General features: G+C 38.8%; 3 protein-coding genes across 4 annotated transcripts; 1 reads left to right on the forward strand and 2 right to left on the reverse strand.

Moving 5' to 3' along the window:
• The first annotated feature begins 8,455 nt into the window (after positions 1-8,455).
• Positions 8,456-9,397, forward strand: OR10Z1 (olfactory receptor family 10 subfamily Z member 1). Its single transcript, XM_075540413.1, has one exon. The coding sequence runs from the start codon at positions 8,456-8,458 to the stop codon at positions 9,395-9,397; it is 942 nt and encodes a 313-aa protein (XP_075396528.1).
• A 3,179-nt stretch (positions 9,398-12,576) lies between these two features.
• On the reverse strand, positions 12,577-99,750 carry SPTA1 (spectrin alpha, erythrocytic 1). Of its 2 annotated transcripts, none has more exons than XM_075540415.1 (52): positions 99,727-99,750; positions 97,756-97,995; positions 96,364-96,489; positions 94,827-94,967; positions 94,006-94,152; positions 92,338-92,471; positions 91,163-91,307; positions 89,286-89,440; positions 88,082-88,217; positions 87,899-88,000; positions 86,424-86,561; positions 85,676-85,786; positions 84,253-84,330; positions 83,951-84,106; positions 83,447-83,651; positions 80,864-81,045; positions 78,340-78,583; positions 77,014-77,136; positions 71,097-71,314; positions 69,299-69,391; positions 68,337-68,474; positions 65,490-65,641; positions 64,697-64,883; positions 63,895-63,996; positions 61,962-62,053; positions 60,940-61,084; positions 59,523-59,704; positions 56,963-57,062; positions 56,653-56,850; positions 54,191-54,334; positions 52,047-52,150; positions 51,565-51,727; positions 51,173-51,304; positions 49,979-50,116; positions 37,915-38,019; positions 36,514-36,722; positions 35,278-35,398; positions 34,552-34,673; positions 34,077-34,209; positions 29,287-29,385; positions 28,483-28,645; positions 27,871-27,947; positions 26,708-26,917; positions 19,458-19,754; positions 18,843-18,955; positions 17,665-17,682; positions 16,715-16,766; positions 15,321-15,508; positions 14,868-14,921; positions 14,351-14,497; positions 13,296-13,440; positions 12,577-12,771 (listed from the first exon to the last, which is right to left on the reverse strand). In XM_075540415.1, the coding sequence occupies exons 1-52, from the start codon at positions 99,748-99,750 to the stop codon at positions 12,628-12,630; spliced, it is 7,272 nt and encodes a 2,423-aa protein (XP_075396530.1). In that variant the 3' UTR covers positions 12,577-12,627. The 2 variants fall into 2 exon arrangements, with proteins under 2 accessions (XP_075396530.1, XP_075396529.1); XM_075540414.1 differs by having other exon boundaries at positions 28,483-28,628; positions 29,264-29,385.
• Positions 99,751-127,051: 27,301 nt separating this feature from the next.
• Positions 127,052-127,999, reverse strand: LOC142437126 (olfactory receptor 6K2). Its single transcript, XM_075540416.1, has one exon. It carries the CDS (start codon positions 127,997-127,999, stop codon positions 127,052-127,054), a length of 948 nt encoding a protein of 315 aa, XP_075396531.1.
• Positions 128,000-144,179: the final 16,180 nt, after the last annotated feature.

Genomic DNA, 144,179 nt, shown 5'->3' on the forward strand with positions numbered 1-144,179 from the left:
GCAGAGAAGGACAGGACGGCACTTAGGGAGATGTTCTGACACAGTGGCTGCAACAGTGTGCTCAGCATAACAATTGTGAGGATGGGGCAGGACAGGCAGTGTTTCATTTGTGTACATAGAACCAACCGTGATGAGTCAAAGCCGATTTGATGGCACCTAACAACAGCACTCCACCTTAATCTTCCTGAAACTCTTTAGTAGTTCACAACAGATTCCATCATGGATTTGATTACATTGTGTTAGAGCATATTATGGGAGAGGCCCCAATTGCAAAACTATCAAAAATACTCACCCAGTCAAATTGACACAGATCCTAACTAGCATAATATCATGATGCATTTTCAAAATTCATCAAAATGGACAACATAAAGTGTGTACCCCAATATAAACTATGAATTTTACTAATAATGATGTATCATTATTCCATTAATTGTAACACACATACATATATAAAAATTATTGTAAGATGTTAATAATATGGAAACCAATACATTGAAGGAAAACCACTTATTTGTTCCTTCATCTTTCTAGGCCTTTTGTAGTTTTTTATGATTACAAATTAATAATAAAAATTCATGAATTAATATTATATGCCATACTTCAAATCTTTATGTGGAAATATACATACAAAATCTGTGTTCAGCTTTATAGAAATCAATATATCTTAAAAATATTTATGCCATTTTACATTTCCATTATACTCTGCACTGAATTTGAGAAAAGTTTTAGTATAATTTTTCATTATGTCCAGTGCTTTATGACTCACAGGGCCGTTTTACCCTGTCCTAAAGGGTTGCTGTGAGTTGAAGTCAACTTGATAACAGAGTTTGAGTTTTGAGTTGAGTGCTTTATGTGACTTATATGAATTAAACAAACATTTCCTCACTTCACCAGATATGAAGATAGCCTTGTGTACTTTCTTTTAGTGATTTAGCTTTTATATTTAGCCCCATAATCCATTTGGATAATTTATATGTACAGAATAAAGTGGGAATTAAGATTGTATTGTTGTTGATCATACTAAATGCAGTTGTGACAACACCATGTGTTGGAAAGATATTTGGAACTATTTTCTCTTTGTTGTTGATTAATTTTGTGTTAAACTGAGTTTTCTAGAGAAGCAAAACAAGTATGTATGTGTGTGCATACACATACACACCATATATATATATAAAACCACTACATATATATAAAAGGAAATTTATGTCAAGGAAGCCATCCATCTCAGTCCAACTTAATTCCCTGGCTCTGGTGCTATTTGGAGGCTCCTCCAGATTCACACAACTGCCAGACAATGAGGGAATATGGGTGATTCTAGTGGACAGAACTTCCATCACCTTGTTTAGCAGCTTGGATTTTGGCATAGGGAACTCCAAAAGCAGCCGTTCTTCCTTCACCTGCCACTTAAACCATCCAACAATCAAATGGTTCACTTCCCATGCCCTTTCTGTAGTTTTCTCACAAAGCTCCTTACTTCCATGGGTCTAGAACTAATAAGAAATCCTGATACCAAGTGAGTAAAGTCCGTGGCGTCCACTGGCTACCAGAGAAGAAAAATCTACTTCCACCGAATAATGCTGAGTTTTCTAGAGAAGAAAAACCAGTGATATTCATATATGTCTAAGAACTTTATATCTAGAAAATAATTTATGTCATGGAAGTGCCCAGCTTAATGCAGTTCAAGCCCACGGTCAGATGCTAGCTACATCTCCCTCCAAACTCACAAGCTAAGCTGCGAGCCAATGAAACAGGAAGGCAAAGTAGGAAGCTGGGAGCTTACAGACCAGTGGGTGGGGCTATGTGTGTTCAAGGTCAACAGGAACATGGCAGGGAGCTGACCGTTCTCAGTGTTGGCATGCCACATAGACCCCCAGCCCCAGAAGCTAGATGCATGATCCAATCAAGCAAGAAGGAGAGGGGCAAAAGACAGAGACCAGTCCTCTGCAGCATCACATAAATAGGCCGTACTCCCAAGGAGATGCCATCAGGCGGTGGCCTGATTGAGAGGTTGGACTACACCCCGACCTTCCTCTAGGTTTATTAAGCTGACAAGTAAATCATAACAGTCCTATTAGAGCTTTATCAGTTTAACCAAAAATTTTCAAAGACCAAATTTTTAGCATTTTGTCCCCCTCCCCGCCCTTTTTCTATGGCCTTAAACCATATTTGGTAAGCAATGGATAGCCACAAGATTGTCAATTAAATCCGTCAGCTTCTTTATGGGAGAAAGATAGACTTCCTGCTTCCTTGAAGACTGATACCATCAGAACCCCATATAAGATCATTACGAGTCAGAACTACTTCTGTGGTAGTGTACTTGGGGGGGTTATTCCTATCTTTATAATTTATTTTTCCTTACATTTAAATTATTTAGAAAAATGAATAAATTAATTTGAAATTTCTCATGTAAATTCATAAGCTCAGATTGTTTTAAACATTTCTCCTTTTCTAATATACCATAAGAATTTATAACTAAAAACTTGCACAAACTGAATGACTCTCTAATTATCATTATTTTGAGATTTCTTATTGACCTTGTACTTCCTCACTCACCATGAATTACAGATAAGTAAAATAAATAGTGAATACATTGGCCTTTTTTCACTGGTCCATTACTTAACAACTATGACCGTCAGAAACTCATGTTCTGACCACTTAACCTATGACAAGATGACCCTCCTCAGTGTAAGTATGGGTTGAGCAAGTATAATATTGAACTACACGCACAAAGAGGGACAGTATTGAAGATAAATTAGAGAAAAAGGGGTGTTAATTATGTGAAAGTATTAAGTGACTATACCAATGGATAAGAATTATGAAATGTGGACATACGACTAGAGACAATTATTTGAAGTTCCTGGAAAACACGTAGAGCAAGCAAAATGAGAGAAACAGTTTATTCTGAGATAATGTTATTTATTTTTTTATATTTAAAAAAGTTTTTTTAGATAATGTTATTTCAACACATCACACAAGCACTATTATTTTACAGCTTTCTTCCTTCAGAGCTGTCCCCAGCCCACTCTAGTCTCATGCTTCCAGAAGTCAGATGATGGGGTGCAGAGTAGCATCAAACTTGAAAATTTACCAAGGAAACTTTGGTCAATGAGAAAGCTACTCAAGAGACATGAGAATCCAAATGTATGTCCTCTGACCCCAAACCAGATAAGAACACCAGAGGAACACAGTCTTATAAACGTATCCGTGTCTAGAATATGAGAGTATTCCCCTTTGGCTGTATGCATTTCATTGTACATTGATTTCAGGCCTGAGTGGTCCAAAAGCAGTAGTGAAGCAACCAGAAAATTAGGGAAATACAAAGAGGAAGTGTCCTGAGATTTGAAAGGAAATCCTACAAATCTGCGATGGCCACTAAATGATGCACAGGCAGGGGAGAGGCCCAGGAAGGCAGATGTGTCTCAAAGTCAGCCATACAGAGCAGAGACATCAGCTGCCCAGAGCTGCAGGTAAACAGATTACTGTTACTGCCATGTCTTAGCTAAACTATTCAATTGGAATCAAACTTTTTACACATAGCAAAAATTAAGGAAGTGTAAAATAAGCACAGGGAAAAAAGAAAAGGGTAGACATTAGATCAGAAGTAAACTCAAATGTGGATGTGGTAGGTAAAGTAATCACGCCAACTCGGAAACACTATTTCAGGAATGAAAGGGAGGAGCAGAATGAGAACCTGACCAGGTGAGTGACAATGTTTTTTAAAACTGAAAAGAACACCAGAAAGTTTTAAAAGTCATAATATGTACATTTGACTGTCTGCATCACAACAAACTATAAATTGTGTTGAAGAGAAAGGATGTTACTTTGAATAGTAAGCTATGCCTGACCCAAGCCATGCTGCTTACAATCACATCAACTACTTGTGAAAACCGGGCAACAAGTAAAATCCCCAAAGAATTGATGGGTTTAATTTTGGTGTTGGCAACAAGTATTGAAAGTGCTGGGGACTGCCACAGAAGAAAAAAATCTTTCTTGAAAAAAGTACAGCCAGGGTGAGGAAACTTCACCTTATATATTTTGAACATGTTATCCAGAGAGATCAGTACATTGATAAGTGGAGGGTCTGTGAAAAAGAGGAGCCTCTTTAATGACATGGATGGCGAACGATTCTTTGTGTTGTACGTATGACCGCGATGTGGTAGAACTGCACCGCCAATGGCACGTAACAACAACAGTGGTTTTTGTTTTTGATATAGTAGAATAAGTAGTCAATTTGAAGAGAAATCATCAGCAATTACTCAAGTAAAGCTGAGGGCTTTGGGGCAGAAGGCTGATTTGTGGAGTGGGGTTCCTCTGAACCCTTAATTTAATTGGAGAAACTCGGCTTTCAGAGCCAGGGATGTAGAATCGAGTGGGCTAAGACTGGAACTTACTAAAGTGGGTGCCTCTGGGCACTTAGGAGCTGGGTTGGTGGACTCATGGAGCTCAAGCAGAACACCTTCCCTGAAAGGTATTCTTTTAAATGATTAATTAAAAAAGTAATAAAATAACATAAATCTTTTAATCATGAATAAATAGCATCTGTGAGTTCTGTGTAGCCATCGCAATAGATATTAAGATCTAGATATAACAGCAGAGAATACTAGTGAAGACAATACAAAGTGGAAATATATCATTGTAAATCTTTATTTTTACAGGAAGTATTGCAATATTAAGGAGTGACTGTGGTGGCACAGTGGTTGAAGCACTCAGATGCTAACCAATGGTTGATGATTCAAACATACCAGTTTCTCTGTAGGAGACAGGTGGGGCAATTCTATTCTAGAAAGCTATAGCCTTGGTGAGTCTATGGGACAATTATACTCTGTCATATATGGTTGTTAGGAGACAGAATAGATTCAACAGAATTGGGTTTTAGTTCAATATTAAATTTATAGATTAAATTGAGTTAAAGGCACATACTGGTATTTCTACAACTACTTAAAACCATTGAAAAGAAAATATAGAGCAACTACCAAAAAATCAATGCCAAGAAAATAGTTATAAATCAGTAGCTATACTAGTGCTATACTAGCTTCAACATCTTATTCATTTTTTATAGAGTTGGCTTGTATCAATGCAGGATACCAGTAATAAATAGTATGGTACTTCAGAAATTGAATTATTGGGCTGCCTTGGCCCTGACCATGTTTTCTTTTTAAAATTACTTCCTTTTCCATATCTCAGTTTTGTTATCTGGTAAATGGAAATAAGAAAAGAATTAAGTGATGTAAACATTAAATGGATAATCTATGTAATGAAGTTAATTTGCAAATTGTCTTTTAATTAGTGTGCTACTCTGGGTACTTTAGAGAACCAAATCCACAAAAACTTATGTATAAGAAAGAGTTTTATATAAAGGTCAAGTGAGCATCAAGAAAGCCCAACCCAGTACTGCCCAAGCCCACAAGTCCAACATGAACCCATTAATCCATATGTCCAACACCAATCCACAAAGTCCTCCTCCATCTCACAAAACAGACGCAATGATGCCAAAAGCAAGGGGAAATCGAAGTCAGTGAATGTGTAAGCATCTCAGTGCTGGCAGGGGTCTCCACACAGGTGCTCCAGCACCCAGGGCTGCATTGGGATAGGTCCATGTGGCTTCTCCTTAGGGATGTCTTGCAGGAAGTGAGCCTTGTCAGCTGAAGCAGGGAACTGGCTAAGGCAGCTGCACCCTGGTCTGACCATCAGAAAGCAAGACACCTAAAGAACTAAAAAGGCAAGTTTCACTGAGCCATTTATCCCTCTACCATTCAATTAACCCCACATGTGTTTATCGGCCAGGTTGGCACAATAAACTAACTACCTCAACCAACCCCTAGCCAACCTATGAAAGTTTATAAGCCAACCACTTCATGGTTTTATCCCCCAAATTTTGAGTATCCAATTTATACACTGCCCACTTACCTCAACCCAGTTCTCTGAGAAGACAATCATATTTTTCGACATGAGTCTTCAGTCTAGTTGGAACCTTGTGAAGTCTGCATCCATAAGCAAAGTCAAATCCGGACAGGCCATCCATAAAGTCAGCAACAATGTGCACCAGTTCACATGCTCAAAAATCTCCATCTGGTCGGGTTCTGGTCAACTCAATGTAGGCTGCCTCACTGAGCCTCCATAGGGTGCTCATTGGTCACTTTGCTTTTAGACCATGGGCTCTCACCAATACTCAACAAGCCTAGCCATCTCATGCTAGGTCATGAACTTTACACCAACCAGCTCTCGTCTTTCCTTTTTTTCCCCTGTAAGCCAAGTCCACAGGTTTCAGTGGCCAAACTCAACCCGTCTCTTTATTGCTGAATTTCTCCCACTTCCACTCAACAAGTAGATCCAGGTGGTCACCCAGCAAGCATTTCAGCCTGCTCACAGGTTCCCTTTAACATTCAGTCCTAGAGAGGAGTTTTCTTCATGGTTCCAGATTTTTTTCCAGCTTTTGACAAGACTGCTGGTTTCTGAGTACTCCAAATCACTGGGTGGGGCATATCTTTCTTTGAGAAACAAATCCACAGAAACTTATATATAACTACCTCAATTAGTGTTAACAATTACCATCTCTATTGAATCAATAAATGAATGGTAATTGTACCTCTAAGTATTCCTATCATCAGAATATTAGAGTCGTATGTACTTTAAAAGTGGGGTGTCAGATAGTTATTCTTAAATAAACTTGTGTGGGGTTTATCATTTTGAAGTTTGAGGACAATCTAATTTGTGAAAAGAATGTGTACACACATTGTATTGTTGTGGAAACAAAAATGATAAAAATATGGAAACTTTTTGTGTCGAAAAAGCTGTCTATAAAATGAGTAGACAGGAAGACATACAAAATTGAGACTTGGAGGGATGAAGATATTTTTCAGAATAAATTTTAAATTGGACTCATATCTGAAGCTCTTGAGAAAACAGTAAGGGCAAGGTGAATTCCTGCCTATGTGATGCTTTTCATAGTGAATTTTGAAGGAAAAATTCTGAATTCTTTGATCATAGACTGTTCACTTACACTTTATTAGGTCAGTGTTCTCATTTAAAAATGTAAATATTAGCTCAATTTCATTAAGTTGTAAATTTGACAAGTGATTTAGCATGTGAAAATAATTACTTAGTACATTAAAGTTACAAAGCTAAACTTCGAATCACAATCCTTACTTCTCTTGCTTCACACTCCCCTCTCCCTTTGCCCCCAAAGAATTATCCCAGTTAATGACAAGAGGTGTAATTAGTCATATTTCTTGAAACGACATCCTCTGGGATGGGGCAATCCTTAGAGAAAGGGGCTGTTTTGATGGAAATAGATATGATTCAATACCTAGGGTGAGGGTGGAAGCAGGTTTCTTGCTATCATTTGGGAAGGTGGCTCTTTGCTCAGAAAGACATTCCAGAGATGTATCTCCAGGCTTGCTGCTGCTTGCAGGCCTGCTAGGCAGCATTCTAGCATATGTCTTCTGAGAAACCAGTTGCTTACCTAGAGGAAGCCCTATCAGGTGAGTGGAGAAGCCTCCCTTTCCTAAGTCCCCGGGTGCCTTGGTTCAAAGCAGCTTTTGGGGAGGTAGGAGATCCTGATGGCCGAGAGTTCCCGAGGCTCAAACTGCTTTGACCTATGATTTCCCCCCATAAAGGCACCCTGTCTTCCTCTGCCTATGCGGTTTTGAAAGGATAAACAATATTATGAGTGGGGGTGGGCATTGTATAAACACAGGCAATATTATTGAGCAAGATAAGACTCGTTCTGTTTTCTGTTAATGAGTATTCCAGAGTGTCTGAGGTGAGTTACATGGGAAATTAGCTCGATAGGTCTTTGAAAGGGTTTCAAAACCACCCTTGTTTTCTAGTCCCCACTCTTTGTTACTCCAGGAAAGTCAGATCACCTGTCTTGACCTCTGCTGCCAGATCTAGAAAATACACTCTGTCAAGCTCTCCCACTCTAGGTTTTTACAGGCAATATACATGTATTCGTGTGTCTATTTTATGTGACATTATGTGCATGATGTCTACCTACAGTTATCTCTATCTGCTATCTCCATACATATTTCAATGTATATGGATGTCTTACATATATGTGAATATGCTCACTAATGGTAGATATGCAAGATGGGGTTTTGAGTGTGAGAAGGGTACATAATTTGGGGGCTGCTTTGAGGAATGTACATCTGTACATAGGATTATGTTTGTGTTAGTATATGTGGTCATCCATGCACTTTTGCAAAAATGGTGCATAAGAATGTTTGTGTATTTGTAAACATGTGTATGCACATCTATTCATGTGAGAAGGAGTCCTTACATAGGTAGCGAGTGTAACACATATGTCATGTGTGGCTGGAATCTAAATCAGAATTCCTTTCAAGTTTACAGCAGGCACAGAGGAAAAAGAATCCACGTCCTCCTGCCTTCTCCGAAGGCTCGGCATCTACCAGCAAGGTGGAAGAAGTCGACACACCCATCAGGGGCATCGCTCCGAATGGGGCTGAGTAATGCAACCTCCTGGAGGGGCTTTGTCTTCCTGGGCTTTTCCAGCTGGGGAGACCTGCAACGCCTGCTCTTTGCCACATTCCTCTTTCTCTATCTCATCACTCTGACCAGCAATGTCTTCATTATTTTAGTTATTAGGCTGGATAGCCATCTGCACACCCCCATGTACCTCTTCCTCTCTTATCTATCTTTCTCAGAAACCTGCTACACCCTTGGCATTATCCCCAGGATGCTCTCTGGCCTGGTCATGGGGGATCAAGCCATCTCCTATGTGGGCTGTGCTACCCAGATGTTCTTCTCCGCCGCATGGGCCTGCACCAATTGCTTCCTTCTGACTGTCATGGGCTTCGACAGATACGTGGCCATCTGTGCTCCACTGCATTATGTCAGCCGCATGCATCCTACCCTCTGTGCCCAGCTTGTGGTCACCTCCTTTCTGAGTGGCTATCTCTTTGGGCTGGGGATGACACTGGTCATTTTCCGCCTCCCATTTTGTGGCTCCCACGAAATCCAGCATTTCTTTTGTGACACGCCTCCAGTGCTGAGCCTCGCCTGTGGAGATACGGGTCTGAGTGAGCTCGGGATCCTCATCCTCAGCCTGCTGGTGCTCCTGATATCCTTTTCTCTCCTCACCATCTCCTATGCTTACATCCTGTCAGCCATCCTTAGGATCCCCTCTGCTGAGGGGCGGAAGAAAGCCTTCTCCACCTGTGCCTCACACCTCACAGTCGTCATTGTCCACTATGGCTGTGCCTCCTTTATGTACTTGAGGCCCAAGGCCAGCTATTCGCTGGAGCGGGATCAGCTTATTGCTGTCACCTACACTGTGGTGACTCCTCTCCTCAACCCCATCGTTTATAGTCTAAGGAACCGGGCTGTGCAGACAGCTCTGAAAAATGCTGTCCAAGGAAGATTACTGGGAAAAGGATGAGGGTGAGCTCAGGCGACAGCCCCCCTCAATAGGCTGAACATAAGATGGGAAACTCACACCAGGGGTCAGGTATCCAAGGTCTTAGGCTAAAGGTATCCCACCTTGAAGCCCCCGGATGAGCGCTATTCTGCCCTCCAAACTCCCACCAAGGCTGTTTGGGCTCTCTGTTCTGTTTGCCAGCCATTGCTACATTGAGTTCAAGATAGTAATTTTAACTTTCAGACTCTCTGGTGCCACCCTAGTTGCTGAACCCCAATTTATTGACAACTTTTTAAGTGATTTGAACAAAATCAAGGAAGCTTGAAATGATCATGTTGAAGGCAGGACTGACAGGGACCGTATCAGGAAAGCTACAAAAAAATTAGATTCGTATGACCTATAATGTTTTCCCAAGAATCTAAAGCCAGTGAATATCAATTGAAAGTTCATTTTGAATCCTGTCCTCATGAAAAGAAGGTATTCTCGGTCCTCTACCAGATGCCTTTTTATCTTGTTAATATGTGTCTTTTTCTGTCTCTGGTTCATTATTATTTTGCTCCCTTCCTTTTAATTATTTCTAGCTGGGTAGATTTTATTTTTAAAATATGTTAATTTCCTAGGTTCCTTTATATGTCATTCTCCAGTGGCCACATGATCATGGACATTAAGAAACTTTTCAGCATGTGGATCATTTATACTTCTCCAACACATTTATACTTCTCCAACAAGGACACTATCCTGTTGGATTTGTGACAGGCTTTTCTATCCTGCCTATTCTCTTCTCTCCCTGAAATGTAGCGTTCGTAGTGCCAGACATTCTTAGGAATAAATTGAAGTGCAGTCAACTCCTGCAGCTGACAGGCAGGAGCTTCAATGTGGGCTCTGGAACATACTAGATGTGAGACCTTGGTAAGTTACCCTTTCTGTTTCCATGTCTTCATCTAAGATGCCATTGTTTTTGTTGCCGATTAAAGAATTATTCATGCAAAAACTTGGAATGATAGCAAGGGTATAGTAATCTTCCAATAAATGCCAATTGGAACTGTTAATAGCATGTTATCCCAAGTGAGAAGGTGCAAATGATTAATGTGCTCTGCTGCTAGGCAAATGCTGGGGGTTTGAATCCATCCAGGGGCACCTCAGAGAAAGATCCTAAAGCTCAGCTATTGACAACCACATGGAGCCCCTTTCAACGCTGACACATATGGAATCCCCACGAGTCAGAGTTGACTAGACAGCAGCTGGTTATTGGTAAGCAACATGATGGTGGCTTTTAGAAGGACAGGTTGATCCAGGCAGATGATCAGAGAAGCCCTCATGTCTGAAGTAGTACTTACACACGTGTGCACTGAGCGAGGGAAGGGGTACATTGATAGAATGTTAGTGAAAGCTTAGAAGTAAGCCAGTATGCTGCAATTCTGGGTGAGTTGTCAGAAGGACAAACTATGCCCCATTGGTGACTCTGAAAAGTAAGGAGTCAGAGTTAAGACTTTGTGTGCTAGGGGAAGGCACCAATCTTCATACCTTATATTCTATTTAGTCCTTTTGGAAGTGTGAAATCGGGCAGGGAAAGCATGTGAGGAGAGAAGGCAGTGGAATTTGAGAAATGACGTAAGAAAACTGACCACCAGAGCGAGGGTGAGGAGCTACAGCACAAAGATGCCAGAAGCAAGCGATCAGTGAGGAATCCACTGCTGTCTCCTGAAAGAAAGGCCCGCAGGCCTAAACTGGGACAGTGCTGATAGAACCTGATAAACATGACAAATACAAGAGGATAACAGAGGTAGGGTCTTCATGATTTATCAGTGAGGTAAAAGTGGTCACAATATGAGAGAAAAGGGAGGGATTTCTGTGAAAGGGATCTTTTTAAGCTACAGATGCAGATTTTGCATTCTGTCAGAAACCTGCAAACTAATGTTCATTGCAGCATTTTTCACAATATCCAAAAAGTAGAAACAAACAAAATGCTGATTAGCATATGGATGGATAAACAAAATGTGATCTACACATACAATTAAATATTATCCATAAAGAAAAGTGAAGTCCTGGCACATATCTCATGAATAAACCTTGAAAATATTATGCTGAGCGAAATAAGCCAGTTGCTAAAAGGAAAAATACTGTATAAGCCAAGTATATAAAACATCAAACATGTATAGAAACCAAAGATTTTTAGTGGTTACCATAGGTCAGAAAAGGGAGGAAAGGGTGAGTTTTTGCTCAGGGAGCATTGAGTTTATGATGGTTGTACATGAAGCATATAATCCATATCACTGAATTAAACATGCAGAAGTCATTGACTTGAAATGTTTTATTGTGTATATTTTCACCATAATAAAAAAGGAATGCTATTTTAATAAAATGTCTCTATTTGTCTGGAGCAAAAGAAGAGTTAGGAATATGGGAGAAAATGGATTGTGTGGCTAATAGCTTCCATGGACAACTGCTTCCCGTGTATTGAGACAAGAACCAGATGGTACCTAGTTACCAATAGTGAACATTTTGATCAAGGATTTTAGAGAATAATCTTGGTTAAAAGAAGGAAAATGTATAACAGAAGTAAACATTCTCATGGAATCCAGATTTTTTTTTGAGCCACGGAGGCTTAATAATCCCTTGAAACTATTGCCTTGATACAACTTTCGAAATTTAAACTAAAAAAAGATCTTCTAACATCTTGGATAGTAAATACTGTCTACCCTGAGGATTGTGCTCTTTTAACATAGACCTATCGGGAGTAAAATTGACTACAGGAACTCAAAAGATTAGACAGAACATGTATTGGTCAATGAGCTTTGGTGATGGGTGGAACAACTCAGTGATGGAGGATGAGAATAATTTCACAACTTAAATAATATAAACAATGTCACTAAATTGGACATGTAGAGATTGTTGAATTACATTATGTTCCACTGTGTATAGTCACAACAATTACAAAAATACAATATGAAAATTTATTTATTCTAAAATCAGGAGAAAACACAATAATAAAAATATATAGAACAAAAAAATACAAAATAAACACCTGCACCCTTTAGTGATGATTAGGTATATTCAAAATCAGCCCATAACCACCTCTCTTCCAACTCTTCCACCCCTTATGCCTCTCAAGCTTGGCTTCTATTAGCTCCTGAAGTAAATGTAAGAACACACACACATACACACACACACACACACACAGCCATCTTCTCACCCCTTCACTTGCCCCCGTCCTTCCTAAAACATCCCCCCACACTAGGATTTTCTATGATTCACGAGGAGCTGTTATATCCGTTGCCAAAGTGGGTATTGGTGAAGCCAACATAGTCATAGCCGGCATGGTGACTTCGACCTTGTGGATCCACGTACTGCTGCATGTGTGAGGTACAAAATGATACTTGCTCTGGAGTTAAGGCCTGGAAAGCATAGAAAGAGAGATACACTGTAGTTCTAAGGATTCAAAGAAAGCAGATTTCATGGGTTTGCTGAAATCCCTTAAAATCAGGGGGTGGAGAGGGTTTAGAAAAAGAAGCCAGTCCTATTCTTTTTGTGCAGTTCTTCTACAAATTTATGGTTTCCAATCTTGAAGACCAACTCAACTCTCCAACCAGCTCTTTCCTGGAGTCGAATAGACTCTGATTACATTATACATTCCAATCCCTAAGTTTGGCTTATTAAATAAAAAAGAAAAAGAAAAGAAATAAGCTTAAAAACCAAGTTGAAGATTTTAGATTGATCTCCAATAGTCAACAGACAACCGAAATAGGTTTTAGAAGTGGGCCAAGACATATGAAATTAGAACAACAAAAAAGATATCTTGTATAAGAGGAGGTCTTAGAAAAGGAAATGGAGTCTACAGTAAGCATTCAGGTGTGAGATGACCCAAATCTAGATTGCAATGATAACATATCGAGAGCAGAGAGAGCCACCAAAATCTGACCTGCTTCATGTCTTCTTTGGTAATATAAGCCTTGCCTTCTGCCAGAGCCTGGAAGGCACTCTCTATTTCGTCACTGGACTTGATGTTCTCTGACTCCTTGTCAATCAAGAATGAAGTATAGTCTTCCAATGAGACATAGCCCTTCCTGTGGAGAAAAAAATGCATCAGGAATTCTGTCCTCTCAAGAGTCAGAGAGTCTCATCCTACACTGTCTCTGAGAAAGGGTAGATGGATTCTCCAAGTTTCTCTTTCAACTGAGCTCTCAGAGACTAAGACTATGGACTTTACTTTGCCTTCCCTGTTTACTCGCTGTATAGCTAAATAAATGCTGTTTGATTCTTAAGTTCCAGACCCTATTTCCACATGTGTTAGTCAATTTGATTGTGTTTGGAATTTCCCTTCGGTGCTTAAATTAAATGATCCTCTTCTCTTATTTTTGGAATCAGAAGGTAATTATCTCTAATTATATTGTAACGAATTCTTCCCAAATTAGAGCCTCAACAAGACGGATTGACACAGTGGCTGCAAGATTGGGCTGAGACATAACAACAATTGCGAGGGTGGCTCAGGACCAGCCAGAGCTTCCTTCTGTTGCATGTATGTCCTGGCCCCGCGGTGACCAACCCATACCAATTCCCACCTTTACAAAATTGTGGTGTCTGAATCATCCGTGTTCCTTAGCACCACAAATACATGAAGAAATTCTACTCACAGTGCCTTCAGCAGAATCAGCTGAAATATGTGGAGCAGACACCAACCATAAATTGAAAAAGAAGTAAAAAGAACCACACCAAAACCAATAACCACTGCTTAGCTAATTTCTAAGTTGTTAACTTCTAAGCCTATTCTGAAAGGGTTCCCAAGACTGCCCAGTGTATCTATAATAGTCAGGATTGACTCAATGGCAATGGGCATTTTATGTTTATTGGTTTGTAAGTATAATTCCTATTCTAAGATTAGTTCATTTTGTGACATCTGGAACATTTTTTAGCACTTGAACTTGTTGCTCCAAGCCTCAAGGACTCTTGTGGGCGGGCCCTTGGTCGCTCGCCTACCTCCCTGGATCAACAGCATTCAGGAACTTCTCAAACTTGGGCTCAGGTTCGTCATCCTCCACCATAGGCAAGTAGTAATTGAGTCCTCTTAGGCATGACCGAAATTCCTTGTGAGTCAAACGCCCTGTCAAATTTCCATCAAAGTGCCTGAAGAAGAAAAACACTGCATCAATCTTAATAGAAACCCAGATAGAAAGGAAACGTTCTTTTTGTCTCACCTGGAGTTTCACTAACGCTTTTCAAGGTTGTCAGTGAAAGAAATAAGTCATCTACCCATGCCCCTTGTGTGGTTCTCACACATTAGGTGGAGTGGGACACATAATGTTTGAACAGGGAAATAATGCATTTTCACAAATCCAAAAATTTATAGACACAGTAAAACCAAAGATTGAACCTAGTTGACATATCTAGACATTAATTTGTGGGCTATAAAGTCTCACTGAGGGAGATTGCTTTTCTAGGGATTCAATAGGAAATGTTTGGAAAACACAGAACTCTGCTATGAAGTTATACTCACTTATAGGTTGTGCTAAACTCCTTTAGTGATTCTTCACTCACACCTATTGTATCCCTGTGGGGTGGGGGGGGGGAGAGAAATCAATAAAGTAGGATGTAAACTATGGTCAGGAAACATGGTATGTGAAAAAAAGAAATCTTAATAGACATTATGCAAGATCAAGGCTTGGTAGAATGTAGCCTGCCATTAGTTTTATATAATCTCTGAATTAATAATTGTTTATAGCTTTTAAATATTAAAATAGTCAGAAAACAACATTTTATAAAGCATGAAAATTATATGAAATTCAAATTTTTGTGCTCATAGATAAAGTTTTAATAGAATATGGCCAAACTATCTATTTACTTGCTATCTATATCTGCTTTTGTACTAGCACCCAATATCCTGCCATCCCCTTGGCATTAAGTTCCGAACTCATAAAACCTATCCTCCATCTTCCCCAGCCCTCAGTACTTGGCCTGGATCTGTTGTTCCAAGTTGTGCTGCATCCGCATCCCAAGCTGGTACAGTTGGTCCCACTGCTGAGCCAGTCCAATGGTGCTGTATTTTATGTCAAGAATTAGTGCCTCCTCCAAGTTGTCACCCATATCCTCAATTTTGGTCAGGTGACGCTTCATGGCCTGGATCTCCTTCTGCTTCCTCTGGAGAGGCATACGAGAAGGAGAGAGACAGTTACCCAGGGTACTGGCTCCATGCCAGGTTTGGGGAAAGGAGAACAAAAGAAAATGACTTAGAATTGCTTCACTTCAATTAGCTTAATAATCTTTCTATCATCAGTAAAAATGGACTATTCAGTAAAATCACTTCAATCCTGAAGTTCTTTCTCATTTATGAAATGGGTCAGATGAGATGACTGTGAAGATACCTGTAATCTCATAGTTACATAAATCTAAGACTTAGTCGAATACTTCAGTACTCTATTCTGTGAATTACCTGCATTATTATTTACAGAGGAATTCTCGTACCCGTTTTTTACTCATGCATCATACTGAGCACACTTATAAGGTCTGTTCCCTGTCATCCAAGGATGACAAGTCTCCTCTATATAACAAATTCCATGTTTTCTCAATGGGGGTCTATTTTCTTCAAGAAGTGGTGAATTGGTTTGGAGAGGCAGGTGGTTAAAAAATCTTAAATATTAAAATGGCTTGTGCCCCATCCAAAAATCAACCCTCCCAACCCCATTGCCATCCAGGTGATTCTGATGCATAGCCACTCTATAAGGCAGAGTGGGGCAGTCCCACAATTTCCAAGGCCGTAATCTACACAGGAGGAGACTGCTAGCTCGGTTCACTGTAGAGTAGCTGTTGGTCTTCCAGTCAGCAGCCCATCACTTTAAGCCCTGTGACACCAGACTCCTTAAGGTTACCTTTCACCTGACACGATTTTACTCCTTTGTTTCTAATTTCTCTCGTAAGGAGGAAATCAAATAACTGAAAGTTTTATCATGGGGATGCGATAATAAAAATACCATGGAGAAATACCGCTCAGCACAAAGCTTCACCCAGTACTCAGAAGACGTCTGAAGATTCAATACATCACAATTTCCTGTCTTCCACATTGTAGACTAGCAACTTTTAGATGCTTTCCCTTATTTAATCCCTACTACAACTCAAAAAAGTAAGTGCAAATTAAATTACCGAGATAAAAGTAAACTGGGGTCCATATCCATAAAGTGGATTATAGTTGGATGCATATTGATAGCTGAGTTAGAACTAGAATTTAAACTCTTGACATTCAGCCTGAGAGTTTCATTAAAAGTATCATCAGTGTCCTCTGAGATTTTTTTCTTTTTTGCACTCTTTAATTCTTGCGATATCTTCAACCAATTAACAAAAGCCACTTACTTTATTGGCTTCCAATTGTGATTCCAGTGTTCCTGTTTCTTTGAGCAAAGATCTAGTCATGAACCAGAGGAAAACATTACTCATAATATCAGAGTCAATATTTCCATACAGACATACCAATGCAAAGGCCCTAGACGTCTCTATTTCCACTCATCCCAAGTTACATGGAAGTTTTCATGGTCTCTGCTATGGATTGAATTGTGTCCTTCAAAACTATATGCTGGAGTCCTCACCCCAATCCGGGTGAAAATAATTTTGTTGGGAAATAGGGTGTTTATTTGACAATATTATCAGTTAAATTATACCATATTATGGTAGGTTTTAATTCTAATTCTTCCTTGTGGGCATATTATAAAAGGGGAGAAAAACATGGAGAACAGACATAGAAATAAACCAGAGGCCCTTTGGTGACGGGTGAGTCAAGGAATGCCCAGGATTGCCAGCAGTCTCTGGGATTTAGGAGGGAATGGTTAAGCAGTTCCTCCCTCAAAGTCTTCAGAAGAAACTGACCACACCAATACCTTGATTTGGGCTTCTAGCTTCCAGAAATATAAGAAAATTAACTTTTGTTCTTTAAAACTAGACATTTTGTGGTATCGTGCTTTGGCACCCCTAAGTAATAAGGCAGTCCCAACCCCTTCTGTCTATAGGTGATCTTGCTGGATTGAAAATGAGTGGGGAGGCCTGTCCTTTTCTGACCTGAAGTAGACTCCAATACCTCCCTCCTACTTCTGATCATCAGGCATGCCCTGGACCTAAGGCTGCTAGGATTCTATCGTGTGGCTTAGTCATTCAGAATGATATAGTCTGTGTTTCTCTGTGTCACCTCATATTTTTATTTAGGCTCTATCATATTGTGATGAGATACATAGATCTCAGTAAAAAGTCTCCCTTAACAAGTTCCTCCAACAAGACAGATCACCATAAAGATAGTAATATAAAATACTGACCCGTCAAGAAAATAAGCCCTGGTCACGGAGGTCCAAAACAGGAATATGAGAGAGAAAAGGGAAATTATCTGTTAGGATGGGTTATTTCAACAGTCTTATTTCCTCAGATTTATGAGGCTTCTCTAACTTTTTAGTAACACAGTATGAAGCGATCCCACTCACATTTCCTAAAGCCTTTCCCAAGTAAAGGAGCACAGAATGATTTGTGAATGCATTCTGTACTCTCAGGACTGAGAGTACAGGGGCATGGTGGGATATGTCAGTGTGAGGCCCAAGCTGCAAGATGATAAAGGAGCCAAAGTCAGAGGCAAAATACAGTGAGTTGTGCTTCCTCTGTCTTCTGCCTCCTGGGCTTTAGCCATGACACAGATTTACTCTGGTTTATAGTCTATTTACCCTTGTCAATAGGTAGGTAGAAACAGTAAATATCATGTCTTATGTAAAATAGTACTTTAACCCTTAAACTCCACAATTAAAATTAGTGTCCCAATTCTGACCATTTATTCTAAAGTATTATTTCCACTAAGCTCCTAATTTTCCAGGTCATTTGCCCCCACAAGATATGAAAAATGTTATCTTCACATATATAATATTTACTCAAAGCAATTAGCATATATTATCTCCCTTGGTTCTCATTACAATTTTAGTAGGTAGGAAACATAATAGCTTCATATTAGCTGTTCACAGTAGGTGCTGCTTATGGCTGTGCCGATGAACACTTATGTGACCTTGAACAAGATAATTTATCCATTTGAACATCTTTTCTCACTCGGAAACAAGGGCAATAAAATTTGTACTTCACCATTTTCAAGGTTGTTCTCAAAATTGAGTAAGGTAATGCATAAAAGAGTATTTTCTAAGGTGCAAAGAAGCATGCAAACATGAGGGACAATTATTATTTTTGAAATGTAATTACAGGAGAAAAAAAGCTAAGAGAATTCCAGGGAAAATACAGAAGGGTAAATAGTGGGTAGCAAACAGAAATTCTTATTTTTTTATTTTTGCCAAGGATTGATTTGGCAAGCAATCTATTGCAAACATAAGCATAGATAACATAGTGATTTTAGGACAGCCTAAATGCTGTAGAGTTCTCTTTCTCCCCTCAAACACGAGTCTCAGTGCTACTGTGAATGGGTGTGGAGCTCAGGGATCCTGCGTTTGAAGCTAGCACAGCACACCTGGTCTCCAGGATCCACTGCAGGAAGGCACTGGCATTCTGTTCAAATTCCTGGCACAGCTCAAAGTTCTTGACCTGTCTTTCTTCCTCCTTTTTCAGCTCCTGTTCCCATTCCTAAAATCACAAATCACAGGGCATCCATTTCCACACCATTCTTTCCAGAAGAAGAACTAGTTCTTATAAGCAACTGGAATTCCCCTCTTCTAAATCTAATCAATCTTCAAGAGGAAGACGCATTTGCACTTCCACATTATTTCTCATAAATTTATGAAGCATACACTGATACCAAACTCAATATCACGTACCTCACTAACAAAGACAAATATCAGAGGGCACACATTTTATTTTATAGAACAAAAGAGCAACCTTAAAGGAAAAAGAAGACAGTAACAACAGATCTGCTTTCTAAAGACAATGCTATAAATTGAATCATGTCTTCCAAAATGTGTGTTAAAATCCTAAGCCATATCTTCCTCATAATCCAAATTGGGAGTAGGTTTTCTAGTTATGGTCATGGAACAGAATTAGTGTTGGGTGTGTTCTAAGTCAATCTCATTTTGAGATAGAAAAGAGAAAGCTCAAGCAACCAAAAGGAGTGCAGCTGTGCCCCAGTTACCTTGATGATATCAGGTAGGTGCTTCCAGATCCGGTCTAACACCTCTATTGTCAACCAGGTATAAGGGCTAGAGGGAACATTTAAGCTCTTAATCTGTTTGTCTAATTCAAGCAAATGGTTGAAGTCCGCTTGAGCCTTTGCCAAGGAGGCCAGGAAGGCTTCATGATCCTTCTGAAGCTGCCGAACCTCATTCAGGGAGATGCAGTGCACCGGCTCTGACAGGTTCTCTTCTGCATTCTCGCACCAGTTGTTGAAAGCTGAAGCCTTGTGTGCAAATTCCATGAACAGATCTTCAGCCTGAAGAGAGAAAAGAAGGTATTGTCATTTATCTTGGACAAGCTACTTAGTGAAAGAGAAGACTGAACTTAAAAAATTCTGTCTGTCATCAAATATTTGAAGGGCCAGTGCTCTAAAAGGGCAAAACTCTGACCAGTGGGGATGGGCCATGTGATCAGATGGAGAGGCATGTGAATCAGAGTTACTCAACCCTGGTCCTGTGCTTTCCCATTGTGGAAACTGTCAACTTGTTCATAATTTACAAATGAGGAAGCTAAATGTCTTTTAAAGTTATTGTAGTTTGTTCTAATATTCCAAGAATAGGGTCAGGGTCCTTTCCAATGTTAAATTTCCTACAATGGCATGACTGAATGCTGTCTTGGTAAGAGTAATCTGGTAGCACTTAGCAGACAAAGACAAACTGTGTGTGGTTACCATAATGAACAACAGAACAAAAACAGTAATCAGAGTAGTCTGACTCGATGGATTTAAGGTGTTGGCTCCTTAAGTACAGTGTCCCTAGAAATAAAATAGAAAATATGATAAATAGTTACTTTTCTATACAATTATCATTCCAAGTGGAATCACCAGCATAAAGAATCACAGCCCCTCAATCAAATCCCAGATTTGAGTCAACTTACACAAACAATGGCACTCAAGTTAAATAAATAAATAATGACCAATACTGAAGAAGCTGTGGAGAGACTGAAATTTTCATACATTGCTGGTGAGACTGTAAATATCTGTACCCACTTTGGAAAGCAAAATGGTACTACTTCAAAAAACTGAAAATAGAAATTGCATATGATCCAGCAATTCTTCTGCTGGAGATATATACTAAAGAGATAAGGGTCATAACATGAACATATATACTAAAGAAATAAGGGTCATAACATACATACACACGTAAACCATATTCACATTAGAAAGAAGATTGAAACCAAATAAATTCCATAATTAGCAGAGTGGATACACACATATAATGGAATATTAGGCCTTGGTCTAAAAACAATGATGAAATCACGAAGCAACTCATGGCATGAAAGGACCTGGTGAGCATTATGCTGAGTGAAACTGAGTATGGTAGTTATATAATCGGTGTCAATTTGAGAGTATTAAGAGTAAAGGGTTGTAGTTTAGTCTGTCAATCAGGTTGCAGCTTGATGACCTCATTTGGAGGAACAAAGGAGATAAATAGCTCACCGGAGGCAGGACACATGCTCACTCCTTGTGAGCCATCCCTGTGGACAAGATACATGGAGAGAGGCTGATGGAGCCAGACCTCTGGAGCCGAGAAGCCACGTGGAGACCCCTGCCAGCGCTGAGATGCTTACAACACCACAGGCTCCACAAGACTTTCCACCCACTGGCCTGTGATCTTTGTACATTCAGCACCATTGCATGTGTTTTGTGACTCTGAAGGGGACTTTCTAGATTGGTATGGGCATATCAACTAACATCAAACTTATTAACTTGATCTGGATTGAGGTGGGACATTTTCTCAATATTCATTGCCTCTTGTATATAAAGCTCTTACACACAATTTGTTTCTCTAATCTCCCCAGATTAACACACTGACAGAGGGGACCTGTTGCTTCATTTTTAGTTCCCTGCCACAGGAGAAATCTCTGAGAGAGGGACTTTTAATGCATCCTGGTTCAATCCGACGTCATCTTAAAAAATAAATGGACACTGAGTGTCAAACCCGCGAACCACGGCTGCTCTGACTTCACTTCATATGAATGTGCTGCCCAAACATGTAGGCTGAGTGACCTACTCTGTATTGTTACCTTGTTCACTCTAACTTAAGATAAGACTATCGGTCATGAGAAGAGCCACAAGGATCCATGTTCACACATAAAGGAAATGAGCTCATGCAGCAAAGGAGACCCCAAAACATCACTGTTTCTTACCAGCCATGTAAGTGTCTTTGGAGGGCAGGTTGTTAATGGAATCTTAGCTGAAATCCATCTCACAATTGGTCCAGTGAGTCCCTAAACCCATCCTATAGTGGTTCCCCCAGTTCCAAATGAGTAGTTGGAATGGAAATACTCAGCAACTGGCAGAACTATCATTTTAGATCCCTGATATGTGGAGTAGGGGATATAATGGTAGAAAAAGCCAATAAGCCATTAGAATTCCCCTATCAGAATAAATACTACCTTTTTAGATAGATTGCAGGTTAGTACCACATCAAATACTTGAAGAATGCAAGGATGGTTACTACCACCACATATCCATTTAACTTACTTATCTGGCAAAAAGTAGATGAATGTGGATTAGTGGAATCTTAACCTCGTGGTAATTCCAATTGCAACTGCTATCCCAGATGTGGTTTTATTGGTGAGAAAAGTAATGTATTTCCTGGTTACTGACATGTAACTATTGATCTGGGCGATCCCCTTTTCTCAATTGTGGTTTCAAAGGATTACCAGAAGTTTCTCTCAGCTAGAAAGGTCATTAAAGCACCCTCTCCATCCTACCTCAGGTAGGATGATGTAGCCCTTTATCACAATTTAGTATGCAACAAACTTGATCCTCCTTCTGAAACCAGGAGACAACGTAGTGGGATCCCCAGTTCATGGAACAAGGAGATCTGAGTGCCTTTAAGCAGGATGCTGCCTTATAGAATGTTGTACTCTTTGGGCTTTTATTGGGGTAAAGCATCTTTGTAACACTTGCCTTAGCAGGACAGAGGCCAAGGGCTAATGTGGCTGCGAGGCTGAGTATCTGAGCGAGACTTGGCTCTGGGCATGACTGAGAAGGGGTTGCTGCTTTGGACAACTGGGCTGTATTCTTAATGTTTCCTTATCCCAACTGTTCACTACACAAGGCTAATTAGTATCACCCATTAATTTTAAGCAATGTCAGTGTGCTCTGTATGATCATTTCAATGGATTGTTAAACCCAGCAAAGAAGTAGCAAGCCATGGGAAGGACAGTTGGTGTCAAAATAGGGTAGAGGAAGTTTGGAAGGTGGCAATCTGCCTGAGACCATCAGACTCTGGCTGGTGTGGAGTTGGATTCCCCTCCCCACTTACACAGTCAGAGGAAGTGAGGAATACGGCCCCATGCCATTTCCTTAGTCATTTTAGACTTACTGGTCAGACATCTGCGTGCTAGAAGATGGGAAAACAATCCAACGCAAATTCAAGTGCTTTCTACTTCAATGAAATAGACAAGGGTCCAGTTAGGTGGGCATGCCATGATATTCCTTCTAAAATGAAAGATAAGTGAGTATCTACTTTTGTCCCATTGCCTTCTGTTTCCTAGTCTGAACCTCTGGCTTCATAAGGACGTCCTTGAAAAATCAGGTGGAAAGCTGTGCTGCTTGGCCGTGATTCTGCATACTATGCTATAAGGCACCACTCACCTGTGGGCGGTGACAGCCCAGCAGTCCCTTTCTAGGACCTCCTGAAGGACAGTCCTCATAATGAGCTCAACTTTGAGTGGGGCTCCTAGTCGTGTACTTTGCTTGGAAGAAAACAATGGTCAGATATATGACTGGAAAATGATGATATGGAGGTTTGGGGGAAGTTATGTGGAGACAGTGCTCTGAAATTTCTTTACCTTTTTAAAAAAGTTTTCGGGGTCTTCTCCTTTTTACACATTATTTGTATTTTTGTCTGTATACTATTATGTTTTGATCTTTACCACCTTCATGCAATTTTATTTTTACTGTTTCCTTTTGGGTCTCCCAGCTGTGAAGAACAGGAGGAATAACTGATACAAGGGGTCATAGGGAATGCAGGGGTGGGGGGTAGATGATAGGGAGGGTGAGGGGATTTCGGGAGTAAATAATGAAGACAGGAGGGGGCAGGGAGCACTAGAATGGACTGTGATTGCGTAACTCATCCTGGAAGTGATTTAACCATGGGGGGGCTGCACTATAATTGATGTGGGGGGTGCTTGTACAATTCTCCTTGACACTATTGAATGAGTGAACTATTTAATTATATGATATGTAAATTACTTGCCAATAAAATGTTGAAAAACATTTAAATACAAATTTTTAATTGGTCATTGAAAAAATGAGTGGATCAATTTTTAAATAAATATATCAAGCAAATCTGCCCATCTTTTTTCATTCCCTCCTTCTATTTTTTTCTGAGCTTCTGAAGACTATGACCTCACTGACTCTTTTTTGTCTCTTTTTAATAATTTTTTTATCTTCCTTCTAAACCTTGTTCAAGTCTCATCCTGTGTCTGAAGATTTTCAAACCACCTCTGTTCAAAGCCTTTTGAACTATATCTTCAACATGTATCTGTCTATATAGGCAAAGTTATCTAGATGCTCCAAATGGATGTTTCTGAGTGACTGAACAGGAAAAGTAGTATGAATTGTTAAAAAAAAGTAGTAATATTCACAAAAGAAGACTGCCACATGTCTTCAATGGAGTAGCCTGGGGATCCAAATCACCAATCTTTTAGGTAGCCCCCAGGTGTCTAACCACTGAATCATCAAGGCGGTTGGATGGATGGCCCAATCTCAGTGAGCTTCAGAGGAGCTATGGAATCTAGAAAGAGAAACTCAAAACCTTGATTCGATGACCTGCAGATAGTTGAGTGCTGTGAGAGGGATTGCGGAAAAAAATTGATGTTATCTTTGTTTTGATTGATCAGTTTTCCAGTGGACTGGAAATGGAAGCCCCAAATAGTAGGTGATTAAAAATAACCCTGATTATATTTAAATTGAATGACAGGTTTTTAGATCATTATATCATAATGTCATAATATGTAACTTAAGCAAGTATACAACTGAATTTTCATTCCTTAAATATGTAAGTATAAGAAGCCCTGGTGATACCATAGAGATTACCAACTTGTAGCTGCCGAGCGCACTCTAACTTGCTGTGACCCTATCGGACACAGTGGCATTTCCTCCTAGGGTTCTATAGCTACAAATCTTTTTTTTTAATTAGGAAAGTTTAGATAATTATTGGTAGACATATTTTTTAAATCATTTTATTGAGGGCTCATATAACTCTTATCATAATCCATCTATCCATCCATTGTGTCAAGCACATTTATGCATTTGTTGCCATCATCATTCTCAAAAACATTTGCTTTCTACTTGAGCCTTTAACCCCAACTCCTCATTTTCCCCCTTCCTCCCCACTACCCCCTCCCTCATGAACCCTTGATAATTTATAAATTATTATTATTTTGTCATATCTTGCCCTGTCCAACATCTCCCTTCACCTACTTTTCTGTTGTCCGTCCCCCAGAGAGGAGACTATATGTAGATCCTTGTAATTGGTTTCCCCCTTCTACCCCACCCTCCCTCCACTCTCCTGGTATCGGCACTCTCATCACTGGTCCTGAAGGGATCATCAGCCCTGGATTCCCTGTGTTTCCAGATGGCCACATCTTTCTCCTTTCAAGGGGCTGGTAGGTTTGAATCAGTAAGTTTTAGCTTAAAAACCAAACTCTTAATCACTGTGCCCCTAGGACCATTTCCATAAACACGACAGTAATGGAAATCCTAAAGTACAGTCCTATTTAATCTCAGAGAGCTGTCAGGAGTTGAAATCTACTCACTGGCAACAGGTTAGGTTTGGTATTAAACATGGTTTAAAGTGGGGAAAAAAATGACCTAACTAGAGGGAGTGATTGTGAATGTAGTAGGATATTATTTCTCATTCTGTGCTTATTTCACCAAGCAATATTGAAAATGTTATACAGTCATAGAAGGACAAAAATGATGGCCTCCAACCAGAAAGAACACAAAAACCTCAAACATGCTTCATATTCTTTTCATAATTTTAGTTACTAAATGAATAGTTTACAACTATTCTCTAATAAAAATAAATTTTCAAAACTATCTTCAGTTTGAGAATTCAAACAGAATAAAAGTGAGACCTCTCTTTATATGAAAGATTATACATATGTGTAAAGTTGCATATTTAATTGACAGTGTTTTCGGTTAAGTACCTATGTCTTTTGACAAAGTAAAAATTAAGTAAGGGTATAGACTCTGACATTTATTTGTATGTTTGTTTCCTCCCACCCCATCTACCTTGTTCTTACTTGTTGCCAGCTATTATGTTATTTTGCATTCTAAGATTACTCAGCCATTTCATTAATCATCTTGATTGCCTTTACTTCTAGCCTCATTTAAAATCAACACTTAATACATTAGCTATCTTAATTTATATCTTAATTTTAATCACTTACAGTTTTAATGGCTTACATCTGTATATGTATTCCTTTTAATCACTTACATCTGTATATATACTCCTGATTCAAACTGCATTTTTGTATCCATTATATCTTTTGGCAACAATAATTGAGAAATACCAGCTGGGATAGAAATAGTATCTTTATTTCATAAAGGAATAAATAAAGTTTCATAGATGTGAAGTGTTAACTTATGGAAACTTCTTCAGTATTACAGGTTTGTAAGAGAGGTTTTATCAACATTGCATTTATCCAATAAACCTTTTACTCTTGAGTTAGAGACAGCCTCCCAGACAACCTGGCTTCCTGACTGGCAGTTTCAGCTCTACCACGCACAATGATCATCCACCCTCTGGTGCAACTTCCCCTTTCATTACATGTATGTGGCATCCACCTCCCGTCAGCTGGAGAACTGATCAAGCAAAACAAAGATAAAAACAATTTGTCTCCCCAATTGTTCTCACAGCACTCATATACCTGCAGATTATCTAATCAGGGTTTTGAGTTTCTCTTTCTAGACTCCAAAGCTAATATAAAGCTCACAGTAGCCTGGTCATCCATCCAACAGCCCTGAGGACTCGGTGACTGGACACTCAGGGCTAACTAAAAGGTTGATGATTTGAACCCACCAGCTACTCCCTGAGAGACTAATGTGGCATTCTGCTTCTGTAAAGATGCCAGCCATGGAAGCCCTCTGTGGTAGTTCCACCCTGTTGCACAGGGTTGCTATGAATTGGAATTGATGGCAGTGGGTTTGGGTTTGGTTGGATCATACATCGTTATAGTCTTTGTTACCTTCTGTAGGGGCAACTGCTTCTCTAGAAGCTCCTGTCGGTGGGCTGCAGAGGCTTCCAGTAGTTGTTCCCAGCGCCTCAGCAGGGCGGCATGGCGCTCTTCAATGAGTTTAGTCTGGCTGTGCTGAGCTGCCACAAGCTGGTCTTTCAGTTCAGTGATCTTAGACAGTCTCTCTTGCTGGAAGCTTTGCAAACTGGCATCCAAAGTATCCTGAGAAAGACCCAGAAAGAGGCTGTGAACGGGCAAACAGTGCAGACTTTAAAGTGTCATTCACATGCGGGTTCTGCTAGGTGTTAGGCCTAGACACGCTAAGAGTTAAGTAGCATTTAAATTGGGGAGAAAAAAAATAGAATTATGACTTAGAAGTGTAACTGAATATTTGGTGCTGGATTTATAGTTGAGTTTCAGGTGGCTGTACATGTTATATTTGGGTTTGAGGCTGGATGTAAATTTAATGATCAAGGAAGATTAGATCTTAATGATTTTCCAAATTATTCTGTAAAATTAGAGCCTTCCCACAGCAAATATCTTTCTAAAATTCTTTTATATTACTGATTACATTCTGTTTTCTTATTAGTAGCAGTTAATTAAAGATGTATATATATAAATTATATATAATAAATATAGAGATATATAAACCCAGATATGCAAATGCATTTTCTGTAGAAATGTCGATATCAAGATTGAGGGAGTTCTGGTTAAAGTTTTAGCACAGTGCCTGTATTGGACCAATCATCCATTTGGGCTGTGAGTTGTGTGTTCGGCAGACTGAAACTATGGGCCGCTCTGTGGGAGAAAGACTAGGCGGTCCCCTTCTGTAACCAGTTAAAATCTTGGAACCCACAGGGGTCACTATGTGTCCGCATTTACCTGATGGCAGCGTGTTTGGTTTGGTTGTAGTTTATACATATTAACAACCGGTTGTAAGTATTAAAAGCCTGATGTTTGACAGGGAACAGAGGGGAGGAGGAATATGAAGGGAGACAGAAGAGAGAGGCAAGGAGTTAGGAAAGAACCTAGCAAATTAATAATAACAACAATTACACAGCATATGGGCAGTAAAATCACAAAATTCAGAAATTGAATAATTCCAGAAAACTAAACTTTGTGTCACATAAGTCTTAGGAATCCCCAGCATCTCTCAGAAGGCAGCCCTTGCCCACCTGCTTGGCCAGGAGAGTCAGGAAGGCATCAAGATCTGCAGTATGACCGTTGGTCTTCAGGCTCGATTCTTTCTCCGCTAAAAGGCAAACATAATCACTGAGAGGAGAACTAGAGTTGGCCTGCCTCCTTATGATAATGAGGGAAAAAGATCTTTATACTATAGTCTCACAACAGTCAGTGTGGCTGTTTCCTACAATCTGGGAACAGAGAAACCCAATGGCTTATTTTCCTAGGTTTATGCAGGATAAAGCTGAGAAACCGAGCTAAGGCCAAGAGAAATGAGTATTTTATAGAACAAAGGAAAGTCTGCAGAGAATCTATACATTAGACCTGACTCAAAGTTTAATTCCTATAATATCTTCCCTTGGCTCTATCTTTCTGTATCCCACACATGCAGCCCCCAAATCCCCAAATGGCTCCTCTGCAAAGCCAGTAGTCACCTCATCAGCATGTTTCGTTGCATGTGTTCATATGTGTGTCTATATCGATATGTGTACTTGTAAACATGTGTTGTAAGTGAGACAGGAAATGCCTCTAGCCCTCCCCCCAACATAATTATACAGATGGGATTTATCAGCACTTTTCCAAACGAAGGGGCTCGAGCAGCATACCTATCCAAGCTTCTACAACATCAGCCTTCCAGTTAAACTGCTGAAAGGCGTAATCGTCCTCCAATTGCAGCTTCCAAGCAGCGATCGCCTTGGCCAGCACAGGGGTCTTTCCGTGGAGGGTCTCTATCTTGGCGGAGATCTTCTCCCTTTGCTGGCTTCCCTCCTGCAGCACCAACATGGAGGAGAGAAGCGGCAAGGCAGATTAGTTTTCAGGAGCGGAAACTGGAATTTCTTTAGTATCGTTAAAAAGCTCTCAGTCCAAATATAAGTACTTTCCTTTTGAAGAGTGTAACTATTCTACTATCCATATATATCTTAAACGTTTTTTTTCTATTGCAGCAACTGAACAATATTCTCATGGCTGTCGTGTAATGAGGACATTCTTCTTGGTGTAGGCTGCTGACACCGATGACTTTCTCTCTGCATAGCACTTAGTTCGATGAAGATTTGCATTAACAAGAATTTAAAGAGAAGAACAAGCCTCGAATTATAAAAAGCCTTCCGTGTTGTCCTTTTCCTCCGTGATAACAAAGAAATTTCTTCAGATCCCAGCAGTACTCAGCAGCCAAAGCGAATGATACATTTCTATAAGCACCATATCCCTCCAAGCAATCTGGGGGTGCTGAGGGATTTCAGAAAGGTGAGAAAGCACCCCGAAGAGAACCGGAGTGTAAAAATGTCTAGAAAAAAACTTGGCAGATCGTTATTTATTGACTAAAAATAGACAGTGTAGAAAATAGTAACAAAGTTAGATCGTTTTTTGAAAAGCACAAAAGTTGACATTGAGTCCCTGAATTGACTCACCTTACTCAGAATGTCCTCTCCTTGAGCACACACACTTTGTGCTCGGGTTTCATGGACAGCGAATTCGTTATGCAACGCTTCATGCTTCTTTAGCAAACTCTAGGGCAAGATATGACAAAATAACAATCTATAAAATAGCAAGAGCTCATGAGGGAGGGGGGAGGGGGAAGCGGGGAGGGAGGGGAAAAGAAAGAAAAAAAAAGAGGGCCTGATGCACAAGGCTTAAGTGGAGAGCAAATGCTCTGAAAATGATTAGGGAAAAGAATGTATGGATGTGCTTTATACAATCCATGTATGTATATGTATGGATAGTGATAAGAGTTGTATGAGCCCCTAATAAAATGTAAAAAAACAAAAGAATCAGTGAGAACTCAAATGCTTCAGGCTGACAATCTATCCCACATACGCCCTGTTCCCTTTGTGGTCTTCCATCTGATCTAATTCACCTAAACTGGAAGAAAGTATCCACTTCCTACTGGATGTTGCTGTTATTGCTTGCCATCGAGTCAAGTTTGGCTCATATGGACCCTAGAGGACACAGCAGAACTGCTTCTTAGGGTTTCTGAGGCTGTAAATCTTTATGGGAGCAAACATTCTTTTTCTCCTAAGGTTGCACTGCATGGGTTTGAACCACTGACCTTGCAGTTAACAGCGCAATGCTCAACCTACAATGCCACCAGAGCTGCTTTTCCTCCTGCACAATTGTACTAAATGCATTCCATGAAATGTTTCCTGGATCAAACAGAGCCATCTTACCAAAAACAGCCAAAGGAATATAAGGGACACGGTTGCTAGTGCACCATGTGACTTTATATCTTTCTGGATTTTGGTATATCTTTCTGGCTTTTGGTTGAGAAGATATATTTATGTGTGATTTGAATATATCCCTGAGCATTCATTTGGAAAAAAATTAGTATTAAGTGTATTCTATTTTAATATCACTTCAAATCTTTTCTTTCTGGTTATTTTATGGAACTATGATTCCTATGTATCTGGTGAAATAGAAAGAAAGGTGAGATAGAGGGACAAGGACCAATGTTCCTTCATAGCCCCTAGTGCTGTCCTCCAGTATAACTCAACCGTCCTTAGACCCAGCACCACACCACCTCTGCTGGCTTTGTCGCCTGCTTCATGTCAGAAATATATTCTATCCTTTTTTCCTCGAGCATCTCATAGGATTCCAGGCTAAAGAAAGATAACTTTTATCTTTATACAGATCATAAAGATAATCTCTAACTAATATACCTCATATAAAATCACTTTTTAAAAGAAACCTATCTATGATACATCATATTCTTAGAAATTAAAATAGGGTGGTTCCTCCTGTTAGCACAAGATGATTCACATTATATTTTATGACTTCATGATATTTCATCTTGAGGCAGAATCTATACATGGAAATTGGACAGATGGAAGATTGAGATGCTTGGTTTAACCACATTTTATGTATATTAATGCATTAAATGAAGTCTCATTAACATCTTCACATTCTATTTATGATTTTTTTCCTTGGACTTCTTCTTGGCACCCCAGAAAGTTCAGGCATTGCTTATCTCATACAGAATTCCATGAATAAATACATGGCTTTCTCCATTTAAGTATGTTTTGAAATATCCTCCATAATACCATCTTAAGCCAAAAAGGGTTTGAAAGACAGTTGAAAGCTTACATAAGTTGTCAGATATGTATGCTGTAATTCTAAACATAATAAAACATGTATCAAAAAACCCTCATTTCTCTTCATGTGATGAAGGAGAAAGAAAAGATAGGGTAAACTGGAAAAACATTCTGACAAGCACATTAGGTGATCACACCTCCATTCTGATGTCAGCCAATCTATATGGACAAGGTTCCAAGAAGACAGAAATTCCTTTTGACTCTCTATAAAAGATAATAAGGAAGGACTAGGTGAACAGATATTTTAGGTAATTAGTAAGGATTACTCTTAATAAAGATTCATAAGATTAGTTTTACTATTTGCATGCTGTATATTAAAACTTTTCATTTAAAATAAACTTTCAACATAAATGGCCTAAATATACCAGTTAATATAGGGAGAGTAACAGAGTAGGTTAAAAGAATTCAACCTAATATTGTACTATTTATAAAAGATTCACTTTACATATAACCTGCAGAAAAGTGAAAAAGCAATTAGGAAAGGCAGCTTTTTCAATCAATGGAGCGATTGGATATTCATAGTCAAAAACATGAACTCAATCTAATAAATACTGTACCACATACATCTTCTACAAAAACAATTCAAAATGGATAATGGGCTTAAATGTAATATGTACAGGTACTTTTTTATATTTTATGAAAAAAAGACATTGAAGGAAGTCTGGAGTTAAGCAGAGTTTAGAGACTTGATTAAAAAATACAAACCATATAAATAACTGTCCAAACTCAGCAGTTAAAAAAACAGACACCCTCAAGTAATCCAATTAGAAAATAGGAGAAAACATGAAGAACTATTTCATTGAAATGGATATACAGATGACAAGCATTGACGATATGTTAAATGCCACTACCTATGAAGAAATGCACATCACAACCACAATGAAATATCACTACACTTCTAAAAAGGACCAAATCAAATGAAAATACCAAGTGCTGGCAAAGACGTGGAGAAACTGGATTGCTCATGTATCGCTGTGGAGATCATAAAATTGTACAGCCAATTTGAAAGAGTTTAAGCTATGATTTTAAAAAATCTGTTTTATAAAGTGAAACTTACAATTACAATATATCCCAACAATTGGAGCCCTCGGCGTTTGTCAGAGAGAAATGACAGCTCATGTTCACATGAGTATTTTATAGCTGATTTACTCATAGGCAAAAACTGGAAACAACCCAAACCGGAAAAACAAACTCACTGCCATCGAGTCAATGCCGACTCAAAGTGACCCCCTCTGGGTTATCAAGATTTTCACTGTTTACTGGAGTAGAAATTTCAGTCTTTCTCCCACAGAGCTGCTGGTTGTTTCAAACTGCCAGCCATGTGGATCATAGCCCGACATGCAACCCCAACACCACCTGGGCTCCTAGATTCCTTTAATAGTGAACACTTTATTGCATCCATACAGTTCAAAACTACTCAGCAACCCAAAGAAAGGGACGAGTGTGGCCTGCAACAACTTAAAGGAACCTCAAGAGAATTCTTATGCTTAGAGAGAAAGGTCGATCTCCAGAGTTATATACTATATGATTTCATCATATATAACATTATCAAAATGACAAAGATTAAAATGACATTATTAAAATGGCATTACTCTGTTCGAGAAAACACATGGTTGCCAGGAATTAAGGAAGGGATGGGGACAGGAGAGAGTTCAGAGTGGCTATAAAACAGTGACATGAGACATGGCCATGAAGATGGAAATGTCATATATCTTGACTATTGACATCTCTATCCTGGTTGCAATATACTACTATAGTAATTGTATAATGTTACCATTGGGAAATTGAGGAAAGGGTACACTGGATTTGTCTGCATTATTTCTTATGACTGCATATGAACCTACAGTTCTCAAAAACACGTTTTTGTTTATTTTTTAATAAAAATATTTTGAATATTGACTTAAAGTCTTAAATACAGGAATGCATACATCAATATTTAATGTCTTTAAAATGCCCCCAACTGAAAGAAGTTGGTAGTTTGAGTTTTATGTGCCTAAGATTTCAAATTTTCTTTTGACAGTCTAATAATCCTTTATTTTATGTCATACAACACATAAAAATAAATCTGTCTAAAATTTTTGATAACTCTCCACTCAATACAGCTCTCTTGGTCCCTAAAGTGTCATCATTTTGCAATCATTGTCTCAGAAGCTGTCAAAATCCTTATTAATCTAAGATCACATAAAATGTGTCCATTTATTAGGAAACACAATCTTGTATTGAAAAGGTATCTATATATGCTTGACTCCATTTAAAAGCCCCTTCCCCTAAAATTTTATTTTAATGGCTATTTTTGGATGAAGTTTTCCAAATCAGCATAACATCAGGACTGGAGGAATCCAGGTCTTTATGGGAAGTGTAAATGTTTAATACTTAGAGGCATCTTGAAAGAATGGCTTGCAATCTAACTCTGAAAAGTTAGGTATTCAAAATCTTTTCTTTTTAAATCATTTTATTAGGGGCTCATACAACTCTTATCACAATCCATACATACCTCAATTGTTTAAAGCACATCTGTACATTCATTGCCCTCATCATTCTCAAAACATTTTATCCCTCCCTCCCCGCTCCCCCCTCCCTCATGAGCCCTTGATAATTTATAAATTATTATTTTGTCATATCTTTCCCTTTCCGATGTCTCCCTTCACCCACTTTTCTGTTGTCAGTCCCCCAGGGAGGAGGTCACATGTAGATCTTTGTAATCGGTTCCCTCTTTCCACCCTACCCTCCTAGCCTCCCTATTCAAAATCTTATGAAGCACAGTTCCACTCTGACACACATGGAATTACCATGAGTCAGAGATGGCTCTATAATTGAAACTGGTGAGAAAATTCATCTCTGTAAGGAAAAGTATGTCTATCTTTATCAATGATGACTTTGACTCATGAGATCATAAGAATATGATTTGAGTTTTGCCTACACACCTGAGTAGTCCTATGGCCTTAGACAAGTCACATTCATATTTTGAACTTGACATTTGAAGTTGGAAGAATTATCCAAATTTCTCTCCTCACAATGAAAATGTTTAAGGTTTCACCGGTGAAAATATTGGCTATTTAAGAAAAGGCCCAAATTAAAGAAAAGAAAACGTATCGATTGAAACTATTGCTGACCTGAGTAGCAGCCAATGTGTCCCCAGAATCCCCCCGGGCAACCAAGGCTTCCTTTTCACCAATCCATGCTTCCTCCTCCTCAGCATTCTCCATGAATTGCATATATTCTAGGGACTCTTCCAACCGAAGCCCTCTGTAACGTGGTAGGAATAGATGTAAAGTCAGATAAAGGATAAGAAAAAATTGGAAAAAATAGGAGTATAACCACTTTCCTACCATTATCTAATCTCAAACCAAAGTAATCACACACTCAAATTCATTTCCATAGCATCAATACCAACCTACAGCAACAGTAAACGACCAAGTAGAACTGCCCCTGTGGGCAGGAATGGACATCTTTCTTCTGCTGAACAGTTCGTGGTTTTGAACTGCTAAAAGAGTTCTTAGCAAAACAACATGTACCCCCAATACCTTACCAGAGCTCTACTCTACAGGAAACTTGAAGGACATGCCCAGATGCCTATCGCTCACTCACCGAGTCTTTGCCAACTCCTTCAGTTTCTCCCAGTGTTCAACAAATTGAGCCAGTCGTTCCTGGATCTCCTCGCGTCCCACAGCAGCCTTGTCCCCGAGTCTTTCTGCCATATCTAGCACATTCTGAAGAAACCAGCTCTTATGTTTCATCATCACCCAACAATCTCTCCCTTTTAGCTGTGGCCCCCTGACAAAGTATCGTTCTCTCCTACTTTCCAGATAATGTTTACAGTATATGTGACCTGGAGATACTCTGAAAAATCCCAAGAGAATTAAAATGTATCTAGGTACTTTGATAAATATTTCAGCATCTGTACTAGATTACTCTCTATGGACTGTTTTGTGGATTATCAGGATCATAGGTTGACACTGCTGCCAATCAAAGTTTGTCATATGCTCAAGAACAACTTTCCCACATGTCCCAATCTCTATCTTAATTGTCAATTACTGTACCAGGAGTGTTGCATGTGTTACTCTCATGGGTTAGATCATGGCTTGTTGTACAAAATTCTTTTATTAATAGGAGACAAGAACATGTGTAAATTCAATGTCTAACTATGTGACCTACACAACCTTCACATATCATACTTATACATATCATGAGTGACTATTATACTTATACATTATACTTATACACATCATGCGTCCCATTATACTTATACATATCATGAGTGAGTAGCTCTAATTGATCTCTGTCTCTCGAGCTCAGCTATTCTAGGATTCCTACCTGGATGGCAGGCTCATGTGCCACCAGTTCTCCCTCTAGACGTTTGTGCTTCTTCAATAAGTTCTGAACACCTTGTAAATCTCTTCCATAGTCTTGAGAACTCACTCGTACCAATTTCTCCCTGGGAAAAAGTAAGAAAAGAAAGCTGTCATCCTAGAACAATGGTTTTCGGACATGTATATATGTGTGTGTGGTTGGAACTAGGGAGGTGGTAAATTCTGCTATGATAAACAACAACAAATTAATAATAAGTATCAGTTACTGTCTGACTGTAATTGATATTTATTATGAATTATGCCATATGTTACATGATGTTTATGACATGCCATTGCAAGTTAATGTTACTTGCTGTTATCTGGCTTATGCCACTATCTCTGAGTTATGCCATTGCAAGTTAATGTTGCATTCTGTTCTCTACCATTTTCACAGAAATGCCATCCTACATAATATACTTCAGAAGAAGCAATGTCACAGGTTGACTTGATAAGAGTGATGAAAGTTAGCATGGTTCAGAGTATAGAAAGTAGGAAAATCATCATGAGGAACATTAAGAAACTACATATACAAGATTATCTTATTTTACTGTTTCTAAATTTATTTAGGAATGTCCTACTTATTGCCCTAAAAGTAGAGATAACTGTTAGAGGAAAAATCTCTATGTACAGTGCTCCCCTTTACTTCATTGGTCACTAGTAAGAACTAGTAAGTTTGCTGGAGAGGAACACAGTGAGGCAGATTAAATGTGAAGTAGGAAAAAGATTTTTGCTTGTCAAAATTTTCCAGATAATATTATTTACTAAAAGAGAGAGAACTGACAATGAAAGCAGGACAGAAACTATGTAATGTTCTCTATCCAATTCAGTTGTATAAGACATATTGGCTACTGACAGCATTGTGACAGCTGGATAGATTATGTAAGTGACCAGCAGTCTCCTGAGCAATACATGGTTTGGAATCTAGAACAAATATATATATATATAGCCTTTTCACTTTTTCCCAGCATCCATGTGAGCTATTCTCTACTCCCTCTATGCTTATCTCTCTCTATCCACACCCAATAAAGACATTTGAGAAAAATGAAACCATGTGAATTTTAGACAGAAGCAAACATTATTAAAAAGTAAAAACAGCTGCAAGAAACAATCACATATTTGATTCTAGCATTAAATAAAAACAAATTGGATGAACTATCTACTGTTTGGGATTTTCCTCCTCCTTTGAGTTGACAGTACATACTCTATCCAAGATTCCTCATCATCTAGGTCCTGGAAGAACTGGAACAAGGCATAGGTCTCTTTCAGTTTTTCATGGTGTGCAGAAGCCAAATCCTGGACATTCAGGAAACGTTCATTGACATTATCCCTTTTTTCCACAATCTGGTCCACGTTGAAAGTGCCACTGGAGAGCAGATCGGCAGCCAACTCATTCAGGTCCTTGAGTGCATCCTAAAAACATATCCGGTGTACTCCGTGAACACAGAGTCACAGTAAGTAAACTTTTGGTTATATCTGCTTTAAATTCAAAGACTAAGACAAATAGATTGCTTTTGAAGATAGTAAATTTCATGGTGTACTCTAACTCAGGTTGGATAATGGGTAAACCATAGAGTAGTAAGGACCATATGACTTTTTACTTAAATTTCATATTTGACTTTTGGTATCTTGTTCTTTCTCCTGATGTTTTCAACCGTACTAATAGACAATAACATCTCAATAAACAAGTACTTTCCACACATATGATGTTCATCCTTCATAGCAACGAATTTTGTAGCAATAGATAGCATAATAAAATAAATGATTTTGACTGGTCATACAACATACCCAGGAATTTTACAGCCTTTCCTATATCTAGGATTCCCCATGGAAGTAAAGTGAGGCTGGCTTCTCCCATAAAGATTTATAGTATTGAAAACCTATGAATAAAGATGTTCTGCTTCATTCAGTAGGGTCACTATAAGTCAGAATTTACTCTGTGCCAAGACCTTTTTTTGATTTTTCATCTATTCTCTTTTAATCTTATTATCCTGTGATAGCACAGCGGACACAGGCCGAGTCCTGAAGCTGTGCACTTAATAAACGTTTGACTCCTTTCCTTCCTTCCATTTGATGGTACGGATGTATCATCGAGAAAGATGGGTAACATTAAAACTCTCCAGAGTGAATTCAAAGTCTGTCATCATCAATTCCTGATTCCTGTCAGGGCTCCACTGGCCCCCTTCACGAAATGTTCAGAAGGTATAGAGTTTTATCCATACTTTGCAACTTCGCACGTCTCCACCTGATTTCATTTTTATCTATTAAGTTCGGCAAAATAAGCTTTTAAAAATAATGACATGGTAAATGGAAAATATTTGGAAAATAGTGCATTTGCACACTTGCATTAATAATAATAATGAAAAGATAAGCAGATAATAATCGTGGGGATCACCTCTGGAGTCTTACAATCTAGAGCTTAATGGTGATTGGTTAATAGTGACAGCTACCATGGCGCTCTCAAAAGCAATGGATTTGATGCTGTTAGGATATCTGCTGACAGCGAACACTAAGATTGCTTTTACAAGGCTGTGCTCTCAAATGGTTTCTGGGACAGGAGGCAGAACTTCCATTTGGCCAGTGGGTGGGAATTCATGCTACTTACCTGTCGGGCCAACATCTCTGTTTCCAAAAGCTGATGTTTCTTGAGCAGGTTGCCCGCTGAAGCCAAATCCCTGGCTTGGTCTTTCATGGCCAGCAGAGTTTCTGCCTGGGAATAGAAAAATTAGAAATAATAAAAATAAAAATCACTCTGTCCCTATATATGACTTCTTCCTTCACAATAGCGAATATTGTAGCTACCAACAAATAGAGTGATACATTAAAATGTTGAACAATAATGCACTCTTAGTAAATAGAGCAGTAAAATGTAAAAATTGTCTTAAAGGAAAATAAAATTAGCTGCTATTATTTCAAATCTTCCCCAGTAAGGGTTAAGGAAATAATCCCCGCTTTTATATTTACCTGACAAGCATTTGTTAAATGCTTACTTCGTGCCTGGTATTGTGTTCATATCTGGGCATAGTATAGTAAACAAATTTGATATATTTCTTATAATCACTTATGTTCATTCCACATCCCTGCTTTGGTGTTTCCAAAAAAGTACTGTTTTAATATGAGTAATATGAGATTATTTTCATTTGTATTTACAACACAACATGCTCCAAATAGTACAAAACTATTTGATTATTAAATGTGTGAAACAGGTGTACAATAAAAGACTTTTGACAAAACTTGCTTTTCCAAATAGGCAAATATTAAAGCACACCTAATGATTGAGCACAACAAAACACAGCCTTGCTTTTCTAAGCTCAAGAATTGGTATGATCTATGGAGTATGGTGTGGAACCATATTAGGTCAGCATTCCAGCTTTGCCACTTGGAATAGTTCTGATTTGGGATTAGTTTTAAACTTTTCTGTAAAACTTGGTATCCTCATCAGTAAAATCTAGGTCACAGGATCAATGAAGTGGTTGGCACATAATAATTGCTCAGGAATTTGTAGCTATACTTCAATGTAAATAATATTGATTCAAATTTAAAATAAGTTGATAGAACAATGAAGAAGCCATCCATATGACTCTCCAGCAAAGATTAGAACCGTGGTGCACCTGTGGTGAATCTCTTCTCACCATAAGGAACCAGAAGTGATGACAAACTAGGCAGAGCAGTGAAACTTCTATAAGCCCCTGCAGATGGTATAATTATGAGATTCCTGGGATTTGGAGGAAATATCATAACAGTGAGAGCTGGGAATTGGATTTAAGAAGGTATGAGATGGAACCAGTTGAAGTATAAATCAGAAGCAGAAAAGGAAAGCGCTATCTAAACTTTGTGATATCCATCAGAAAAAATGAAGTTTTAGGAAAATATATAAGAAGATAATTTAGAATCAATCAGACCTGTATTTATATCCTTGGTCTAACATATATTGGCTCTTATAACATTTCTGAGTTTCAGTAAGAGATGACTATATGGTCCATGTTTAATAAATGGCTCCAATAGTAATAGTGACATTAGAGTAATTAATATTATTAAAATCCCTTCTGCTATAGAACGTCTCTGAATCAATGAACATGTTAGTGGGTACAACTGAGGGAAAACCTGAAGGAACTGTACTTCCATTTTAGTCCTTAATTTTGAGCCAGAGTTTGGATTTGGGTAGGAAACAATTGATGCTCACTCTTTTCCTAAGCCTCATATTCCACTTCCCATTTCAACTAATTCTTTACCTAACAAGAATTTACTTAGGATGTTTACATAGGATAAAGGTCCAATCTCATTCTCCTTAGCAAAGGAGTCACCAGCTATCCAAAACTGTACACAGGGTTAGTGGATTATTTAATGTTACTCTTCTAGTCAATTTATTTAACTCCTACCCAACGATTTTGTCTTGCATGGCTCTGGTAAGAAGGTTGGGGAAGATACTGCTAGGATTCACCTGCGAGTAATTGTGAACAGGAATCCCTGGGGTGCCATCCTGATTTGTAAAGAGTGAACCCTCTGAGAAGCAGGAGGTATCTCATTACCAGCAAAAGCTAGCAGTGAAACACGTCATCTGGACCTCAGGTTCCTGCGGAGTGAAACTCCTGGGCCTAAAAGACAGCTGTACCATCAGAGAAGCAGCATCACGACCAGGATCCACAGCATGGAAGAGAGTGATGGACTTCTCAACCCATGGAACAAGCAAAACTGAGTGCTTTTGTGAAGGAGGCTGCCTAGTGGAGTGGGGTGCCTCTGGGCACTTAATTGGGGGAACTGAGCTTGCTGACCCACAAAAGTGGAGCTGAGTGCCTTCAGGTTGAGGTTTCCTGGAGTAGTTCCTTAGGCATTTAATTCAAGGAGTTGACTTTGCTGTCCTACAGCGCTTGAGCTAAATGCGGTTAGATTGAAGTTTCTAAACTTCATTTCCAGAGTGGAATTCCCCTTTGGGCCTTTATTAGCATACTTGAAAGAATTTTGTGACATATCTTGATAAACAACTATCCTGAGTATCTCTTATGGGCATTACAACTTCTTTAATAAACCCTTTAATCATGAATTTTGTCTGAGTTCTGTGTATTCATTATAATGGATATTAGAACCCAGTAGATATTAGAAATAAAATAGAAAATATTAATTAAGACAACACTGTTACAAATAGAGTGTTCTGTGAAAATGTAAGGTATTCTGATCACTAGGGAAAATATCATTTCACTTTGCTTATATGATGTTGGTTTCAATATAAGACCTAGTTCCGGTCACCACCCATGGAGAAATAGAGTCAGTGAAGCATGTTCATAGGATAATAACAAAAATTATAAGAGGAATTTAAACCAATCAATAAGAAGAAAATATGGTAGTGAGTTGGAGCACACATGGAAGGGACTGTGTAGAGATCAGCACAGAGGCGCCATCAGGAGGGATATCCTATACTTCCAGACTACAAGATTCTCAGCAGGAAGATAAGTGGAGACAAATTTATTAAATAAAAGAGCATCCACGTTTGCCATAGACACCCATTTAACATCGGCCCTTGGCACAAACCAGTGGAGTATAGATTCCAACTGTTCTATACAATTTTTCTCTGTCCCAGAACTAGCTAGGGTGGCTGGCCGGATAAGCTGCAGAGACAAAACTCTGCAGGCCCACCTGGGGCAGATATAAGCACAAATAGGCTTGGCTGAAGTACAGCTCTGCCCAGCTCTCATCTTAAGACAATCAGAAAGTACATTTATTTTTAACTTCTTTTGTTAGCAGATAACATACACCTTGTCCATTAGCAGGTATTAGAAGAAGATATCAGTTCACACCACGAAACAAGAGAAACAGACACAAATAACTGAACACCAACAAGATTAAAACGAAATGCCTGAAATTGAGCATGCCATGGAATTACAAGAAAAATGAGTTACATGAATGATTATTGCGCTCATAACAAATGAAGAAAAAGTCTGAGAGGAAAAGTAAAAAAAATTTGAAAAGCTAGAACCTTCACTATATGCCTCACAAGAAAAACTCCAATGTGAAACAGAAGTTAAACACTACAACAACAGAGTTACATAATAATATAGAAGATCAGAAAAACAGAATTGTAGGGATGCCAACTAAATCCACATGGAAGAAGCATACCATCACCAGTCACTGAAGGATTGGGATCTATATAATCTGAAGCTGAAGGAGAAATTAGTACCAAATCCTCAATTGTGAGTATCTGGTAGGCAGAAAGCAATGCATGACAATGGGAGCCTATGATTCATTTGTAGAACGACACAGGAAATAAGACTCTGAAGACCTCCTCCTATCTAAAATTGAGGGACGGAAGGAGAGTGGCTGTGTGTGGTAGGTACTTATTTTCATGTCAACTAGATAAATAACTTTAGGGGTGGAGTCTAGACTGTCAGTCAGGTCACAACCTGATGATGCCTCCTTGGAGCATGGTCTTCTCATGAGGATTCTGGGAACTTCCTCTCTCTTGAATCTGGCATCAGAAGAGTGGGCCATTCATTCTTTCTCTGAGTCTTGGTCTTCTGATTGACAAGCTTAGGGAGAGTTGCTGAGCGCTGCTTCACCTTGCTTTTCAGGAGTCACTCAGAGAGCTGGAGGAGCCCCATGGAGACCCACGCCAGCACAGAGATGAATCCACCACCACAAGACTTTGTACTCATCAGCCTGTGATCTCCCTGCATTTTACATCATGGCATGTGACTGTGTGTGTGAGTCTGAAGTGGGAATTATGGTCTAGTATCAAAGTTATGTGCTAATATCAGTCTTATGGACTTGATCTGGATGTGGTTGGAATGTTTTCTCAATAAACAATTACTCTTCCATATAAAGCTCTTTCATATATATATATATGAATGTCCCTAGATTTGTTTCTCTAGTCAACCTGGTCTAACACACTGGTAAACAGAGTGCTTGGGAGATATCTGTACAGAAGATCAAAGGCATACATCTGGCATGAAGCCTTAAAATGTTGTCAGTAGATGCACCCTGTGATGCAGGTTGGAATTGATCTGGTTTCCAAAATTGTCAGTATTTTTGTTGTTGTTCATATTGGAGTGTATCTCCGAGGTGCTATGTCATTGGAGGCCACCCTCTTGAAGCTGTGCTAGATGCTTTTCCACTTTTCACTACATGAAATCAGGATGGATGAACTTACTGGGACAGCAAATCGAATAAGGGGTTCAGAAGAAGGAGGGGACAAAGGTGGTGGGGGGGTAAAAGGGAGACAGTGTCAAGGAGCCCATGTAGAAAAAAGATTGTTTGGAAATTGATTTTGGTAGCAATGTAATATTCTACTTTATGTGATTGAAATGTGGAATGATATGATATACGTAATAAATCCCAATTAAAAAAGAGAGAACGATTGAAACTCAAATGATTGAGCTTGAAGACAAATCTATAGACTCCAATATAAAAGAACAAATAACAACAACAACAAACTGCAAAAGAGACTGAGAAAAGCTTGAGAAGAATGTGGGACACAATTAAGAGAAACACCTGCATATTATCAGGATTCCAGATGAAAAGTAAACAAACAAAAAATAATCCACACAGAAAGTATTCCAAGAACTCCTGCAAGAAAACTTTCCCCAATGCTTAAAGAATGAAAAGAAAATTATTCAGGAAGCCAAAAGAACCCCAATTGGTAGAGTTCGCAAAAGAAGAACTCCCTGGCATATTGCAGTCAAGATATCTAGCATCAATGAAGGAAAAATATTCTAAGAGCAGTCAGGGGGCGGGGGAAAGGACAATTATGTACAAAGGGTCAGCAATTAAAATAACTTCTGATTTCTCAGCAGAAAACATACAGGCAAGAAGACAATGAAGTGACGTATACAGAGTCTGGAAGGGAAAAAGCTGTCATCCTAGAACCTTGTACATAGCAAAAATATCATTCAAGTATGATGGAGAAAGTAAAGTATTCCATGACAAGGAGACAGTAGAAGAATTCAAAAAACCAAGATAATCGCTACAAAAAATACTCAATGAAGGTCTGCCGCACCAAATCAATATGCAACAAGAAACCAACATACAAGACAATTTATCACAAAAAGTAACACCCACAGAACAATATCCAAAACAATAAATTAATAAAAGACAAAGAAAATAAGCACATGTTACACAGCCAGACACAACATAGGCAAATATAAAGCAAAATGACAGTAACAAGTGTATGTGTGTATGGATATATATATAGATATATATCAATAATCTCAATCAATGTTAATGGACTAAATGCACCAGTAAAAAGACAGAGAGCACAGGATATCTAAGAAAGCAAAATCCATCAATATGCTGCCTATAAGAAAAAAACCTCAGAAACACAGGAACAGACCAAATATCAGAGGCTTGACAAAAGCATACCAAGGAAACAGCAACCAAAAGAAAGCAGGGGTAGCAATATTAATATCTGTGCAAATAGACTTCAAGGCCAACAAGGCAATAAGAGGCAAGAATGGACACTATATAATAATCTAGGGAACAATAGCCCAAGAAGACATAATGTTAATAAATATATATGGAAAGACCCCCAAAATACATCAATCAAGTCCTCACAAACTTTAAAAAAGGATATATATATATATATATATATATATATATATATATATATATATATATATATATATATAGAGAGAGAGAGAGAGAGAGAGAGAGAGAGAGAGAGAGAGAGAATTATAACAGGAGATTTGAGTGTGTCACTCGTAAGGAGAGACAGAATATCAAGAAAATAACTCAGTAAAGACACAAAAAAGCTCAACGCAATCAACAAATTGATCTCTTAGACATATACAGAACTCTCCATCAAACAAAAACATGATATACATTCTTCTCCACAACTCATGGAATGTTTTCAAGAATGGATCATATATAAGGCCACAAAGCATGGCCCAACAAATTGAAGAAGAAAAAACTGAGGTCCTATAACTTCTCTTCTCAGACCACAATGCTATAAAATGAGAAATCAACAACAAAAGGAATAGAAATGTAAAGACACACACAAGGAGAATGAACAACATAGTACTAAAAATGATGGGGTACTAAAGGAAGAAAATTTTAAAAATCCTTGAGACAAACCAGAACGATAACACAGCATATAAAATCTTTTGGATAGAGCAAAAGCAGCCAACAAAGGAATCAACACCCACATGGAAAAAGAGGAGACATCTAAGCAATGCCTTAATACAACACCTTCAAGAACTGGAACAAGGACAGCAACATAAACCCTCCATTAAAAGATGGAAAGAAATCATAAGGATCAAAGCAGATATACACAATACAGAAAATAAAAACCAGAAAAAGGGAAGAAAAAAAGATAAGAAACGGGTTCTTTGAAAGGATTAACAAAGTTGACAGATCACTGGCAACTTAACAAAAGAAAAACGAAAATAATGCAAATACCCAGAATAAGAAATGAGAAGCGTGACATTAAGACAGATACAAATAAATTAAAAAGAATAACACTACTACAAAAACTGCATTATAACAAATTTGACAATCTAGAAGAAATGCACAGATGTCTAGAAATATATCACCCACTCAAAATAATGCAAACAGATATTTAAAAACTCAACAGATTCATAACAAAAGAAAAATATCGAGCAGATCATTAAGAAACTTCAAACCAAGAAAAACCCAGATGGTTTCACAGGGCAATTCTACCAAATATTAAGAGAATAGAACACAAACTACTCCAGAACAGTGAAGAGGACACAAACACCCACACTGTCTCTGAAGTCAGTATAATACTCATATCCAAACCAGGCAAAGGCCTCATAAAGATAGAAAGATATAGACCAACATCCCTTTTTGACACATACACAAAAATCCTCAATGAAATTCTAGTCAATAGAATCCAACATCATATAATAAAAAAAACAATTCACTATGACCAAATGGATTCATTTCAGGCATTCTGGGATAGATCAATATTCAAAAACATACAATGTAATCCACCACATAAACAAGGCAAAGAGTAAAAACCACATGATCACATTAGTAGATACAAAAAAGGCATTTGACAATATCTAATACCCATTTTTTGACTAAAGCACTCAACAAAATAGTAATACAAGAAAAATTTTTCAAGATAATAAAAACCATATATGAAAAACCAACAGCAAACATGATGTTCAACAGATACAAAACTAACAACTAGATCAATTGCATTCTTGTATACCAGCAAAGAGACCTACGGAAAAGACATTAAGAAACAATATCCTTTACAATAACCCTGAAAAATGAAATACTTATGAATAAGCCTAACTAAAGAAACAAAAGACCTACACATGCAAAAATACAGAACATTACTACAAGAAACCCCAAAAAAAGGACCTACATAAATGGAAGAATATCCTGTGCTCATGGATAAGTAGATGGAATATTGTAGAAATGTCAACACTATCTAAAACCATCTACAGATGCCATGCAATACCCATGCAAATAGAAATCATATTCTTTAAATAAGTGAAAAAACTAATTACCAATTTCATATGGATAGGCAGAAGACAAGGTAAGCAAATACTTTTTAAAAAGAAGAACCAAGTAGGAAGCCTCACACTACCTGATCTAAAAACCTTCTACACAACCACAGTGGTCAAAACAGCATGGTACTGGTACAACTAAAGATATATGAGAAACATAGAAACAAATGAATAGAAAGCCTAGACATAAATGGATTGGCCTATAGGCAACTGATCTTACAAAAAGGACCTAGAAATATTAAATGGGATAAAGAGAGCCTCTTCAACAAATGGTGTTGGACAAACTGGATTTGTACATGTAGTAGATGCACAAAAATGAACTCAAGATGTATTAAAGACCTAAATATACACCCAAAAGATATCAAGGTCATCAATGAGAAAGATGAACAAACTTAGAGTCCTAATGCTGGGCATACATAGACTACCGAGTAGAATAAAGGAAACACACAGAGTAGAAGATGAAATAAATGACCGGGACAGGCTGAAATTACATTCCTTATGCAAATCAAAAGAATAAAATGAGAGCCTCAGTTTTGGAAAAATTTTTTTACCCATGACACATTGAACAAGGATCAAATTAACAAAATCTACAGAACTCTACAACAGCTCAACAAAAAAATTTAAAATGACCCAATTAAGAAGTGGGAGAAAGACATGAACAGATAGTTCACCAAAAATGAAGTACAAATGGCTAACAAACATATGGAAAAATATTTACAATAACTAGTCATCCAGGAGAAGCAAATTAAAACCACAATGTGATACCACCTCACACACACAATGTTAGCCCAATTAAAACAAACAAACAGAAAACAACAAATGCTGGAGAGGGAATGAAACTCGTGTACATTGTTGAGGGACTTATAAATACATACATACTCTAAAGAAAATTATATGGCAATACATAAAGCAACTAGAAATTGAAATAACACACAATCCAGCAATACTACTATTAGGCATATGCCCCCAAAGAAATAAGACACGATACAAGTGGTTATATGCTATCCCATGTTTATAGTAGGACTATTCACAATAGCAAGAAACTGGAAGCAGCTCAAATACCCAACAGTAGAAGAATAAAGAAACTATGGTACATACACACAATGGAATACCTAAAAAGCAGTGATGAAAGCATGAAACACTGTAAGACATGCAAGCACTTAGAATCTATTATGTTGAGTGAAGTTTGTCAATCACAAAAGGACAAATATTTCATGAGTCCACTACTATAAAGAGAAAAATTAATTTAACAGATCAGAGACCTATTCCCAAACAAGAGGGTAGAAAGTCAGCCTACTGGCTATGAACCATACATCACCCCGCTTATGTGCACTTCATAAGAACCACCTCAAGAGAGGAGACCTTGCATTGGCCAGGTTCACACCTTCAAGAAGAATGAACAGGGAAAAGATCATCGAAGTGATGCTATACAACATTGAGACAGGGCTGCAACCAATCACAGGTCCTCCACAGGAAAGAGAAGAGAGCCTTACTGGAAAATCAAGTTCAGACCAGGGAAGAGGAGCTTCTTGATTTTAGAGGAGGCTCTGGTATTTCTATTGGTGGATATGATGGGTAAATGTGCAGAAGCAACCTCACATCCTCACAATAATTGTAGGGAACCTAAGAGAAAATAAACCTGGTTATATGTTCCTGGGTAGACATTTGAATATGTTTCTACCCAAGCTTCTGTGAACTATGCCATGGACTAAGTGTCATGATGTCCTTAGATGCTGGCCATACTGGGAGCTTATTGTTTCCCAAGGACCACACCACAGGGACTCAAAGTGGAAGCCTGATGGAATTAATTAGGCCTTACCTCAAAACTAACTTTACCCTTGAATTTAGGACGGAAATATTCTGCTAAGAGAGGAATTGAAGGATGGCCACCCCCAGGGCTGTGGAAATGGTAGCTGTTGGACCTTGGCTGGGACTCCTGGCTTAGTGCGCATTCAATGAAAGTGAACTGGAACCACTATATATTTAGTATCTCAGTGCTTTCCTTGTATTAATATGGCAGGTATTAATCTGATAAGCAAGGATCTGCCCATATAAAAAAACAGTACAGGGAAATTTCCCCTGGTACCAACTGCCATGCTCCATGTAGGCAGACCCTATTCAATTAAGAAATCAATCTGTACAAAGCAACAATTCATGGACTGCATCTCAGTTAGTCTATACTCACATATACTCCTCATAGCAACAGTACCTTAAATTCTATGCCATTGGATAACTTCTTGATATTATCAATATAATCCCCTTATACACCAGGGGGAGTGATTGACAATGCTTATCATTTTCATTTCTTTTGTTTCTTTTGTCTGTTGTTTGGGGGTTTTGTTGTTGTCATTCTTGTTGGTTTTGTATTTGTTTCTGCAATAATATGACCGCCACAGTAAACCAAAGTTGTTCATATCAATGTTAGATGAGCAGATGGATTCTGTTCTCCCATTTAATTCTAACTCCATTAAAAAAAAAAGGTTCTTATAATATGACCTTGCTCAGCACTCAACTTCATGAAGAGATCACTAAAGATAAGGGTACTACAGTATATTGTGGTGAAGAAAGCAGATGGTGCCTAACTCAATTAGAATAGTGTCTGGGGTCGAAAAGGCTTGCATGCAAACAAGCAACCATTCATGTGAGGTGTAAATTAAGTCAACATCGAAGAATCACACAAGCCTCTATGATTCAAAGATGACGATTACAAAATCCAAACATGGTGAAGGGAAAAGTTTCATAGCTTCAATTGTGAACACCCAATTCGTAGAAGGCTATGGAGCACAGTGGGAGCCTCGAATCCATCTGCAGAGAATCTAGTCAGATTAAGCCTCTGTCACATCCCCTCTAGTCAAAGGTGAGGGAGCCATACAGCTTTATTATCAGACAGAATTATTGTACACTTGATTATGGTGGACCATGATAAAATATGATACTTGGTCAGTGACCTCCCTATTCACCTAAGCTGAATTTCTTCTAGGCTCAAGTGTTTCTCACTTGTTCCACCACAGAAATTTCTTCTCTAGCTTTTAAAATATTGTTAGTGGTCATTTCCTTGTTACTCTTTGTTTTTATTTTTATCTTTATATTATTATTTTCTTCTTTCTGTTTTTTGTATCTATTGTTTCTGTTAGCTTCCCCAGTTTATGAATCAGAGAAGCAGTGCATGCATAGGCAATAACAGATGCAATGATTTATCAGGGACAGAGAGTAGGAAATGTGAGGGGAACTGGGGAGCAAACAATGAACATGGAAGGAGAGAGGGAGATCTAGATGGTAATAATATATATACAACTCTTTTTAACAGTCATTTAACTATGGAAGTATATGATATATGAATATTATATCAAGACAATTACTAGAAAAAAATAAAACAATCTTGATCAATGGTTATCATGGGTGAAGGAGGAAGAGTTTTTACTTAGGGGACATTGACTTTATGCTTAATGGTGGTAGAACCATTTGAAAAAGGATATCAATAATGGTTACACAACACAAAGAGTAGAAGTTTTTGAATTTGAGAATGTTTTTGCCACAATTAAAAAATAATTACATGAATAACATTAAGTACAAGGAAAAATGAAATGTTCTAAAATTGATTGTGATAATGATTGTCCAACTCTTCATGATATAACTGAACTATTGAATTGTATGATATGTGGAAGAAGTGCCAAGAAAACTGTTAAAAATAAAGAAGAACATGTTGAAGAAATGAAAAAGAGGAGTCAAGGAGAATTTAGATGTGTTTGACTTTTTGATATGGATAAAATTAAAACAAGCTCATTTCAATTGAATATCAGGGGAAATGCCTATGGTGAGTTCTTTCCAAAGGTAGAATGGTCTTTCTTGGAAGTTAATGGTAATGTTTTTTCTATCATTTCAGGTAGAAACATTTCTTTAGAGAGATACCAAGGAAGGGATTTTTGAATTTAATGGATTATTGAACAAGTCTTCAAAATGTCTTCACAATCATTTTATGATTTAGAATTTTCCAAAGTACACATTACAAAGTTATCCAAATTAGTTGATATCCTAACATTACTTCCCACCACTTCTGCTGATTTACCAGATTAATGAGTAGTTCTGTGACTATCTTACATTTTTAGTACATGGAAGTGTCACAGTTCCGTGTTATTACAAATTAAGGCTTCATCTTCATCTGCATGTAGCTCCTGTGATTCCACCATATCTAGGTGCAATTACCTCTGAGAGCCAGAATTCAAAATCCCGGATTCCTGTGTTGAACCTCTGCTGGCGACTGGCCTCAGTGAGCTTCTGCCCTTTATCAATTGTTCTCTCAAGTAAGTTGTCCCAGTGTTTCTCCAGCTCTTCCAGTTGCCCCTAATCCAAAGAAAGGGAGGAGTAATTTGAGTATTAGGAGGCTGTGTATCTTGATAACCTGAGAGGATAGTGAAAAGAGGTTCTAGAGAGGGGAGCTATTCCAAATGTGCTGGTACTTGACTATCATACATGTTAAACCAGTTATATGAGGGGGTACTCCCCCCAGAAAATAGAAAAAAACTCCGCTAATATGAGGGGCATAGTACATTTGGAGTTTGTTCCACCAGGTAAGTCTGTCAATCAAGCTTTCTATTTAGAGATTCTGAAAATATTTTAACAGTGTGCAACCAAAAAGGCTTGAATTGTGGCAAGTGGGGAACTGGTTTTGCCACCATGACAATTCACCTGCTCACACAGACATCCCAGTGCACCTGTTTTGGGAAAAACCCAGCATGCCTCTCTTGCCCCATGCACCTTACTCACCTGACCTTGCTCTGTGAAAATTCTTTTTGTTTCCATGAATGCAGAGGGACATGAAAGGACAATAATTTGACAATATAGAAGCGGCAAAGAAAAAAACAAGGGAGGTGCTGTCAACCATCCAAACAGATGAGTTTGAAAAATGATGCCCAGATGGAATCTCAGGTTTGACAAATGTATTGTCATGGAGAATACTTTGAATATGATGTTTGTTTTGTAAAAAAAATCTAAATACATTGTTTTGAAAAAAATTTCATTTTTATTTTAGCACCCCCTTATACTGAACCTGTGAAACAGCAGGGGTATTGGAATGACAGGAACATTTCAATTTTGGGTTATAGCCTTTTGGGAAAATGACTTGAAAATTAAAGGAAGCATTGCAATACTTAGGAACTAGCAAGCATGATAAAACGTTGGAATTAAGACTAAAATTTTATTTTATTGGCATTTGAACTTCTGAATATGATGGGAGCAGATTTAAGCATCACTGTATTCCTCCTTCTTCTACAACAGTCAGAGGAAAGGCTTTTGTCCATAAACTATATCCCATATCCTTACACAGGGAAGCATTGGAAAAAATAAAACATTTTCCAGTGTCTTTAGGGTTTAGAACAAAGTCTGAGCTGACTCTCTTACCTTCATGGTTTCTTCATTGCCATCACAGGCTTCACGCTCAATCAGGGAGTTGCCCAAGTTGATTACTCCTTCTACCTGCTCAGCTCTGCCATAGACCTCATTTTCAAAGGTCTGATGTTTTAAGTATTTCCTCTGAAGACAAAAGAAACAACCTTAGTCTCTCACTTAAAGAAGCAGGACAAAGCAAGTGCTGACAAAACGAGTTAATGTTTCTATTAGATCATTTCTAAAAGGGATGGTGATTTATAAGTGTTTCGTTGTATAGTAGACTCTAAGCCCCTGTTAGCAATATCAGTGGTCTCAGCAACAAGAGCATGGTCAGTATAGTGGATGTTCATTTAACCAACAATCTAGATATGGTGAATTTTTTTAGATTCCTATTTTAAACATACCTGAATATTGGTAGGGTCTTTGTAGGATTCATCACAGGCTGTGGGAAGCATCTCACTGATCCATTCTTCAAGTTCCTCAAGGTCATGGTTGAATTGTTTCAGATCAGCATAGTCTCCCAGCTTAGTTCTTTCAGCAATCAGCTGGGTTTTGAGCGCATTCCACCTGGCAAGGGGTGGGGAGGTGGGCTGGCAGATCATTATCTACCTTATGCCTTTCCGAAGGTCTGACACCATGCCACTGACTCTTTCCATTCACCAGGTTAGCTCTTTCCTTTCACACAATAATTAAGTCTGATAATTTCTAAAGTACTTTACAGATCTTTCATGCTATGCACAAGTCTATGTAAAAAAAAATCCAATGTGTCATGAGAGTTTTATGTATCTAGACGTTTGAAGAACCCAACGTATCAGCTACACATTCAAGGTTTGCAAAAAAACCCCTTTTCTCCCTTCAGCTCAAGAAGCAATCATTTAGGTCTGACCTGTCTAGCACCCGTTGGAGCCGAGCAGCAATCTCCTCCTTGGCATAATGGTCATCATCTATGAGCCGCTCAGCAAAATGTTTCAGGTCAGTGATTTTCCCCTCCTAGTGAAAGGAAATAAGAGAGTGCAAATTTCTGTAGATTGGACCACTGGTAAAATAGAATAGACATACTCTTTGTGGTTTGGGTCTGTGTGTGGGGGGGTGATGTGGTGGTGGGGGTGGTGGTGGTGGTGGGGGTGGTGGTGGTGGTAGTGATATAAGATCCTGAAGTTAGCTGCTTTTACAGGTATGTACATTTCAACTCAAGAAGAGAAGAAACATTTAATAATCAGTGCTTATTCACAAATAGATCAGATACTTATATGACACTGAGTTCTCTGAAGAACAGCCCCTTCCAAGACCATTCCTACAGGATTATTGCTACATTGGTTGTGATGTTGAAAAAGACTCTTCAGTTCTAAAAGTCAGCTGTTTTGAACTCTAAATTCTGCCTACTTATCTTCTGAAATTTTCTAATATATTTTATAAGGCAAAACCAATTCTACATCTCCATCACCTAGTTATTGATCCCATATTGAAAAACATATTTTCTTGAAATTTAAGCCCATTATAGATTTTCAACACCAAATAAACTTCTGGTAGTTATCCTATAAAATGAGACATTTATTAGAGCACTTCTAAAAGATATATAGTTTTTCTCATCCTTCTAACCCAGATGAGATGGAGCTCTATCCATTAATCCATCTATTCTATTATATCTATCTATCTATCTATCTATCTATCTATCTATCTATCTATCTATCTATCTATCTATCTATCAATCATCTCATATCAGCCATATACAATGGAGTAGAACTGTCCCTATGGGTTTCTGAGACTGTAACTCTTTATGGAAGTAGAAAGCTGCATCTTTCTCCCATGGAGCAACTGATGGCTTTGAATTGCTGATCTTGCGATTAGCAGCCCAGATTATAACCTATTTGCCATTTTTGTGATTGACTCAATGATAGTGAGTCTTATCATATGTTTAATTATATGTGTACCTATTTGTCTTCTAGACTTTATTTTCAGAGAAATTTTAGGTTTACTTGTGCACAAAGTAATACAGCGTTCTTGTTCTTATATACCCAACCTCCCACAGATCTGTACTTTTTAATTGTCATTGGTAAATTTTCAAGCATTGGAGTAAGCATTCATATAAGAAGACCACAACTTTAGGTTGTCTATAAGATATAATAGGAAACTAGAAATGTTTTAGTTTAAGAGGTAAACTCCAGAGAGACCCCTGGTGTATAAAATAGCTACTATGATCTTAATTATATGCCCCAAAATAAAACAAACAAAAACCAAAGAAACAAACTTCATAAAACAATCACATTGGTGATTGTGGTTCATTTTGGTTAAGAGCAGTTGTTTTAAGGCAGTTAGTCTAATTGGGTGAAAACAGCTTTTGTGGTATCTGTAGTTTATAAATTTGGAGGGCTCTTCTCATTAACAACAAAATAAAAGAAAGCCAAATCCTCAAACACAGAATCACAGACAGAAACAAATAATTAATTATGATAAAGAAAGAGGGGCCTTGATAAGGATGCATGAAATTTAGGGGCTAAATTAATTTCACAAGAAATTTACTGCGTAGTTCAAATGTTAATCCAGTCTACATGAAGCCTCTGGCCTCTCCATTTAACCTAAACAATGAGCTGAGGCAATATTTTCCACTCTTCCATCAGCTCTACAACCTAAATATGTTGTCTTTGGATCTGAAGCCTGGAAGGAAACACCACTGAACCTAAAGTGAGAAAACCCACACACCATTTGTGACTTGGCAACATGATATCACAGAGTGAAGACTCGGGCAAGCCTAAACCATACTGCAAAACTTTCCTGCCTTTCTTTAGGTACCCAAATACTTATAAATCATGAGAGCACCCACATATTGGTATTTAACCCAACCCATGACCTTCAAGTCCATTTGACCTATAGAGACTCTATAGGAAAGAGCAGAGCTGGTCCATAGGGTTTCCAATCACTACCACATGTTTCTGATAGAATAACTGGAGAAGTCAAGCGTTTAGTTTGGCAGTAGAGCACTTAACTACTCCACCAAGGTCTTGCTGTACCTATTCGATTAGTTGGTATTACCTGGGCAGTGATTGCTTTGTCCAAATCATCTCGTTTCTTCATCAAGGCCTCCAGACTCTCTAGGGAGCCCTCATCATCTGACCGCAGGAAAGTCTCACGTGCCACCATCCAGCTCTCAGCCTGATCGCAATTCCCTTGGAACAACTAAAGAGGGCAAAGTTAGAGTGGAGTCTAATCTGTCAATCAGGTCACAGTCGGATGCTTCCTGAGAGGTATGGCCTTCTTTATAAGAGAGAGACACTAGGGCCCCCTCTCGCCCCCCCTCTCTATCCCTTTGACTACCTGCTTGTTAGAACTCTGTGCATGCCTCTGAGAGAGGCCCCACTTGTTCTGCCAAACTATAAAGCTGTCAGCACACTGCTGTATCCAATGATCTTGGATTCATACAACTCTACACCCATCGTCCAGTGGCCTCCCTGCTTCCTGCATCATCAGCCCACAGCTACTTGAAGAACGGCCTGCCCAGCACCAGAACAATGGACTTGAGTTGGACTGGGCTTGGATGTTTTCTTGTTATTAAATCACTTCTTGATATGAAGTTCCTTCTAATCTATATATGAGTGTCATTCATTTTGCTTCTCTAGACAACCTCACCTAACACACCGTACAATGAATTTCAGGTTTTTTCAGTCTTCTCTAAACACATAATTTATGTTTTTATACAGGTTATAATACATTCTTAAAATACCCTTCCCAATAGTCTATACCTAGTGAATACTGGCCAGTTATCTGTTTAAAACTTTAAAAGACTTAGACCAAATCCAGGGATACATATGGTAGGCAACTAAAAAGGAGGGGTAGAGGTAAGGAGTAAAAAAATAAATGGGTAGTGGGGGAACAGGGTACTAAGCCACCCAAGGGGAGGGTATTGTTTATATCTTCATAGAGAAAGAGGGACCAGTGCTCCAAGACATGAATGTAACAGGGCAGCATGGAGTAGGGACCAATGGAGAGGTTTGAGGGGCTGGCCCCAATCCCAACTATGTGGACACCTGCCTCTCCCACCAGAAGAATTTATTTCAGAGGACAGCACTGAATCTGCAGCTCAGGGAGAGGGACATGTCTAATCAGAGCACATGGGAGCAAATGAAGGGGGAGGAGGAGAGAGTGCAGCATATCCTGGCCCACCAAGTCTTGAGGACAATAATCCTGCTCAGAGCAGTCAATCCACAGAGAAGACCATATGGCTGGCCCCACTATGAGACACGACATCCCTCACTGACTCATAGCCCTACAGGGGACAACACTGGAGACACAGTGTGGGAATTCTTCCTGATCTGATCCCACCACATCTAGGCAAAACACTAAGGGCATGGAACACACAGCAATGGGAACAAAGCAACAAAGTCCCCAGGAAATACAAAAATAGACTTTGGGGCTAGGGCTTGGCACCCAATCAACTCAATTGGAAAACACTCCTAAAGGCTAAGAAACAGTCCTTGAACTAACTACAAGCTTTTCTTTCTTGTGTTTTGGTTTTTTGTTGTTGTTGTTGTTGTTTGTCATTGCCTTATTGTTGTTTTATCTTGTTGCTTGGTTTTACTCTGTCTTGTCTTTGTGCATGTTATTAACTCTGAAGTTCTGTCTAAATTAAATAGGCTCGATGAACAATTTGGAGGAGAAAACAACCGGGCCGACAACTTCAGAGGAAAATGGGAGAGTGGGAGGTGGGGGGGAAAGGAAGTGATGTTAACAAACCCAGGGGCAAGGGAACAACAAGTGGTCCAAATCGATAGTGAGGAGGGCATAGGAGGCCTGGTAGAGCATGATCAAGGGTAATGTAACCAAGAGGAATTGCTGAAACCCAAATGAAGGCCGACTATGGTAATGGGACAAGAGGAAAGTAAAAGGAAATAGAGGAAAGAGCTAGGAGGCAAAGGATATTTATAGAGGTCTAAAAAAGGCATGTATATACCAAATATATTTATATATGAGGATGTGGAAATAGATCTATGTGCACATATGTATAGGTTTAGCATTAAGGTAGCAGATGGACATTGGGCCTGTACTCAAGTACCCCCTCAATGCAAGAATACTTTGTTCTATTAAATTGGCATTTCATGATGTTTACCTACCCGACAAAATCCCTGAATACAAAGTGGGTGAATAAGCAAATGTGGTGAAGAAAGCTGATTGTGCTTACCTATCAAAAGAGATAGCATCTGGGGTCTTAAAGGCTTGAAGGTAAACAAGCAGACATCTAGCTCAGAAGCAACAAAGCCCACAGGAAAGAAGCACAGCAGCTTGTGCTATCATGAGGTGTAGAAGGGATCAGGTATCAGGCATCATCAGAACAAAAGATCATATCATTGTGAATAAGGGGAAGTGAGGAGTGTAGACCCAAGCCCATCTGTAGGCAATTGGACAGCCCCTTACAATGAGCTGAGAATTTGTACCATATAAAATTGCATTGAAGAAACAGACTAAGATGATCCCATTTAAGAATTGGGAATTTGTCATACCTGCCATTCCAGACACTGGTCTAGCATCTTTTTGCGTTGTTCCCATGATTTCTCCAAATCATCTCTCTCTTGTCTGATATCTTGAAGTTTTTTTTCAATTTCAAGGCCGGCTTGGTGTCCACTACTGATAAGATCAATACCAAAGTCCTCTAAGGCGTGAAAGGCAGGTGCCTCAGCCTGAATGTCAGCATGCTGCTCCTGTAGAACAAAGGGGCAGGAATTGGTGAGGACAATCTCTCTGAAAATTGTAAAATGGGGGGACATTGTGAGGTCAGTGATCAGCAACTATGGCTTTTCTAGTTATATATACCTCATGTCTCTCCAGCAAGATCTCTGTGCCAGTAATGTCCTCAGCCAGCTCCTGTGATGATACCATGCCACCCATGCCACTGATCCAATTCTGCAGGTCCCTAGAGAATGAGACAGACTAATTGGACAAAAATCCTTTTAACTTGCTACATTTATCCACTGATTTCTTTTCTCTTCATATGAAGGATTAACACCCATCTAACTTTATATCAGTTTCATAAACCTATAGAGGGGTTGCTATGAATCAGTATTGACTCAATGACAGTGAGTTTGATTTTGGGTTCGTTTTATGTTTTATCAGCCAAACCAAACTTACTGCCATCAAGTCAATTCCAACTGATAACAGCACAGTGGGGACGCATAGAGCCCCTGTGAGTTTCCAAGGCTATAAATCTTTATGGGAGCACAAGGCCTCATCTTTCTCTGGTGGATCAACTGCTGGATTCAAACTGCTTATTTTGTGGTTATTGGCTCAAGGTGTAGTGCAACCCCTCATCAAAGCTCCTTCTACACTTTACAGATATAAAATATGTGGTTTGTGCTGTGTCACTTAATGACAAAGTTCCTTGCATTTGAAAAATCTCTTCCATATACCTTTTGCTTCTCACAACAATCCCATATAAAACATGAACATTTCCTTCCTATTTTAAAGATAAGAAAAGTAGAGTAGAAAGGAGGAAATTCATTTGCTCAAAGTGATGTAATTGGAAGGAGACCTCTGGAATGGAATTCAACCTTCTGGCATGAACCAATATATATTCCATTATTCCTATCAATTCTTCTTTCTCTTAAGTAGCTTAAGTATAATGCTCTATCTTACTATTGAATACCAAGGTAGGCATGTCTTTCTATTTTACTTTTATTCGTAACACAATTCAGTATAGGCTTCTATTCACTAAACACACACACACATGGAACTGATTAAATTGGGGTCTATTTCTCATACTCCTAGCAGTCAAGAATAAGCCAATGAAGACTCAACATATGTCCTCTTCAGAGAGCACATATCAAGTAGCTCTGCTTCAGCTTAAAATTTTATATGGAGGTTAAATTAAACATCTCATTAACAGTGTCCTGAAACCTGTTTGCTAGATGGTGCAGCATTGGTGCAGAAATTCATTGGAGTTATAAAATCATCCACTTATTCAATGAACCAAGTTTATTGATATATATTAAGTGTCTAATATTGATAAAAAGACATATTCTTGTGTTCCAGGAGCTCACACTTTATCCTGCAAGGAATAAAAGCAAACAAAAGATAAACACTAATAGCCACTGAAAGAGAGAGAAAAACTGAAAAACAAATGTGTCATAAGGAGAAAAACAAGACTTTGAAGTTTTAGAGGTTGGAAATATTACTTCTGTAACACTAAAGAGTAAAACTACATGTAGAGAAGAATACAGCACTTGGTCTGGACACTGAAGTCCATATAGAATCTTTATCTGCAGAAATAAAATGCATTTGGGGAAGGGACCTAGGTGGTTTGTATTTGTATTCCATAGCGGACTACAGAATTCCAGAGGTCCTTAATTGTGGAGCAAGAGAAGGAGCAAGCAGAGTCATTTGCTAAAATATGCCTTCGTTTTTCTCTAACAACCCTGCAGTGAGCTGGCTAGTACATCCCGGACCCCAGCTCAAATTATTCCCCTCCTTAGAAGACTAACACAGTGGTGAAGGAGGGACGGGTAGTTTCGCAATAAGATATATACTTTTAGGTCATTTTTGAACTCTAAGAATCTTTAAAACTAATGCACAAAATATTCAAATTCTCTAGGATTTGATCCCAACTTGAAAAAATGTTCTCTCTTACTAATTCTTATTAGCCTCTGATATATAAATGTATGCGCTAGCTGCCCTTGCTCCATGAGCAACACTCTGTGACTTTGTTTGCATACATTTTCCCACTATGTGTATCTCTTCTGTCCCATTGATTAGGTCTTGTAAGATGCTATTATTTTATTTTATTTTGTGTTCAGTGGATCGTCGCTTCTTTCTACCTCCACCTTCCCACTGCTGTGTGTTAGGATGTGCATTTGGCCCTAAATTATGTTCTACCTTGGTACTCTACATTCTTTTCTGCCCCCCAGAATAAAATGAAGTCCTTATGCCCATAATGACAGACACACTGCCTTATATATACTATAGAAGCTGATTCAACTGGTCTCCAAACCGAACCTAACTCACTGCCATGGAGTTAATGCTGATGCATAGCGCCCATAGAACAGTGTAGAGCTGCTCCCGTGAGTTTCGGAGACTAACTCTTTTGGGGAGTAGAAAGCCCGGTCCTTCTCCCAAGGAGCTGCTATTGATTTTGAATTTCTGCCCAACGCTTAAGCACTATGCCAACCAGATGGCCTTATTATCCTTCCAGCTTCAGTATTTATGGTTTGGAGTAGTGAAACTCACATTTTTGTGTTTTACCAGAACTGGACACGGTGGTTTCCTCGATACACAGTAGGGAACTGCAAAGTACTTGCACCTAACCTTCTATAAGTTCTACTCAGGGGCAAACATGGGATTTTCCACTCCATTTGTTGGACGTCTTCTTTATGACTTTTACCTGGCATTGCTGAGGAACAGGAAGAATTTTTGGGACTCATTTAAATTCTCCTTACGATCCTCTGTACCCCTCAGCAGGTCATCCCAGGCATCGTTCAGCTCTCTTCGCTGCCTCTTCAGGTCCTCGGTGGCATCTGGATGTGACTCACATAGCCGTTCTGCTGTTTCTCCCAAGATGGTTACCTAAGGTGGAGCAAGAGCTCTCTTAATCAGTCAAGAGTAATTAGAGATTAATCACACCTGAGCTACTGCAAAAGCAGAGACTTGATTTTTGGTTCGCATATTTCAAAAGAGACACTTGTGGTTAAAAAACACATTGTGTTATTTTTAAATAATAATACCAACAAGTTTAGTTCACATGGTAATTGTATAAAGTGGCAAAATTGATATTTCTATATATGTATATATATATATATATTTTAAGTCATAGGTTAGGGGGTAGAACAGTTAATTGACTTGACTGGTTAAAGGCAAATTCACTAATCCTGATTCTTATTGTGAAAATCTTTCTAATATAGATACATTCACTTTTTTAAAAATTCTACCCAATAATGCTGTGACTCCTTTGATTTATCCCGGAGTATAACTGGCAAGCACAAGAGTTCATGTTTGTGTCCGGGTAGGGTTAGGAAGCTCAACTAATCCCTGGTTGAAGCAATTTTGTACCATGGTCAAGTATAGATAGGCTTGGTCAATTCTGGTCAAATAGCTTCAGGCAATTTTATATCACCTGCAATCCATTACAATGGTAAAAGAATACAATATACCATATATACTCATGTATAAGCACATTTTTTGTGCTGAAAAACTGGGGTTCGGCTAATACATGGGTCAGTGGTACCCCAGTGAGGTATAACATCTCGCGGGTGATTGCTGTTCCTCGCTGTTCATTCAAAGCCCCGCTGACACTGCAGGGCTTTGAATGTTTGTTTACTCACATCTAACCAATCAGAATGGTCCTATGATGTGGACGGCTCCAATTCACAGAAGCATCCTTAGTGATTCACTTATGCCAGCAGCTGAACTGGTAAAGATGTGTCTGTGGCAGCTCTCAGTCTCTCCCCTCTGGTCTTCGTGTTAATTCACATCCTGCATTTCCCACCCTAGGCTTACACTTGAGTCAATCAGTTTTTCTGGTTTCCCAGGTAATAATTAGGTACCTCGGCTTATACTCGGGTCAGCTTATAATCGAGTATATACGGTAATCTTTTGGCAAATAGAGAGTTTTCTTCCAACATGGTTTAGCTCTGTGTTAATGGTAGTGCAGCATGTCCTATTAGTGACCTCACCTTAAGGAGATGACAAAATGAACATGTATGGAACATGATAAAAGGAATTGTTAACCTAAGAGCATTGGTAAATAGAAACATAAAGTAGGATGTGTTGGAAAAAAAACACAGTAGCACACGTTCTCCCACCTTTTCCCCCAAAGGCACGAGGTCTCGCTCGAAGCTTTCATGTTGACGCTGAAGGGCCTGAACGCTGAAAAGGTCTGATCCAGGGTCAGCTGCCCTGAGGGCCTGGCACTTCTTCTCAATCTGCTCCTTCGTGTCATCTGCTTCTCTAGTACACAGGGAAGTAAAGAGTGACTTTGTTGGTGATTGGGAGTGATGCATGCTATGTAGCAAAGGAAGACAAGCTGGGCTTGTATGGAAGCCATCTCTATCATGGTTGTCTTCAGGGTTGAAGTCAACGTTACTTCCCTTGTCATTTCGTCTTTACAACCCCCAGAGTCATAGTCACTACTGCCATTCCTGGGATTAAACAGACTAAATGTTTTCTCGAGGTTATACCCCTGGTAAACGCTGAAACCCAAGTTTGAACAAATCTATAGAACGTCATGTTAAGGATGAGCCTTGCGTATTTTATGTGCCTCTACAATCTGTAGAGGTGCATTTGTAATGTGAAATTCTGCAGTTTTCCATAGTAACTAATTCTGAACAGCCCGATCAACTTGACTGTCAGTTTCCTTCCCCAAATCTTCAAAATTACATGTGTGCACCTTGAAGGTGTTTGATGTATATATTTGTTAACATGTCCCCTTGTTTGTTTCCCATCTTTTAAGCGAAGACAGGTTTGAAATAAAATATTTATAATTGTTGAATGAACAGTTATAGTCAACTTGCTGTTTACTGTCCCACACTGTCTACTTCTAGTTCAATAATTTTAAGTTTCATTCACTGTAATTAAAAAAAAGAAGACCAATTATATGCCAGGAGTTCAGCTCGGGCACTAGAAAAATTGAAGTTGACTATATTGGAGTAGCTAATGTGCCAAAGGAGGAATTCATTGGTGAAACACTATTTTTCTCTTGGAAAATTGACTCCTTCTCAAGGAAAAGCGTTGCATTAGGAGCTGTGACCTGACCGTTGTACAAATGACTGAGGGTCTTTGAGTGCATGCTGGAGCAGAGACCACTTTCTTAGGTTAAAATTCTCACCTGTGGAACATCTGGACAGCATGGGCACTGCCAAGTAGCTGGCGCTGCTCCTCTGCCAGTCTCTGAAGGGAGCCCCATCTAGCATTCAACTCCTGAAAGTGGGCAGACACCTCAGATTTTAGGCAAGGAGATCATTCAGATAGCTCAGTGATGTCTGAAAACCAGATGGCATTTGAATCATGTTTATTCTCAATTTAAGAAACCCATTTAAGTCCTTCTGTCTTGGATAGCCTAAATTTGGGCCTCACTTATTTCAAAGTGATAGAGGAAGGTTTTTTGGGGGTTTTGTTTGTTTGTTTGTTTAGTTCGGTTTTTTACCTTTTCAAATTGTTGTTCATCATTCTTGGAGCAGCAGTCAATCGATGTTGTCAAAAACACATCATTGCAACCTCTTAATAAATGAATGGGAAGTTGCCTGAGTACTTGGAAGTGATCACAGTTTTTAGGAGAAATCTAACACTTTACTGCATCTTGAATTAGAGAAATCTAGTAACAGCTTAAAAGTCTACTTTCTATTGAGAGTAAGTTAATTGTTCAAAAGCACCCCTCCTCTCCTTCTTACCCTTTGATGACAATCACAAAAGGAGAAAACAACTCATTTTCAGTATTTGTTACAACCTAGGAAGCTTAAAATGAGGCAATATGTGTGTCAGAGTTGGAACCTCTGTGCATGTGAAAGTTGGACATTGCATAAGGAAGACTGAAGAAGAGTGGTGGCATTTGAACTATGGTGCTGGAGAAGAATATTGAAAGTGCCACGAACTGCCAAAGGAACAAACATCTGTCTTGGAAACAGTTCAGCAGAATGCTCCATAGAGGTAAGGATGGTGAGACCTTGTCTCGTGTACTTTGGCCACGTTGTCAAGAGAGACGAGTCCCTGAAGAGGGACATCATTCTTGGTGAAGTAGGACTGAGAAAAAGAGGAAGGTCTTTGATGAGATGGACCACCAGAGTCGCTGCAACAATGGACCAAATCTAAGAACAATTGCGAGAATGGAGCGGGAATGGGTGATGTTTCCTTCTGCTGCACGCAGGGCTGCTATGAGTCAGAACAACTCAATTGCACACCTTATAACAGCAGGGGGCTACACTAGACATTCCACCCACGGATATCAGCTTTTCATAGATTCATAGTCCAAATCAATGAATCAGGCACAGAAAGCTTCTATCCCCACCCTGACCTATCTCCCAACCTATCTTCATCTCGTTTTTCAGTATGTTTATCAGAACTCACTTTATGCAGTGACTGTTCTTGATTGATCATATCTATTTATAATACCTTCTTTTTATTGCTATTCATTTCCTTTCCATTCAGACATGTGAGCCCTGGAGACGCTATGTGTGGATTGTGGTGGCAGTGGGTCAGTGAGTGTTTTCAAATTTAAAGATTTCTGCTTAGTTCAAATATAATTGTGCTAAATTTTCAATTGGAAAGTTCAGAGTTAGATGTGTTGGTGGAGAAAATAATATTATGCTTAAATTAATAAACACTGAACAGTAAATTAAAACAAAACTTAAGAGACTATACTTTTCAATTCTCTTGCTTTAGAAATGTTGAAACTGTCACCATTAGAAATGAAGTGACATTTCCAGTGCAATAAACAACACTGTGACCTAAAACTACATCTGAATCACCAGTTCCAATACGTTTGCCCCTCCCTCAAGACATCCACATCCCTCAACACAGCACATCTCTTGTAGGAGCACAAAGGACACTCCATGCATGTTCATAAATAAGGCGGTTTTTGGTTAAGGTTTGACAGTAACATAGCTGGACTATTGGTCCTTGGTGCTTCTGGGAGTTTCACATCACTCTTTCTTGACACATGTTCCTAGCTAACCCGTGGAATATGAAGTTGGGTATATGAAAAACAAACAAAGGCTCAGCAGACCAGGATGATAATGAGAAGAAAGGGAAGGAGCCTTAGTTACCTGTCGGATTTGAGCACCTTCTGGTGTTAGAAGATCTTCAAATAGCAAGTCGTCAGCCACCTTATTGATATCCCGTAGGCGAGGCTCATTCGTCTTCAAGTCCTGGAGGAGAACATGTGCCCCAGACAAAGTTAACCGTGTCCTCAAAGCTTACCTTCATACTATTCCTTTCTTGACTGAATATTAAAGCATGATGAAACCTCAGTTGCAATAATCAATGACTGCTTCCTCTTATCTGTCACTAAATACAACCCCCCCACCACTCCAAAACAAATGCACTGTCAGCCAGTCGATGCCAACTCATAGTGACACTTTAGGCAGAATTGAATTCCCCGTGTGTGTTTCAGAGACTGTAACTTGTTACGGGAGTGGAAAGTCCCACCTCAAGCTAAACTCTCTGATGTCTACTAGTTGCCTTGACCAAAGAGCAAATATTTATTTATCTCAAATATGGAATACCACCCAACCCCTACCCCGTTGTAAGAACTGACACAATGTCCCATCTCAAACTGGCCAGCAGGAAGACATGATGCTGCGAACCTTTTGAAGAATGCAGATCTATAAGAACTCCCAGAAGAATTTGGGGCAGTAGGGCTATAAGTTGTAATGTTAGGTGACTAATCTCTTCTGGCTCCTCTTTATGTATTAATACTAATAACACTGAGACGAATATTTGAGCTGTGGAGGTCTCAGTAATTTGGGGTAGGATATTCAGCAAATATGAAATCAATGAAGAGAAGGCAATATGGAAAAATAAAACTACTCTAAACGGTGTTTCATGGAAACCGTCTTTCTTTCTCACCGTTTGGAACTCATCAAATTTTTTCTGCAACTCCCAGACATCCTCTAGTTCCACACCCGTGTTTTCTGTCTTCTTGTCTCTTATCCAGTCCAGCATGTCTCCTGCCTCGTAAGCCAGCAAAAACTCATTATAGCGTTGCAACAGACGCCGCCGGCGCTCTTCTGCCAGATCCAGGAGTGAGAGGTACCTGGGCGGTGAAGTCAAGGAAATAAGCACGGTGGGAGAAAATATGGAGAAAGCACAAAGATGTAGAGCCATGGGAAAGGAGTAAAGAAAGAAAGAAAATCGAGAGAAAGGAGAATGTACATAGTAGGAGATAATAAATATGCGGGGGAACATTAGAACAGAGAGACAAAACGCAGCGTCATATTTTAAAATGGCAATGTCCCAATAGACTAAGTAGCAGTATCCCTTCTACCTTTTAGGGGGAAAAATTTTCACACACTAACTGGCAACTGAATAAGATACACCTTGGTATCATACATAGCATGTATATGGAAGTGAGGACCTTTGATAATATTAAAAGAATCCATCCTGGGCAGAGTGCCAGAATACACAGTTCTAATAAGTTTCTGACCTCATCCAATTGACTTAATGGTTCTGAGATTCCCTTTCATCATATGAAAGTATTTGAAGCACTCTAAATTTAACTTTAGCTTCTAAAATCTGCACATTTTCAACGACATCTTTAATCTTCTAATAGAAGAAAAACTATGAAAAGCCTGTCTGTGACACAAAAAGGAAATATTTGGCCAACCACTCACTGTCTAGTTATCCCGCCTTCAGAACTTACTGGTTCTCAATGTGCTCTTGTCGCTGAGAAATGCTGCCTGGCTCTTCTATCTTCCGCCGTGGAAGCATTGGGAACTCATCATAGGCCAGTTTCCTGACATAGACAGCTGGGACGAAGCCCTGATGGTCATCAGCTTCTACCTTCCACCAGTCCTGAATGGAGGACAAATCCCCACACCTTTCTTAGTTCTTAAAAATGCCAAAATTAGAAAAATAAGCACAGACATGGTGTGATGGCCAAGAGAAGGAAACCATTGTTTATGAGTGACATATGTGTTCCATATATCATTAACAGGATATGGAGTGTAAGAGACGCAGAGGTAAATCTCTGAAATCTGAGAGTGAGACATTCGATGCTAGATCCTTAGTTTGACCAATCCCAAAGATAGTTCTCTAATGATGGGGCAGTTTGTCTGCCAAGGAATCTCTCTCTCTCTCTCTCTCTCTCTCTCTCTCTCTCTCTCTCTCTCTCTCTCTCTCTCTCTCTCTCTCTCTCAATTTCTCTCTCACACACACACACACAGAAGCTAAAACTTAACCTAGATTCTTATGAATGAAGCAGCTGTGTATGGCATATTACTAAACAAAATTTATCTTTTCCATTTCTTTCCTCTACCCCCCTCTTTGAGTTGTTGACATTGAGGCTTGCCTTAAAATGTACTTCCTGAAGGCTTTCACTTATTATCTTGATTCCAGCAGATATTTGGGGGTGGGGGATTGTTGCTGTATTAACATTGTGGAGTTATTGTTCTCAGAGGATAATATGAAGTGGGCCTTGGCAAAGAGGTGGAGATTGGAACACAGTTTATTTGAGAACGGAACAGCTTTTCAAGAAATTGACATATTCTTACAGTAATGATACCAAAACTTTCTCTCCAAGCACTTTTGGAAATTCATTAGATATTTGAATATATGCAAAAATATCTGAGCTCTTATTAAAAACATGCTAATAACTCTAGTTATTAGTGTGTCACTGTACTCACTAAGGCTAAAGAAAATCAGATTAATAAGACTTAAACTAAAATTATTTTATCAAGTTTCCCCTAACCTCAGTTCGTTTTGCATAATCATTAAGCAAACTGGGACAGAATAGGAAAGGGCAAAACAATAAGCAGAAAGTAGCTTAGTCCTTTACCACACTACGTAATTGCTGCTCTTGCTTTTAATGTATCTCGGGAAAATTTCTTAAGCTCTCTGAAACTCCATTAATTTATAATCTTACCTCAGAACTACTATAAATATTGGGATATATATCCACAGAATTTTACACAATATCTGGAAGAAAGATGCTACTTAATAAGTAATGGTTATTTAAGAAAGTTATAGTAAAGTATTTCCTGGTCAAAAGTGGAGATGGTACCCAGGAAGGAAAAGGTACCCAGGAAGAAAAAGTATGAATGACTATGGAAGCAATTGTACAATTCTGTTTGAGGTGACTGAACTATGGAATGATATGGCATATTATTAACTCCCAAACAATAACAAATTAAAAGAAAAAAGCATAAGACTGGAGTATGTACACTGGTACAGATAAGAGCTCATGACACATGAAATCCGGGGCAGATAAACCCCTCAGGAACAGAAATGGGAGTAGTAATACCAGGAGCATAGTGGGGGGGGGGGGGAATGGGGAGGAAGGGGGAAGCAATCACAATGAAGGACACATAACACCTCCCACCCGGGGTACGAACAACAGAAATGTGGGTGAAGGCAGACAGTGGGTGTGGAATATATGAAAACAATAATGACTTATAATTTATCAAGGGATCACCACGAGGGTGGGTGTTGGGGAGGAGAGGAAAAAAGAGGAGCTGATATCATTGAAATAAATGTTTAGGAAGTGATGATGGCAACATATGTACAAATATGCTTGATGCAATTGGTGTATGGGATGTTGTGAGAGTTGCCAATACAATTATTTTTTAAAAAGGCATAAATCCAGAAATGGATGTTCCACCCCCACTGAATCCTAGCTCCAGTTGAAGGCCAGGGGGCTCTCACGTCACGGCCCTGCTCAAGACTCACCTTCAGGCAGGAAGCACAGAAGATACGAGTGCTAGTGAGAGGTGTGGTGAGGAATTTAAAATGCTGTCCAGTTATCTGATAAAATCGTGTCTGGGCCCTTATCGACTTGTCTCCAAACAAGCAGCCCTAGAAGGGCGTTGTCAACTAAGTCCACATGGAAGAAGCACACCATCAGCATTCACTGAAGGACCGCAAACTACATAATTTGAAGTCAAAGGAAGGATCAGTATCAGAGTCTGAGGTGTGAGAAAATCTGGTTTGCAGAAGGCTGTGGATGACAGTATTAGCCCAAGATCCATTTGTGGACCTCCATAGGGTATAAGCCTCCGGAGAACTCTCCCCATCTAACAATGAGGAAAGTAGTCACCAACCAGTAGGTGCCTCTAGGATGCAGGCTGTGCCTGGTCTGGTTTCCAACATTTTCTTTATTTTGGTTTGTTTTTCTGATTGTTCAAATAGGGTGTAGCTCAGAGGTGTTATGTCACTGGAAGTCACCTTCTTGAAGCTATTATATATTTCCTATTTTTTTGGTATTTGAAACCCAGGACTGAAGACCCTATAAGGTGAGCAAGTAGCAAGAGGGCTTTGCAGTGGTGGGGGTGGGTGGGTACAGCGGAGACAATTTCAAGGAGTCCATGTAGAAAAAGAATGTCTGGAAACTAGTTGTGGTACCAATTATACATTCCACTTGCTGTGATTAAACTATGGAAAGATACAGTATATGTATTATATTGCAATTAATAATAAATTTTACACATAATACAAAGAGATAGTTCTGGAAAAGCACAGTTTTGATGGAAAGATATTTAGAAAGGGCAATCACCTTGTTAATGGAGCTCAGCAGAGTTAGGACATCACCTTTCTTCATGGTGACTTCTCGGGGACTGCGAGCCTGGAAGTCATATAAAGCCACAACCCTCTCTTCTCGACCAGCTCCCTCCACTGGCACAGCCTGTTGTTGCTGAACAAAAATGTAGCAAGCACGTCAATCACTTCTTGGAATCATCTCTTTGCCTCTGCTCTCTATAGCCATCCAGCATTCAGTCCCTGGGCCAGACAGAAGACATAGCCTCTGAATGAAGCCTCTTTACATGACTCTAGAATATAGATATTGTGAAGTGTGTTCTTCAGAGACACGACCCCACCTTGCATTTCTCAGGAGAGAAGCTGGATGAGAAATGTGAATACAGGGTGAACAAAGGAAAATAGAGTTTGCTGGCACGATGTTAACTGTTTAAGATACTAGTTCTTAAAGTAGGAGGGGTGATGTAATTGTCTAAGAAATTCCAAAAGGATTATACACACTGAAGTTTCAGAATGTTGTATATTCAAGTGAAATGTCTCCATATCTCTCATAATTGGATCTCCATGGACAATGCTTCCCATGTGATGGCTTTAAGTCATTATGTCAAGGAACTGAGGACTCTATTAAGACATGGGTGATCCAGAGCTCATGAAAAACCACCACATTTAATTCAATGACAAATTCAACTGCATCGTTAAAAAGATACTGCATTTTTTATTAATCAACAGGATCACCAAGGAAGAGTCTTTTCTCATTTTGCTTTTAGCAAAAAATTCTGAGAGGATAAGCAAAATGGATACCCTCTTCCAAAGTCATGGCCCATCCCTTCTTCATTAGGAGTTGCAAAGGTTATGCTAAAGTGCTGCCTACAAAGGTCATGGATTGTAGTGTTTTCATCATAATCATTTTCTGAGTGGTAGGATGTAGGAGCTGATGATAAAAAAGAATCCCTTTTCCTTCTGGTGGATCATCCTCCTTACCTGGCAGGTTTCTGCCTGATTCCGCAGAGCTTGCATGCTGCTTCCAAATGCATTGAGATCCACTAGGAAGGCTTCATGCTTCTTTAGAAGAACCTGATTTGTGGTGGGAAGCTCATCAGAGGAAATACAAAAGGAACACCAAACACCACGGCTTTTGTCTAAATTTTGAGCAAGAGCCACATTTCATCCAATATAAATTTCTATTTCGATCTAACATTGAAAGTATCAAGAAAAAAAAATCCATCCAAACCCACTGCCAATGATTAGATCAGCGGTTCTCAACCTGTGGGTTGGGGCCCCTTTGGGGGTCGAATGACCCTTTCGTATGGGTTGCCTAAGACCACTGGAAAACACATATTTTGGATGATCTTAGAAACCAAGACACCACTCCTCTATCCAGGCGGGTCTGCCCACATTCAGATACGCCCACATATGAGGACGCGACGTGAGACTGTTACCCATGCTACACCATGCTTCAAGACAACATTTCATTGATTTGTCATTAGAAATAAATATTTCCCAATATATAATTATATTGTTTTTGTGATTCATCACTATGCTTAAATTATGTTCAAAGTGTAACAATGAAAATGCATTCTGCATATCAGATTCATAACAGTACGATTCATAACAGTAGCAAAATTACAGTTCTGAAGTCACAATGAAAATAATTTTATGGTTGGGGTCAGCACACCATGAGGAACTGTCTGAAAGGGCCACGGCATTAGGAAGGTGGAGAGCCACTGGATTCGATTCTGTCTCATAACAATCTTATGTAGGGTTTGGGAGTGCAGAGGACCTCATCTATCGCACAGGAAGTGGCTGGTAGATTTGAAGTTCGGACTTTGTGATAAGCAATCCAATGCCTAGCCCATCCACCCACAGAACTCCATCAAGAACATAAGATATCATAAATGGATAGGGATTTCAGTTATACGTTGGGTGATGATCCACATGATGGGCAGTTCTAAACCACTAGCAGCTCCACAGGAAAAAGACTGGGCTTTCTACTCCCATACAGCAGTAACAGTCTCAGAAACCTATGGTGCTCACTATGAGTCAGTGTTGACTTGGTGGCAGTGAATTTGGTTTGGTTACCACCAAACAGAACTAAAAACTGTATGATTTTTAAATCAATCTACATCATTGCTGAAACATGATTGGGATGACAGCATAAAGTCATAGAAGGAAACATTAACATGCATTTTAAAATGCCAATTGCAGCTATTTCTAGTGCTGAAGGTTTATAAAATACTATGCTAGCTTTCCTTTATTTCCAATGAATAAAACAGAAATTGTCACAAAGAGCAAGGATACCTTTGAATCTACTTGAGTTCTTTTTCAATGTATCGCCTTTATTCAGAGAAATTAATTGATGTGCATATACCTCCAAACTCTCTTAGTTTGTAAAAGCCTAAGGATACACTTTAAAGTTTCACCCACTATCTGAGTTGGTTCAAGCTCATTGTATCTGTGAGAGAAATTTCGCATGGAGCCAATAGAGTTATGTACTTCTGGTCAGACCTTTTTGGATTTATATGATCTCTGAAAAGTCTGTGAATCTCTTGGGATTTAGAATATTTGATTGAAATCATTGTCAAATCTGAGGAGATACCATCAGAAAACAACAGAGGTAATTATTCTAGAAATTACAAATAATACAGTAGAATCCATAAGGATCTCATAATCCAAATAAACCCTGCATTGGTAATTTGGTACCATTTGATGACTCATGGAATTCTCATGAAAGGAATGTCATGAGACAGTGCCCATCCGCCCATCCCTACCCCTCACTTACCCCAGCTGATTCTTCATCAGCCCCATAGTTGGTATTTTTTACAATAGGCTCCTTCTCCCTAATCCAGGCTTCTGCCTCATGCAAGTCAGTCAGATATTGCTGGAACTGGACATTGGCCTCAAGATCATTCTGTCGCCTAGCAGCTCGCGCCTGTAGAGACTCCATATTCTCATTCAAATTCTTCACTCGTGAGGCCACATCATCTGCAGCAAAGTGTCCTGTGGAGCAGTTAATGGAAAAGGTGAGTGTGACCCTTATTAATATCCACCGCACTCTTGCCTGTGTTGTCAGAGCAGGACGAATGAGCATCAGTTGCTAAAGGTGACTCCCAACCAGACAAAACTGATCTCCAATCAAGCAGGATAGATGCTCTCAGATATTTTGCTTTTAGTCCTTTAGTCATTTTAAAAATTAACTGATAATTATCATATCACAAATTAAAATAGAATCCTTTCAAGCTGCAAATGCACAAGTATATATTCTATTAACCATCAGAAAAAATGGCATTATCCTATTCATGTAGGCTCTGTTAAATGTTGCTGCACCTTTATGAAGAAAATGAAAGTGAGAAAAGCAAATAATATCTTATGGTTGTTATAAAATACTTTCATTTGTGCTCCCTCTTAAAAGTATCTGAGGGACCTCCAAATGTTCCCAGACCACAACTGAAGAATCACTGTCAATCACTGCTCTTGCAAGCACACATTACACACAGCGATAACAAAGCAATAGGTAATATAGTAAAGTAAGCTGGATATAAAATGGACTCACAATCCCAAATGAAAACATCAAAAACCCCATATCCAAATTTCACAAAAGAAAGAAATACCTGATCAACAGTGAACGAGTAGATAATAATATACTAGATTTAATGTCAACCATAACATTAAATGCAAATGGTGTAAATGCCATAAATAAAAGGTAAAATTACTAGGAAGTGTGAAATAAAAGCAACACAAACAGTCAAATCCTATATTATCGAATTAATTGTGATTCATCGTGATGCTGTTGGAAAGAATAGAAATGCATAAGTTTTTCAAGGCCATAAATCTCTACAGAAGCAGATTGACACATCTTTTCCCCCAGAGCGGTGGGAGTTTAAACTGCCAGACTTTCAGATTGCAGCCACGTGTTATAATGACGGTGTCTCAAGAGCTAATTAATTAAAGAAAATCCAACTCTATGATGTCCATTGGAAATAAACTACATATGTATGCATGTGTAAATATATATATACACATACACACACAGAAGAACTGAAACATATATACTATGTGAGTGCTATTCAAAAGAAAGTTGAAGTTACAATATTAATTTTTTTTCAGTAAGAAGATTTCAGAATAAGCAACAAGGCTATGGATAAAGAGGGTTTTTTTTAAAAATAATGCTAAAGATTTTAATTTATCATGAAGACATAAGTATATGCACCCAATAACATAGCTTCAAATTACATAAAACAACATTGATCAAAGGAGAAAAACTACAATTATATTTGGAGAGTTAAAGAAAACAAACCTTCTCTAGGTGGTTGCTATTGTGGTTGTCATTAGGTGCCATTACGTTGATTCTGACGCATAGTGACTCCGTGTGTACAACAGAAGGCAACACTGTTATGTCTTGGGCAATCCTCACATTGTTGTGTTTGAACCCATTGTTGTTGAAGACACTATGTCAATCTATCTTGTTAAAAGACTTCTTCTTAAAAAAAACCGACTTCTTCTTTTCCACTGACCCTCTACTTCACCAAGCATGATGTCCTTGTTAAGGAAATGATCTCTCTTGGTAACATATCCAAACTGCATGAGATGAAGTCTTGCCAGCCTCACTTCTAAGGAGCATCTCCGCTGTACTTCTTTAAGAAAGATTTGTTTATCCTTATCTGATACATAGTACTTTAAATAGACTTCAACAACACCATCATCTAAATGCCGTGATTCTTCTTCAGTCTTCCTTATTCACTTTCCAACTTTCACGTGCATATGAGGTGACTGAAAATATCATGTCTTGTGTCAGGCACACATTACTCTTAAGAGTGACCACCTTGCTCTTCCATAATTTAAGAGACTTTGAGCAACAGATTTGGCCAATGCAATTATCATCTGACTGCTTGACCACTGTTTCCATGAACATTGACTGTAATCCATGTAAAACTAATTCCTGAACAACTTCAATCTTTTCACTGTTTATCATGATGTTCCCTATGGGTCTGGCTGTGCAGAGTTTAGTTTTCTTTACAACGAGTTTCAATCTATCCTGAAGACTGCAGGCCTTGATCCTCACTGGAAATGCTTCAAGTCCTTGCTTTCATCAAGCAAGGTCATGTCATATCAAAGGCGGTAATAAGCCTTCCTCCAATCTGATAGGATATTCTTCTCCAAATGAACCATCTTCTTGCATTATTTTCTTAGCACACAGTTTGAATAAGTATGAAGAGAGGACACAGCCCTGACACACACTTTTCCTGATTTTAAACCATGCAGTGATCTCTTTTTTTTCTGTTCATACTACTTCTCTGGGTCTATGTACAGGTTCTGCATGACTAAAATCAAGTATTCCAAATTTTCTAAACTTCTCAAGGTTACCCATAGTTTTTTATGATTCATACAATCTAATGCTTTTGCACAGTCAGTAAAATACGAGCAAACATCTCTCTGGTATACTGTGCTTTTAGCCAAGGTCCATTTGTCCAATGATGCCCCTTGTATCATGTTCTCTTCTGAACCCAGCTTAACTTTTTGGCAGCTCCTTGTCAATATACTATTGAATGATTGGCAGCAAAATTTGACTTGGAGGTATTTTCACTGTCCTCCAGTCAACGCTGACTCAGTGACCCCCTGTGGATTTTCAACTCTGAACTCTTTACAGGAGTAGAAATCCCTGTCTTCTCCTGCAGAGGTGATATTGCTTGCTAAGTTCTACTTTTAGGTGGATCATCTTTCTTTCAAATGGGCACAAACATTTATATCTTCCAATCTGTTGGCCAGGTTTCTGTCTTCCAAAATTCTTGACATAGATGAGTGAGTGATTCCAGTGCTTCATCGGCCGGTTCAAATATGTCAATTGGTATCTTGTTAATTGCCAGTCTTGTTTTGGGCTTGGACGAATTACTTCAAGACCATTGGTTCTTGATCATATGCTTCCTCTTGAAATGATTAAATGTAGAACAATGCTTTTTTCCCATATAAAAATAAATTTTATTAGCACAATGGTCTCGATATAAAATGCAGATAAAAGGGTTTACTTTCATATCATTTAGGATCATGTTTTTTTAAGAGCAGCGCTATAGGTAAGTCAATCAAACATAATCAAAGAAAAGTTCCCCAACATAGACATGAGAAACTGTGAAAAGCACACACAATATAAGATAACCACCTAATCACCATTTACACTCCTCTCTGTTATTAGATGCTTAACGGGTACCATTTGAGTCACTTGTGGAGAATAAGGTTATTGCCTGACCATCTAACCCAATTCAGACACTATATTCCTTCCATCTTCTTTTGACGCTTCCTGCAATTGTCAATATTTTGCCCATGGAATTCTTCAATTATTTCAGCTCAAGGCTTAATTTTTTTCCTTCAACCCTTTCAGCTCGATATATGCTAAGTGAGTTTTTCTTTTTGGTTTTCTAACTCCATGTCCTTGTATATTTCATTATAATATTTTAATTTGTTCTCTGAAGCTGCCCTTTGAAATTGTCTGTTTGGCTCTTACATCATAATTTTCCTATGTTACTTAGCTACTTTAAGTCCAGATCAGGCTTCAGAGAGTCTTCTGACATCTACTTTAGTCTTTGCTTTATCTCTTGTCTCATTAATGACATTTTGCTGTCTTCATGGCTGGTGTTCTTTTTTCAAATTTTACCCATTGAATACTAATGTCATCCCTCAGGTTGTCAATGCTTCTGCCATTAATATTCAATGGGTAAAATTTGTTTCTGAGAATTTTTCTAAATTCAAGTGAGCTGTACTTAAGATTGTATTTAAGCTCTTGTGGATTTTTAAAAATTGTCTTCTGCTTCAAGATAAATTTGCATAAGAGCAATTGATGATCTATTTCACAGTAAGTGCTGCCCTGCTTTTGACTAATAATATTGAGCTTCTCTGTGGTCTCTTCCCACATATATATAGCTGATTAAATCCCTGTGTGTACATCTGGGGAATCTCACATATATAGTCATAGTTTGTGTTGTGTAAAAAGAATTTTCACTAAAAAAATCATTGGTCTTGCAAAATTCTATGATGCATTCTCCAGCTACATTTTTACCACCAAAGCCATATGTTCCAACTACTGCTCCGTCTTCTTTGTTCCAATTTTGCACTCCAATTATCAATACTTTTCAATGCTTCTTTGATTGCATATTTGATCAATTTCATATAGAAGAAGTTGGTAGACTTCTTCAAGTTTGTCATTACTGGTTTTAGCTTTTGGTGCATGACTTTGAATAATACTTTTATTAACTGGACTTCCTTGTAGGCATACAAGATATTATGCTATCAGAAACAGTATTTTACTTCAAGGTAGAACTTGAATATTCTTTCTGAAGATGAATATGACATTGTTCCTCTTGAATTTGCTATTCCTGGCATAGTAAGCCATAGGTTTGTATAACTCAGATATTACCATTAGTCCATGATAGATCACTACTGTCAAGGATATGTGTTCTATTTAAATATTGAAATAATTTCCAATTTTTCTGGATTCATACTTTATATATTTTAGGTTACAATGATTAATGGATGGTTTCAGGGTTGTTTTCCCCATTTTGAGTCATGCTCTACTAGCTAATTGAGGGCCTGAAAGCTTTACTCATCTACATAATTAATATTGACTCCATTTTGAGGAGGTGAGTCTTCCCCAGGCATATTTTGAATGTCTCCTAACGTGGGGGAAAGGGAGCCTTCATCCTCTAGCAGAGTATCTGAAATGATCTGCTGCTATTTGTCAGGGTTTCAGTGGTTAAACCATCAGAAGTGGACAGCCTACTTCTTCTTCATAGTCTATTCTTAGTCTGGAAGCCTCAATGCAACCTGTTAAATTTGGTTGACCCTGCTGGTATTTGAATCATGTGTGGCATGGCTTCAGGCATCACAGCAACACACAAGCTGCCACAGCAACACACAAGCTGCCACAGCAACACACAAGCTATCACAGTATGACAGACTGATAGACAAGTGGTGGAATAAGTCTCTATAGTAACATTAGACACAAAGTTGCTGTTAAATCATGTTTGAGTCATAATAGCTCTATGTGTGTCAGCGGAGAGCTGAATTCCATAAGACTTTCAGTAGCTTATAGTCAAGATATTTTTTCTTGTTTGAAATCTTCATCTGAGACGTGAATTTTCTCAACTGTATGAATGCTGGCTTACAATGTACTCTTCAATCACTATAGATATAATCTTCATTGTTTATATCATACTTACTCTATGATGTTCAACTCTGAATATTATTTAATTAGTAGAAGTTTCTGAAAATGGGAGACCAAAATGAAGAAAGACTTTAGCACTGTATAAAGTGAGAAATTTAAGGAAACATTATCCTCCAACATCAAACATAACAGGTGTTGGGAACGTTGGTGGCATTTTAACAGATATGAAAGCTTCCAAATGGGACATGGGCTCAGTTTTAGATTCTGAATTCTTCTCCACAGAAGCATAATTGTGATTATGATAACAGATATACTTTTTAAGAATTTAGGCTTTGCATAAGATAGAAGAGGCTGATTCATGAGATAGATTGCTGTTATTTATGTGTGTGTGTGTGTGTGTGTGTGTGTGTGATAAATGCCTTAAAAGGAATATCAGGAGTTAATATGGATATCTTCAAATTTTCTGTATACTCTCAGCCTCTGCAAGCTGCTTTACAAAGATCTCTAATAGGGATGATCTGCTCAACCAAGTATGAATTATACATACCTTCCTCTATCATCTTATTTCCTCTCTCGGTTATCACTCGGATGCGTGGCTCATGACTGTTAATATCAGCCAGGATAACTTGGTGCCTGTTCAGGAGATTCTTAGAAGCAATCAGGTCTTTACCTATTGACAAAAGAGATTTCAAGTGATGGGATCATCTGGTGTATGGAATGAGAACCACCTGTCTCATTTATTAGAACTCTTGGACCTACATGCTCTTCCATTTGTAGTTCTAATCAGAGGTGGGTGTCCCAAAGCTTAAACCATGAGAATTAACCTTACTCAATGTTTTTTTTGCACGTATCTCTTCACACTAAGAAAATCCAGTTAATTATTCTCTAAATGATAGTGAATTAATCACTATTATCCTTGGGAAGGAGCTTCCTAAGTGCAAATCCCTCCTCTGTGGAACTATTTTCTTTTGTCTCATTGTAGTGTAAAAAGGAGGATCTTTCACTTGCTAATTTTTATGGACTTAAGAAAGTTCTTACAGACCTTAAATTTATCTTTCCGTGATAAGGTCATACTATTATCTGCCTTAAAGTTTTCTTTTAAGAGTTGAAAATAACTTAATAACAATTTCTCACTTTTGCCCAAAATCAATAAATACTATCTATTGTGAATTCCCTATATCCTCTGATATTTCCCATTACTTTCTCTCTACTGCATCTTCCCCATCTCCCATCATGTATCACCACTATTCTCTTTAAAAATTTTCTCCACTACACTTTCTATTCAAATTGTTTCTCTAGAAACTCTCTCCCCAAGATGGATCCTTCAAAGAAACCTTCCAGACTCACTTCACCAATGTCATCACTATCCAATCTCTCTGATTTATACTTAGTACAATGTGCTAAATTTCCACTATATTTGGGTGCATTTTTCTTTTCTTCCAATGCAACTGTCTGACAACTGCTACTGGTGACATAATAGCTTCCAAGGAAAAAACAACATATAGTTTATCTGCTACTTAACCCCTTTGCTCCATGTAATATTCCTTGTAACTAAAAAAAGAGTCAAAGACAAAATTATAGAGAAAAAAGTAGAGGAGTACCAACAGCCTAGACAAAAGCACTTGGTATCTAAGATGCCAAACGTATCTGCTAGGCCCAAAAGCTTCACAAGAATATAAGGTAAAGCAAGTTGAATAAAGCTAGTCACTTGGGCTCTCCTTAGGTACACTGCACAGGACACATTGTTTATGAGTTTGAAGGCGAAAAACTGAGCACAGATTTTCTATTTTCTTGCCACCTCCCAGAACTCAACATCTATCTGCAGGTACCTTGGCCCTTGCCTTGAGGCCCAGCCAGCTCGGGTTATACTCACCAACATAGGTGGAAGCTGCTGAGGGTTCTGTCTCTTGGATCCAGGCTTCTTCATCCTCAGTGTCTCTGCAGATCTGGAGCAATCGGAGTATGTCAAGTAGTTTCTTTTTCCGGGTAGCCAGAGGCTCCTTCAAAGCTTCAAACCGGGACACTAGAGACTCCTGCCTTGCCCGTATGTCCCCAGCATCTGGATGGGCTTTTTCTTCAAAATATGCCGCCAAATCTGTGAGGGTGTCCACTTGATCCTGAAAGAGAAATAGGAAAAGTTATAAAGAAAGAAGGGATTGGAGTTGGGGGAGCAGCTCCTCAGGAAAAGTAGCTCTCCTCTGCACTGTGTTGCAATCTCTGATTAAATCAGTAGGAAAAAAAGTGGGTTGTGTTAATACAGCTAGGAGAAAGAAGAGAAATTTATAACACTGTAATTCTCAAACAACATTGCAAAAATGACCCCCAAAAAGTTAATAGAAATGCTCCGGGAAAATCAGAGAAATTAACATCTCAGAGGCTTAACTTTTCGGGAGTGTTAATAAATTGTGGCTCTAAGGAAAAGAGTGAAAGACTTTTGTTGTCTGAGATATATTTCCATCATTTAGCATTCTTTTTAAGAAAAACTAAAAATGTAAATAAAATTCAAACTCCTAAGGCTTAAGTTCATTGTATGGCATGAACAATACCCATGAGAAGAAATATGGTGCTGAAAAATAAAATTTTTAAGTAGAAATGCATAGACACAGCTTTGGCTAATTACTCCTTATGGGGATTTGAGAAAAACCATGATTTCTATTTGTATTACAGGAGAAAGGAAGACGATAGCAATGAGATTTTAAGGGCTTTTCCTCAAGACAAATAAAACAGAGGTAAGATACATATTCCATCGTCTTCATGAGTGGCCTAACTGAAGGTTTTTATTTGTAATTTGTTTGAGGAGAGGTGAATTTTGCATAAAAGAAATAGTCAAGAGTCAGGTAATATTTATTCAGTTTTTTTTATCCAGGACTAAACTTGTTAACTTTGCTTTATACTTCTTTAATTTGGAAAGAAGTATTATGCAGACTTCTTTGAAAAAAACAAATCAAAACAACCTACTCCTTCACAAAAAAGGAAAGCTTATATAAAGTATTAAATTAAAAGCCTCTGAGCAGCCAAAAGTTAGGGCACTTTGACTTTGGAACACATCAAAACATAGTAACTGATTGTAAATCAGCAGCAGCATTGTGGAGCCAATGTACTTATCGGAAACCTCTGTGGCTGAGGAAACAGGAGATCGGGCTTCTTCTCGCCAATGTCGCTCAATTACCATGTAGTGCTTGGAAAGGTCTTTCACCTGTGTACATCTTAGTTTCACTTTCTATGGAAGGAGGAGTTTGAACTAGAGAATAACAAAACTATTCTCCAAATTTAAACTTCCATAGAAAAATTACTTTTAGCCAACGTCAATTTTAGTATTCCTTCCCTACCAAAAAGAATCAGATTCTGGTGAAGAATTACCCTGCTATTCCCAGGTAGGATCACATAATCTTATTTCTTAAGAGTGTATGCGTATTATTGTTTCTATTCCTCTCAAGATAATTTTTTGCTTATTTATTTTTTTCCCCTCCAAATAATGTTGTTTCTCTATTTAAAAAATGTGTCCATCCGTGTAGACATAAAAACCATCGTTCTATGGCTTTACTGTCGCCAGCCTTTCGTTTATTTGGAGCTCATTGCACTATCCTTAAAGCTCTGTCAGTGACTGCCCCCACCGGTTTCTTTAGATTACCCTGCGCTTTCCAATTAACCCCAAGTAGCCAAAGCGAAGATATGATCAATGATATGTTACAGGATAAATATTAGGCGTTTCTAGTGAAAAGCATAATCATTTCCACACCCAAGCCAGGGCTCCTGGATTAAGAAATGGAATCAACTGGGACTGGATTTCCACTGTCCTCTCCAGGAGCTCGCGTGCAGGCTCCACGTTCTAGAAACTCATGACGGTTTGATAGAGAGTAGGAAGGAAGCCCCTGGGGCTGGAAGTGCAGGTATCTGCGTGTCGTCCTGGAGCTGCTATTGATTTCCTTTGTGACATTGAACTAGGAAGTCACTTCACGTCTCTGAACTTCCATTTTCTCAACTAACACAAAAAGAGTTAGACATTTCAAACTTTTGATCACGGAGCGGTAGATAGGAAAAGACCATTTTATGCCAAACAGTTATCTTGTAGATGAAAGTTTTAAGACCCCAAAAGGTGGAATGAGAGACTAAAGATCATATAACTAGAATGAAACAAGTCTATAGAGTCCAGACAGCGGATTGAAAAAACAGTGCGATGTTTTGATGAGTCAATCAAATCTGACATGAGCCACTGGGCTCTGACAAAAGACTCTGAGCACCCAGGAGAAAGGTCGGTTCATAGAAGATATTGGGAGAAAGTTAATCAATTAAAAAATTTCTTTTCATCTTGGCCCTTTGCTCTCTTGACATTATTTCCTTCTGTTCAGAGTGTTTGCACTAAACTCCCACGACTGGCCTTAGAGCTAGCAACAAACCTGACGGGCAGACACAGCTGACTCCAGGAGGCCGTGTTTCCTGAGTAGATTCTGAGTATCTGCCAGGCCTTTCCCATAATCCTGAGAGGTAACCTGCCACTCCACCTCCTCCAGCCAGCGCTTTAGATCTTCGGCATTATTTTCAAATTGCAGCTGCTGGTTAGCTTCATGCAACTGGGTCCCTGTGAGGAGACATTAGGGACAAAATAACAGCTATCATACTGCTCCTTTCTGTGCTATAATGTACCTTCTTTCAATTTCAAGAAATAAAGCATTTTTTGGAGGGCCTTGGTCAATAGGGTGGCCATAAGTTGGAATCCACTCAATGGCAGCGAGTTTGGTGTTTGTTTTGATAATAGCATTTCATATTCCAAAAGTATTTTATATTAAAAAGTAATGTATATGTACATATAGGCATAAATACATGTCTCACTGGAGATAATCTGAAATCACCTTCATTTTGTATAATTATGACAGCATTTATTTTTGAACAAGGTTATGTTTTCAAAGCAAAGATTAATAGTACGCTGCATTTCTTGCTGTATTTCATTGCTGCCTCAGAATTTAACTATCATTTTTATATATCACATGTTCTTGTCTTGTCAGATTTCATTTTCAAAGAATCCAAACCTAAACACTGAACTTTCCAAAAGATGTCGAACATTCAGGTTAACTAGTTTTAAATTTTTGAAATGTATCTTCCACAAAATCGTTCTCAGTGATTCATAACACTCTTTAATATCTTATTCTATGACCTTCCAACTATCATTTACATTATCCACATAGCAATGTCCGTACGTGTTGGTGGCGAGGGAGTGCGGAGTAGCAGCAGAAGCCTGGACTGGTTGCCGGGATGTTTGTCTTCCCCTCACCCTATCCCGAACCCAGGATGCGATCAAAAGCAATACGTATGTTATCGCTCTTCGGTAAGCAAAGCACAGTTTTGTCTATGACTGATTTTCAGAACAAAGAGAAGAAATGGTTATTACTTGCTTTAATTACTGACAGCTGATCAATGTTAGAAAGTAAGAGGTAGATTATGCAATATCACCACAAAAGCTAAAAGGGAACAGACTTGGGAGCCCCAGTCTTCCTGATTTCAAAACCCATTAGACAACCATTAGTCATAACAGTACGGCCCTAGTGAAATGACAGGCACAGAGACCAATGGAAAGTGACTGTCCATCTAGAAATCATTCATTCCATTCACATAGGGGCAGCTAGGACATGACAAGGACCAAAATGCATTGAGTAGGGAAGAGACCACCTTTTGACAAATGTTATTGGAAAAACGATATTGATTTGTAGAAACATGAGACAGGATCCATATATTTCACATTTAATAATGATGAAAGGAACTCAAAATGGACAATCCAAGAAAATGTAGGGAGGACTTTAAAACCCATTGCTATAAGGCCAATTTTGACTCATAGTGACCCTATAGAATGAAGCAGCACTGATGCACAGGGCTTCAGATGCTAGGAGTATTTACAGAAGCCGACAGCTTCAGATTGCCCCTATGGCACATGTGTGGATTTGAGCAGCTGACCTTGCAGTAAGCCCACTTTGCCTCCAGGACTCCTGAGGGGGAAAGTTATGGTTCCAAATATATGACGTAAAACAATTTAAAATTTAACTAAATATTCAAGAGAAGCAAAAGAAAAAATCATGGCTGGGACCACCTAAAAATTGAACAGCCACATCAAAACATTTTTCCAAAGGACTAAAGAGACCCACCCGATGGGGGAAACATGCCTTGGCAATGACAGATCGGACAAAGGCGTAATCTCTAAAATGAATTGGAAGAAGCCTGGACCATCTCAGACACAAGAACAGGAGCATGCCAATTGAAACAAGGAAAACACGAACAGATACTTGACCAAAGAAGACAATCGGACAGCTAATAAACACACTAAGAAACACTCGCAATCAGGAGCCATTGCTAGTGAAAACGACAATGAGATATCATTTCACCCCAAATTAAGAGAAATGTCCCAAACCAGAAAACAACAAACAGTGGCTCCCCAGAGTGTGGAGAGCAGGGACTCTCATCCATTGTTAGTGGGCTCATAAAACCACCCAGCTGCCATGGTGGACAATGAATGGTTCTCATTATTTCTAGCCCATATGTCACTAATAATCTCTTAATGTCTCATGTAATCATCTTAACTCTAGATTTTAGATGACAGTTTTTAGGCTGTATTGTCCATATGCTGATTTCTATTGACATCCTAACTTGTTTACATTAATGGTCTAATTAAATGCATTTTTATAGATACATAGCCAATAGTGATGTATGGTTCCTGAATGTTTATGGGAAACAATAAAGTAAAAGAACTCAAAGTAACTTCAGTGTTTAAAACTCTACACATGTAAATGTAAAATAGTATCACATGATCACGTGATGACTTTACATTGGCCATTTAGAACTGCTTGGCCCAGAAGGATGAAGACTCAGAGGGACAGCAAACAGGTGGCTTCCCTTCTTGCAGAAGTCACCAGGTAAATTCATGGTGGTAAAGATAAAAGTGCTGTGCTTTCAGAATTTCGGATCAACTTTTCACCAAAATCTCTGCATCTAACCTTTCTGTGCTGTCGCCTCCAACAGTTCCTTCCAGAGGTTGGCGACTTCGCTCAGGCGGTCCGCCACGTTTTTAGAGGCATAGTGATCATGCTCAATCATCTCCTGCCCCGTTTTCTCGAGATTACTGAGGAGGATCTCATTAGCTGCCAATTCCTCTTCAAAGACTTGTTGCTTTTGGACGCGGCTCTTCAAATTCTGTGTATCCTGAGATAGGACAATAACACAAAAGGAAATCATTGCTTAAAAAATGAAAGAGGGAAATTTGGGAGACTCAAATGTTTTCTCACTGTAAGTCTGACTACATCAAGATTAAGACAAGGGAGAAGATTGCTCTAGTATGGAGTAAGACATTGCTTCAGACATGAGGCTAATCAAGTCCAACATTTACTTCTACTTAACCAGATATGATCGAAGCTTTGGAACGTGGCCCCTTCAGCTCTAAGAGTGTAATCCCATGAAACCAGCTCCTGAGGAGGACATCCAGGGAGGGGATGCTGGGCTACCTGGTAATCTTCATCATCTGTCAATTTTTTCTTCTTGTTAATCCAGTTCTTCAGGTCATCTGAGTCCTGATACAGTTGTTGCAGAAGCAGGGAATCCTCTAGCAATCGGCGTCGGGTAGCAGCCCTGTCCCGGAGGGCATCCCGCCGGGCCAACAGCTACAAAAGGCCACAAACAAACTCAGTCAGCAAAACCAAATAGGGGCTCGGGAGCTTTACTGCCCACCCTGGTCTCTATGACCTCAAGCCTTTCTTTGAGCCCAGTTCACAAGTTGCCCAGAGAACATCTAGACCCTTGGACATACCCCATCCCGTATAGCAGCAATGTTCTCAGAATCATAATGGTCATTGTTGATCAGTTTGGTTGCTGTCTTGTCTAAGGTCTGAAAATTAAAAAAAGAGAATACTGTTAGCTGTTATGAATGAGAATTAATATGACAGACATAAACTGATTTCTGTGTTATTGAAAGTTGATAGTGAAGATTTTAAATTTGATTGTTATTGTGAATACTGGCGATTGTTATTGTGAATACTGGCGGGGGTTTTGTGTGTGCGCATTTAAAACCAGCACTGTCCTAGAAGACAGTGAAAGTTACACTGCATATTGGATCTCTTAAGCCTTCCTCATACTACTCTGAGGCCTATTAATGTATTAAACAGATTTCAGACTGGTCCTATCTAATAACCCTTTTCAAAGCAAGTGAGAGAAAGTCCTATCATCCTCGTTTCTAAGGAGCATTCTGTTTGTACTTCTTCCAAAACAGTTTTTCTGGAAATCTAAGGCCTAATGGAGTCTTCATCGAAACTACAATTCAAAGGCATCAATTATTCTTTTGTCTTCTTCATTAATTTTCCAACTTTCATGTGACAGGTAGTTGAAAATGCTGTGGAATTTGTCTGATGTACTTTAATTCTCAAAGCGATGTTTTCACTTTTTAACATTTTTAAAAGGTTTCTTTGCAGCAAAACTGTCCATGCAAAACACCATAGTACAACAAAATAATAGATGGACAGTAATATTAAAGGAAAAATGAAATCTAAATAATACATTTCAAACTCTGAAATAATGATTCTATATTGAAAATGGATCCAATAGATTCTATTTTTACACTTGGGGATAAAAGATAAAATCATTTAAAAAGTCCTGACATCCTGAAGTTTCTGAATGTGCTTTGTAGAACCAAAAGTGTATTGTCAAAAATGATTCTGAATTTATTTTACTCTGTTTTCTTTTTAAAGAATAATACTGTGCTATTTGATATGTATAAAACAAAACCAATGGTTATTGAGTCAATTCCAACTCATGCTGATCACAAAAGTGTTAGAATACAACTGTGCTTTGTAGGGCTTTTAATGACCAATTCCTCCCCTCCCCTTCTCTAAAAGATTGGCAAGTTTTTATCTGGGAAATCTGACTAATTTCTCCCCCTCCAGAAGATTGGCATGTTTTTATCTGGGAAACCTGTGGATAGATTCAGACCACGAACTCCACAAATTCTGCCTTGTGGAGTCCCTGCTACTTCCTGTCTGCTCATTCAGTTGTCTACTTGCTCACTGTCTTGGTAGATAGACCAGATGCAAATCCAAGCATTACTCCTATTGATGCTGATGCTTGTCCCACATTCCCAGCAAGGCTGTACACTTACGGTTTTGTTGAGGGAAAGGTATCATGTGAGATGGTTTATGCAAACATAGATCCTAACACCGAAGCCAGTGCTCATTTCTTACTGTGATTTTCTCTTCCTGGGCAGTAAAAGCTTCCTCAAAGTCATCATGCTTCTGAAGCAGGGCTTCTGCACTTCCCAGAGAGTTTCCCAGATCTTCATTATCCAGGAAGGCCTGTAGAAGACAAGCGGTTGCATTGCAGGTAAGCCCCATTGGTGAGTAGCACGCCCCTTAGTCTGTACTTCAGACAAGGAATACACCGAGACATGAAGGGGCTGGAGAGAACTTGGAGTAAGCACAATGATGGGAGGAGACCTTAGTAAACGGAGACAAACCTCAAACACTAGTTGTTTAAAAACTCCTTCTCTTCATTCCATCTAACTTTCTCACTGAGTCTGCCCCGTCAGCATTCTATTAATCCATCTGGGCACACTGCTTCTCAAAGCCACTGCAAGAGAACTATTTACTTCCAAATATCCTTTTGTTTTATTTAGAAATCCTTTTCTGATTAACCTTGCCTGACTCACCATAATTTTCCTTTCCAGACTCCTTAGCAACTTGATATTAATTTTGTCTTATTTTCCATTGTCTTACCAGCTTCTGACCTATGTGCTTGACTATTTCTCTATGTGTTTGTCCATGAGGAAATTGTTAGGTCTTCATACAAAGGTCTTATGTTTTCTACTCATAGTTTACCCTCAAATTCCCAGAAAAAAAAACAATTGAGTCCATATAAATAAATAGTAAGGCATATTGGTGCTTAAGGATGAGTGAAATTATTTCTGGAAATTTTCTAGACTTGTCCTGTTACCTCTTGTCTGCTCATCCAACTGTCTACTTGCTCACTGTCTCGGTAAAACAGGTGCAAATCCAAGCATTGTTCATATTGATGCTGACGCTTGTCCCATAGTTCCAGCAGAGCTGCCCAGTTGTGGGAAAGTGTTTCCATCTTTGGAAAGGAAGAGAGAATGTAATGGAAAATATTTAGTTAATTTAATATATAGCATATGTATTGTGTATCCAATAACTGCAAGGCTCACTGAAGGATGCAAACTGAACAACAAAATGGCCTTTCTTTTAAAGACTCTAACATCTAAGTAAACAATTATCTTAAAAACTCAGTCTCATGGTCCTTGAGTTGATTCTGACTAACAGTAATCCTGCAGGACAGAGTAAAACTGCCTGTGTGGGTTGCTGAGACTGAACTCTTCATACGAGTAGAAAGCCTCTTCTTTCTCCCACAGAGGGGCTGGTGGTCTCAAACCAATGGCCTTGTGGTTAGCATCCCCAAACATAACCACTACACCACCAGGGCTCCCTGCAAACTGGATTACAGCAACAACCAAACTAAACAAAGTCACTGCCTTCGAATCGATGTCAACTCATAGCAAATTGAATAAAGGCCATAAAAGAGGCTTAGGGCTCTTAGTGTATAGAAAAGAAGATAGATTTTTCTTGGGATAACTAGGTTGTAGAAGTATGAGAAGAATCTTCCAAACAGAGATTTAAGGAGTGGTGAGGATCTGGTTTATAGAAGGATGTGGCATCCTATGAAAACGATGTTATTGGCACTTAAAATTACTGTTAGCTTCTGTGATATGCTTCAGAGGCAAGTAAGTCAATTATTTTGCATTTTATTCTACAGGTGAATAAGAACCATCAATGAAAAGGAAATAGAGCTACTAAATGGATAAAATTAATTTTAAAAAACTTTGTTGCTGCTCGAGCGTGTGCCCAAGCAATTCTCGTTAAGACCAGAATCCTCTCATTTAAAGAAGTGTGTTCAGTTTAAAACCCTCTAGAGATGTAGACGATTTTAAAAGCCACAAAAGAAAGGAAAATATGTTAGATTTGAGGCTATAGAGGAGAGAATAAAGCAGTACAGGAGTCTGGGAAGTGTTTGGTGCTGTGCTAGGCACCACAGGTATCTCAAGGGTGCCTTCCTCACAGAATATGCAATTAGTGCTGAGAATGGAGAAATGACAATACAGAACATTTGTGGCCAAGTAAGACGTAATAGCAGCTCCAAAATGGGTAAAATCAGAGGGTTGGTTTGAGAAAATGGGACAAAACCATGAGAGACCACAAAGCATGACTGAGAATTACAAATGACCCAATTTAATTAAAGGATGACCTAGCTAAAATAGTACAGTGTGAAAGTTGGGTACTATTGTTATCATGGGTGGAAAGATCTGATACTTCATCATTTGAAGATTACCATGCATTATGGAAACAAGTGAAGAATAACTATGTCAGTAAAATTCCACTAGCTGTTCATCCAGTTACCTTTTTCTGAACTTCCTCAGAAGCTTCGTGATTGGCATCCAGCAGGGCTTGACCAGTTTCATCAGCAGATTGAAATCGGTCATCATATGAGTCAATCTCATGCTATGGACACAGAACAAAATTATCAAAATGCAGCAAGTAATCTGATTAGCACACTCTTAATGGGAAGACATTCCTGTGTACCTTATGCTGCTGGTGCCTGTCCAAGAGTGCTTCCCCTCCAGCCACATCTGTAGGTAGCTCATCAGCATTGATCAAGGCAGTCTTCTCCTTCATCCAACCTGAGAGTTCATCATAATCAGATAAGAACCTGTGGTACCTAGAGAAAGTGTAAGCAACCAGATGTAAACGGATTTTGAGCAAAGAGGGAGTTATTATGAGTAGGTACCATCAGTTCTATTTCAACACATAGCATCTATGAAATATGGCCAGGTCTTCTACCATCCTGACAATTGTTCCTATCCCGGAGCCTATTTTTGCAGCCACTGTGCCAATCAATCTCGTTATGGGCCTTCCTCTCTTTCACTGCCCTTCTATTTTACCAAACATGGTATCTTTCTTCAGGGACTGGTCTCTCCTGATAACATGTCCAAAGGATATAAGACAAAGTCTTACCATCCTTTTTCAAAGGTAGACTTATTTGTCCTTTTGGCACTCCATGGTACTTTCAATATTCTTCACCAGCATCACAATTCAAAGCATTTTCTTTCTACTTGAGCCCTTGGTATCAGCTCCTCATTTTTCCCCTCTCTCCCATTAGATACTTCTTCTGAGACACCTTTCTGGTGTTCTCTAAACTCTAAGGTTTTTGGTAAACAGCAAATCATTTGAACTATTCCCCCCACCCAAGGACTCCTGTGATATTTATATCTAATGTAATCAATCTATCTTTATAACTATCCCACAATCCATCTATGTCTGGCCAGAGATTGCAACTTTATTAATTAAATGAAGGTGAATTTGTCTCTTTCTCTTTTCTCCCAAGGAAAAAATCATATTCCCAGGTCTTTAAACCAAAAGCTACATGAAGTGGTTTTAAGTTCTCACAAGTAAATAAACACAGGGCATATAAACAATTGGGAGTATCTGGTGGGAAAGGGTTAGGGTAACCCTTCAGCTCTTTTGCCGGCTTCCTGGGCTACTTTATAGCCACCTGCAACTATAGAAACAAGAAATAGTAGTGCAAACGGAATGTGTGATGCTGCGGATTAGGACCACCTGGAATGAACTTCCCTGGATTTTTACAACCATTTTTTTCCATTGAGGATCCAAAGGTTTGGGCTCCTGGTTTCTATACTCCTTTCACCCTTTCATTCCTGCTTTTGATATTATATCTGAGCTCTGCAGAGATTGACCGGCAAAACAATAAGGAATAAGGATGTCCTACCAATAAGAAGCCTGCAGCTGAGCATATCTGGTGGTAGCCAAGGCACGGATATGCTCCCAGTTGGAAATGAGATCCTCTTTCATCTGCTGTATCTGAGATTCATCCGAAGGATGAGAAACCTTCAGTTTGTCTGCTTTGGCAGCTAATTCCTTTACCTTTGGGATGAAAAAAAAATAGCATAAAATCCAAGCACTCTAGCTCCTCCTATCAACAATATGTGTTGTGTGTGTGCTCATGCAAGTGTGGTCAGAGGGCTTAAGTGGAGAGCAAATGCTTTGAGAATGATTGGGGCAGGGAATGTGCAGATGTGCTTTATACAATTGATGTATGTATATGTATGGATTGTGATAAGAGTTGTATGAGCCCCTAATAAAATGTAAAAAAAGAAAAGAGGTGAAAAAAAAGAAAATGATTAGGGCAAAGAATGTACAGATGTGCTTTATACAATTGATGTATGTATATGTATGGATTGTGATAAGAGTTGTATGAGTCCCTAATAAAATGTTTTTTAAAAAAAAGGAAAGTGTGTGTGTGGTATAACAAAGCAATGACATGAATTATTTACAGCAATGTCTTATATTAATATACTACTATTTTGTATTAACAATCATTTATTATGCATAATTTATCTAACATTATGCTAAATGCTTTCATTGTATATTCCCATTCAATACTTTTCACTATAAAGCAGATATTATTCTTTTTACTTATGTGAAAACTGAGAATTAATTTATTAGCTCATCCAGTAAGTGGTAGAATCAAGGTTTAGGTCCAAGGTTGCTTTTCAATACCTCTCTGCACTATATTCTTATATATTATTATGTGAATCAGAAACACAATTTTTTCCCAGTTGCATAAGAAAAGTCTAGTAATGCTAGGTCATCCTTGAGGACCAAGGTTAGTTTCTAGAGCAAAAAATGAAGACATGGGTGACTTTATGCAGACTAATATTAAGTTTTCTCGTTTAGTTAGTTATAATCAAATTATGTCTAAGATTTGGAATTTGTTAGCAAAGAAAGAAAAAAGTAGAATAATAGAAACGTTTTTCTTCTTCCAGAAACATATATAGACAGAACTTGGTGAAAAACAGTAAGTGCTGAAGTGTCTGTGGGCTGCCTTCATGGTCGTGTTCAGTTGAAATGAGTTTGAGTTATGGATGATGTTTAGAGAGAAATAACTAAAGAAAAATAACTAATGAATAAAGATAATTCAAGAATATTGGATGACTTCAGGTCCTTGAGGAACTGCTCTATTTTCAACTAAAAAAATAGATGGATCTATAAGAGGAAGAATACCACGAGTGAGGTGTGCACATCTCAGAATAATCAACAATTTGAGATAAAATTTACAGCAGTTACCCAGGGATAAAGTTCAGAACGGTTAAGAAAGAGGGAAGAATGGTGACAGGAAACACAGGGAGGGCAGGGGATAAATGATGTGACATTATAGGGATTGTAATCAATGCTATGGGGGAAAATGTACATGACTATTTAAATGTAAAATTTATTATCTGCCCTGTAAACTTTCACAGTGAAATGTTTAGGAAAACAAAGAAACTACAAGAATTCATGAAAATAGAAATATTTTAAAGAGAGTAGGAAATCAAGGATGAAAGTATTTTCTTCAATTGTGAGCTATATTAAAATAAAACATGTCTACATAAAATGTATATGTACATTGGAATTACCATAGTAAATGCACTCAAGTTTTTAAAGTAACAGAGTAGAATGATACAATATATTTCAGTGACACAGAACTTTTCTTATGTTTCAAATATAATTAATTTCTGTGCCCTTTGGACACATGGTATAAACAAGATGGCCACCATCTGTCTCTTCAAGGTCAACAGGGCAGCCATTTCTTGAGTGATTGCTTACCTTGTCTTCCATGACTGCAAGGTTCCTCTCAAGTCCCTTGTGACTATGGAACAGTGCCTCAGAGCTGACAAGGTCTTTGCCATAGTCCTCAGAGGTGAGAAGAGGCTCTTTCTCCTTGATCCACTGGATGGCTTCAGTCACATCCCTGCCAGACAGACATATGAGCTCCAACCAAAGAAAATAACATCCGCGGACCAAGACAATACAGAATCCTACAGCAAGGACTATCACTGTTCACACGGGATGTCATTTGCCCTTCCCTCTTACATTTTAGCAGAAAGTAATCTAAAGGGTATTTCTACTGAGAAATGGGATCGATATGGGATAGAATTGACTCAACAATTGTGAACGGTTATGTATCAACGTCTGGGCCAGGATTCTTAGTAGCTCGGCAGTAACTCCCCATGATGTGATCTAACATAAGGTAATCCACTCGGGGAGCAGTCAGGAGTTGCAATGGAACTAGGGTCTCCTTTGATAGGGTCCCAGCCTTGATATAGTTGTGGCTTGTTCCATTTTAAGCACCCATGCATCCATGGGGAAGCTTGTCGCTTCTACTAGGTCTGGTTCCTGCATCCGTATCTGCTGATCCCAGTAATCATCAGTGGACTATTGACCTTGGATGCATTTGACTTTGCATGCATCAGCCTATGTTCTTCAAGCTTTTCTTCCTGCTTTCTGGATCTTAAGCCTTCCCATCATCCACCACCACCCCATGTTGACCAACTATCTGTGTCAGACGAAGCCTACAGATAACAGCTGACCCAGGGGCTCGAATGGACTGAATTTACCCATTTTGACAACTATGCGAGCGAGCCATTGTTTGATACGTATTTCTTTCAATTTGCATACACATATGAGCACCACTGGTTTTACTTCTCTTGAGAATCCAGTCTAGCATAATGGCTAATGTGCATTTTTTTTCCTGCAGATGTTTCTATCACTAATTTCCCCAATACTATGTTTATGGCCTTAGGTTCCAATCTCTAGAAGTGCAGCCAAAATGAAAATCACAGTTTTCTAAAAGCTGTTCCTTCTCTTGCTGACTCAAAGGCAAACACTCAAGCATCTTTGCTTTGAATATTAATTATTTGGGGAAATATACAGAAGTTAACAAAAATAATAAGTATGGTGAAGTGTCACAGTTTTTCACAACTCAGTAGCTAAAGTCATACCTTTTAAATCGCTGAAGGTCTGCAGCATCGGAAAGAGTTTTCCTCCGCTGGAGAGCCATACCATGAAGTCGCTCCCAGGCAGCGTTGACCTCATCCTGCTTTGACTTAATCAAAGGCAGTTGAGGGTGGTTCTCCTGTGGGCATAACAAAACTGGAATTATACTGAAAAGGGATTATACCAGAAAGGATTTAACCACTAATCAACTCATGCAGGTCCATAGTAGCTAGAGTTGGAAAATAATGATCATAGCCAGTCACTGAGCTTTATTTTACCTTTGTTCCTAGTTCTAGTCTCATTCACATGACCAAGCTCAAGAAAGCCAACCTGCCAGATATCATATCCTGTGAGTTCAGTATTCGGCCGGGCTAATCACAAAGGCTGCGTTTTCAGCATTAGACTAGCCTAATTACAAAGGTTTCCCAACTGAGGTTATCTTCAGAACTCTGTTGATGCCTGAAAAATCCCTTTGACCATCTGCAGAAATCAAGGAAATGACGAACTGATTCTCTTTAAAGAATCCTATTTGATTTTCCAAAAGAATAATACAAACATATGTATACATGTACAATTTGGTACAATATTTCATTCACTTGTGCAAACTACCTGAAGCCATGGGGCTTCAAGACCCCAAGGTTCAACTTTCAGCATGAGAATTCAAATAGTTGGCAATATTTAGATGTTCCCATATTCTGGTTTTCTACTCTGACAACTCACACTGATTTGCCTTGTCTAGGTAGCAATTCTGGGGTGGGTGTATCACATTCCTATTGTGAATGGGTGGTGCTTTCTGTGGTCATTGAAGGGGCCTCCCTCCAAAAGAGAAAAACATTTACTGGACCTATTGGCATGACTTCCCGTGAACCTGCTCGTTTGCCTCCCCTCCTTTCAAGGGATGCAGTGTTTTTGTTAACTCCTTGGACCTTGGATGACCTAGCGATGTACTTGAACCAAAAGAATGGTACAAGAGGCATTTAAACTTATGCCTTTACCCTCCTGAAACACTTATGCAGAAAGAGCTTATGATACCCATTTCTCCCATAATTGGCTCCATTGTGCTTTCCCGTTTATGGTTTAAAGTCTGACTGAAGATAAATGATTACTAAAGAATGGAATGCCTTATGTTTATAGAAGGCCTGATATTATAGTGGTTAAGCATCAGGCTGCTAAATAAAATGTTATGTGTTTGAACCCTAGATTTGGTAACGTTAACAATTCTACCATGTCACATAAGTATACTTTGAGTCAGGATTTACTTCACAGTAGTGGGTTTGATTTTTTCTCAATTGTATTATTTCTTTCCACAATTAGCTTTTGCTTAATTAGAGATTGAAAAATTATTTAAACATTGCCTTAAACAAATGAAAATAAATCTTTCTTCTTTCCTCTCACCTAGTCTCTCCCCCCTAAAAAAGTGATAACATATCCCTACACCTGACTTTGAAAAATATTTTCTGGTATATCAATCTTGTTTGTCTTCACGAATAAAAGGCTGTTGCATAAGAATGAGTACTGGAGGATTGCAGTGTAGGAGCTAGGGATGTGGACCCCATGTTTTCTTACTGTCTCTTGTCTTCCTCCAATCCTTATTGGAGATGATTCCATAGGACTCAGGTTCCCTTTAAAAGTTAGAAACCTATCCTGGAGTGATTCTGTGACTTTCAACTTACCTCGGCAGACTCATTGGCATACTGATTGATTCCATCCACTCTCCCCTTTCGAGCTGCTAGATCCACTTGGAAGTCTTCAAACTTCTTATGTAGAACCTCTGTGCGCTCCCAGTCCTCACCCAGCTCCACCGATGTTACTATAGCCTCCTGAAGATACAGACATGTTTATTGAATCCGCAGAAAGTATTTAGCAATTTAAAGCCCAAGACACCTGCCCACATTGCCAGAATAGCATAGATAGAGATGCTTATCTGGGAGAACATTTTCCAGGAAATGTAGACACAAGGGTGTACGACCTCACCCAGGAGATACTGTGCTTTGGGAGAATCCCTTAGAAAAACCTGAAGCACTATGGACTGGAGTCCCTGGCACCATCATTGTTTGGAAGAAATTCATCCTGATTTTATGCAAGTCAACATAGTGAGTATCTACAAAAGCAGTGTGCTAAGTTCTTACTTGGATCAATTTAGCTCTAGCTATCAGATTATTCTTCAGGTGTTCAGAAAATAGACACAAGCTTTATGGTACAAGCGTCTAGGGAAAGCTCGGCCTCAGGGTAAGCTCAAACCCCTGTGAGGAGCACAGGGTTATGGGAGAGAGCTCACTGCTCCATTTACAGTTTCTATATGGCTTCTCCACATTCAGGTTCATAAGTTTAGACTCATCTTCTACAAAGCAAGTGTTCGTCAAAATCACTGCCTACCAAGAAAAGAGCTTCAGAAATAGACCTTGATTTCTTAACAAATAATCTGCAGTAAGTTCCTATAGGGTGCCTTGGATAAATGGACTTAGGCCTAATACCCAGGTGTTTGTTCCCGTACCTTATCACCAATCCACTCCAAGATGTCAGCACACTCCTGTAAGTACTGCTGGAACTTCAGGGCCCGCAGAAGCAGGGTGCCCTTCTCCTTGGTCAACTCTAGCAATAGGTCCCACAGGTGGCGCAGTTCCTCCAGATGGACCTTTTCAGAAGGGAGGCAAAACCACTCAGTACAGATGTTGTCAAGCAGGTTGATTGGGAGACTTGGTCAGAGAGGGACATGAAAACAATTGCCCTTCCAAACACTCCCCATGCATTAATTGCTCAGGACAGAAATTTGAATATTTAAAGGCAGAAATAAGATATTCATATATGGAAATCGCCATTCAATCAAATCAAATAGGATCTTACATAAGAGAAAAAATTTTCATTGCTTTTGGGTTTTAAAGGGTTTGATTACCAGCAATAGAAATGGTTCATGGGAGAATTTGAACTGGAGGTTGGAGAAGATAGAGTTTTAGTAGACAGCTAATGGACAAAGGGTCTTCCAACATAGTAAATAACACCTCTACGACACACAAAGAACTTGGCATGACCTGCTTTCTGAAGCGGTAGGAGATTCAGTGTGAAGGTGTAACTAGGAAATACATACCACCAAAGCAATAAGGGGATGATGAGGCCAAACTATCCTACAATGTAATAAGGAGGAGTGTGATCTCATCTGTTACGGGACAAATTGTGTTTCCCCAAAAGATGTTGATGTTCAAACCATTGGTACATGTGAATTTGAAAATAGGGCCTTTACAATCATTTTTGTAAATTAAAATGAGATCCGCAGGGTGCCAAAGGAGCTCTGGTGGCATAGTGGGTTATGTGTTGGATTGCTAATCACAAGGTCAGCAGTTCAAACCCACCAGCAGCCCCATGGAGGAAAGGAAAGACTTTCTGCTCCCATGAAGATTTACAGCCTCAGAAATCCAAAGAGACAGTTATACTCTATCCTGTAGGGTTGCTATGAGTTGGGTTGACTCTATGGCAGTGAATGACTGACTGGCTGACTAACTGACTGACTGACTGACTGACTGATCCAGTCCATTAAGTCTGGGGCCCTCATGAGAAGAAGAGCCGAGACACAGAGATAACATAGCCATGTGAAGACAGGAGCAAAGACTGGAGAATTGAGACCACAAATCGAGGATCGACTAAGGCTCCTGGAATCTGAAAGACTCAAGGAAAGGTCCTTCCTTAGAGGATTTAGAGGTCGGTTGACTCATAATGCCTGCATTTTAGATCTACCTACTTCCGAACTGTGATAGAAAACATCTGCTATTTTTCAGCCACTTGGTTTGTGTAATTTACTACTGCAACCTTAGGCAACTAATATACTATTCAATGACAGATTTTGTATTATAGCTCTGCCTTCTAGGAGCACCAAGAAATTCAATTATTTTATCTGTCTTGTCCCAATTCAACTAGTAGATGATAGGCAGAAGCCCTTGCCCCTTGGCGAGGTGCATCAAGCTTTGTACCTGTAAAAATGTCTGAAGATATAATCAGCAAATAGAAACTTCTCCTCAAGAACCATACCATAGAGTTACCTTTGTATCCTCGTGGGCAAAATGCCCCTCAGCAAATCGAACTTTCCTGGTTTCTTCCAGTTCAGGAATGACCCTTGATTTTGCTTGCACCTCTGCTTCAAAGGATTCATGTTTTTGGTATTTCCCCTGTAATTTAGAAAACAGTGTTTATAGTCAATGAACCTATAAGGAGACCTGGAAAATGAGAAGGTCCTTCTGTTCCTCTTCTGCTTCCAAACAAAACTGCTGCTTCCCCAACCTACCGTAAGTGATAATCTAAAACCATATCTAGAGAGGACACAAACTGAAAGGAAAAAAAATTAATTTTAAATAGAAGTTTTCCAAAAGTTCTAGGTTCTAAGTCAGAGACCAATGAGGAGGACTTTTGCCTAGCCCCAATTGCTTTGGGAAACTTCTTGATAAATGCCCTATTATTTTAAATCTCAATGGACTTCTTTAAGAATAAAAGATGGTAGCTTATAGTACTTCTCTGCAGGAAAAATAATAACTGGTTTTGAAGGTAGAGTACAAATAGGATAATTATAATAACGGCTTTAGAGCATGTTTTAGTTGAGTGTTGGATGCAAGCCTCACTTGTTATTGACTTATATCAATTAACTCATTCACAAAATGTATTGACTTTGTTCTTTTATGGGTATTTTCTTTCCAACACCAATTGTTCTTTTTTAGGTCTATAACCCTGTTCTCTGATCTGACTACGCCACATCCACATGCTGTCATACTAGCAGAACAGGTAGGGGTGCGGTGCTTCCACCCAACTTCTCACCCTAGGACTTCTCATTTGGACTAACAAGGAGCATGAGTGGCCATATTGGAAAAAATGACTACCATGGTTACGTACGCTGTTCTGCAGGGAGCGCAGAACCAATGCTTCAGAGATTTTGATGTGCCTTCCGCTCAATTGCATCCTTAATGGCATCAGATATTGAACTCACGTGGTGTTGCATGAACTCCTGCACTTTTGACATTTAGTGTTTTGCCCATAGTTTAATTTCAGTTGAATATCGCATTCATTGAATACTCCCTAGAATGACGTCTTTTTGAAATTAGAACGCGGGACTTGAGAAGTTGAAGTTAGGACTTATTCAGAGGCAGAATTACTGTCCCTAATAGATAGTCTAATCTGGTTATTACCTTGTCCTTCCTGTGGTTAATCAGATATGATATTATAAGAATTTAAACTCTGAATTCATTTTAAGAAATAATTATGTGTTTTCAACAGCTCACAAACTGCCTTCTTCTTTCCTCCGCCTGACTCACTCTTTCAAAGTCTTACACTAATATTTAATAAAGGAAAACGTACTTTTAGTTTTTTTCTTAGTTAAATTTGTTAAATTTTCCACTCAACCAGATAATTTCTTTATAAAAATGGAGTCAATGGAACTGAATAACCTGTATGTTAGTTGGGTCTTCATAGCTTTTATCTTCTGCGATTTTGAGTTTTTCCAAGATCCACTTTTCCAGATCATCTGCGTCCCTCCTAAAAACCTGGTAGTGATAGGACTCTTCAAGTTTCTGCCCCCTCTCAGCTACCAGCTCCTTGAACCTCTGGTAACGTGCCAACACCTCTTCCCGCCTTTTCTGGATCTCTTCTGCTGTTTCCAGCACCTTGGGTCCACTGCTCTCCATAACCTGTAAGTGAAAAAGGTTTTATCTACTGCAAGTTCAAGTTAGAAAGCATGCTGCCCCCTTGGTGCCTCCCAAAGTATTTATTCATGTTAGCACTATGTTCTGATTTCTTCACTTCTTGGGAATGGCCTGAAATGTCAGACGAACTACAGCGCACTTACATTATGGAAACCCCATCCAGCTACTGCATAGACCAGTAATTCTCATTTTTCCTGGAGACTCTTCCAACTTTTTACAAAACTGTGTGCCCACATTCATTCTTAACTTTTGTAGATATGATTCATTTGGAAGACACATGTAAGTGAGTAAAATCACAGAATTTCAGATGAAGAAAAATGAAATATAATTTTATTGCTTTCAAAGGCTAAAAAAAAGTTGACAGGCAGTTATCATGGTAAACCAGATTTAACAAATAATTTAAAGTTGCCGTCCTTCAATTAATGAAATGACTGATATTGTACACAAGGAGTTGGAAAATTTTGCTTTCTTCATACTAGCAAATGCACGTCATATAATGTTTACTCTTTTCATGCATGTTCTTCAAGGGCACATAAATCAATCTATCTGCTACTCAATTATCACACATTTTAAATTACTTGGAGCTCAATAATTATCTCAGTACTGCCAAACAATATAATTATCTATTTCCTACAGAGGGATCATACCTGTCTGTGAAAAAATTCTGGCAAAATCCTGTTAGAGCCCATCACATTCATCTAGATTTGGGTAGTTATTTTCCAAGCTTACTTTACCCAGGACATTTAATAGGGAGTTTAAATATTAGTCTCTTTTTACTTCTCTTAAGTATAATAGCTACTAAAAAAAGTATAATAGCTACTTTGTGGATGACCATTGTTAGTTTGGCAAAAGAATTAAATAATTCTAAAGAGACTCCTATTTCTATTGAATTTTATATTGTTATGAATTACTTTATTGTCCTCTTGTGAACTGATCTTGGAACTGAATAGACAAAAGGTCAAGTTTATTATTCAAAGTGAAAGATTTAGCTGTATATACACAAAGTCAAGCCTATTGTTTCAACTGAAACATTAAAAGAAAAGGTAAATTTAAATAATTAAAATTTTAAAAAAGATATGCAACCACATATTTTAAAAAGCAGTGGTTTTTAATCTATTTTAAAATTCCATGATAAATATACGTGTAACAGAAGGAGCCCCAGGGGCACAGTGGTTAAATGGCTAACGCCATGGGAGAAAGATGTGCAGTCTGTTTCCGTGACAATCCTATGGGTAACTATAGTCTGTCCTAAAAGATCACTAGGAATTGGAAACAATTCAAGCTAGCATGGCTTTTCATGTATGTAACTAATTGCTTGTCTTTCAACATGCCTTACTCTTTAAAGTCAGTGAAATTTGTTATGTTTCTCATGTATAATCCTTACCTTTATCCATTTCCAAGTTTTCCTTAAAAGAAACTCAGTGTCCCCCTAACTATGAGAACTCTTTCCCCCTTCCCTCCCATCTATCCGGAGTAATGACTAACAAATAGGCTTCTATACACTTCTCAATTCTGGCTATTTCAGAGAAGTAGAATGGATAATGCAATTAGACTCATCACAATGTAACATTGTACTGAGTGGAAATAATTCATTTCCCCAAAAGTCAGAAACCAATCCTTAATGTCCTTGTCCAATTAATGCAAAAAGTTCAAATCATAGAAAACATCCCAAAATATATTCATGGCAAGTTGTACTGAAAAGAATTCTATACTCACAGTCTCTTTTTGAAGCTGTTCCATTTTTTTTCAAGCTCTGAAAGTTGGCAACATAAAATATATCCACTAGAAAGCAAGAGAGATAGTCTCATGGAACTGTATAGTGTAATTCAAGTAAAGATGACAGGCAGCGTTAAATGTGTGGCAAAGTAAAAAAAAAAAAAAAAGCCTTGGGTTCCGCATGCCACCAGCCATCAACAACAGCACTATCTTCAGGAGACAGATTCTGCTGAGGTGCCTGCTAACGTTCACAGATGCTGAGTGACTCAGCAGTTCTGAGAGACTGGCTCTTAAAGTTTTTAACAGGAAGGACTTCGAAAAATTAAAAGCAGAATCTTGTTTTTATTTTAAGTGAAAAATAAGTAAGAAAAGCACAGTTAAAGGTGTAAGATAAAAAGGCTAGGCTATGATTGTGTTTTGTTGCCTTGATGAGTGCTAGATTTACTAGTATCTGGGTTGACTATAGGAGCTCAGGGCAATGTAGGTGCTTATTCCAGTAAGTCTGTAGGCAATATAGGTCATCAAAACCCATTTGCAGAAGTTTAATATCCCTTTAGTCAATAATGAAACTTGATGTTTGCTATAGACCCCTCTCTCAAAATAGGGGAGAAATATAATTTCTGGCCTTATAAATTGTTTCGTCTGTAATTTTATTTACCTCTACCTCTAATCATTTAAATGAAGGTATGAAAGAAATATGACAGATGAAAGTATTAATGTGTGCTTTATGAAACCAAAATTTGGGAATCTTATTTAGAAAACTAAGTAATAAAGTTTAATAAAACAGGGGAATGAAAATAAATTTTAAAATTTGAAATAAAAGTCATATTATTTTTGTTAGAAGACAAGGATGAAGAAAATTTCTAAAAACAAAGTTCCTTTAAGCAACTTTACAAGAGTGAAGCAAAGAAGAAAATTCTGGGACAATTTTAGACAGTCCTATAAAACAGAGAGTTAACCATGCCAAGCCTTAGTCTAATGCGAACTTTAATTCGAGTAATCTAGCTTTCACTGCACATACAAGGAGATTTACTATTTCCTGTTTGGTTACCTTCCCCTTGGATCATCTCATTCAGAAAACCTTAGAGAACTTCATGTTTTCATCTTGAAAATCTAATATTCTTCTTTTCCTGATGGTTTCATTATATTCAGACCCAATTTATCTACTAAAAAACAGGAATACCAAACATAGTGACTGAGCAGTATCCATGATTGGAGTGATATAGAGAAAGCACTCTATCACTTGTCCTGAGCAACTTCGAAGGTTGAGGTGTGACATTATTTTGCCTTTTTCCAGATCAGAACGATCATCTATTAAATATTTAGTGTATGTAAATTTGCATAGTGATGTAACTAATTTGTAGTACTTTCTGTTCTAGAAACTTCTGCAAAGCAGGCATTATTATCCCCGTTTTCTAATGTTAGTGAACAGTCTTTGAGAGGTGAAGTCTAATCACATGGTCACTTACCTTGTAAGTATTTAAACAGAGTCAAATCTGTGCCAATATGGTCAACCTGCTATCTTCTCATAGACCATCACTATTTCTGGCCGCCCCTTTTCCTGGATCACCTCAAATATCACCACGTGATTCAGCAAATGATATAGTCTGACCATCAGGATTGGTGAATGTGAAATACAATGAAAGGAGGTAAGAGTTCTGTTTTGAACAAAGGAGCAATGTGGAAGTCCACAGGAGACTCTTGGGGAGGAGATGTTTCAGAGATAGCAACCTTCTTTTTTCTGAACTTTCATCCATTACCCTGAGGAAAGTTCCCTGGCAATACTTGTTTTGACAATGCTCTATAGTTTCATCTGTCGGCTGTTGATGGAATTCAGTATTATACTGTCCTTCTAGGTCAAACCGATTGCCATTTTCCAGGCTCTAACTATCTTTCTCTCATTATTAGTACAAATCATTGTAAACAAAAAAACCCCTCAGAGTCAACGAAGGGAAATAATGGAACAACTTTACACTCTTCTAGACTACACACTGGACCCTCTGACCGTCTCCTCTCCTTGTCATTTCTAAAAATGCTTATTAGCTCTTAGCTCTAGAGACTCTATTTAGGAAAGATAGGATGGATAGAAGCGAAAGAGCTTCTTACTCTTACTAAGGTTTAGGCATGGAGACAATGGACAAAGACTCAAGTAAATGTGGCAGATACAGTGGAAGTACAGAAACCAGCATTATCTATAGAATTCCCTGCTGTACAGCTTCGTGAACGAGAAGTCTACACACAGAAAGGGTGGAGGCCTTGCAGAGGGCAGTTGTGCGTGGCCCTGGGTATCAACTCCAAGCAGATCTGGGCTCCACGGAACAGTGTAATCAGCATTGTCCAGCTTTTCTCAGCCTCTGCTCAAGAGTTAAAATATAGCAACGTATTTGATCTTCTCTAAACCTAGAAACACCAAGAATGGCTTTACCTCCAAAATGTCGAATACCTCAACCTAAGTCACTAAAGTTTATCCAAATGTATTGTGGATTATTTTTAGAGTTCAACTATTTTTAGCTCATTTACTCTTAAGGACAAAATTTTTAACCATGATGAAAATTTAAATTACATTGAGGGGGTCATAATTTTATCATTTATTATTTTGAAATTTATTTTTTCTTTGTCCAGATTAGATCTCTTTCAAACTGTTCTCTAATTGTTGCCTCATACGCTGATCAGGGCAGTAGAACTTTTGCAGTTCGCTGTATCTACTTTAACCATCTTTTCAGGTCTTCTGAGGTGACTTGTTTCAACTCTAACTGCAAATCCAGTTTTCATTTAAGAAAAAGAATATTGTGCTTACTCTCTCATTCTTCCTTCACTCATTCCTTTAATTTTCATTTTTTTCTATTTTCTTCACTTGGTTTTGTTTCACTGAGTAGAGGGGGAAAAAAACCCAAACCACTATGTATCCTTTCTATAATGAACTATATAATTTAAATAGAAAGAGTTTGATATAATGGAAATCACAGCAAATTTAAAAGGAAGCATCTGGTTTAAAGGTTTGGTCATACCAGTTAAGACAAGATCATTCTTAAAACATTATTTAAATTTTATTAAGCAAAAAATGAGAATAATAACAAATGAATAGACCTTTCCAGAGAATTGTTTTAACTGTTTTGAGAATGATGATGGCAACATATGTACAAATGTGCTTGACACAATGGATGTATGTGTGGATTGTGAGAAGAATTGTACGAGCCCCCAATAAAATGGTTTAAAATAAAATTTTTAAATAATAAATAGATCTTTCTAGAGAATTGTTACAGGGCTAAATTCAGTTGGTAGATTAAAAAGCACTTTGTAGGTAGTTAAGTCTACCCAATAAAATAATTGTCATATATGATGTGACTAGTATAAGGCATATATATTTTAAGTTTAAATCCTGTAAGTTTTAAAGACCCCTCTCACGGCTCACTGATTTTGTTTTTGTGGACTCTGGTATGTCAGTAGCTGTACATCTATCCTGAGGCAGTGTCCCTGACTTCCCAAGCCCAGAGACACATTCACTCCAGCAAGATGTTTGGTCATAGCCAAGTGACTTCAGAATGATGTCCCTTGAATGTTCTACAATATCCGTGTCTATATTTTGCACATACAACTGCATAGGTACAAAAATTCATCTACTAAAGGAGAAAAATCCTCTGCTAAACCCACTGTGATGGCTTTGTGTCACCATAGCTGGACAAGATCCTCTGTGGTTTGGCAACTCAGTAGCTTAATAGTTAACCAGTTCCTTATCTATCCTGATGATTCTTTAAAAAAATCTCTTTCTTAGGATGCTAAAAACAGTACAAAAAGCCACAAAAACTAAGAAAATAATAGCAAAACGCTTGGAAAACAGCTGCAAAAGGTTTAAAGATGCGTACTAACAATACAGACTAATGCTGAGTGACCAATACACAAACTGCTTTTGTTGACAAAAATCACGTGCATTGTGTCAGATTCTGATGTTCTGTTTGAGTTCCGTTGCAAAATTCTCAACACTTCGTGTGGAAATTCAAGTATGTGGAGTACTGATGTGGACCAGTGCCGGGGTTCTCCTGTACCCGCCTCTATACCCTCTTCTCACTGATCTATATCAGTCAAAGCAACATTATTAAAAACCCACGTTGAGATACCACTTTACATCCACTAACATAGTTATGATTTAAAAAAAGTAGAACACAGCCAGTGTTGCCAAAGATGTGAAGAAATTGTAGCTCTCACTCATTATTGGTACGATTGTAAAACAGGGTAGGCAGTGTGGAAAGAATCCTCAAAAGTTAAACATAGAATTACCATATGAAGTGAAATTCCACTCATAAATAAATATGTATTTACAAAATAATTTAAATAAGTGATGCAGATACTTTTACATCAAGATTCATTGTAAAGCTATTGACAGAAATTGTACTATTTTATTCATTAAAGTACTCTTGACACCTTAAATGTCCATCAACAGAAGAATGAATAAACAAAATGTGCTGCATACATACAGTGGAATATTTTTCAGATATAGAGATAAACAAGGTCTGGATCCATACTACAGTCAATGTGGATGGGTTTTGAGAACATTATGCTAAGTTCAATAAGTTAGTCACAAAAGGACAGATATTATATGATCCCAATTATGTGAAATACATAGAATGGCAAATGTATAAATCAAATTTGCTAGTAATTACCAGTGGTGGATAAGAGATGAGGAAAAGGGTGTGTCGTTGCTTAGGGGAGAATGCGCTCCCATTAGGGTGATGGAAATGGATAACGGCGATGGGTATACAACACACAGAATCTAACCAGCATAAGCAAATTGTACCTGTAAAGAAGCCTAACATGACAAATCATGGCAAATACTTTGTTGCATACCCATTCTTAATTCATAGATACATATTTTGCCTTATTTGATATGATGTATAAATAAAGTGAATTGGCACATATACGTTTTTAAACAAAATCACACGTCATCAATGTGGGAGGGGGTAGGGGGGAGGGAGAGGGGGGGAAAAAAGGAAAATGAGCTAATTCCAGGAACCCAAGTGGAAAGTGAATTTTGAAAATGATGAGGGCAGCGAATGTATAAGGGTGCTTTACTCAATAGTTTGGGGAGATTTGTTATGCTAAAAGTAAGTGATATGGGTGTTTCCTCTATAAGAATGACCCATTGCCATCGAGTCTATTTCTACGTCTAGTGAACCAATTTAGGGTTTCTGAGTCTGAGGCTGTTAATCTATTTTTAAAATTTTTTAATAAATCATTTTTGGGGGCTCATACAACTCTTATAACAATTCATACATACATCAATTGAGTAAAGCACCCTTATACATTCGCTGCCCTCATCATTTTCAAAATTCGCTTTCCACTTGGGTTCCTGGAATTAGCTCATTTTCCTTTTTTCCCAACCTCTCCCTCTCCCCTCCCCCCTCCCACATGAACCCTTAATGATTTATAAATTATTATTTGATCTTATCTTACACTGCCCGGTGTCTCCCCTCACCCACTTTACTGTTGCCCATCCCCCAGAGAGGAGGTTACATATAGATCCCCAAGATCGGTTCTCCCTTTCTACACCCCCTTCCCTCCCAGTGTCGCCACTCTCACCGCTGGTCCTGAAGGGTTCATCCATCCTAGATTCCCTGTGTTTCCAGATCCCTACTGCACAGCTTTGCATCCTCTTGGCTAACTGGGGAGGGGGGGCGGGGAGAGTTCAAGAACTAGAGGAAGGTTTTGAGTTTCATTGTTGCTACACTGAATCCTGAGTGATTCATCTCCTCCCCACTACCCCTCTGCAAGGGATGTCCAGCTGTCTACAGATGGGCATTGGGTCCCCATCACGCATTCCCCTCATTCACGGTGATATGATTCCCGCCCCCCCACCCCCGCATTTGTTGTTTGAAACCTGGTCCCCTTGGCCCTTCATGATCACACATGTTGGTGTGCTGCTTCCGTGTGGGCTTTGTTGTTTCTGGGCTAGATAACCACTTGTTTACTTTCAAGCCTTTAAATCCCCAGACGCTATATCTCTCAATAGCTGGGCACCATCAGCCTTCGTCACCACACTTACTTATGCATACATTCATCTTCAGCATTTATGTGAGGAAGGTGATCACACAGTGGTGGTTTTTGTTCTTTAGTGTCTGCTACCTGGTCCCTTTAACACCTTGTATTCACTTAGGCTGTGTGCTTCTTATCTGTGGGCTTTGTTGCTTCCAAACTAGATGGCTGCTTGCTTGCCTTCAAGCCTTTAAGACCCCAGACACCATATCTTTTTGATAGCCTGGCACCATCAGCTTTCTTCACCATGTTTGCTTATGCACACATCTGTCTTCAGTGATCATGTTCGGAACGTGGGCATTATGGAATGACTGTTTAGCTGTTAATCTATTTTTAACCAGTTTTACAGCATTTTAATTCACCTATCATACAATTCAATAGGGCAGTCATATCAAGAAGAGTTGCACAATTATCACTATAATTAGTTTTAGAATATTTTCTTCAATCTTATACACATCACAATTAGCTCCCCATTTCCCCACAACCTCTCCTGCCATACCCTTAAGGAACCATTAATATAGTTACTGTTTCTATAGATTTATCTATCTTGGATTTCATATACAGAAAAACATTACAATAAAAACAACAACAGGTGACCTCACCCTTTCCTATCTCTCCCGCCCCCTTTCAGCCTCTCCCTATTTTATTTTTAAAAATATTAAATAAATAAAAACAACAACAACAAAATAAAACAAATAAATACCCCAATAAAAAAGGAAGCCGAAAATAGTAAAACCTAGAGCAAATTTAAATGGATAATAAGGAAAGTCAAATGATAGAGTGCTAAATTTTCACATATGCTTTTTTAATGGCTTCCTTAATATCTTAATTCTTTACAGTGTACATAACTGGGTTGAAGAATGGTGACACTAGTTCATTTTTTAGACTGAAGTTACATCAAGGCCAAACATCCCCAAAATATAAAGAAAATAGAAAGTGGGAAGTACAAGAAGTAAAGGCCATGGATGCATATGATTAGTGCAACTATACAGCCACAGGGCACAGCATTATGGTGGTGATGATAAGCACAGCATGAACCCTGTATGCAACTTTGATTAATAAAATCATGCCAGTGTCCATACAAGCCAGATTCCACATGAGATAAGTCACAGGAGATATTCTGAATTTTATTTACACCACAAAATGGCACTGTGTATATCCAAGCAATTTGAGTGAGAGACATGACGAAACCACAGAAGCCACAGCCCAGTATCAGACATCATGATTTGGGGGTAGCTGACAATGTTGCAGATGTCCAGGTATCTGCACATTGGCATGATCATGATCAGGCAACCTCACTGATGCCAAGGGAATGAAATTAATATATTTGCAGGAGACAGTGGTCTGGGGATATGGTTTTTTGCTAGCTCACCAGGTGGGGCATCTTAGAGATAGTGGTTATGGAATTCCAGATCTCCTAGAAGGAGAAGCCACTTATGAATAGCACCTAGGCATGTGGAAACAGGAATCCATTCTGATAGCAAAGACGACCATGAGGTTCCCCATAATGATGAATAGATATATGAAAACCAAGATGAAATAAAGCAAGATTCTACCTGCCTGCAAGTGAAGGAAACCAGTAAACGAAATGCAATCACTGCTACCGGAGGGTGGTACCAGAGGGAGGCTCATTGCACTGCAGGGAAATGAACTCACTTCGTGCTGGTCCATTTGTATTTAGCTCATAGAACTACCACATTTGTCATTCTGTCAGCTGTGAAGATTAAAAAAAAGAATGAATTCTCCTGGACAAACGGTTCAGACAATTCATTAAATAACTAATTCATTTGTTTATTCAAATATTTGGCAAGTCATTGCTACATTCTATGCACTAGGCAATATGCTGAAATAGCAGGGATATCTGAAATAGTCATGTCCCAACGCATAAATGGTTGCATTTCTTCTACTCAGTCTACCACGAGACTGGATTTATAAGGTCTATTGCTTATGCCACTCAACAACACACACTCTTAATTGTGGATTCTCCTCCCTTACACGTCTTTATTGTTTACAAGAAATGCATACTTTTCTTTCTATATTGGTCCATCTTTGGCTCAGAAACAAGAAATTAGACTCAGTTCAAATACTGCCTCCCCACAAATACTTTTGGTTAGATTTAATTTTTCTCTCTTTGTACTCCCATGGCCATTAATTTCTCATATCCTGTGTCATGGTTCAAGAAACCCTGGTGGAGCAGTGATTACAAGTTAGCCTGGGACCCAAAAGGTCAGCAGTTTAAAACAACCAGTCACTCGGTGGAAGATTAGGTGTTCTTACTGTAAAGAGATCCAGTCTCAGAAATTCACAGGGGCGGTTTGACTCTGTCTTATAGGATTGTTATGAGTTGACACTGATTCGATTACAGCAAGGTATTTTTATTTGCATGAAAAAAAATCATTTTATTGGGGTGTCTTACAGCTCTCATCACAATCCATACATCCATCCATTGTGTCAAGCACATGTGTATATTTGTTGCCATCATCATTTTCAAAACACTTTCTTTCTACTTGAGCACTTGGCATCAGCTCCTCATTTCCCCCTCCCTCCCGCACCCTCCGTCCCTTATGAACCCTTGATATTTTACATTTTTTCATGTCTGACACCAACCGCTGTCTCCCTTCACTCACTTTTCTGTTGTTCATCCCCCTGGGGGACCTTACATGCCACTCATTGTGATTGGTTCCCATTTTATCCCCCTATCTTCCCTCTACCCTTTTGGTAACACTACTCAAAGTATTGGTCCTGAAGGGTTTATCTGTACTGGATTCCCTGTGTTGTGCACTCTTATCTGTACCAGTGTACATCTTCTGATCTAGCCGGATTTGTAAGATAGATTTGAGATCATGATAACGGGGTGAGGAAGCATTAAAGAACATGAGGAAAATTGTGTATTTCATCAGTGCTACACTGCACTCTAAATAGCTCATTTCTTCCTTGTGACCCTTCTGTGAGGGGATGTCCAATTGTCTACAGATGGGCTTGGAGTCTCCATTCCACCCTCCCCCTCATTCCCATCTTTATGGTTTATATTCTGGTTCTTTGATACCTGATCCCATCAACACCCCATGATCACACAAGCTGGTGTGCTTCTTCCATGTGGACTTTGTTGCTTCTTAGCTAGGTGGCCACTTGTTATTTATTTTTAATCATGGTTTATACTTTAATATTATGCCTGGTTTCCAAAATTTTTGCATACATTGTATTTTAACCTGATATTTTGTGTGACTGTAAGTATGAAATTTAAGTTTTGTGATAATTTGGTGAGGCCAGGATTCTCAATTTGCCAGATGGAACTTTCTAGCTCTTTAGGCCAATTCCCTTGGAATCAATCTTGGCATCTCTGTCTTACACCCCACATACAATCAGTAAGAAAAATCTTTCAGCTATGCCTTCCAAATTTATAAGCTTAGTCTCATGAAACTTTGACATGTTATCAGGAGAGATGAGTCTCTGGAGAAGGGCTTCCTGCTTGGTAAAGTTAAGGAGCAGTGAAAGGATGGAGGAGGCACTCAATAAGATAGATTGACATAGTACTACAACACTTGGCAATGGTGAGGATGGCAGATTATGGAGCAATGCTTCATTATGTTATACATGAAATGGGCTTATGTCAGAAGCAACTCAAGGGCACGTGGATTCTATTGAAAATGGGGAGGTAGGTAGTATATGCCTGAGAAGGCTGACCACACAACTATGGGAAACTCAGTCTGAATCCTGAAAACTCAAGAAGAGTTTTTCATCTCTTCTTTTGCCTAGAAATTGGTGAAATACATTTTCTAGTGTGGGCATATCTTATGTGGAACAAGAAAATAGCATGTTTATCAAGAAAGATTAAATTGGAGTTATAAATTGTGCTTCATTATTTGAATGATAACATTTTTCATGGAAAATAATATGTAATAAAAAATTATTTAACTAAGAATACATTATCCCTACCAATAGAATCTGCATTCTTCTAATTCCTTAGGTCAATTCCCTTGGAATCAATATTGTCTTGCTCAGTCTCTCACTCTAAATTTAATTGGTAAACAAAAATTTTTTTTTTTGGTAAACAAAATCTTGCATCTTTTTCTTACCTGTACTTATTATTAGCTCCTCATTTCACCCCAATATGTCCTGCCATAATCTCAAGAAACTATTAATCCTATTACTGTGTCTCTGTATTTGTCTATCCTATATTTCATATAAAGAAAAATATACAAAAATCAAAAAATAAAGTAAAGGACCCAGTAACAACATAGTAAAACCTCAGTTGAAAAGATAACAAAAATTAATAAAACCTCAAACAACTTTAAAATTAATCAAAATTGAGAACAAATGATAAACTGTAAAATTTTAACTTAACTTCATCTTCATTAGTAGAAGTAGGGGCCAAACCTAGCAAATGGGTCATAGCCTGATGACACATCCTTGGTGTCATAAGCATTTTGTATAAGTGTGGGACATACTGGGAACTTTCTCTTTGCCCCTTAGCCTTCCGGCTTGCTGAAACTCCACCTGGTGTTGCCTAACCCTAATAGTTGTGGGCACCCCTGTCATGTTTCCATCCCTCGGGATCCACCCAACTCTGCCTCCACCAGCTTGTGATCTTTGTATGTCACACTTCACCTTCCTGTGTTATCGGCTTGCAACCACGTGAACCTGAAAGGGGCCCTGCTTTGCATCGAATTTAGGGGCCTGAGTGGGAGTCAATGGAATACCTTCTTGATACATAAATTCTTTATATAAAGCTCTTTCTTATACTGATGAATGTCACTGAATTTGTTTCTCTACACGACCTGGCCTAACACAATGCTCAACAGAGTAGTAAAGTAGCTATAATCCGCCAAGTATCAGGTAGGGAAATGTCAGTTTTTAGATTAAAATATCTCATATTATCTTATTATTTAGGGCACACTTTGCTAATCTTAAACCCTCTGTTTTGTTTTTGGTTTGATTTTCTTTCACCTTTCTTGTGGAGGAAGTAAAGAGTTGTTGCTTACAGTATGGGGTAAAATAAAATAAATAATTCCAGTTTATTCTTTTTCTTAAGCTTTGAATCCTATTAGAATGTTGGTTCTGGATATCAGCAAATTTACTTTGAACTCATGTTGTTCCAACACTTACTACAATTCTTTGCACGTAGTAAATAATTTTATACTTTTCCTTAAGGAAATAAAACAGGCTAATAGTACTTAAAAAGAAGATCATAGTTTCTCTTGTGGGTTATCTATGCTTAGTTTTTGAAAAAAATTTTCACACATTTCTATTTTCTCAAGAAAATTGCTGGAGTGTTAGGAAATGTAGATTGGTGGTTAACTGCAGAACTCTGGATGTAAGATAGATTGACACATTGATTCACAATACAGTTCACTCCCTTGCCAAATGTATATCTTTGCTTCTCTCACTTAGAAAAGAGGAAAATAATGATAGGTATGTTGCATGCTGTTATTGCCTTCAGTTGACTGAACTCACAATGACCCTATGTGCAAAGAATGAAACATGACCTTGTCCTATCTTGTCAATTTAGTATCCTCCTCTTTTTCACTGACCTTCTACCAAACATGTTGTTCTTCTCCATGGACTGATTTGGCCTGATAACAGGTCTCACATATCTGAGATGAAGTCTCATAATCGTCATCAAGGAACAATCGGCCTGTACTTCTTCCAAGAACATTCTCTCATTATTCTGGCAGTGCAGAGAATATTAAATATTTTTTGCCAACACCATAACTCAAATGTTTCAAGTTTTCAGTCTGCTTTATCATTGTTCAGTTATCACACGCTTCTGATTCACTTGAAGATACCATGGCTTGGGTAATATATATTAGTTCTCAAAGTGACATCTTTGTTCTTTAATACTTTAAAGAGGTCTTTTGCTGATTTGTCCAGAGTAATATAATTCTTGATTTCTAGATACTGTCTCCACAAGTATTGATTGAAGATCCAAGTACATGAATATCATGGCCAATTTAATATTTAATATGTGAATCATGATGTTGCTTATTTGGGAGGGATGTGAAATATTTTGTTTTCCTTACACTGAGCTTCATCATAAAGTGCTTCAAGGTATCTTCACTTCTAGTATATTGTGGCTTATTATTGAGTCTCCCTCTAATCCTGATGTGATGGGATCTTCATATATTGCATTGTGTCACGTAAAGTAGCATTTAAATATAGTAAGTGCAATGTCTTCAATATGGTGAGTTCTCCACAAATAGTAATTATGTAATTTCTCTAATTAATAACTGTAAATATAATAAAATGATATTTTATTAATATAAGAGAAGATACGGGAGTTTCTGGAAAGATGGCACCCAGGTAAGCAGCTCATGTTGGGAGCTTCATGGTGATCAGTAACCAGGAGGAAAAGTGGGGGATTCATAGTGGGTTAAAGGACCCCATGACAACCCAGAATACTTCCTCAGTCTGGGAAGTACTTCCCCCACATCTAGCCCTGATCCAGACCTGGTCCGAGAATTTCCCTGGTCTGTGCTGGCCACACAGCTTCAGATGCCTCTGCAGTGCCAGGAGCTGGCCAGCTGCCCCACTGGATATCCCACAGCAGTGGCTGGCCCCGATATGGCGACTGTCTGCCTGTGGCACTTTCCACTCTACGCTGCTCTTTCCTCATGAGTCTCCCATCTCTCCCCATGACAGTGAATCCCAACCCAGAACTTGGGACCTTCTGACTACCCACCCAGGCCCCAATGGCCAATCTGAAGTCCTCCTGCAGTACATTTACTCACCTACAGTGCAGGGGCTCTCCACATCATTGCCTGACATCCCTCCAGCCCTGCAGCAGCCGCATCTCCTCCCACTACCTGCACAAGATGTCTACCTATGACAAAGGTGGCCTTTCCCACACCTCCATGAGCCAACGCCAGCCTCGCCCATGCTCTCAGATCAATTCAACCACAGCAGTGATGGCCTTCCCTGGACAGACATGATACCCCTATCTGTGGTTCTGGTGGCTGTCTCCACCAGTACTCAGACCACTGTGCCAGTGAGATTTTTCATATTGTCACCCAACACTCCCTCTGGTGGCACCTCAGTATTCCTCCTATTTGCCCAGCACCTCTGCCTACAGCAACAAGGCTTCCCCCGTGGTAGCACAACTTTCCAATGCAGTTGACTTTAGACAACCCTCAGAAACATTCCTTCCAACCCCAAAAAGAGAGCCCAGGGCTCTTTGAACCCCTGAGAAAATGGTGCCAAGCTCTTCCAAAGGAGCACACAGACAGCAACCACCTACAGCAACCTCAAAGTAAAAACAGGAGAAACAAAATACATGTCAGAGGAAGGCCCAATTCCAGTGATGTGCATAGAACAAACAGAAGTGGAGATACCACAGAAAGAAATCTTCAGAATCCTATTTGGAGCCAAACAGGACATGAGGGAAACATTACAGAAAAAGGATAAGATGATAGATGAGATAAAGGCCACGCACTAAAGGGAAGTACAAGAGTTAAGGGATGAAGTAGCAAAATCAAATAACAAATGAACAGGCTTTTTCTACAGATTATAGGAAGCTGAGAATCATTTAAGTGACCTTGAGGATAATCAGGCAAACTCCAACTAATGGGAAAGACAGACAAACCAGATAATCAAAGAAACCCAAGTACTCCTATAAGCAATGCCAGATGCAATGCAGAGGAACATTAGAATAACTGGACTACCAGAACAAGACCCAACAAAGAAGTTAACAACAAAATTAGTGAGGGAATTCCTAGAGGAAAAAAAAAAGCTCTATAAAAAATCCTTGCTGACCCAGTGTGGTCAAAAGAACCACACAAACACTGAGCACAAATAGGAGACCACCACATAGGGAAATTCCACCCAGAGGTCAACACATTGAAAATGGCTCTCAAAGTAACAAAGCCTCAATGGTGAAAAGAAGGCAAGAATGAACCACACACTTATCCACACAATACGCGGATATGAAGGGAGGTATGAAAACACCCAACATGAAAAGTACAAGATGACATCTCAGAACCCAATGATGGATGTTATAACTCTTACTGCCAATGGATTGAGCTCACCCATTAAAAGACAGACACTAGTGGACTGGCTTTGAAAACACAACCCATTGAACTGCTGTTTATGAGATGTGCATTCCAACCTTGCAGACAGAAAGAGACTGAGAATCAAAGACTAGAGGAAAATATACCAAGCAAATGGCAATTCAAAAATAGCAGGGGTTGCAATACTAATCAATTGATCTAAAGGTGCAAGCCATAACAAGCCATAATGCACAAGGGCTCAGTAGACCAAGAACCAGAGAGGATAGCATTCACATACTCAAGGAGAGACAAGCAAAATTCGTCATACAAATGCTCCAAAAGATGAAAAAAGGAATCACAGGCTCAACAATTATAGTGGTGACTTTTTTGGGGGTGGATGGGTATTTACTATTTTTATTTATTTATTTATTAGGTGCTCATACAACTCATCACAATCCATATGTACTTAAATTGTGTAAAGCACATTTGTACATTCTTTGCCCTCATAATTCTCAAAATATTTGCTCTCCACTTAAGCCCCTGGCATCAGCTCCTCATTTTTCCTCTCCCTCCCCATTCCCCACACCCTCATGAACTCTTGATAATTTATAAATTATTATTTTGTCATATCTTTCACTGTCTGACATCTCCCTTCACCCACTTTTTTGTTGTCCGTCCCCAGGAAAGATCTTTGTAATAGTTTCCCCTTTCCACTCCACCACCCCTCTATCCTCCCAGTACCACACCACTCACATCAATACACTGCTCTCTGAGAAAGATAGATCACAGGGAAAGAAGTTTAATAAGGAAGCTGCTACCGAACTAAACTCTTCAATTAGGCATCTTGACTTTATAGACATTTTCAGAGCACTCCACCCAAATGCAAAAAAAAATCACATTTTTCAAGCCCATGTGGCACATATTCAAAGACCACATGCTGAGACACAAGTCGAGTCTATATACATTCAAGCACATAGTGGTCACTCAGACTTTCCTCTCAGACCATTATGCCATAAGTCTGGCAACAGTAAGAGTATTAAGGAAACAAGAACAAACAATGGAGGCTGAATAACTTTCTACTATAAAATGAGTGGATGTTGACACAATCAGAGATGAAATCAGGAAGTTTCTAGAAATCAATGGGTATGAGAACATGACATACCGAAACCTCTGAGAACAAGAAAAGGTAGTTATCAAAGGACATTTGATAGTGATAAATACACACATGAAAACAGAGGAAGACATTGATATGCTGACACGAAACCCCCAGCAATTAGAACAGATTTAACAGGACAAACCTATGAATAGCAAATGAAAAGAAATAATAAAATTGAAGGCCAAAATAAGCGAATGGGAAAACAAGAAAACAATGCAAAAAAATTAATGCAAGAAAGGATGGTCTTTGAAAGGATTAACATAAATGATAGACCGCTGGCAAATCTAACCAAAGAAATAAAATAACAAATATTATTCAGGGTGAGGGATGAAACAGAGGAAATTACAACAGTCTAATTAAAAGTCTTATTACTCAGTATTACAAAGGCCTATAATCCAATGGATTCAACAACTTGGAAGACATGGAAAAGCAATTCCTGCTTAGACTATCTTAGATGGATGTCAAGGAACTCAACAGACCCATTACAATAGAGGTAATAGGCAATGTTATCAAGGAAATACCAACTAAATAATGCCATGGGCCTGACAGCTTCACTGGAGAATTCTACCAAGCATTTAGGGACTATCTGACATCAATTCTACAAAAACTCAGAGCATAGAAAAAGACGGGCAACTTCCAACCTCTTCCGATAAAGCCAGAATAACACTGGTACCTATAGGGGGCAAGTCTCCCACAAGAACTGAGAACTAAAGACTGACATCACTAATGGACATCAATGCAAAAATCCTTAACAAAACAATGGCCAATAGAATACAAAAATTTTAAAAATGAATAATTCACCATGACCAAGTGGGTTACGTTCCAGGGATCCACAAATGGTTCAACATGCGAAAGCCCATCAGCATTATTCAACACATTCATAAGAAAAAGAATAAAGGCCACATGATAATATCAAAAGATGCAGAAAAAGCATTCAACAACTTCCAACACCCATTCCTGTTTAAGACACTTAAGAAAGTAGGATTGGAAAGAAAATTCTTCAATATAATACAAGCTATATATGAAAAGTCAACAACCAATGTGATAGTCAAGGGTGAAAAGACAAAAATAATCCCATTGACAAGGAGGACGATACAAGGATGACCCTTGCTCCCACTTCAATGTGACCTCGAACTGGAGGTCCTAGCTAACAACATAAAGCAAAGGAAAGATAGCAGAGGTATTGGTGTCAGGGAAGAAGAGGTGAAATTATCACTATTTGAAGATGATATGATTTTATATATAGAAAACCCCAAAAGCTCCACAAGAGGAGGACTGAGAGGGATAGAGGAATATGGCAGAGTGGCAGGATACAAGGTCATCAAACAGAAGTCTCTTGGCCTGTGAAATACATTTGACGAGTTCACAGGAGAGGAAATCAAAATTGTAATACTGTTTATGAAAGCCAAGCACAAAGTGAAATATCTAGGAGATACATAACCAACCAAATAAGCAAACAAAAGATTTATATGTGCATGTGTCAGTTACATAATCTGTCAATTTGTGAAAGGGTGGAGTCTAGCCTTTCAATCAGATCACAGTCAATGGGGCCTCTATGTGGGCATGGCCTTCTCCTGAGGATTCTGGGAACTCCTGTCTTCCTCCCTGGAGGTGGGCACAGTCTCTGCCTCGTCTCCCTAATAGACATTCCTGTTGAAAAGTCACATGGAGTTATGCTGATGGCAACCAGAGCCTTGGAGCTGGAGGAGTAATATGGAGTCCCATGCTAGCACTAAGATGTTTCCACTGCCACTGGATCCACAGACTTTCCACCCACTGGCCTGTGATCTTCCTGCACCCAGTGTCATTGTATGTGTTGCAAGAGTCTGAAGAAAATGTATAGTTTGCTATCAGGCATATAGGATAATATCGGACATATGGACTTATTAGCCCACATAAGGGTTAATATCTGGACTGGTCTGGGATGTTTTCTTAATATATAAATACTCTTTATATAAAGCTCTATCTTACATACACATGAGTCTCCCTATATTTGTTTCTATAGTTCATGTGGACTAAAATAGATGAGAACTACAGAACACTATTACAAGAAACCAAGAGTGACCTCCATAAATGAAAGGATATCCCATGCTCATAAATCAGAAGACTTAATACAGTTAAGATGTCCGTCCTACCCAAAGCAATATACAAGTTTAATGTTATCCTGATACAAATAATAATGTCCTTCATTAGAGAATTGAAAAAATTGACTACCAACTTCATATGGAGAGGGAAGAACCCAGAATTAGTACATAACTCCTCAAGAAGTACAAAATAGGAGGGCTATACAGCTACAGTGGTCGAAACAGCATGGTATTGGTATAATGATAGATATTCAGAATAGTGGAAAAGAACTGAAAACCCAGAAAGGTAATCATCAGCATACAAGACAACTGATCTTTGATAAGGGCCCCCAAAATATCAAATTGGAAATGGATGCCCTCTGCAAAAAGTGGTGCTGAACAAAATGGATATCTACCTGCAGAAAATTGAAGCAAGACCTCACGCTATGAATAAGAATAAATGCAAGATAGATCACAGACCTCAAGGCAAAAGCCCAAGCAATTAAGGCCATCAATGAGGGAATTAGGACAAACCTAAGAACTTTGGTGCAGGGAAAACACAGGCTATTGGAAACAGGGAAGCACACAAACACAGAGGAAGCACAAATTGACAAATCAGATATACTGAAGGTAAAGCTCCTGTGTACATCGAAAGACTTTGGCAAGAGAGTGATCAGAGAGCCCACAGACTGGGAAACATCTTTAGCAATGACACATCAGACAAAGGCGTTTTTACTAAAATCTACAATACTTTGCTAGCCTACAATAAGAAAAAAAACAAATAAACCATTGAGAAGATGGGCAAAAGACTTGAAAAGAAGTTTCACAAGGGTGGACATTCAACTGGCCAATAAACACACGTGTAGATGTTCCTGATCATTAGACATAAGGGAAATGCAAAATAAAAAAATCTATGAGTTACCCCCTAACACCCTCAAAGACAGCCCAAGTCAAAATTAGAAAACAACAAGTGTTGGAGGGGATGTGGTGAGATAGTTACTGTCGTTTACTGCTGGTGGTCCTGTGCAGCCATTATGGAAATCGACATGACAATACCTAAATCAAATGGAAATTGAGCTACCATTTGACCCAGTAATACACCTACTAGGATATACACAAAAGAAGTAAGAAACAGTTCACAACCACATATCTGCACTTCAATATTCATTGTGGTGCAGTTCACAACAGCAAAGAATTGGAAACAGCCTAAATTTCCATCAACCGATGGATGGATGAAAAAACTGTGGTATATACATCCAATGGAGTACTGTGCACCCTAAAAAGCAGTGATGAACGCATGAAGCACACCGGCACATTAGGAACAGTTGGAGGAAATTATGCTAAGTGAGGTAAGTCAATCAAAAAAGGACAAATATGACATGAGTCCACTGAGGTAAGCTTAAAAAAACACAAGTGACATAGAGGAAAAGCCACCAAGTGCATAAATTCCTGTGGTGAGGTCCAGATACTCTAGGAGGTGTCAGACCCAACCCAGGGATGCATGTGGCAGCCAACTGAACAGGCGGGGGAAGAGAGGGGAAAAGGGAAGACGTGGATAGTGGGGGAACAGGACACTAAACAACACAATATGAGGGTATTTTTCATGTCTCAACAGGAAAGCAAGAAAGGGACCAGACTGCAACCTGAGGCACCATGCCTCAATTGTCACATACCAACATGAAGCAGCAAACTAATATGTTCTGTGGGGCTTGCTCCATTCCCAGCTATGTAGTTCCCCCTCCCCAGAAGAATGCACTACAGAGGACAACATTGAAGATACAGCCCTGGGGAGAGTGGTGGGTCTGCCCAGGCCACACACGAGTAAAACTAAGAGAGAGAGAAGGACAGAGAGAGTTGACTGTGACCTGGCCCACCAAGCCTTGAGGATGACATTCCTGCTCAGAGAGCAGCCAAATGCACAGAGAAGACCATGGGGCTGACCCCACCATGAGACAATGCCCCCTCGCTAACTCACAGGGCTACAAGGGACAGCATTGGCTATACAGAATGGGAAGTTTTCTGGTTTGACACCCCGCCTCCTCCCCAAACACACCAGAGCAAAACATGAATGGAGCACAGCAAAATATGTAGGGGAGCCAAACAATAAATTATCCCAGGAATCCTGAAAATAGACCTCGGATTCAGTGGGCCTCTTGTGGCACCTCACTAGATCAGATTGGAAAACATTCCGAAGGGTCAGCAGAAATACCTGGAACTATTCATAGGTGTTTGCTTCTTTCTTTCGTTTTTTATCTTTTTCCCTTTTCTTTCATTTTTCTTATTCTTTTTCATATATATATATATATATATATATATATATATATATATATATATATATAATAGGCAGGATAACTGAGCCCAAGGAGAAAACAATAGGACTGACAGTTCGGCCGTGGTGGGTGGTGGTGGCAGGGGGTGGTATGGGACAGGAGGAGGTGGGAGAAAGGGAGGAGGCAGCCAATAAACCCAGGGACAAGGGAACAATAAGAGACCTAAAATCGATGTTAAGGAGGGCATAGAATGCCTGATGGGGTTTGATCAAGAACAATGTAGCCGAGAGAAAGTACTAAGAGTTGAGGGAAGGTTAAACATGATAGTGGGACAGGAGGAAAGTAAAAAGAAATAGAAGAAAGCACTAGGAGGCAAAAGACATTTATAGTGATCTAAATATAGGCATACATTAATATATAATAATAGGATATAGGTCTATGTATTAAGGTAGCAGATGGGCATTAGGTCTCAACTCAAGTACTTCTTCAATGCAAAAACACTTTGTTCTAATAATCTGGCATGCTGTGATGCTCACCTTCATGACATGATCGCTGAAGTCATAATGGGTGGATAAGCAATGTGATGAAGAAAGCTGATGGTGCCCCGTATTAAAAGATCTGGGGTCTTTAAGGTTTAAAGCTAAATCAGTAGCCATCTAGCAGGGAAGCAACATAGCCCACACAGAAGAAACACAACGGCCTATGTCATCATCAGGTGTTTAAGGGATAAGGTATCAGGCATCAGAATACCTCAAACAAACAAAAAAATATCAATGCAAATGATGGGGGTTTGAGTGGAGACCCAAAGTCTATCTGTAGATAATTGAACATTCCCTCACAGAAGTGTCACAGGAAGAAATGAAACATACAACATCCCTCTAGTTCTTTAATGCCCCCCACTCCACCTCCACTAGCATGACCCCAGTTCTCCCTTGTAAATCCGGCTAGACTGGAGCATGTACACTGGCACAGATAAGAGTTCTCAACACATGGAATCCTGTGCCCTCGTGAGCTGCAATGACAGTAGTGATACCATGAGGGTAGGGGGAAGGTGAGGAGAGAAGGGAGAGAAATAGGGAACCCACTACAATGACTGATGTATAATTCTCACACCCCTCCCTAGGGGGACGAACAATAGTAACATGAGAAAGGGACACAGTGGGAGGTGTAAGATATGAAAACAATACTTATTTATAGTTTATCTGGTGTTGATTAGGGTGGGAGGGTGGCAGAGGGAGAAAAAAAGGAGCTGATATCAAGGGCTCAAACAGAAAGAAAATGTTTTGAAAACGATGACGGCAACATATGCACAACTGTGCTTGATACAATTGGTGTATGGATTGTTATAAGAGCTGTAAGAGACCCCAATGAATGATTTATTAAAAAAGAAGATATGGTTAAATTCTTCAGAGTACACAATATACACAGTAATTTTACTATATGAAGATTTCAGAAATGATAGCATTGAATTAGTAAATATTGAACCAGTTTTATTCAACCAGAGCCAGGGTTTTTCTTATGCTTTGTGAATGCACATAAGTGCAGCTAACTGTCCGTGACAGAAAACAAAGATTTCTCAAAAAGGAATACTCAAATATTAAGGATGAACTGTAAATCTAAAGTAAACAGGGATGACATTTGAATCTAATGTTTCTTCTGTATTAAAGGTTTATCTCCCTAACCCTGTGTATTCATTAACAGCACATTTACAAGGTCATAAATTAATGCAAACAAGTCATTAACTTCATTCTCTACCATCTTTGTAATCAGCGAGGCACATTTTATTCATTCAACACACACACACACACACACACCAACACTTTATCTAGTACAATTTTTCTATTCATGAGTTAGAATGAGGGTGAATTTAATCATAGTATGCTTAAACTTAGGTAGTATAATGACCAGAGGGGGAAAAGTTGAGGCTTTCTATTCCCGTAGTAACAGTATCAGAATCCCTTAGGGGAGTTCTAGCCTATCAAGTCTCTATGAGGCGGCATTGACTTGATGGCAGTGAGAATTTTTAAGACAGTGGAGAGAGTGGAGAGAGCAATTTGAAGGAGCAGCTTGAAGTGTGGTAGAATAAGAAAGAGAAATAGTTTTAGCTATGTTAACACGAAGTACTTTTATACCATACGGGAAAGAACTACACAGTACCCAATGAAAGAGAAAACAGAACAACAACAAAATGCTGCAGCTTTTTCATGGTGCATATTTAGGTGTATGAATTTTGTAACATTGCACTTAGAAAATAACTGGTTACTTCCCCTTGCATATGAAGTTGGTAATCACTTTTTCCAATTCTTTGAAGAAGGATAGTAGTGCTCATGTCAGGATAACATTGAACCTATATAGTGCCTTGGGCAGAACTGATATCTTTACTATATTGAGTCTGTCAGTCCACGAGCATGGGATAGTCTTCCATTTGTTGAGGTCACTCTTGATTTCTTATAGTGGTGTTTTATAATATTCCTTATACAAATAATTCGTTTTTTAAATCGGGTATATCCCTAGGTATTTCAATTTGTGCTTGGTTGTTATAAAGGTTACTACCTTTTTTATCATCTCTTCTGTGATCTTGTCTGATGTGTAGAGCAGTCCAATAGATTTCTGTTTGTTGATTTTGTATCCTGCCACTCTGCCATATTCCTATATTGCTTCCAACACTCCGCTTGTGGAGTTTAAGGGATCTTCGATATATAGAATCATATAGTCTGTGAATAATAATTTTGTCTCTTCCTTACCCAGATGAATACCTTTAATATCTTTCCTTTGTCTTATGTTCTTAGCTAGGACATCTAGTACAATGCTAAATAGGTGTGGGGATAAGGGGCATCCTTGTCTGGTCCCCCTTTTTCAGTGGTATTGTTTTTGTCTTTTCTCCATTTACTACCACATTGGCTATTAGTTTTTCATATATGGCTTGTATAATATTGAGGAATTTTCCTTCTATTCCTATCTTCTTGCGTGTCTTAAACAGGAATGCATGTAGGATGTTGTCAAATGCTTTTTCCCGCATCTATCAATATTATCATGTGGTTCTTATCATTTTGCCTGCAAATGTGGCGAATAATGCAGAAGGGCTTTCATATGTTGAACTATCCCTGCATCCCTGGTATGAATCCTACTTGGTCATGGTGAATTATTTTTTAATATGCTTTTGTATTCTATTGGCCAATATTTTGTTAAGGATTTTTGCATCAATGTTCATTAGGGATATTGCTCTGTAGTTCTCAATTCTTGTGGTATTTTTGCCCGCTTTAGGTATCAGAGTTACACTAATTTCATAGAAAGAGTTTGGGAGTTTTCTATCTTTTTCTATGATCTGGAAGAGTTTGTATAGTATTGGTGTCAGTTCTTCCCTGAATGCTTTGTAGAATTCTCCTGTGAAGCCATCTGGTCTGGGGGATTTTTTTGTTGATAATCCCTTTGTTACCTTGTCTATTTCTTCCAGTGCTATGGGTCTGTTGACATTGTTGACATCCATGTGGGACAGTCTAGGAAGGGATTGTGTTTCCAAATATTTGTCCATGTCTTCCAAATTGTTGAATTTGTTAGAGTATAGACCTTCATAGTACTGCATAATTATCTTTTGATTTCATTAGGGTCCGTTGTAATGTGCCCTGTTTCATCCTTTATCCTTGCAAATGTCGTTTGTTCCTTCCTTTCTTTTGTCAGGTTTTCCAGTGGTCTATCAATTCTGTTAATTCATTCAAAGAACCAACTTTTAGCTTCATTAATTTTTTTCCCATAGTTTTCTTGTTTTCCCTCTCCTGTATCTTGGCTCTGATTTTTATTAAATCTATCCTCTTGCTATTAGTAGGGCTTTTCTGATGGTTCTGCTCTAATTGGTGTAAGTTTTGTGCCAGCATATCATCCACGAGTCTCTCTTCTTTTTAATGTGTGCATTTATTGCTATCAGCCTTCCTCTGATAAATGCTTTTGCTGTATACCCACCCCTTTGAAATGGAAAATTATTCATCCTCCGATTGTTTGCCCTTGTTTTCTTCACTGTTCTTCTGTTAATTTCCAGTCTTATGGCACAGTGATCAGGGAGAGGTGTCTGTATAACCTCTATGTGCTTGAATTTACTCGTTATTCCTCAAGAAGAAGGACAAAGTGGGAGGGCTTGCTCTATCTGACTTTAACACGTACTATACAGCCACAGTAGTCAAAAACAGTGTGGTACTGGTATAATGACAGATATTCAGACCAATGGAAAAGAGCTGAAGACCCAGAAATGAAAACATCAGCATACAGGCAACTGATCTTTGATAAGGGCCCAAAAATATTAAATGGGAAACATATGCCATCTTCAATAAATGGTGCTGGAAAAATGGATATCTACCTGCAGAAAATGAAGCAAGACCTCACTCCATGCATAAGAATAAATTCAAGGTGGATCACAGACCTTGAGATAAAACCTAAAAACAATTAGGGTCATTAATGAGGGAATTGGGACAAACCTGAGCACCTTGGCACAGGGAATACATAGGCTATCAGAAATAGGGGGGGATACAAATACAGAGGAGTCACAAATAGAAAAGTAGGATATACTGAAGATAAGACACCTGACTGAAGGCACACCTAGAGATAAAAAATCAGACCTTGAGCTATTTGCAGGTTTTCCTTTCTTTTAAATTTTTTCTTTTAATTAATTTATTCTTTTTTGGATCATAGGTTTTCTTTTTTGTTGTCATCGCTGTGTTCTCATTCATTGCCTATCTTGCTATGGCTTGATTTTTGGTGCATATTATTATATATACAAATCTATCTAGATAAAATAGGCTGGATGAATATTCTGGAGGAGAAAACAACGGGACCAATCATTCCGGGGGAACATGGAAGATGGGGCGGCGTGGGTAAGGAGGTGGTGCTGACCAGCCCAGGGACAGGGGAGCAACAAGTGATCCAAAATTAATGGCAAGGAGGGTGTGAGAGGCCTGGTAGGGATTCAGCAAAGGAAATGTAACTGAGAGAAATTACTGAAACCCAAATGAAGGCTGAGCATGATAATGGGACAAGAGGAAAATAAAAGAAAATAGAGGAAATAACTAGGTGAGAAAGGGTATTTATAGAGGTCTCAATACTGTCATGTATATATGTAAATAAATTTATATAGGAGGGTGGGGAAATAGATCTACGTGCATATATTTATAGGTTTAGTATTAAGGCAGCAGGTGAACATTGGGACTCCACTCAAGTACTTACTCAATGCAAGAACAGGTTGTTCTATTAAATTGGCATTCCATGATGCACACCTTTCTGACACGATTGCTGAAGAAAAATGTGTGCATAGGCAAATGTGGTGAATCAAGCTGATGGTGACCAGCTATGAGTAGATATAGCATCTGGGGTCTTAAAGGCTTGAAGGTAAACAAGCAGCCATCGAGCTAAGAAGCATCAAAGTCCACATGGAAGAAGCACACAAGCCTGTCTGACCACAAAGTGTAGAAGGGACCAGTTATCAGACATCAAAGATCAAAAAATCATATCATTGGGTGCCCACCTTCCCGATATGATCACTGAAGACAAACATGTGCATAAGCAAAGGTGGTGAAGAAAGCCGATGGTGCCCGGCTATTAAAAGATATAGCATCTGGGGTCTTAAAGGCTTGAAGATAAACAAGCGGCCATCTAACTCTGAAGAAACAAAGCCCACATGGAAGAAGCATATCAGCCTGTGTGACCATGAAGTGTCGAAGCGATCAGGTATCAAGCATCAAAGAACAAAAAAATCATATCATTGTAAATGAGGGTGAGTGCAGGGTGGAGACTCAAAGCCCATCTGTAGGCAACTGGACACCCCTTACTGAAGGGTTGTGGAGAAGAGATGAGCTGGTCAGGGTGCAGGGTAGCAACGATGAAACATATAACTTTCCTCTTGTTCTTAAATGCTTCCTCCTCCCCCCGCCCCCGCCCCAGCCACTATCATGATCCCAGTTCTGCCTTACAAATCTGGCTAGACCACAGGATGTACATTGGTACAGATAGCAACTGGAAACACAGGGAATCCAGGAAAGATGACCCCTTCGCAACCAATGGTAGGAGTGGCGATGCCTGTAGGGTGAGGAAATGTGGGGTGGAAAGGGGAAACCGATTACAAGATTCTATATATAGTCTCCTACGTATAGGGGAGACATCAGACAGTGTAACATATGACAAAATGATAATAATTTATGAACTATTAGGGATTCAGGAGGGAGGAGATTTGGGGAGGGAGGGGGGAAATGAGGAGCCCTTATTAGGAGCTCAAGTAGAAGGCGAATGTTTTGAGAATGATGATGGCAGCAGATGTGATATGTGCTTGAGACAATGGATGGATGCATGGATTGTGATAAGAATTGTATGATCCCCAATAAAATGATTTAAATTAATATATACATATATATTATAATCACTACAGAAAAGCCCATTGGCAGTATCTTCAATGGAACATTTGGTAATCATAGAATGCAACTCTGAGGAAGTTTGCATGCAATTTTATTTTTTAAATTAAAAATAGCAAATCATATAAAACAAAACAACAAAAAATAACTGGTTAGTCAATCAGTAAAGTAATTCCATTCCTTATAACTTTTAAGGAGCATTAAAGTAGTTGTAAGATAATTAGGACCAGTAAGCTTTGGGGCACGTCTCTTTGCTCTTCCCTCATATTCTTAAACCAAGTACTCTCTGTTTCCTTTCTTTCAAACACACTAAATCCACAGCCAATGGCCTTGCCTCTCATGGCAGCTCTTCATTAGACACTATGAGCCTCGTTTATGAAACCCTGTCTTTTACTTTCATTTTTGCATCTGATTTAAACTTATAAGTTGTGCACCAGGAGTGGAGAAGCTATGTTGACAACTCTAGTTCTTGCGCTGTTCAGACAAACAGAGAATCAAATGCTGCTAACAATGGCACTCACTGCCATGGGAACAATGCTGACTCACAGTGACCCTGTGGGTTTCCAAAACTGTAACTGTTTATGGGAGTGTAAAACCCAGTCTTTCTCCAGTGTAGCTGGTGGTGGCTTTGAACCCCACCCATGCAGATCACAGTGCAACATGTAACCACTCTACCACAAAGTCTCCTTAGCATCGACACAGTAATAAGCTTTATACCATCCCAGGAGAACCATGAGCCCTAGAGAAAATCATACTTCAGGAAGCATGTATGAGGAAAAATCTCTATAAAGTAAAGAGACTCAACAAAAGGGAGCAGAGAAAGATAGTGCCACGGCATAAAGTCTAAGGGAGGAGACAGCTTGAAAAGAGAAGCGTTAAGTCTAATACAATTGATCAGTTAGCACAGTGGCCGTGTTTTATTTATTTTACAGATATTTGTTATTTATTACTTAATATGTAAAATGCATTTGAACATAGTGAAAATAAAATTACATTTTTGATTTATCATTAAAAACCGATTAAAGCATTGTCGCATTCATCATTGACCAGCACACGACACCCAACTAGCAGAACTACTCTTGAAGCACCTTGAAGAAAACAGCCTTATCAAGACAAGCTTTCAGTCACCATGACTTCCCAAGAAAATGCTTGCACTAAGCTAAAATAAAAAGCCATTAATGTTATTTAACAAAATATCAATAACGCGTGGGGGAAGAACGTTTACTTAACCAAGTCAGATCCAAAAATATGCCAAGTAGGATAAGGCATGAAAAGAGGCGATTGAAGTGAGCACTCAGTAGATTCTGTTTATTGGGAACTAAAGGAAGGCAGTTTCAGTATCAGGCTGGCGACAGAGAAACCAACAAACAAGTTTGCTGAAACAGAGATGAATAAGACGAGGAAACAGAAACTCTCCATTTATTTGAGATTCCTCGTTTTATGAAAAAAATGTTTTCGCTTGACTCATGTGCTTCTTTATAGCTTCTTTTATCTCTTTATTCCTCAGGCTGTAGATAATGGGGTTAAAGAAAGGGGACAAAACTGCAAAGGCGAGAGCAATGACTGTATCCCAGAAGAAGGAGTAGGTGGCAGAGAAGCGCAAATACATGAGAGCCACACTCCCAAAGAACAGCAAAAAGACAGTGAGGTGAGAAACGCATGTGGAAAATGCCTTGCGACGACCTTCGGCTGAGCGAATACGTAGAATCACGGCCACAATGCCCACATAGGACATGAATATAAGCACAACAGCTGTAATGATCTCCACTGCATGGACAATATCCACGATCTGGATCATGACAATAGCTTGTGTGTCTGTGCAGGCCAGGCGTAACACTGGGAGGAAGTCACAGAAGATGTGCTCAAGATGATTAGAACCACAAAATGGCAGTGTGGAGATCCAGACGATCTCAGGAAGGGGTGTAAGAAAGCCACAGACACAGCAACTTAAAGTCAATTGAGCACACAGCGTGGGGGTCATGATGGTGGGGTAATGAAGAGGGGTGCAAATGGCCAGATAGCGGTCAAAGGCCATGGCTGTCAAGAGACAAACCTCACTGATGCCCGTGGAATGGAAGAAATACATCTGCAGCATGCAGCCATTTAAGGAAATGCTTTTCCGCTCACTAAGCAGACTAGATAGCATCTTAGGGATGGTGGCTGTGGTGTACCAAATCTCCATGAACGAAAGCGCGCTGATAAATAGGTACATAGGTGTACGCAAGTGTGTATTCAGCTGGACTACGGTTATGATGACCAGGTTTCCGGCAACAATGGAAGCATAGATGATGAGCAGTGGTACGAAGCAGAGGACTGACTCTCCCCAGGCACAAGGAAAAGCTGTGAAGATAAACTCCTGAGCAGCTGTGTGATTGGGCTGCTCCATCTCCGGGTTGGAAACGAGGATTTCCACTTCCATAGTGTCAAGCCTTTTAGGTTGTGTCTACCATGGGGCAGTGAGTAAAGATACTTACCAACTTCCAGTTTCTGGTTAGTCCTCTGTATTAAGGATGGAGAGGAAAACAAAGGTGCATCTATAGATGGCAACAGGTACACTTGTATTTTGGAAAACACCAATCAGAAAGCATAGCTCAGTTTTTAGACCAATAGTTTTTAGTCTTCAGCATGCATTAAAATCACCCAAAGAGCATGTTAAACACACATTTCCAGGCTCTATCTTCAGAGTTCCTAATTCAGCAGGTGTAGGAAGTAGTTCTTTATATCTGGTCTTAACAGTGACTTAGGAACAAACGATCGGGGCAAGCCTATAGCAGTACATTTATTTATTTAATGTTTTTCAATTATATACAGAGTCCATATGCATGGATCTGCAGAGACAGTAACTGGATTAATGGTTTTTTTGAGGTATGATAGGGGAAGTTGTGGTGGGGTGTGGAATTAATAACAATAGGTGCAAGGAAGAGGAAAATGTTCTGAAATTGATTTTGGTGATGTTTGTTCAGCAACTCCTGAACTATTGAATTGTATGATATGTGGATTATGTGTCAATAAAAATGTTAAAATATATAGAACTTATTCCTCCTACAAATAATTTTATTCTGATTCTTCCATATAAGTGGGTTTCAAATATGTTTAGTATAAAAATTCTTTGGATAAATGAACCAATTCATGGAAATGGAATGCAAGAAATGATAAGACAGAGCTCTTTAATAAAATTTGACGGGGTATGATGGAGAGGACAGAATGTTTCTGTGTTGCTTCTATGGAGTACAACTTAAACCGCATGCACTGTAGGATATTGTCTTCTTCACTTATTACCTTTTCAGGATCTCTTTTTTTCCCTCTCCTCTTCACTGATTTCTTCCCTCCTATCAGCAAATGTACACAAATCTCTTAAGCTGGGGACAAGTACCACTAAACCTTTCACTCTGTTATGGTTCTATCAATACCTCTCCTCCCTAATATGAAGTACATATTGATTTTCATAAATTCCTCTTGAATCCTTTTCAACCATTATGCATAAAGAAATTTCCTTACTTCTTTTCTTAAGTTCTATCAGTGACTTCTGCTTGCAGCTCCAGCGATTTTAGTCTACTATGACAAAAATCCAAGGAATTATCCTAGAAAATGTCTTTTCCTTGCTTCCTGGACACCACACTGGGCTGTTCTCTTCATTGTCTTTTCTTGCTTTCATTCCCAAATCTAGTGAATACTAAATAGTCTGGGCTTTTTTCCTATTCTCATTTCATATCCCCTTACACAGAGATAGCATTCATTCAAGATGAGTTTTTAACTTCTATTGACCTTCATGAGAAAGACTGGGCTTTCTACTCCTGTAAACACATACAGTCCCAGACACCCACAGAGGGTCACTATTCGTCTATATTGCCTCGATAGCAGTGAGTTTCCTTCTTTTGTAGTGAGCTTAAGTGCATCCTGGTGGCATAGTGCTTATGCACTCAGCTGCGATCAGCAGTTCGAAACCACTAGTACCTCAATGGAAAAGGCTTTCTTCTCAGTAACTTTGAAACTGCCCTATAGCATCAGAGGGAAGTTCTATCCTGCCCTGTAGCATCAGAGAGTCTGTATTGAGTTTTATTTTTAATTAGCCTTAAATTCTCATCTTTAGAATTCCCAGATCATCTCCTGAGTCCCATATTGTCTGCACAACTCTCCCATATGGAAGTTTCACTTTGAGCCAAACTTGCCACCTCCACCTTTGCTCTCAGAACTGACCTAGCTTCAGAAATTGACTCTTTAAATTTTTGGTAATGGTTTTACATTCCATCTAGATACCAATATTACTCATTCTTATGTTGTGATTATGCATGATTCTCTTAGCCACTAAACCAAATGCAAGATCAAAGTTTGCTTAATTGATTAGTTTTCCTTTCGTTACATTACTTTGTTGTTGTCGGGTATTGTCAAGTTGACTTTCAACTCACAGTAATCCTGTCTGACAGATACCTGTCCTCTAGGATTTCCTAGGCTGTCATATCTGTGGAAACAGATCGCCAGGTCTTGTCCTGCAGAAACACTGGGTGGGGAGTGCAGCTGAGCACTTAACTGCTATGCCACCAAGAAAACTCCATACTTCCGAGCTTTCTTTCTTGAAGCGTCTGTACTCTCAAGGCTACTTTCTTAAGCACGTGACTCCCGTTTCACACTCTTGCACTGGCTTTGCATTTTGTTATTCTCTTCCTCCAAATTGCCCCACTTTAACAAGAAACAGATCTCAAATCTCTGGAATTACTCTTCCCTAAACACTGAAGCAGGAAGTAAAAACTATACCCCCCTGTGTCTGCCAATAATGGTTATCTTGCTTTGTATATGCCTTAGGGAATAACATTTTATTTATATTGGTATAGATTTTTTAAATTGATTATATAATTCAACTTCATCAAACATTTAATTTTTTAATGTTGTACTGAAATTATAGTTGTTATTATTTTTGTGGCAAATAAACCATATCTCTGGTTGCTATGCTAACTTGTTAACCAATCCAGTATTGTAAACCTGCTAGTAGCAAACACACAACTCCTTTCTTATCTGGCTCCTTTTTCTGAGTCTTTCTAAAGGGACTCTCTTCTACCTGGACTAGTCCACTCTTGCCTCCCTTCTATTTGTACTGTTTATCCTTACTAAGATTTGCATGCATGTTTCTAGTTTTTAAAAGCTGAAAACTAGTATCACCTTTTCCTAATAGCTTTATTTGACACATTCTCACTCTGACATGCTCATTTTTCCAAAATATTAATTATTATTGATGTTTTCACATGGACCTTTCCACATACATACCTCATTCTTCCTATGAGAGTTGTTGTCTCTGACAGCCGTCACCACATCTTGTAAGCATGACAATCAGGGCAGGGTTCCATAAATTAAGTAAGGGTGCTAGTCCAAAGATGTTCCTTCCCAGCAGACCCAGCTCTGATTTCCTAGTCTCAGAAAGGGATGTAGTCAAGTCAAAGAAAACATAGGTATAATCCTAACCGTTAACTACATCAGCACACACACACACACACACACACACACCAAGCAAACACAAAATTCCATTTTGTCCACTGAACACTATTCTATTTTCATTCTCTACCCCCAAAACAGCAATGATAAGTAGTGCAAATGTCAATAACATGGAAATACTCCTGAGATTAACAACAATTCTCATACCTGTGAGTTGAAACATTGATTCAGATAGATTTTAGAAATAAACGCACCATGCTTACTTGTAATTTTAAAGCAGTCACTATACTTAGCTCTCTCTGTACCCGGCTACTTCCTGGGAAATTTAATGATTTATTCTTTGTACCCCCTTGTCCTCTACTATACTTTTCTACCCCCTACTTGCTCAAAACCTTCCCAATGTCTGTTCACGATGTCGACATGCCCGCCAGGACTGGGTGTTATTGTTTCGGTGGGTCGTTTTGAATACCTCACAGTCCAAAAGATTAGTGAATTCACTGACATGTGGCTGCTGGATTCAAAAGTTGGAATAAACAGGATGGAGACTATCTTTCCTTACACCGATGTGGCCAGGCTTCCTGTGACAATTTTTCTTTGTTTTTCTGCTCTGTTTCTACAATGAGTACGTTGTCTAGACTATATTTCCTTCCTTAGAAAGCTGTATATAAACATGACTCTGTAGATTTTTTTAATAACTCCCCTAATCCCGTCTCCTTCATGCCACGTATCCTTACCTAAGTATAATTAGAATGGGAAGATAGATTCTCTTGGGAATTCTACTCAAGTATCTCTCAATAAATAAGAAAACAGCCATTCCCATAACGGCTCCAATTAGGAAAAGGAGTACAGACTGCTGATTAGAAGGACCCAAACCTCCAGGAATTCCAGTTGAAGACATGAGATAGTCTTGAATGCTCAAGGAATTGAGAGACATAGAAGTATCTTTTGTTGTTGCTTTTATGTGTGATTTACAGAACTACTTATGAGTGGATTTGTTTTTTAATATTGACATATTAAATATTAAAAACACATGACATATTTTGGGACTGTTGATTCAATTCGGTTGTTGATATGAGTTACCATTGAATCAATTGTGATTAATAGTGACTTTATTCTTTTTAATTATAAAAATCTTTATTATACTTATGAACTTTTCATTTATTATTGTTTTGATTTTATCTTTTTTTAAACATTTTATTAGAGGCTCATACAACTCTTATCACAATCCATGCATATACATACATCAATTGTATAAAGCATATTTGTACATTCTTTGCCCTAATCATTTTCTTTCTTTTCTTTTTTTTTACATTTTATTAGGGGCGCATACAACTCTTATCTCAATCCATACATATAACATACATCAATTGTATAAAGCACATCCGTACATTCTTTGCCCTAATCATTCTCAAAGCATTTGCTCTCCACTTAAGCTCTCTGCATCAGGTCCTCTTTTTGTTTTCCCCTCCCTCCCCGCACCCCCCTCCTTCATGAGCCCTTGATAATCCACAGATTGTTATTTTGTCATATCTTGCCCTATCCGGAGTCTCCCTCCCCCCCCCCTTCTCTGTCGTCCATCTCCCATGGAGGTGGTCACATGTGGATCCTTGTAATCAGTTCCCCCTTTCCAACCCACTCACCCTCCACTCTCCCAGCCTCGCCCCTCACACCCCTGGTCCTGAAGGTATCGTCCACCCTGGATTCCCTGTGCCTCCAGCTCCCATATGCACCAGTGTACAATCTCTGCCCTATCCAGTCCTGCAAGGTAGAATTCAGATCATGGTAGTTGGGGGGAGGAAGCATCCAGGATCTGGGGGAAAGCTGTGTTCTTCATCGGTACTATATCGCACCCTGACTGACCCGTCTCCTCTCCTAAACCCCTCTATGAGGGGATCTCTAGTGGTCGACACTTGGGCCTCGGGTCTCCACTCTGCACTTCCCCCTTCATTCACTATGGTATATATATATATATATATATATATATATATATTCTCTCTCTTTTTTTTTTTTTTTGCATGATGCCTTATACCTGGTCCCTTTGACACCTCATGATCGCACTGGCTGGTGTGCTTTTTCCATGTGGGCTTTATAGCTTCTGAGCTAGATGGCTGCTTGTTCACCTTCAAGCCTTTAAGACCCCAGACACTATCTCTTTCGATAGCCGGGCACCATCAGCTTTCTTCGCCACATTTGCTTATGCACCGGTTTGTCTTCGGCGATCGTATCATGGAGGTGTGTAGCCAATGATATAATTTTTTGTTCTTTGATGCCTGATAACTGATCCCTTTGGGACCACGTGATCACACAGGTTGGTGTGTTCTTCCATGTGGGCTTTGTTGCTTCTGAGCTAGATGACCGCTTGTTTACCTTCAAGCCTTTAAGACCCCAGTCACTATCTCTTTTGATAGCCGGGCACCATCAGCTTTCTTCACCACATTTACTTGTTCACCCGCTTTGGCTTCAGCAGTTGTGTCGGGAGAGTGAGCATCATAGAGTGCAAATTTAATTTTAAAAAGTATTCATGCATTGAGGGAGTGCTTGACTAGAGGCCCAAGGTCCTTCTGCCCCCTTAATACTAAACCTATAAATGTAGACACTTAGATCTATTTCCCCATCCTCATATATATATTTGCATGTACATGTCTTTGTCTAGACCTCCATAAATGCCCCTTGACTCCCAGGTCCTTCCTCCATCTCCCTTGACTTTCTTGATTTTATCTTTAGACCATTTTAAACTTAGCCCATTTTATTGTTTTCCTAACTCAGGATCATCTATTTTTTGTTATTATAATTTTTTGTTTAATACTTTTATTGGGGGATCTTACAGCCCTTATCACAATCCATATATTCATCCATAGTGTCAAGCACATTTGTACATGTGTTGTCATCATCATTTTCAAAACATCTTCTTTCTACTTGAGCCCTTGGTATCAGCTCCTCATTTTTTGTCTCCATCCTCCATCCTCTCTCCCTCATGAACACTTGATAGATGATAAATTATTATTTTCATATCTTACGTCATCCACTGTCTCCCTTCACCGACTTTTCTGTTGTTTTTCCCCTGGGAGGGGGTTCTATATTGATCCTTGTGATCAATTACCCTTTCTCCCCCAACCTTACCCTCCCCCTCCTGATATCTCTATTCCCATTATTGGTCCGGAGGGCTCTGTCTGTCCTGGATTCTCTGTGCTGTGGGCCCTTATCTGGAACAGTGTGCACATTCTGGGGTGACCTTATTTATAACACAAGGAAATGTTGCTCAATCTTGTGCCATCTTCATGATAATTGACATTTTTTAATATCTTGAGGCTATTACAACTGTTAGGTTACATAATTTCATCTCAACTTCAAGATATTTAAAAGTGAAGGGGTAGAATTTAGCTTGGCACTTAGTTTACAGCCTGATGGTGACTCCTTGTGGGTTTGGCCTTCTCTTAAGGAGCGTTCTTGGAACCTCCCTTCTCTCTCTCTCCTTTAACTTTTCTGCTGGCGGACCCTGGTTGCTGCCAGGTACCAGGAGATGCACCCACCACCATTATATCCACAAGATTTTGCATCCACCGCCTGTGATATTCCTACATTCTGCCTCATTTGTATGTGGCTGCATGAATATGAAGAGGGAGTTATGAACTAGTATCAGACTTATGGACTTGATCTGGAATGGGCTTGGATATTTTCCTGATATACAATTATTTCTTGATATATAGCTCTCCCTTATACATATATGAGTGTTTCTGGATTTGTTTCTCTAGTCAACCCAGCCAAATACAGCATCCATCCTCTTACTGAGCATTTCCCTTACTTTTCCCGACACTCAACTTCACCAGACATGATGTCCTTTTCCAGCAATTGACACATCTCGATTGCATAATATAAAATGTTGCCATCCATTTTCTTCTAAATGGGCATTGAGTTACATATTTTAAAAATAATTTTATTAAGAGTTTTTACAGATATTATTACAATCCATAGTTCCATGACATCAAGCATAATTGTATAATTGCTGTCATCATTTCCAGCACATTTTATTTCTTCTTGAACTCTTTGATATCAGCTCCCCTTTATGCCCCCCACCGCCCTACCACTCCCATGGACTCTTAATATATTGTTATTATTTCTGCTATACCTTACATGATCCAATGTATCCATTCACCTACAATTCTACTGTTTGTTTCCCTTCAGTGAGGTTATACATTCATCATTGCTACCAGTTCCCCTTCCCCATCCCACCCTCCTCTTCTTGTGCCCTCAGGGAATAATTACTTACATTGCTGTTTCTGAGGGCTTTATCTATCTTGGACTTCATGTATCAAAAGATCTTGATTGTACAAGTGTACACAGTAGGTCTAGCAATATTAGTGAGGCAAAACTAAGGCCAAATAGTGGGGGAAGCAATATTTAAGAACACATTATTCTGAGGTAAGATTTGAGTAGAGACTCAAAGTCAATCTGTTTCCTGATTGTTATCTATGTTGACAAATACACCCATCTTTATATCTATATAATTTTTCCTTCCTAGTTATGCCTCTATTTCTTTTTTTTTTCTTTCCTCTTGACCATTATGTTCACCCATCATTCACCTCTCAGAAATTTCTCTTGGACACATTATAATTGCTCAAACTCCACCAAGAATGATACCCCCACCTCATCATTGATTTTAGGTCCCTTTTTATTCCCCTGTCCCTGACATAATTGGCTCACTGCTCCCATCCCCAGCCTCAGCCTCTTCTTCTCCCATGTGCCACCACCCCCACCCCACCCGCAACCTCAGTTCCATTGCTGTCTCTTTGGGGGTGCTTTCCTTGCCTATCTTATATAGGTAGACATCAAAAATGGAGGGGGGGGGTGGACAACCCAAACAAACCCATCTACATAGTTCCAGGTCTAACTGCTAATCTTTGTGAATATCTCCCAACCAGTTCAAATGAGGTGCCAATCGCTGCCCCCTGTGTCAAAAGTCTGTTTTCAGGATTCTGAAGGGACTTCGTGGCTTTGCTCCCATTGGTGATCTGTTGTACTCCCCTCTTGGTTTTCCTGCCTCTGGGGAGGTCAGGGCCGCCGCACTCCCCGCATTGTCTTTCAGTGCAGTCCTTTGTAGCACTGTGATGCAAGAAGGCGATGTCATATCTCGAGCTGGGGTCAACCCTGTAGTCCCTTTTGTGAGCTAGCTGCTCTAAGCAGGAATGTTGCCCTTGAGACTTGGTCTACTCTCTCTCACTTTCCCACTTCATTTGTTCCCAGGAGGACGGGACAGACTCACCGCTCTGCTCTCACTAGACTGTATCATCAGTACTGTCCTCTGTACCACTGTCATCACAGGAGGGGGGCATCATGACTCGAGCTGGGGCTGACCCTGCTGTTCTTCTTTTTTTTTAACAAGACTAATTTGTCCATTCTTCAGTCAATTTTGGTTTATTAAACATTCTTTACCAACATCAGTTTTAATTCATTAATTTCCCTGGTTTTCTTTCTCGTCCCTGGCTTTTACATTAACATGAAACTATTGAAAGGATCATGACTTCAATCAGATGCACTTTAGTTATTAAAGTGACATTTTTCTACTTTCAAACCTTACACATATCAAAAATTGATCCAGTAGAAGGGAGGACATCAGAGAAACAATGAAAAATAGAATCTGGGTTTACATTTTGTTTTGTTTCTAGGCCATTTAGCCTATCTTAGGAGAAAGTAACTGGTTTTCCAAAGGACCCATTACTAGTTTCTCACCAAAATCTGGGGCCAAAGTTTTAGCCACTGATACATAGTCTCCACCTGGTCTTCCTTTTTAGTGCATAAATCTCAGAGATCTTTGCAGGAGGAGAAATGAATAAAACTGAACAATCTCTCAGAGGAACTGCAAATGAGCAGCTTTATATGCTACTTTTATCAATATATTTTCATATGTTTTCAGTTCGATGATACAAACATGAGTGTGATGTGATTCGTTTTCTTTGAAAAGCAAATGCATTAACTTAAATGTTAGAAACTCATATAAACCAAACACAAGATGGTGTGCTCCCTAATAGACATAAGAACAAAATGCTTGAAAAAAGCAATCAATTCTCCCTTAAAAATTCAGACCAGACTTTCAAAAACAGATTGAGTCTAAAAGACTATCTCTTGCTTGTTAGGCTCTGCTGACTCCTGAAGCTCTCAATTATGTGTTGATAATGAGAAAAGTAGAAAACAAAATAGAAAAGCTTTCTTCTGTGCGAGGGCAGGAGTGCTTTCATTTTATATTTTCCAAAGCTACCTATGCAGCTACACTCACGGTCTTTTTAAATGGATGCATGGCAGCAAGTTTTTTCTTTGGTTTAATGACAAAAACTTCCATTTTTTCCCCTTAAACTCTCCCCCACTCATTGCCTTTTACCTCTAATAAGAGTTTTGTTGTTGTTGTTACTATCAAATGATTTACAAAATCAAGGCTACAGCAGTGCTTTTATATTGAGTTGTTAGGTGTCTTCAAGTCAGGTCCAACTCGCAGTGACCGTGTGCACAACAGAATTAAATACTGCCTGGTCCATTCTCAAATTTGTTCTTATGGTTGAGATCTTGTTGCAGTCACTAAATCAATCCATCTTATCCAGTGTCTCCCTCTTTTTCCCAGTCCCTCCACTTTACCAAGCATGATGTCCATTAGTGATTTATCTCTTGATAAAATGCCTAAAGCTCATAAGATGAAGTCTCACCATCCTTGCCTCTAAGAAACATTCTGATTGTACTTTTTTGAAGTCTGTAATTTTGGCAGTCCGTGGTACTACCAATATCCTCATCAACACCATAGTTCAAGTGCATTGATCTTTCTTTGATTGTCCTTATTCAATGTCCAATTTTCACATGCATATGAAGCCTTTGAAAATACCATGGCTTTGTTCAGGACCTTAGTCCTCAAATCGAAGCTTTGAAGCACTTTAAAAATGTCTTGGCAGCAGATTTATCCAATGCAATGCAGCATTGGTCTCTTGACTGCTGCTTTCATGAGCAATGATTGTGGAAATCTCGGAGAACTTCGATCTTTTCTCCATTTGTCATAACACTGATAAATTCAAATATTCAGATGATTTTGAGGTTGATACAGCATTTCAATTTACTGTATATAAGGTTGTCATGGAATAGAGTTGATTCTATAACAACTAGACACTCTCAACAACAATAAAGAAAATGCTAATTTAGCTTTTGCTATAAGGCCAGGAACTATATTAACAATCCATATATTGATTCATTTAATCTTGACAGGGGCTAGTATTGTTACACAAATTTATAGATAAGGTACAGAGAGGTTTAGTAACCCAAAGTTACATAACTAGCAAAGGATTAAGCCAGATTTCAAATTAAAGGTCTGATTCCAGAGCCTCTGTTAACGCTTTACTGTCGAACTTTCTATTGTTTAAAAAGCTTTTAGGTGGCTTATCTGCTCCCCATGACCCTTCCGTAAGGTGATGTCTAGTTGCCTACAGATGGGCTTTGGGTCTCCACCCGCACTCCCCTTCATTCACAATTACAAGATTTGTTGTTCTTTGATGCTGGATACCTGATCCCTTCAATGCCTTGTGATCACACAGGCTGGTGTGCTTCTTCCATGTGGGCGTTGTTGCTTCTGAGCTAGGTGACTGCTTAGGGTGCAGTGTAGCAACAATGAAACATACAACTTTTCTCTAGTTCCTAAATGCTTCCTACCCACGCCACCCCCAAACTATCATGATCCCAATTCTACCTTACAAATCCAGCTAGACCACAGGATGTACACCGCTACAGATAGGAACTGGAAACACAGGGAATCCATGGTGGATGATTCCTTCAGGACCAGTGGTGAGAATGGAGATACCGGGAGGGTGGGGTGGAAAATAATGAGGTGGGCAAAATAATAATAATTTCTAAATTATCAAGGGTTCATGAGTTGGGGGAGCATGGAGGGAGCGGGAAATGAGGAGCTGATGGCAGGGGCTTAAGTGGAGAGCAAATGTTTTGAGAATGATGAGGGCACTGAATATACAAATGTGCTTTACACAATTGATGTATGTATGGATTGTGATAAGAGTTGCATGGGCCCCCAATAAATAAATAAATAAATAGATAGATAGATAGATAGATAGATAGATAGATAGATAGATAGATAGATAGATAAATTTCATTAGGTGGATGAATGGTTACCGAGCTGCTACTATTACTTTAAGTCTGTGTCATTGGCTGTCGTTATGTGTTGATATGGCCCGGCTTTTCTCCCTTGGAGGAACTAAAACGTTTCTTTCAAGCAGATGTTGCAACAATCCAGATAGCCAGACGGTACAAAGTGAAGCCATTGTTTATTAAGCAGAACGAGCAAAGAGGCTCTCCCAGAAAGCTGAGTGAAACCATAAGCCTGATGTGCTTCAATTATGAAGTGAGTCCAATTGAGATTTGAAGAAGGAATTGTCTGAGGACAAATAGGAGCTCTGGTGGTGTAGTGGTTATATTCTGAGCTGCAATCTGCATGGCCAGCAGTTCAAGCCCACCAGCAGCTCTGCGGCAAAAAGACTGGGCTTGGAAACGACTCAGTGGGTCATGCTGAGTCAGATAGCAGTGAGTTTGGTGTTTTGGTTTTGTCTGGGGACAAAGAACTGATTTTAGAGGGGAATGCTGGCAGAGTTCCATTGGCTTCTTTAATCCCAAACAAAGTTCTTAAATTGATCTTATCCTTGGTGTTTTGATTAGTCAGTAAAGTCTCCTGTTGCATGGCCGATGATTACTCTTTTGAACAATTGTCTGGACTTCCAATGATCATTTAAGGCTTTGAGCAACTCAGGGATGAGTTATCACTTCCAGTTAGAGATTGGGTGCTCAACATCCGATTACTCTAACAGCTATGTTGCATGGAAAGTTCTGTTTTACTTTGAAAGAGTAAGCTTTTTTGTTTTGTTTTGTTTCATTTGTTTGTTTTTGCTGTCTTTTTTTAAAGAAAGTTCTCCCAGTAACCTTACTCGAATGAGTATTCAACAACTGCTAAACTCCCAAACCACATTGCTCTATATCTTTCTCAGAGAACAAGCTGTGAATCCATTTCACTAGAGAACCAGTCCTGATGACCGTGGTTGGTTCCAATAGAGTTGTTTGTTTGTTTTCTACAGGCTCCTTTGGAGTGCTGGAGCCAAGGGTAGAGAGAGCTTGAGAGAAGTGTGGTGAGTCTCTAACTCTCAGCAGGTGGTTTAGATTTGTTAGGAATCAACTAGCATAGTTTCTGGTTAAGGACACGGCTCAGGTTCCCCTTGATAACAGCTCTGAGGGATGTACAGATAAAATAGACATCGCCATTGGTACCCAGCTGGACCAATCAAAATGCATCCAGTTTTGCAAAGAGTGCATTTTGGATAGAGAGGGCAAGACATGTCCATACTACTGGGATTGAAGGCTTCTCTTGTATTCGTTTTTCAGGTCTGTATTGTGTTGTGTTTGCCTTGAGGAATCCTGGTGGCATTGTGGGGACACACTGAGCTGCTAACAATAGTTCAATACCAGGGGGAGAGTAAGGCTTTCTGCTCCAATAAAAATTTCCAATCTTAGAAACACACTGGGTCAGTTCAACCCTGTTCTTATAAGGTGGTCATGAGTCAGAATCAACTTGAAGGTAGTAAATTTGATTTGTGTGTGTGTGTGTGTGTGTGTGAGCTTATCAGTGTCTTTTAAAAGTCTAAAATTGGCAGAAAATAGCTTTCTGCTGAGTGAGGTGAGGTCTTAACTGACGTAGAAGATTAAGCCAGTAAATTAGAATATTTAAAAAGAATAGGAGAGCAGTAGAAACAGAGGCAATTCAACTTTGATATCTGACCAGTTACATTGACTTCTCTCTTTTAGGTTTATAGCCTGGAAAGGCACAGGAACAGTTCTACTCTGGTGCTAAGGGTTACTATAGATTGGAATCTACTTGATTGGCAATGAGTGAGTAAATGAAGGGAAGTCTTGAGTTTGGGATTGATTTTTTTCCTTCTCTTTCAGTCCTGCTAAAAGGTGTCCTGATGACTTAGTGTGCTCTGCTGATCTACTAACACGTCCAGCGGTATGAACCCATCAGGCACTCTACAAGAGAACTCACCCAAAATGGTCGTTTTGCTTTTTTCCGAAAGGTCACTTTAGTAAGAATCATCAATATGGCAGTGAGTTTGTATGATATTTAGTGTATGTGCTTCAGCACGGTGGCAGTGTATGTATGTTTGTGTGTGTTGTGAAAGCTTGTCAGTCGAAGGTGTGCCTGCTGATTTTTAATTACTTGGGACAATTTAAACGTATGGGAATGATTGGTTCTTGTCTCAGACTGTAGCCAAAGATAAGAGAGAACTCCCTCACGCCATCAGATGGTTCCAGGGGGAAAAGAGTTAGGAGAAGAAATTCCTCCTAAATTTGGTGTAGAAGAATTCAGGCAAGTTTTGCTCCTGATTGAAGTGTCGGTTGTTCAAGCAAACGGGCCTCTTGCAGAAGAATTAGCCTCTGTGCTCGGTTCGAGAACTTTGCGGATTTACAAACACTGGATAGAAGTTCTCCTCTATCCTGTGGAGTCTGGGGTAGACTGGGTGACAGCATGTCTTTAATTAAATGTGGACACTTAAAAAAAAAACTTGAAGTGTGTGGAGACCTGATTGTGCTGTTCATTAACCTTGGACCACTAATCACAAGGTGGGGGCTTTGAATTCACCAGTCACTCAGTGAGACACAGATGAGGAAATTTCCATCTGCAAAGATCTATAAGTCTGGAAAATCCTATACAGCAGGAATGTATTATTAAAAACAGCATCTTTGTGAGTTGGAATTGATTTCAAAGCAATTTAGTTATTAATTTACTTTGGATAGACATATCATTTTATAAGCTTAATGTATTTTTATTTAATGAATTTAGTTTTACGTATTTTATTCTCTTGTATCTTTTATAGTATACTCTACTGAGACCACACTTGATTTTAAGCAACAAGACATTAAGCGTTCTCCTTGAATTACTCTTGCTCTCAAATCTAGAATAAACAGGGATAAAGTTCAGAAGGTAAGACACGTTGGGAAAGAAGGAAAATGGAAAGGAGAACATGGGGAAGAACTGGCAAAAGTGTCATTACATTGTGAGCATTGCAAACAAGGTCACAATTCCAAAAGCATTCTGAATGTAAAGCCACTTACTCTGTAACCTTCATGAATGTAACAATAAAAAGTTTTAAATGGTTTAAATCCCTTTTAATGAAAATAATGTTCAAAGAACGAAACATGAAATTTACAAAGATAAATTATATTTTCTTCCTATGAGTATTTCACATGAAAAATGGCTAGAAATATATTTACATTAAATTCTACATTGCCTATTTCAACTTAATTCTAAACATTGAATTGCAGCATCCATAACAGAGAATTGATTTTAATGCTATAATTAAAATAATTTGCACTTACATAATTAGAAATTATTTGAACCTCACGTTGATTTTGATTCATAGGACGCTATAGCACTGAGAACTTCCCCAATGGATTTCCAAGGTATGCATGTCTTTATAAATAACAACGTATAGATGTGATGAAGTACTCTGTTTCCACAACTGCCTCCTCGCATCTCTGTGCTGTGATTTACGAAGACATAAGTGAGTGTCTGTAATTCAGACAGCGAATATCAGAGGACTCACTGCAGGTAATCTTTTATTACTTGGATCAGTCAACATTTTGGTTAACAAGCATTTGACTACTGTGCCAACACGGCTCCTTGAGCTTCCAGTCACAGACAATCTATATCCTATTTCAATCTGTAATTGATAGTGACCTTCCCCCCCACCCCCCATTTTCTTGTGGTTGACAACTAAGTCCCTGCGCTCCAGGCTCTATATTCACATTCGAAATCGTCACTTGGAGGACAGGAAAAGCAATGAGCTCATTCAGAAACCCTAGCAGGTTTCTGCCTATAATTCTGTGCGGAGCATCCCTTCAGTAGGTGGTGAAAATGTCTTTAGTAGAGGCAGGTGGACAAGAAGAAGTCTGAGTATGAATTGTGAATAGACAGTTGAACCAACAATCCATGCTATCGACCTTTTAATCCTTAAATATTATCCAGACATTTTAAGGGAAACGTCCAAATCTGTGTAATTTTAAGCATTGTATTTATTTTGAGACTTTCTAAAAGGTTTTTGGCCACTTATATCGTCCCATATTTCAAATATTTATTATATTTTAATTCAATTTCCTTAACTACATAAACAAGTAATGATAGCTTTCAAGTAGTATATAGAGCATGTCTAGAAAATTTATACAGTAACAAACATTTTAGAATTTTTGAAAAAATTCCAATATTGATATAGATTATAATAGGCATCACATATACCTTTTGTAATACCTAAAGCATGCTAACAGTAATGAAATATATAGAAGTTTTCAACTAAACTAAATTTTACAAAGCAATGTACTCAGTAGAAATATTGTCAATCAAAAAACTAATCAGGTTGTTAAATACAACAACGAAGAGTTACAAATAGCTATTAAACATATGCAAATCTATTCTATTCCCATGAGTTAAAAACACATGTAAATTTAAATGCGTTTGTTTAGCATAATAAAAAGAATAGAAAGAGTATATTGGCAAAGAATATGAACAGCGGAATGCACTATCAAACAACATTTTGAAATACTCTCAATTGCAATTTCTGACTTTATACATTTTCATCATCACAATACTGTTTATACTTCTGTAGATAGACTTCTAGGAATTAATATCACAAAAGTAGAATGTACAGCTTTTATATGTAGCATTTATTATGATTTTGTTTATGAATATAAGTAATTTTTAAAACTAAATTTTCATGAATTAATAAGTAAAATAAAATATGATCAAACGTAGACTATTATAGTACAATTTTATGGCTGTACTTCTAATTCAGAAACCAAATTGCAGAACATTAAATCCAGGTCCTCTGTTTTAAATTTTAAAAAACAATATATATTTAAAATTTCCTTTTTTCTTTATTTCCTTCATTTTTATTCCCCTTTTCTTTCATATACAGTCATTTAAATTTATCTGATGTGTAGCTCTGTCTTTTTATGTATTATCCTATGAAAGGTATTTTTGGTTTTTGCACATATATTTTTTAATTTACATTGGTTTTGTGGAATTACTTAATTTACACACAGAATCATTCTGAAAGAAGTAT

The sequence above is a fragment of the Tenrec ecaudatus genome, chromosome 1 (genome assembly GCF_050624435.1).
Source record: "Tenrec ecaudatus isolate mTenEca1 chromosome 1, mTenEca1.hap1, whole genome shotgun sequence".
Lineage (NCBI taxonomy): Eukaryota > Metazoa > Chordata > Mammalia > Afrosoricida > Tenrecidae > Tenrec > Tenrec ecaudatus.

What these genes read in the sequence shown, in the direction of transcription:
- LOC142437126 (XM_075540416.1), bottom strand. Translation starts at nt 127,999, where the DNA reads ATGGAGCAGCCCAATCACACAGCTGCTCAGGAGTTTATCTTCACAGCT.
- OR10Z1 (XM_075540413.1), top strand. Translation starts at nt 8,456, where the DNA reads ATGGGGCTGAGTAATGCAACCTCCTGGAGGGGCTTTGTCTTCCTGGGC.
- SPTA1 (XM_075540414.1), bottom strand. Translation starts at nt 99,750, where the DNA reads ATGGAACAGCTTCAAAAAGAGACT. An exon ending in CACATGAGCCTGCCATCCAG is followed by an intron (nt 34,674 to 35,277) that starts GTAGGAATCCTA and finishes TGGTTTCTTCAG; the next exon opens with AATGTGCTAGATATGGCAGA. An exon ending in AAGGAGTTGGCAAAGACTCG is followed by an intron (nt 34,210 to 34,551) that starts GTGAGTGAGCGA and finishes ACCACGTTACAG; the next exon opens with AGGGCTTCGGTTGGAAGAGT.